This window comes from Pelophylax lessonae, assembly GCF_965119305.1.
Source record: "Pelophylax lessonae genome assembly, chromosome: 9".
In the NCBI taxonomy this organism is placed as follows: Eukaryota; Metazoa; Chordata; class Amphibia; order Anura; family Ranidae; genus Pelophylax; species Pelophylax lessonae.
In genome coordinates this window covers 24941734-25085912 of record NC_138776.1, presented here as the reverse complement: position 1 = coordinate 25085912, position 144179 = coordinate 24941734, and the positions used below count along the sequence as shown (strand labels likewise).

The 144179-nt window shown below is 43.5% G+C and overlaps 1 protein-coding gene across 1 annotated transcript; it reads left to right on the top strand.

Moving 5' to 3' along the window:
• Positions 1-62979: 62979 nt before the first annotated feature.
• LOC309564171 (C-type lectin domain family 2 member F-like) lies at positions 62980-134577 on the top strand (the record flags this gene model as incomplete). The annotated part of the gene is made up of 4 exons (XM_082268798.1): positions 62980-63010; positions 106115-106269; positions 131467-131573; positions 134454-134577. The coding sequence occupies 4 exons, from the start codon at positions 62980-62982 to the stop codon at positions 134575-134577; spliced, it is 417 nt and encodes a 138-aa protein (XP_082124924.1).
• Between the last annotated feature and the right edge of the window lie 9602 nt (positions 134578-144179).

Below are 144179 nucleotides of genomic sequence, written 5' to 3'. Positions count from 1 at the left end.
CATCAAGTATATGTCTCACCTGGGGCTGAGGTGGGAGAGACCAGCCCCAGCCACAGAGAAACAAGCCAAGGACAGGCCAGGTCTGTGAGAAACCATTTCCCAAGTAATAATATGTAGAAATTAGTATCATCCACGTTTGTCTAAGGATATATAAAGTTATATGAAATGTATGTAAAACTTGAAATGATGCACAATGAGATAAAAAGGTGACTGCAAATGCTTAATGGATAGCATGAGACACAGGGGTGAATAGCATGAAACACAGGGGTGAATAACTGTAAAAAAACGCAAAGAGTTTACACCTCGAAACATTCCGCTTCCTCAAACAGGAGGAGAGACAGCCATTCTCTCCCTCCTGGGACTCTGCTCTCTCTCGCCAAAGACTCTGAGTCATACACTTACCTCAAAACTACACCCACTCCCAGAATCCTTTGCGGCAGAATCTGCCTTCTGGGGTAGTTACAAGCCTGAATGTGTCCCTGATTGGGTTTCCTTCACTGCCCAATGAGAAGCCTCTCACAGGGCCAGTGAGGAGACTCCCCTCTCGGCAGACACACTTGATAGACCAATGAAAATATGGCTCCGCTGTTAGGCAGGCAAAGCCCAGTATATTTTTCCTAGCACCAACCTGTAGGGTGCTACATATCCTTCTTTCCCCATATTTGTTTTTCCGAACTGGCTTCCGCCCCCTACATATAGAGCTTGGGAGGTGGAGTTTATCTCTTCTACATGCTTTTGTCTTCTCCGGTGTACAGCATTACGCCTTTGTCTTCTCTGCTGTACAGCATTATGCATGCAATGGAGATTGGAGAACGCCAACAAGACCCTGACGACAAGGCGGTAAAAGAAGGTAAGAGTTTAATTTATATTAGCTCTCCTTTTTGGTATATATATATATATATATATATATATATATATATATATATATATATATATATACACAAAAAAAGAGAGCAGCACTCACGGGTCTTTTTAATCGACGTTTCGACGAGGCACAAGCTCGTCTTTCTTAAGATATATATATAATTGTTTTTTTTCTTCACTTTTGTATCAATGCTGTTTTTTTTATTTTTATATAATCTATTTTAATTATAAACAATAGAAATAAGACTTTCCAGGCAGAATTATCACAGGAGACTAGCACCAATGCAAACCTGCTGATTCCTGCTGCTGTTTCTGCCACCTTTGAGCCGATAGCTGTGGCCACCAAGCCCTGCTATCAATGCTATTCAATTCAATGACAGCTCTCCAATGGCCACAGCTATCGGTAGCTGTTTGAACCGCTAGCGATTAACTGCCAGTAATAGCTGCTAGATGCACTTTGGGTGCCACCCATGCAAATGCTGCCTTACAAAAAGGGTGAGACCCCCTTCACCTGGGCACTCTGATCAGGTCCACCTGTCAATTTTTCAGAAGGACTTGATCAGACGGTCTATTCATCTCTAATGTCTGGCGGGTGTAAACGGACTTATGTCCCTTTACACCATTCTACCTTCGGGTCTGATCTAATCTGCTAAATAAAAAAAGGGAAGTGGACTCCATCCTTTTCCATTTAGGCTGAGCAAAGGTGTAAATGGACAACAAAATCAGTTTTTCTTTTTTTACCTGGGCCCTGCACAGCAAAGTGGGTTCTGTCCCTGTCTGCTCTACATAAACTGAACAGACATGGATGTGTCTTTCACCCGCTCTGATTCATCAGCACAGGGTCTGTGAGCTGATCCCCTGCTGATCGGAATGGAATCCACTACGTGCGAAAGGGGCCTAAAGGAATAATAGAAAAAAAAAAGTGCATATGGCATAGTTACATGGTTACATAGTTAGTGAGGTTGAAAAAAGACATCAGTCCATCCAGTTTAATCTATGATGTGTGTGTGTGTTTGCTGATAACCGTACATTGAATACCCCTGTATGTTGCGGTCTTTAAGTGTACATCTAATAGTTTTTTTTAAACTATCAATGCTCCCTGCTGATACCACTGCTTGCAGAAATGAATTCCACATCCTTACCGGTTTGGCAGTAAAGAACCCTTTACGTAGTTTAAGGTTAAACTGTTTTTCTTCTAGTTTTAGTGAGTGGCCACGTGTCTTATTCAATTCCCTTACTCTGAAAAGTTTGTTCCTTATGCTAGGGTCACCAGTACAGTATTTGTACATAGATATCAAAACCCCTCTCAAACGTCTCTTTTCCAGAGAGAACAAGTTCAATGCTTTCCTCAAAGCTGATGTCCTCCATTCCCCTAATTATCTTTGTTGCCCTTCCCTGGACTCTCTTCAGTTCCAGCACATCCTTTCTGAGGACCGGTGCCCAGAACTAGACGACATACTCCAGATGTGGCCGGACCAGAGTCTTGTAGAGTGGGAGAATAATCTCTTTATTTCTGGAATGAATCCCCCTTTTTATACATTCCAGTATTCTGTTGGCTTTGCTTGCAGCGGCTTGGCATTGCATGCCACTGCCAAGCCTGTTGTCTGCCAGTACCCCCAGGTCCTTTTCCATCCTAGACTCGCCCAGAGGTTTCCCCCCTAGTGAGTAACTTGTGTTCGTATTTCTGACACCCAAGCGCATTACCTTACATTTTTCAACATTAAACCTCTGCCATGTAGTTGCCCACCCCATTATTTTGTTCAGGTCTGCTTGTAAGGTTCCCACATCCTGCATAGAAGATATTGGCCTGCTTAGCTTAGTAGCATCCGCAAATACTGAGATTTTACTCGATATCCCCTCCTCTAGATCATTTATGAATAAATTAAACAGAATTGGTCCCAGGACAGATCCTTGGGGGACCCCACTTTCCACACCCACCCAATCTGAGTACTCCCCATTTATCACCACCCTCTGGACTCGCCCCTGGAGCCAGCTCTCTATCCAAGTACTCACCCTATGGTCCATACCTACGTACATTACCTTAGTTTTTACAGTAAGCGTTTGTGGCCACTCCTAAGTAAAAGGCACATGACAACCCACCTGGAGTTCGCCAATAGGCACCTGAAGGACTCTCAGACCATGAGAAACGAAATTCTCTGGTCTGATGAAACAATAAGATTGAACTCTTTGGCCTGAATGGCAAGCATCATGTCTGGAGAAAACCAGGCACCGCTCATCACCTGACCAATACTGTCCCTACAGTGAAGCATGGTGATAGCAGCATACAGTCCTTATAGTCAAACATGGTGGAGGTTCACTGATGTTTTGGGGTTGCTTTACTGCTTCAGGCACTGATGTCTTGACCGACCGTGTGCATAGCATTATGAAATCTGAAGACTACCAAAGAATTATGGGATGCAATATAGGGCCAGTGTCAGAAAGTTGGGTCTTCTGCAGAGGTAATGGTTCTTACAGCAGGACAATGACCCAAAGTACACATCAAAAAGCACCCAGAAATGGTTTAAGACAAAGCGCTGCAGAATATTGAATTGGCCAGCAATGAGTCCAGATCTAAATCCCATAGAGCACCTATGGAGAGATCTCAAAACAGCAGTTGGGAAAAGGAACCCTTGCAATGTGAGAGACCTGAAACAGTTGGGGAAAGAAGAGTGGTCCAAAATTCAAGTAGAGAGGTGTAAGAAACTCATTGATGGTTACAGGAAGCCGTTGATTTCAGTTTTTTTTTTCCCAGGGGTGTGCTACTAAATAATAAATAGAGGGTGCTTTTTTTTTGTCTCTTTCCTTCTCTTTCTCTCCAAGATGGAGGACATAAAGATTATCTCCTTTAACGTAAAAGGATTAAATACCCCGGAAAAAAGGCGAATCTTAATGACAGTTAATGAACTAAAAACGAATGTGGCCTTCATCCAAGAAACCCATTTTAAAACTGATAAATTACCATATTTAAAGAATAGAGCGTTCCCTTATGTGTATCACTCGACAAATAATCAAAGCAAATCTAGAGAAGTATCGATACTAATTGATGGGGGGGTCCCTTGGACTCTTCAGGAGAGTAAACACGACGTAAATGGTAGATTTTTATTTTTGAAGGGGAAGATAGGAGAAATACAAGTGACATTAGCCACGCTTTACGTCCCTTATACTCACCAAGACAGATTTATCTCAAGGACAATAGCGGACTTGAGGAGTTTTTCGGAAGGTCAATTGATATTGGGGGGAGATTTAAACATTCCCTTAATACCCAAGATAGACACTTCTAGCGGGCAGTCTGCATATGCGTCAGGAGTAAGTAGAAGAGTGTTGAGAGTCCTACATAGAGAACAGTTAATAGATATTTGGCGATTACAGCACCCATCAGATAAAGAATTTACATTCTCAATGACCTATCGATTGACATCTTCTGTTTTTACAAGACAACGATTTTGGAGGTTAAATGAGAGCCTCTTACAAAATGAAGAGGTTATGTTAGATGTAAGAGAGACATTGCAGGGATATTTTGAGATAAACGATCAAGTTGAATGTACGATAGGGAACCTGTGGGAAGCCCATAAAGCGGTAGTAAGGGGAGTGTTGATTAAACACGGGGCAAGAATTAAAAGAGAAAGAAATAGGCAATTGTCTACACTTCTAGAAAAATTAACGACCCTGGAAAAAAATCATAAACAGAAATTAACTTCATCTGTGTTGAAAGAACTGGTGATAACCAGAAAACAGATAACATATATACTATATTACAGAGCAAAAGCAGCAATCCAAGTGTCGAGGAAAATTAATTATGAAACAGCAAATAAATGTGGAAAATCTCTTGCAAGATCGGTTCAGAATCATAAAATGAGGTCGTATATTCCCCAAATTATATCTCCATTGGGAATTAAAAAATCCCTTCCGGGACAAATCACGGAAGAATTTAAAAATTTCTATACAGATTTGTATAACTTGATAGAAGAACCAAAATCTGAGCAAGAGATTGAGGATTACCTAACACAAGCCCAGTTACCAACACTTACAAGGGAAGATCGGGTGGCTATGGAACGGAATATTTCCCAGGAAGAGATTCAACAGGCATTAAAAGGAATGAAGCTAGGAAAAGCCCCAGGCCCAGATGGGCTTCCACCACAATATTATCAAACACTATTCCCTATTTTGGGTCCTTATCTGGAAAAACTCTACAATGGCTTTTCTAGAGAGGAGGCAATGTCAAGAGATACCTTGACTGCGCATATTTCTCTTATCTTGAAGGAAGGGAAAGATCCATCCGCTTGTAGTAGCTACAGGCCAATCTCGCTCTTGAATGTAGATTTAAAAGTTTTTACCAAAGTCCTCGTGGCAAGATTGGCAAAATACATTCCAAAGATAATACATCTAGATCAAGTAGGGTTTTTGGCAAACAGAGAGGCAAGGGACAATACTACTAGAGTGCTCAATCTGATGCAGGTGGCCAGGGAGGGGGGGGGGGGCCCTGTGTCATATTGAGCACAGATGCAGAAAAAGCATTCGATTGAGTGAGTTGGTCTTTTATGATTTCAGTTCTTAGATATATCGGTATAGGAGATTCAATGGTGGACAAAATAGTTAAAATATATCTGGGCCCAACATCTAGAGTAAAAGCTAATGGCATACTATCAGAACCCTTTGCGATAAAAAATGGAACGAGACAGGGATGTCCTCTCTCCCCACTCCTTTTTGCTTTATCTTTGGAGCCATTCCTATGTAGAATCCGATTGAATGTAGATATAACAGGAATAAAAATAAGACACTTACAATATAAAATTGCAGCCTATGCAGATGATTTGTTATTTTCAGTGACAAATCCAGACATCTCTCTGCCAAATTTATTGAGGGAATTCAAGCTCTATGGCAAATTTTCTAATTTTAAAATAAAGTATGGAAAATCGGAAGCGGTGGGAGTGGGGATGGCAAGAGGACACCTAATTAATTTGAAGGCTAGTTTCAAATTTAAATGGAATGACCTGGCGGTCAAATATCTAGGGACTTGTATTCCTGCGGATCTGTCTCAATTATATGAGCTCAACTTCCCCCATTGATAAGAGAAACAAAGACAATGTTGAGACAGTGGCAGGGAGGATTGCAATCATGGTTTGGGAGGTGTAATCTGCTAAAAATGAGCATATTGCCGAGATATTTATATCTCATGCGCGCATTACCAATCAAAATCCCAAGTAGTTTTTTTAAGACGATGAATGCATTGTTTTCAAATTATATTTGGGCTAACAGGAAACCACAGGTAGCAAGGAACATCTTAACGATTCCTAAACGAATGGGTGGTATTGCACTTCCGGACATACGGAAATATTACCATGCGATACACATGACAAGAATTCTAGATTGGTGGCATCACACAGGGACAAAAACTCTGGGTAAAAATAGAACAGGAACAAACTATAGCCACTCTGAAGCGAGCATTATGGTGCTACCGATCACTCCCAAATACTCTGAAACAACATCCGATAATTGGAACTACATTGCGATAGGATGCATTAGATGTGGTTTGACAACATTGAATTCTCCTCTTTTTCCGATTTTTGGGAACCCCCAATTCCTACTGGGTTTATATTTATTGGGATTTAAGAACCTTAGAGATACTGGCCAAGAACAAGCAGCGGCTTTCCTACTGGAAAAAAATAAATGGCCATCAACTAGTAGATTGATGGATAATGAAGGGCCCTTTAAATTTTCATTTTGGTCTGCTAATCAATTACAACATTTTCTGTCCTCATTACTGAGGGCAGAAAACTTTATTAGACCACTTACAAGTTTTGAGAGGTACTGTGAGAGCCCAAGTAACTTAATGCATACCTTATCAATTACATATAAAATGTTAATTATACCAGGAGAACAACCTAGGCTTAAGTGGATAGAGAATTGGGAAAGGGACTTAAATCAAGCCCTCACGAGGGGGAACAGAAACAGCGGATCTTTAGGTTCACCTTTAAACCGGCAAAATGTACAAAAATACATGAAACCAACTTTAAGATTATTACTAGGTGGTATATTACACCAGATAAACTACATAAAATGTATCCACAAGAGGAGGAAGGATGCTGGAGGTGCGGGAAGGAGAAAGGCACGCTCCTCCATATTTTCTGGGAATGTACAAAGATAAGATCATTTTGGTCGAGAGTAAGCTCCTTGATAAAGAAATTTACAAGTTACAACGTTGAGGAGGATCCGGCCTTTTTCCTACTGCACATATCCAGCATCCCAGTAAAGGAATATGAGAAATCCCTGATACCACATTTATTAGATGCGGCTAAGACTTGCATACCGGCGCATTGGAAAAAAAACACAACTCCGTCGGTGTCAAAGTGGATAAGGAAAGTAGAACACATCAATAACATGGAAGATCTAATATGGTCCTCACAACACAAACAGGATAGATATAAAAAAATATGGGGGTATTGGAATCAGTACATCACTTCTGAGGAGGGTAAAGAACTATTGCTAAATAATCTAGGGTAAACATAAAAGGAAGAGGGGGGGAGTCGAATGTGTCCACCATTTTGGAGAGGAGGGGAGAGTGGACATTCCTATCCCCTTTGAAGAGGGAGGAGAGGGGAAGAGAAATTTTGGCCCCTTTTTTTTCCCCATTTTTTTTTTTTTGGGGTTAAGTTTTGGGATTGAGTTGGAGGGTTTTGTTTAGGGGATAATCTGGAAAAGAGGCCGAAATAAACTGAGCAATAATAGGACAGGAATAAAGAAGAGGAGAAAAGAAGTTAATTTAAAAATATGGAATGTTAGAGATTCACAACTGTTGAAATAAGAATATGGGTTATGTATATTCCAGAAGAATGATTGGGTTTCTTCTTTTTGTTTTTTTTTTTTTCTTTTTGTTCATCTATTGTAGCATAAACTATATACCTTATGACTAAAGAGAGAAAATGTCAAAAGAAATATCCTGTATTATTGAGATATTGTGTAAGACCCATATTTTGGACCTCTGTTTTAAATTGGTGGATAAAAGGAAATTATTAATTAAATGATATTTGAAAAAATAAATAAATAGAGGGTGCTAATAATTTTGTCGAGTTTTTTGTGTCAGATTTGGCTTTTTGTTTCTCCACTTTTTTGTGTCATACCAATACAAACAAAAGAAACAAGCATGAGAATGCCCAAACATTTGTAATTGCAGCAATTTTCTGGCTGAAGTGGTGCATTATCTGACAGAAATGCAGGGGTGTGTAAGGGTGTGTATATGCCTCGCGCCACGTGTTTGATTTATAAATATGTGAAATAAATAATATATAATAAAAATATTTTTGTGAATAAAATTTAGTGTATAAGTATATTGTGTGTATTCATAGCAGCTGCTATAGAGATTAGAATTGTATGCAGGTAAGTAGTCTAAAAGGCTACCTATAGCGCTTGCTTTAAAATAATTGCAATAAAAGTGAATATGCTAAACTTCATAAAATTAATATATAACAAATATAAAGTGTACATTTATAAATTAGTAAATCATATTCCGTGTAACATTAATAAATATTAAATTCAAAGTTCAAAAAAGTCCAATAAATATATATTATAAAGTGAGTCCTTTGTGCAAACTTCCAAATAAAAAATCCAATAAGTGTGCAATATAAAGTGAGTCCTTTGTGCAAAATTTCCAGACAAAAGGTGCAAGTGCTTAGCGCGATGATTACTCTGTCCACTCAGTAATAATCCTAATCTTTGTGGTATCACTGTGACAAAGGTAAGATTCAATCACTTACCAGAGGTTGTGGGTCATATGTGCCTTATAGCACCATGACCGATCAGGCTTGTATAGCCGTCCAGGCTAAAAGGTCTTTTTGGCTTGCTTCAGGTGGATAAAGTGGTAGGATCTCCCTCTGTCTCCTCTCCCCTCGTGCCAAAAAAGATATAGAAAAAAGGAGCTCCAAATAGTGTGATATCTTTTAAATATTTTTATTCCCAATTGGGCAAAAATATATACAAAATTTCGTGCAAATAAAAGCCAAAACAATAAAAGCAAATAATAAAAGAAGATCGGGGTTTATTCCACTCTGAAGCGGCCATACTAGGGCTGCATTCGGGAGGAATAAACCCCGGTCTTCTTTTATTATTTGCTTTTATTTTTTTGGCTTTTATTTGCACGAAATTTTGTATATATTTTTGCCCAATTGGGAATAAAAATATTTAAAAGATATCACACTATTTGGAGCTCCTTTTTTCTATATCTTTTTTGACTTTATAATATATATTTATTGGACATTTTTTTGAACTTTGAATTTTATATTTATTAATGTTACACGGAATATGATTTACTAATTTATAAATGTACACGTTATATTTGTTATATATTAATTTTATGAAGTTTAGCATATTCACTTTTATTGCAATTATTTTAAAGCAAGCGCTATAGGTAGCCTTTTAGAAATGCAGGGGTGCCAATATTTTTGGGCATGACTGTATATGTATATACATATATATTCAAATATTAACCCACGCTAGGCATATACAACAATACAAAAAAATATGTGTTCACCAAGTAAAAAACACAGAAATATATAAAAGTAATAATAACAGCACTTACCCTCACAATCTTATTTAAAAAAAAATACAACAATAACAATCATATAAAAATTATTCAATAAAGTGTTCATGTGCAAAAAAATAAATTAACATCAATAAAGTGCTTAATGCCTCGTACACACGCAACGATTATCGGCCGACCGATCGTCCGACTTTTGTCCAGAGAGGTGTTATGTTGGTTGGAATGTGCCTAGACTGCACACGAATTTTCTCGGCCAACAAAAATCTACTTCAGAAGTGATGTCATGTTCTGGTTTACTTTCCGTGTGTTTTTTCTTCTCTGAGCATGCCCAGACTTGCTCTTTAGATTTTTGTCTGCCGAAATCTGTACTGACTGAGGGAGAATCGGCCGTTGTGTTGACGGCCAACAAAAATTTTATAGCATGCACACCAGATTTTTTTCCGCCGAAAAGTCGCAGCCGGTTGTCGGAAGCATCATACTAACAAGCCGAAAATCGGCCGATCAGACGTTGGCCGAAAATTCCCGGCCAATAATCGATGCGTGTGTACGAGGCTTAAGGCTACATTCACACCTGAGCGTAGCCTTTTTTGCGCGTTTTTACCGCGATTTTCAGGCGTTTTTACAGGCGTTTTTTGTGCAGGCGTTTTTAGATTGAATAGAGAAAACGCCTGTAATCTGCCCAAAAAGAAGCTCATGTTCTTTTTTGAGCGTTGGGTGTTTTGCTCACAGCGTCAAAACGCTCAGATGTGAACAGGGGCCATTGAAATGAATAGGATTTGTCTTGTTGGGCGTTTTGAGAGCTGATCCTAGAGCAGAAAAACTCCCCAAAAACGCCCCAAAACACCTACATGTGAATGGAGCCTTAAGCCCCGTACACACGCACTGATTGTTGGCCGTAAATTTTCGGCCAACGTCCGATCGGCCGATTGTCGGCTTGTTAGTATGATGCTTCCGACAACCGACTGCGACTTTTCGGCTGAACAAAATCTGGTGTGCAGGCTATAAAATTTTTGTTGGCCGTCAGCAGAATGGCCGATTGTTCCTCAGTCCCCTGTTCCCTATTATGGGATATACTAGTACTGATGGACCCCTTAATATGTGATATAATGGGAGAATTGGTTCACGCAAGCAAAATACAGGGGACAAAATGGGTGGAGTCTATAAGGGGTGGGGCTTCTGAGAAATGGAATGGGTCAAAATGGAAGGGCGGGGTCTTGCGCCCCCCCCCCCCCCATCTTAAAACTTCACCAGCCGCCACTGGTGCTTAGCATCACTCTTTTTTTCTGGATTACTGTGCAATGGTGTGCATAGGATTCTGGGCCAATAACAGGTCAGTCATTCATACCATACCAGCAGTAATTCAAGTTAAATTAAAAAAGAAATAACAAAGAAGCCTATAAAATGAAGGGAATTGTACTTACCAGTCCCGTCATTAGTGACTCCAATCTTCACTCTGTGAAAGAGCTGCAAAAGCTTTAGTCTTTAGAGATAAAATGTGCCCTGATCTCTGTACTCTGAACAACACATAATAAGCACCTGCGGCAGTACAATTACTTTTTCCTGGTAACAATTATTGCCTTACAGACCCAGTGTCATTACAGACCCAGTGGCATCAGAATATAAATAGTGGTGAAAAAAAAAAAAAAAACGCTGCATATCCTTAACCACTTGCTGACCAGCCAACGGCAGATCGACAGATCGACAGATCGACAGGAATCGCCGTACCTGTATAATAGACATAAAGGGAAATTTTGATGTTAAGTTGTGGGATGAATTTAGGGTCAGGCACTACAACTAGTAAATTCTAAAACATGGGAAAAAGTCAAAGCAGACAATTGAGAGTCAAACTGTATAGGAATAACAATTATTGGCCCTGGCTAAAAACAAATATATGACATGTGGTCAGAGAGGGAACATGGGATGAGCATTTTGGCTGCCCGTCTGATCATAGGAGCTAGAGTAAGTTAAAGCGGTAAGAAAACTAAGACAATGAAACCACATTTATGCAATATATAAATCCATTAAGTTGTTTTTAATTAGAAAACCCACTAATAGTATGCTCAAAAAGCATACTTACTGTTATAAATAAAACGATTCTGATTGCTCCCGCTTGTTCCTAGCCACCGACATCACAACTATGGTGCTTTATTTCCACCCTCTGTATGTTTCCCTGGCCATAATCCCGCGCATGCGCATCGCACACCCCCCGTCGCTGGCTCACTCACCCTGGATGTGGATGTGGAGGGCAGGCAGGCAGCAGCAGCAGCGGCGGCGGCGGCTTCCCCCTCAGTCTCCTGCGTCTCCTCCCTCCTCCTCCTCCTTGGCCAATGGCATGGCTTCTTCTTTCGGCCAATCGGGAAATGGGTCTCAGGACACGCTTCCTGATTGGCCAGGAGGAGAAACCGTGTGACAATAGCGAATATTCATGCGCTGCGCCCGAGCCCACCCTTTTTTGAAGCCTATTAGATCCTCTGGCTCCAATCACGTGCTTAACCACTTTACCACCGGAGGATTTTGCTGTCTTACGTCCAGGCCACTTTTTGCGATTCAGCACTGTGCGACTTTAACTGACAATTGCGCGGTCGTGTAAGGTCGTACCCAAACGAAATTTACGTCCTTTTTTTCCCACAAACAGAGCTTTCTTTTGGTGGTATTTGATCACCTGTGCGATTTTTACTTTTTGCGCTATAAACAAAAAAAGAGCGACAATTTTAAAAAAATAACAATATTTTTGACATTTTTTTATATGAAATCCTCCCCCCCCCCAAAAAAAAATGTATAAATCAAAATTTTTTATCATTTTCGGCCAATTTGTTTTCTGCCACATATTTTTGGTAAAAAAAAAAATCGCAATAAGCGTATTTTGATTGGTTTGCGCAAAAGTTATCGCAGCTACTAACTACGGGAAATTTATGTAATTTTTATTGTTTTTTTTTTTTAACTAGTAATAGCGGCAATCTGGCGGCGATCTGCGATTTTTTTTGCGGGACTGCGACATTGCGGCGGACAGATCGGACCCTTGACTGACATTTTTGACACTTTTGGGGGTACCAGTGACATTACTACAGTAATCAGTGCTATACATATGCACTGTTACTGTAAAAATGACACTGGCAGGAAAGGGGTTAACTTTTATTGGAGAGGGAGGGGTTAATGTATACCTGGTGCTTACTAACGTATGTGGGGGGAGGTGACTGAGTGACACAGGGACAGATCGCAGGTTCAGCTATGCTGAACCCTGCAATCTGACCCTGCCTGTCACTTCGGAGATCCACACTCGATCCCTGACGATCGGGGAAGAGCGGCGTTGATCACCACCACTCCTCCCCTGGCCCGACTCCCGCTGTAACTGAATACAGCGGGAGCGAGCCTCCGGCAGCGCGCGCGCATCGCCCACAAGGGGAGGAGTCCAGCGACGTAGGTCTACGTCGCTGGACGGGAACGAGCCACTCTGCCGCAGTACAGTCAACGTGACTGGTCGGCAAGTGGTTAACAAAAAAAAAAACCCATTGGAATCCATGCATCCGGCACCCTGCATGTAGATTAGGGGGCCGGACCCATAGATAGGGGGGCGGCGCCCCTGCGCCCCCAATGGACGAGCCGCCACTGGACATTAGTGATATCTGGCAAGTCACCCATGATATAACTACATGTATATCATAACAAGATGTGTGGGGTTAATTAATCTAATGATAAACATGGTGATCACAGTTATTTTGAATCTGTTTCCCAAACAGAATGCTAAAATGAGGGTTAAATTGAGAAAAGTGCACACAGTATAAAATAACACATATTAAATATTCTTTGTTAGTGGAAACAATGTATAAAAAAAGAAAGAAATTAGGTAAAACATAAAGAGATAGGTCTGTGGGAATATATTGGAATTGGCTTGAGTATTACTTTCTAAAGTTAACAATTTTATTATCAATATAAATAAAAGTTAATTTGATTTCGACAAATAAAATACAGGTTATTGGGAAAACTTGTAATATAGGGCTAGTGTAGATTAAGATTAGGTTGATTATTATAATACAGCTGCCATAATACTGAACAAAGCCAAGATGGTGGGATACATTGGAATTTTCTACAAAAGATAAAATCTAAAGGTCTGATAATAACTTGATGTGCAGTCCATGATGTGAGAGAATAAAATTTAAAATATAACAGACCCATCATATCAAGTCCACACACCCTGTTAGGATAGATGCCACTGGCAGACAAGCTGTTTTATAGTTTTTGATCTGGCTGATGATTGTTCTCTTTCATGTACAGTTTGTTGGTACTTTTTGTTTTTATTTATTTTTGAATTCCAAAGCAGAATGTGTGAATTGTGAAATGATGTGTTCCTTTTCCTTGTGAGTGCAGTCGTAAACTGCTGCATTACTGCATAGTATTGTTATCATTTATTATGTTATATAATACAGGCATACCCCGTTTTACGTACACTCAATTTACGTACACTCGCGAGTACGGACACCGCTTGGTTGGCTTGGCATTGCACTACTCCCTATTTTTACCATTGGCGTCTATGGGAAACCTTGGTCAGCTTGACATGGCACTACTCCCAAACCATAAGTGACAAGTGACAGGGATACCAAACTTAGGGAGCATCGATAGCAGACCCAGGACTACAACAGATCCTATTTTGTGGTCGGCTAGCTTGCCTAGGTAATCTACCATGTCATAATCCTGGTTCCCCTTAACATGCTCCCCACGTTCGGTGTCCTTGTCACTTATGGTTTGGGAGCAGTGGCATGTCAAGCTGACCAAGATTTCCTATAGAGCTAGTAGTGTGTTTACATGCATTGAGAAGTGAAAAAAGGTATTGCTTCACTTTAAAGCGGTAGTATCACAATTTTTTTCACTTTTAACTACTGTACAGGTAAGCCTATGATAAGGCTTACCTATAGGTACAATTAATATCTCCTAAACCTCGCACGAGCGGCGCATGCGCTCTGAAGGTCCGGCGGACCTTCAGCTTCCCTTGCCGGCAGCTTGCCGGAAAATCGCTCCCGCGCGCATGCGCGGGAGTGACGTCATCGCGGCTCCGGCCAATCACAGCGCCGGAGCCGCCGAACCCGGAAGAGACGCTGTGGGATCATGTCAGCGCCCGCAGCAGTGTCCATGACCCATGTCCATTCATAATGAGCTAGTATGCGATGCCTTTGTCTTGCAGGGTTTTTTTTTTTTTTTTTTTTTTCCTGGGTTTACAACCGCTTTAAGTACATTTTCGTTTTACATACATGCTCTGGTCCCATTGTGTACTTAAAAGTGGGGTATGCCTGTATATTATGTTGTCAGATGGAAGCTAAGGACTTGTTTTCTTGCTAAATCTAACAACAGCACAAGCAATGAGAAATTATAATATTGCTAGGAAAAGGTTGTCTTTTTGAAACATGAAACTGGGATTTTTACACAAACAGCATGATAGAGAAAACAAGCCATTGTAATATATTTCATGCAAGCTGGACCCAATAATGAAGGGTTCACCCGGCTAAATCAGAACAGTAGTAGCAAAGTTACAGACATTATTTTGATCAATTAGTTAACCTTTACAGTCCCACATTTTGTTTAGCAAATACTGCAAACAGCCAAACTAAATATTTGTTTAATGAAAGGTTTACAAAATATGAATTTGTATTGTTGTTTATGTACAAATCTAACAATGAAAAGTGCGTACATTCAACCCAGTCACCAAGTTATTTGCCTGTATTGGAGGAGGCTGGAGACAAAGAAAAACTACTTGTTTTAACCGGTTGCCGACCGCCGCACGACTATATACTGCGGCGGTCAGCCCCGGCCAGGCAGAGTGACGTATCGGTACGTCACTCGCCTGTCACTGACTTGCGAGCCTATCGCGGGCGGGCGCGCGCCCGCCGAGGCGCGCGCCCGCCGCGGCTCGTTCACAGACAAGGACTCGATGTCCGCCGGTCACACTACGATCGCTCCTGTGAAGGGAGAAAGACAGAGCGGCTTGTGTAAACAAGATGCCTGTCAGTTCTCCCTGTGTAAAAGTGAAGATCTGTCCGTTCTACTATGTAGAACGGTTGATCTTTGCTTTTACACCAATAGGAATGTCCCTGCACAGTTAGAATCACGCCCCTAGGACACACTTAACCCCTCCCTGTCCAATAAAGTTAACCCCTTCCCTGCCAGTGTCATTTTTGCAGTAACAGTGCATATGTATAGCACTGATTACTGCAGTAATGTCACTGGTACCCCCAAAAGTGTCAAAAATGTCAGTCAAGGGTCCGATCTGTCCGCCGCAATGTCGCAGTACCGAAAAAAAAATCGCAGATCGCCGCCATTACGCGTTAAAAAAAAAAACACCAAAAATGACAAAAATCTTTCCCTTTGTTAGTAAACGCGATAACTTTTGCGCAAACCAATCAAAATACGCTTTTTGCGATTTTTTTTACCAAACATAAATTGGCCGAAAAATGTTAAAAAATTTTGATTTTTACTTTTTTTTTTGGGGAATTTCATATAAAAAAAATGTGAAAAATATTGTTATTTTTGCAAAATTTACGCTCTTTTTTTGTTTATAGCGCGTGATCAAAAAATCGCACAGGTGATCAAATACCACCAAAAGAAAGCTCTGTTTGTGGGAAAAAAAGGATGTCAAATTCATTTAGGTACAGCGTCGCACGACCGCGCAATTGTCCGTTAAAGTCACGCAGTAAAAAATCGCAAAAAAAAACCCTGGTCCTTTAGCAGCCAAATCCTCCGAGGCTTAAGTGGTTAAACGAATGACGTAGGAATCTGCTGCTGTGAGCCCAATACAGGACACACTCCCTGAAGACCCAGATATTGGATTTTTTTTGTAGATTTGATCCCAGTTTTATACCGAGGATGGCAATACCCATATGGAATATGCAATTATCACCCAGAAGGACTCTCTGTATTCAGAGTTATTGGATCCTTCTTCCCCAGTTCAAGAAGTAGAGCTCATGCTTTAGCAATGCCTGTGAGCTATCAAAAGAGTTTAAATTTATATAGATAGAGATTTAGAGAGCTTTTGGTTCCATTTGAAGGACCAGAAGCGTGTTTTTATCTCGGCAGGTAAACCAATCAAACATGCTAATTTAATTGATTGGCTTTCTTCAGCCTTCCAGCTTCTTGCTAAGGTAACCATACTAACATTAAAACTCACACATGGAAGCAGACCAGGCAACTAAGGATGCTGCATTACAGCACTGGACACTTGCTGGGTCTGTGCAACTCACAGATTCCACCCTTGTTCTGGCCCAGTAGAGCTGGGAATAATATTTAAACTTTAAGGACCCTAGAACGAGAAGAACAAGTGGTCCACAGGGGGAATCTTCTTATGAAACAGGACTTTGGAAAAAGGTGATCTTTTATGTCTGCCAACAACTCTTTTCCCTCTAGCTTGACACATGGACTGTGTCATAAGTCAAAGGCAGATATGGCTATCTTAGTGAGTGTGGGATAGTGCCAGGGTTCACTATAGTATTTTTTTAATGACCGTTTCTTGGTTTACTTGTTACCAAAGGTGTTACCAAAAGCTGAACATCCCTTCCAGAGATTAGAAAAGGTTATATCCAGAGGCCTAATTCAGGATCTTACAAGTATGCATTTTATCTGTATGGACATGTTTTCTGGATGGCCAGAAGTTTGGCCAGTGACAGAAGCTATTGCAAAGACCACAGTAAAAGGTGTTATCGGACATAAGCCCCGTACACACGATTCGAAATTCGGCCGGGAATTTTCGTCCGACGACCGATCTGCCGATTTTCGGCTTGTTAGTATGATGCTTTTTCGGCCGAAAAAAATCTGGTGTGCATGCTATAAAATTTTTGTCCTCCGTCAAAACACGTCCAATTTTTGTGCAGTCAGTACAGATTTTGACAGGGAAAAATCTTATGAGCAAGACTGGGCATGCTTAAAGAAGAAAGAACACAAAGAAAGCAATCCAACACATGACATCACTTCTGAAGTAGAATTCTGTCGTGCGGGAAAATTCGTGTGCAGTCTAGGCACATTCCAACCAACGGACACCACTCTGGACAAAAGACAGATGACCGGTCGGCGGAAATTCGTTGCATGTGTACGAGGCTTTAGTTTGTAAGTACAGAGTCCCAGGAACTAGAGAGAGTAACAGAGGAACTATTTTTTTTGGAAGATTCCTTACAAAAAGTTTTGAGGTTTTATTTTACACCTCTTACCATCTACAATGTAGTGAGAAAAGTAGAGTAAGAAACTAGAAAACGATTTCCTGAATGTTTTCATATATATTTTTTTTATTAAGCCATAAGGGGATATTGGACCCTCTCCCTTTGAGATATGGTTTGGGAGTATGTTGCTCACTTGCATATATTTCTCTCAGCAGCTGAAGACCTCCACTCAGATCTCATTGAGAATGTTTCTGATCTTTTAGGATTTTGAAATACACATTTATGTGTTTTCTCCCCAATTACAGATCCTAAAGGTTTGTAAGGATCTCATAAACTAAAGCCAGGTGACTTGTGGATTGTTAAGAGACATTTATATATAAGGAAATGTGTGAAGACACAATACAGCGTCTATTTCATGTACAGTTTACAAAACTTGAAGGAAAAGTCACCTGGATCGACACCAGACACTGCAAAAATACTGCACTCATAGTGCACACGGCACTAATAATGTTTTCATTACATGTTTGCATTCTTTCGAATCCTGATTAGAATTAGTCTGCCTATGTTATGCCACTTGTTACCACAAAAGTACAATTGTAATATTAAATGCGTCAAATAAAACAGAAAAGTTATTTTGGAAAGATGCGGAGTGTATCTTTTTGTGTCTGTTCCCTACTGCAGTAGTTATTAATTTGGAACCACTAATCAATATGAGGATAATAGTTTCCTATCTATAAAATGTCCAGAACTATGGTAAGCAAGGCCACATGGACAATAGATTTATATCTGAACTACAAACAACCTAACCAGTTTTATGATTATGGAAAAACACTCTCCATTAAAACTACTCCTCTGTGTTTACAAGACCTGCAGAAACTCGTAAGTGTCCTATTGTGAAAAAGACACAATCTGTTTACCCAGGTGAGCGAAAGTCAACGTTCTCTTATATATTGTATACATATTGTTTATGTTCCTTCTTGGGAAATTCTAAACCATCAACCAAAAAGTTGACATTCTAGAATCTTTCTGCAAGTGTCTTAGTGTCGGGGGAAGAATTTGTGTATTTCAATATTTTATAACATAAAATACTTGATACTTTTGGAACACTTTAGAAAAGACCATAACAGGGTAAGTATCAAGACACTTGCAATTTATATACATATCTATACAAGGTATTATATTACATAACAAGGACTCATTCCGGATGAGGATACTATTACCATGTTTTGTTTGATTGTAATCAGTATCATAAGAAATCTAGACATGCTCAGAAGAAGATGGAAATAGTAGAAAGTGTATACAGAATATTTTAGGAAGTGTAATTTATATTTTAACATGGATTGCTGTATAAGATATTCCATCCCTTAAGAGCCCATTCACACTAGGGCGACTTATGAGGCGACTTGTGTTGTCCCAGGTCGCCCCAGGTCGCTTGACATAACAAAAGCAATGTTAATCAATCAGTGCCGTCTTAATTGGCACTACTGAAGTCGCTCAGACTTCAGAAAAGGGTCCTGTACTACTTTGAGGCGACCTGTTATCCGACCTGTCCCATATACTTCAATGGGAGTCGCCTCCTTATCTTAATTGACACGACTTGTGATCCGACTTGTGATCCGACTTTCCAAAAAAATGGTATTGAACAAGAAAAAAAGAGCATTTTTCTTATAATTTTTATTAAAACAGGAATATGGCTCCTCTCCACCTGGCCGTTTTTATTGCATGCATTTATCCGGCATTTTTGGAGGCAGGCATGACTTTTTTTGGATTAGTGTCTGGGGGGGGGTCTAAAAATTGTACCTGTGAAGTTTCAGCTCTGTAGCATGTCCAGAACCAGAAAAAATTATCATTTTTCTTATAATTTTTATTAGAACATTAATACGGCTTCTCTCCAGCTGGCTTTTTTCTTGCAGGCATTTATCGGGCATTTTTTGAGGCAGGCATGACTTTTCTTAGATTAGTGTCGGGGGGGGTCTAAACAGTGTACCTGTGAAGTTTCAGCTCTGTAGCATGTCCAGAACCCCAAAAAAATTATAATTTTTCTTATAATTTTTATTAGAACATTAATACGGCTTCTCTCCAGCTGGCTTTTTTCTTGCAGGCATTTATCGGGCATTTTTTGAGGCAGGCATGACTTTTTTTGGATTAGTGTCTGGGGGCTCTAAACAGTGTACCTGTGAAGTTTCAGCTCTGTAGCATGTCCAGAACCCACACTGAACCCACTGAACCCACACTGCTGTATTAATAATTATAAGAAAAATGTTTTTTTCTGGTTCTGGACATGCTACAGAGCTGAAACTTCACAGGGACACTTTTTAGACCCCCCAGACACTAAATCCAAAAAAAGTCATGCCTGCCTCAAAAAATGTCCGATAAATGCCTGCAAGAATAAAAGCCAGGTCGAGAGAAGCCGTATTAATGTTCTAATAAAAATTATAATAAAAATTATAATTTTTTGGGGTTCTGGACATGCTACAGAGCTGAAACTTCACAGGGACAATTTTTAGACCCCCCAGACACTAAATCCAAAAAAAGTCATGCCTGCCTCAAAAAATGCCCGATAAATGCCTGCAAGAAAAAAAGCCAGGTGGAGAGAAGCCGTATAATGTTCTAATAAAAATTATAAGAAAAATGATAATTTGTTGGGGGTTCTGGACATGCTACAGAGCTGAAACTTCACAGGGACACTTTTTAGACCCCCCAGACACTAAATCCAAAAAAAGTCATGCCTGCCTCAAAAAATGCCCGATAAATGCCTGCAAGAAAAAAAGCCAGCTGGAGAGAAGCCATATTAATGTTCTAATAAAAAGTATAAGAAAAATGATACATTTTTTGGGGTTCTGGACATGCTACAGAGCTGAAACTTCACAGGTACACTTTTTAGACCCCCCAGACACTAAAGACATGCCCACAAAAAATGCCCGATAAATGCCAGCAAAAAAAAAAAGGAAAGGGATATTAGGTCACAACACATCATATTCTGATAGGCCAAATACAAAGTCCTACAAAGTCGTCTCGCGTCAAGTCACGCTGAAGTCGTGCCAAAGTCACGCAAAGTCGCGCCGAAGTCACGCTAGAAGTCGCCCCTTATGAGGCGACTTTAGTGGTCGCGGCAGTGTGAACCGGCTCTTAACCACTTTCCACCCCTGCTATAGCCAAATGACGGCTACAGCATGGGCTTCCAGTGCCGGGAGGGCATCAATAGAAGTCCTCCCGTGATCGTGCTGGCAGCGCACGCTGTGTTCGCTGAGTACTTCAGACTCGGCTGATCACAGAACAGGGTAAAGTGCCAAGCACAACAGGCCATTTACCATGTGATCAGCTGTCAGCCAATGATGAGGAGAAAATAATAAAACTGGTAACCGGCTTCTGTTACAGGGACATCTGTCCCTGCCTGGGTGCCTACCAGTGCTGCTATTTGTGCCACCCAGGGCCACCTATCAGTGCTGCCAATCAGTGTCCATTAATGGCAACTATCAGTGCTGCCAATCAATGCCCATCAGTGCCTCATCATCAGTGTCACTTATCAGTGCCGCCTACAAGTGCCTATCAGTGCCGCCCATCAGTACCACCCATCAGTGCTCATCAGTACTGCCTATCAGTGCCCATCAGTGCCACCTATCAGTGCCCATCAGTGCAGCATCCTCAGTGCCACCTCATCATTGCCACTTCATCAGTGCCTATCAGTGCCTTAAACGGAACCGCCACCCACACTGTGTTTGTGGGCTTCCGTCAGTATATGGCTTCCTCCAGTCTTGAACATAGGTATCAGATATTCCAGCCACCCCCCCCCCCAATACAAGACTAGACAGAACTTAGCTTGTATAGAACTGGAATCTTTATTTGAAAAAACTCACACAGAATATATACATGGAAATCCCCCTCCTGATCAGATTACCCCACCAGGTCAGGTGCCTGATTACATTATCATATGCAGATAAAATCGTATACAGAAATATAATTAACCTGAACTAATTATCTAAAGAACCACCAACACAAACAGTAGTCTGCTTTTTCACCAGTAACTAATAAATGACAATGATTCAATCAACCTCAGCCAATTAACTAGCAGCCTGACATCCTCAAGCTCGTTAATTACAATACACATTATCATAAGTGTAAACACAGAACTCACAGTAGATAACAGGAGAATAAATCAGCATATTCAACGATGTCCGGAAGACAGATGGTTGAGCTGATTATATTAGCATCTGCTAGGAGTCTGACTGTCTTGTGGAGACATGGACTTGAATCCAAAGTAACATTTCTCCAAGGGCCCCACATATAGTGTCTGTCTTTCATTCCCAGTGACGTCACAGTGCTCATCAGTGCAGCCTCTTCAGCGCTCATTAGTGAATGAGAAAAATTACCTGCTTTCATTAGTGAAGGAGAACATTTTATTTTTTTTCAAAATTTTTGGTATTTTTTTGTTTCTTTAGCAAAAAATAAAAAACCCAGTGGTAAATAAATACCACCAAAAGAAGCTCTATTTGTGTGAAAAAAATTATACATTTTTTTTTGTTTGGGTATAGCATTGCATGACCATGCAATTCTCATTCAAAATTGGCCTGGGCCGGAAGGGGGTGGTATAAGGAGGTATAAGTGCCTGGTAAGCAAGTGGTTAGCCAAGGTTTCATGTTTAGATGTATTATACCAAAAAAATATAAATCACCAATAATGCCACAAAACCCTCTGAGGGATATATCTTTATCCAGTGATGGCGAACCTTGGCACCCCAGATGTTTTGGAACTACATTTCCCATAATGCTCCAATACACTGCAGAATGCATGAGCATCATGGGAAATGTAGTTTCAAAACATCTGGAGTGCCAAGGTTTGCCATCACCCTCTAAATAAAATATTATAGTTAAATCAATCTTAGGATAAAATTGGTTTATCCTAAAGAATGAATCCAATAAATCAATTTTTACCAGAAAACTGAGTGTAGGGATTTATAGTCTCAGAGTGCCATCTGGGGGTCAAGTTAAGCTATTGTTTGAACACACGAATAGTTCATTGGAAATATGGCCCACCAATCAAAGGTGGGTAAATATTACAAATTACACCCTCTAGGATGATCCCCAATTAATGTAGTTTTTGCTAGGGTAAATAGGAGAGCTCAGAGGGAGGAGATACACATCATCGATCTCCAGAGGCTTACCATCCATCACCATCATCATTGAGGGCCTCCATATTGAAGTTTAGCTCTATCTTAGATCTGCTGCATTTTAAAAGACAGACTCCATCTTAAACATGATCTCTACCCATCAGTAGCCATCTTGAGAACTTGGCCAGCAGTCATCTTAAGGCTATATCAAATAATCCCAAGCAATCCATTTCCTCTGCTTCAGAGGGTAACTAACAGTGTGCTATTATTTAGATGATTGTTGCCTGTTTAACCACTTAAGGACCACCCCACGTATATTTACTGCGGCAGGACGGCCCTTAAGTGCAAAATCACGTACCTGTACGTGATTGTTTCAGTCGACTCTGGGGCATGTGCGGGTGCCCCATTGGTGCCATGCTCCCGCTGTGATTGGACACAGTGGGAGCCAATCAGCAGGTCTGGCGGACATGATGGCCACTGTCCACCCGCAATCGTTTGGAGGAATGACAGAACAGCGGTCTGCCTATGTAAACAAGGCAGACTGTCATTCTGCCTGAAAGGAAGAGAGAGATCTTGTGTTCCTACTAATCAGGAACACAGATCTCTCTCTCTTCCAGCAGTCAGTCCATTCCCCACACAGTTAGAAAGCACTCCCTAGGAGCACACTTAACCCTTTGATCACGCCTGATGTTAACCCCTTCCCTGCTAGTGTCATTTATACAGTGACAGTGCATTTTTTAGTACTGATCACTGTATTGGTGTCACTCTTCCCAAAAAAAGTCACTTGTGTCAGACTTGTGCGCCGCAATGTCGCAGTCCCGCTAAAAATCGCTGATCGCCGCCATTACTAATCCATTACTAATAAAAAAAAGTATTTTTCTATACCATCGTTTATAGATGCTTTAACATTTGCGCAAACCAATCAATATACGCTTTTTGGGATTTTTTTTTTACCAAAAATATGTAGCAGAATACAAATTAGCCTGAAAGGATGAAGAAATTAGATATTTTTATTTTTTTTATTGAATGTGTTTTATAGTAGAAAGTAAAACATATTGTTTTTTTTGTTTTTTTTTTTCAAAATTATCGGTCTTTTTTTGTTTATAGTGCAAAAAAATAAAAATTGCAGAGGTCATAAAATACCACTAAAAGAAAGCTCTATTTGTGGGAAAAAAGGACATCAATTTTTTTTGGGTACAGGGTTGCATGACCGCGCAATTGTCAGTTAAAGCAACGCAGTGCCATATCACAAAAGATGACCTGGCCAGGAAGGGGGGTAAAACCTTTCCGGAGCTGAAATGGTTAACGTAATATTTCAAACGTCCTGACATGTACAAATGTTTATGCTTTGAAAGGTTTTACCCCCTTCATTATCAGGTAATTATCATTCAACACTGTGCTACTTTAACTGACAATTGGGCGGCCATGCAATACTGTACACAAAATACATTTTTATCATTTTTTTCCACACACATTGAGCTCTCTTTCGGTGGTATTTGATCACCACTGTTTTTATTTTTTTTGCAATATGAATGAAAAAAGACCAAAAATTTTTGAAAAACACAATGTTTTCTACTTTCTGTTATAAAACATATCCAATAAAATAAAGTTACTTCATAAATGTCTTTCTTAATAAGTGTATATGAATTGGTTTGTGTGAAAATGATAGTGTCTACAAACTATGATATATATATTTGAAAACTGATCAATTCTGATGTCTCATTTCAAAAGACCCCAAAATACCAGGACAGTACAAATATCACCCAAATTACCCTTTTTGGCAAAGTAGACAATCTGAGGCATTTAATAAGAGCCATGCCCATTTTTTTTTTAATTGTCATTTTTTTGTCACAAATTTTTTGAAAATTAAGAAATTGAATAGTTTTTTTTTTTTTTTTTACATATTGTCACTAGTGCAGTAGAGCATCATCCTTATCATATGATGTATGATGTGGTGGTGATCATGGACACTGACTGGTGACAGTTAAGGATGATCGAACTTTTGAAAAGTTCGGTTCGGCCAGAACATCCGAACTTCCCGAAAGTTCGGCCCGGATTTCAGAACCCCATTGAAATCAATGGGACCCGAACTTCGGTAATCAAAAAACACAATTTTTAAGCCCTAAAACCCAATAAATGCCCCTAAAAAGTGCCTAGGGTTCTGGGTCATGCCCCATTAACTATTAATCACACAAAAAAAAGTTCTTAAAAATTGTCATTTTTGATAAAAAAGCCAATTATTGAAAAAATTAAAAAAAAAAAAAAGAGAGATATTTTGATTTTGACTTTGGATTTAGTATCTAGGGGGTCTAAAAAGTGTACATGTTTAATAGAAGGCATTTTTTTGGGTTCTTTGCAGTCAGGAAAAACATCTGAACTTGTGTATAGTGGTACTGTGCACAAGTTCTGATGTTTTGCCTGCCTCCAAAAAACCCCCAAAAATGCCAGCAAAAACACACCTGGGCATTTTTTTTTGACGCTAGCGTTTTTTTTGGCATTTTTTTGGGTTCTTTTGAGGCAGGCAAAACATCTGAACTTGTGTATAGTGGTGTATATACACACATACATATATGTATATACACACCTAGACATATATAGGTGTGATAGTAGCAGAAATATATGCTTGCGCTAATGAAATCCCCGCTCTCCTCTATGGGAGATCGGATGAAAATGGATCGCCTGTCTGTTTTCATCCGATCCTATCCAATCCGATCCTCCAGACGAATGGAAAATAGGGTTTCCATCCATCTGGATTTCACGGACAGGATTGGATCGGATAGCAGCGGGTGTCAGTGGAGATGCCACCTCTGACATCCGCTGCTCCATAGGGATCCATGGAGCATCCGATCAAGTCTGCCTGAAAAAAACTGAAAGGGGGACCTGATTGGAAAGCCAGTGTGAAAGGGGCCTAACACTGTATTACTCTGCGATGGGAGGGGTGATTAGAGATTTTTTTTTACAATGAAGATCCTTGTAATAGCAAAGTTTTCAACTGTCATTAACATTCATGACGGTTGTGATCACTAGTGATCTGTGATTTGCTACAGCTAATTACATGGTACATGGTGCTGTGATTGGCCCAGGTACCATGTCACAGCTGTGGGCCAATCACAGCTGTTATAAATGAACTGAGCCCCGATTATCGGGATCCACAACCCGCTGTGTCCGGCAGACACATCGGTTGCGGGGGTGGGGGCATGCAGCGCGCTCCTAAACCCATAACAGGCACATGACATACATGTATGTTATTGTGCCTGCACATGCCTCTCTGCCGCAGTATATGCACTGTGGCGGGTCAGCATGTGGATATTCAACATATACATTGTATGTCTTGGCACTGTTAGTTTATGGCCACTATATGGCCAAATGATTATGGACACCTGACCATCACACCTTTATAAAATGATTGGAAATCCCATTGCAAAACCACGGCCCTGAATTTGCCTACTTTGCAGCTATAACAGCCTCCACTCTTCTAGTAAAGATATTCCATAAGATTTTGGAGCCTGTCTGTGGGAATTTGCATTCATTCGTATGCATCCTAAAGGTGTCCAGCAGGGATGAGGTCAAGGCTCTGTGGAGACACTGAAGTGCCTCTTCACCAAAATAGTCAAACCGCGTCTTTATGAAGCTGGCTTTGTACACAAGGGAACAATCATGCTGGAACAGAAAAGGATCTTCTCCAAACTGTCATCACAGGGTTGGAAGTGCACAATTGTCTATGATGTATGCATCAGAATCACCCAAACCATTAACTAAAAGTAGCGCTACCTACACAGGAGCCACTTGGTAGTTTCGGTTTACTGTTCTTCTGCCTCAAGTCTGAGGCTCAATACACACTTTGAACCGCATGTAAATCACACAAGAACCACACCACATTCTAGTTTATTTTGAATGGGCTCAGATCGCACCATATCAATTTTGTCACCGCGATCCGGTGAGATCCAGAGCAGGCAAATAAACTACATTTGGGACTTTCATTTCGGGGGTCGTTAACTTTGTATTTACAGCTGCAACCGATCACAAAGCAAGTGCGATTTGCATGCGGTGTGGGAAACGTGCATGGATCATAGCGTTTTCCGCACTGCATAAGTGGGAACCTAGCCTGAAAACGGCCTCAGTCCTACTGACACACCAGGTTAAGCAAAGATACTGAAATGCTACCCGGAGCACAAATATAGATGCCCTGCACACAACAAAGGTTCAGTTTAAAAAAGCAAACATTGGACTGGTTAGTGGTAAATGAACCCAATATATTGTCACGGGTTGCAGTGAACAGCAGTATGCACATAAGTAAAGGATTAGGTCAATCACAGTTCACTAGACAATATGTTCACTAGGCTATAGAAGCATAGAATGGAGTTCTATGCAGGTAAAGTGGAGTCAACCTGGTAATCCACAAAATCAGCAATAAGTAATGGTATTAGAAAACAGTAACAGCAATAATAATACTGTGATAACTCCTCTGTAAACATTAGCCTATACCCACACTGTTAGTGCACTTTATGTGAAAGGCGGAGATTAAATTTAAGACTCCTTACCCCTTATTATGGACAATAGGAAAAGTTCTTGTGAAGCAGCTATCTAAATGAGCAGTCTTTAGCCCTAGGTTCTTCAGCCCGCTAGTGTTGGGGCCCAGTCTTTACATTGGTGCACATGAGTAGAATCCCAGTAAGGACTGCATGTAGTAACTAATGCTGCTACTTAAATTTCCCATCTCTATGTGCTCAGTCCTTGCTAGCAGCAAGTCCCAGTCTCTCACCAGTCCCAGCAGTACAGCAACAGGGGTCCCGCTGTTCAGATGTCAGCTCACTTCTAGATCTGCCTGGAGCAAATTCAGTCCTCAGAACATGGCTGCAGGCTTGTAGCAGGTTGATGTGAACAGTAACCGTGATATGCACACCTTGGTCTCCTTGCAGCAAAAAGGAAGTTCCTCAGTAGTCAGCCTGCGAAAATACATCTCTCTCTTTTCTTCTCTCTCTCTCTCCTCACATTGGGAATTGTATTCCAATTGTCCATTAACTGTTATAGTAAAGTTTATTTCCCAAACTTCATTTCCCATTATTCAATGCTGCCAATCATAAAGTCTCTTGAGCTCCTTCTGCTTGTCAGCTCCCCCTTGTGGATGGAGGCAAGGTAGTGTTAAACCATTCAGCTGAAGTCTATTGGGAGCACAGAGAAAGCAATGCAACACAGTGTCCTAAATCACTTTCTGTCCCTACCCAAGCACCTGGCTGCACAAATACTCCTGAACTCAATCATTTGGAGGGGTGTCCACAAATGTTTGACCATATAGTGTAGTTGTGTACTTTACTTGCTGCTGCTCCTATACTGTACATTGATATATTGATGTCCTAAGAGTAGATGTAAGAAAAAAAATTTTTTTTTTCTCTCCTTGTACAGGATTTTCAAACCCCTTCACAGACAAAGGCCCAGAAAAGTCTCCACATAATCAAAAACAAGGTATGAAAGAGTGTATGTATATACAAAGATTGTGTACTGTACTCCTTTGACAGATGTTTTACAGCTTGGGTTTGCTCTGTTTGACCTTGCCCAGGTATTTTTATTGAGCAAGCTGTACAAGAATGGCAACCACCCCAATTCATAACTAGCTTTTGAAGTAAGGTGCATATGGAAGGCCTTTGCACAGCACAAACAAAAGGTTTCCCAGTGCACTTATCAGCCAGGCTGCAAAAAAAAAAAAAAAAATATATGGCACTGTCTTAACAATTTATGTTAAAAAAAGAGGTTTTAGCTGCACAGATGCAGTGCGATCAACAGAAGCAATCCAATCTTAGTGTGCAGTCTGCAGCACAGGTGCCAAAGCTCAGTGGTGTCTTCTCACACTAAATACAATATATAGGAGAGAAGAGTCGGCAAATCCAAGTCCTTGATGCAAATATTTCCTGCCTACATGTCAGCATTAAAAAGCAAACAGCTGACGCGTTTTGGCCTAAGTGGCTAAGGCTCACGATGAAACACATCAGCTCTTTGCTTTTTAACACTCATGCATTTTTGCATCAAGGACTTTGGAGTTTCTGGCTCTTTTCTCTTATATTTAGTTGCACAGACTTGCAAATATATATGGAAGCCACCCTGAATTATAAGGGCTCCCTGTTAACCTATACTGTATGTTTGGTATTGCAGTGACAAATAATAGGCCTTTTGCTTATTGGCAGAGAAGAATCATGTGATCTCCTGATCTGATTTATTAGAACACAGCCCACCGTTATTTGGCCACTATGTCAATCCAGGCCAAGGCAATTGTAAGATGGCAGATCCCTACCCCCAGGCAGTCAGCTCTACACACAATTTTGTTCTGAAGAGAGGGAGGTGAGGGAGTCATGTGGAGGCCCCTGCCAAGCCTGGTCATTCTGGGTGTAGCAAGCTGGTGCTTGTTTTGTTCCTTCAAATATGGAACCAAACAGAAGCAGGCAACTGGATTGCCATCAAGGCAAACATTGGCTGGGTAGTTGAGAGCACAGGATTATCACTAGCTCAAGCTGAGATGTGTGCCAGTAGTAGAGTGAATTTCATATGGTGGTTTCTTGGATGCAACTTTCATGCAAATTTGATAAGGTTTACATATTCTATAGGGACAAAATCAAACTGGAATCTCACCAAAGTAGTACAAAAACCTTTTCCAAAATTACTCTGTGCTGAGTTCCATTGATTTGAACAAGCACCATTGAAAACTATGGTATTTCCCATGTGATTATGTGCGACTCAAGTTAAATCCAAAATTGCAATAGTGTGAACTGGGCCTTATTTGGAAATACTTAAAACTAGTTTGCAACAATGTAATAAACACTCACTTCTGACCTTCTGAGATCTGGTGGAGGGAAAAAAGTATTTGATCCCCTGCAAAATTTTTACGTTTGCCCACTGACAAAGAAATGATCAGATTATTTTATTGGTGGGTTGATTTTAACAGTGAGAGACACAATAACAAAAATGTGTGCATGTGCTTTCTTGAACAGGGGGACCTTGTGGGAACTGCAGAATTTCAGTCCTTCACAGGGTAGTGTATTACCAATTGTTTTCTTGGTGACTATGGTCCCAGCTGCCTTGAGGTCATTACCAGATTCTCTTATGTAGTTCTGGGTTGATTACGCACCGTTCTCATGATCATTGAAACTCTATGAGGTGAGCTCTTGCATGGAGCCCCAGACCGTTTGTATTCCTACTATTTGCGAATATTCACACCAACTGTTGTCACGCTCTCACCAGCTGCTTGGCGATGGTCTTGTAGCCCATTCCAGCCTTGTGTAGGTCTACAATCTTGTCCCTGACATCCTTGGACAGCTCTTTGGTCTTGATCGTGGTGGAGAGATTGTAATCTGATTTATTGATTGATTGCTTCTGTGGACAGGTGTCTTTTATACAGGTAACACGCTGAGATTAGGAGCACTCTCTTAAAGGGAGTGCTCCTAATCTCAGCTTGTTACCTGTAAAGAAGACTTCTGGGAGCCAGAAATCTTGCTGATTGATAGGGGATGAAATACTTATTTGCTGACTTATTTGGACATTGTCACTTAGGGGTGTACTCACTTTTGTTGCCAGTGGTTTAGACATTAATGGCTGTGTGTTGAGTTATTTTGAGGGGACAGCAAATTTACACTGTTATACAAGCTGTACACTCACTACTTTACATTGTAGCAAAGTGTCATTTCTTCAGTGTTGTCACATGAAAAGATATAATAAAATATTTACAAAAATGTGAGGGTTGTACTCACTTTTGTGAGATACTGTGTATATATATATATATATATATATATATATATATACTGTACATAGTCCCACATCAAGGTTTCTTAGCTCAATGGTGGTGCCAAAACAGTGAGTTTACTACATGGCAGATATAGTTTTCAGAGTTTTGCTGCCCACTTTTATTTAAACATACATCAAAACTTATGCAGGTATATCGTCCCATGCAGGGGGCTCACACCATCACTGAAAAACATGCATTCAGCCTCCTAGCTTTCTTGTGGCAGCTTTACTGCTCCAAGTACTTCTTCAGGGTCCCTCCTGAACTTTAGTACCTCTTTTTTGTCCTCTTGACCATGAAACATGTGTCAGTGTTTATGCACAGACACTGCACCTCAACTCTGTGTCTTTCTTACAGCTGCTTAGATGTTTCTGTCCCTTATGGACTTTCTCTACAGCTTTCTAGCTGCTTCCATCCCATATGGACTTTCCCTCAGGGTCAGGCCTTCCTCTGTCTGATGGTCCTCTGTCTGTCCTTAGGACACCATGGTGCTCAACAGCACCTTACACGGCTCCCTTCACACATTGATCTCCCTCAGGAGAGTGGGGCTCTGAGCTCTATCTTTGACTTTAATATGAAGCCAGCACACACCTGTATCATTAGTGGGCCTGTTTCCCACAAAATCTGACCTAAACCACCATTTTACAGAGTAGCATGGGGTCACCCTGCTACAATATATATATATATAATATCAAAATATAAAAAAATATCCAGTGAGGGGGAAAAAGTATTTGATCCCCTGCTGATTTTGTATGTTTGCCCACTGACAAAGAAATGATCAGTTTATCATTTTAATTGTAGGTTTATTTTAACAGTAAGAGACAGAATAACAACCAAAATATCCAGAAAACTATTTTTGGATCAATGCCCTCTTCGGACGCTAGCTATTAAAGCTCCCAAAATGCTAAATGCTCCCATTAGGATAGAGGAACTTACTGAAGCTATAGCGGTAATGGCTAACAATAAATCCCCGGGTAGGGATGGTCTCCCAGGGGAGATATAAAAGAGATATGGTGAGCCTTACCTTTCTATACTCCTTGACACCCTTAATGATGCTGTTCGATGTGGGGTCTCCCTCGCTCTATGAATGAGGCTGTCATAGTAGTAATCCCCAAACCTGGTAAGGACCCTCTGCTGCCCAATTCTTACAGACCCATTTGTCTACTAAATACGGACATTAAGTTGTTGGCTAAGGTACTTGCCACGAGACTGGCGGATGTAGTTTCTGGACTGGTGCATTTAGACCAGTAAGGCTTTATACCAGCCAGGTCCACTGCACTGAATATACGATGCCTATTTCTGAATATACAGCTCCCAGTGGATAATTCAGGTAATAGAGCAGTGTTCTCCCTCCCCACTGCCAAGGCTTTGGACAGCGTAGAGTGGAAATACGTGGACGGTTATGCGAAGATTCCGGGTGGGGAGATTCTTTATCTCCTGGGTACAACTCGTGTATGTAGCTCCTAGAGCAAGAGCTTAGATCAATGGTGCCCTCACAGACGCCTTTCTCTTATTCAGGAGAACTAGGCAGGGGGTGTCCTTTGTCACCCCTGCTTTTTGCTCTAGCACTAGAGCCTTTAGCAGCCCAGATTAGAGGTTCTCCATATATTGTAGTGTTCTGTTGTGGTGAGAGTGAAGATAAAATGCACCATCTATGTGGACGACACTTTAAAATATTTAGGGGACACTGCTGGCTCACTGGAATCCATCATGCAACTTAAAGAATAGTTTGGTCAATATTCAGGGTTTGCCATTAATTGGCACAAGTCATCTTTATTATTGCTGGACCACCTGAAGTCTGCTCTTCCAGAGTCGGCATCCCAAGTGGACGTAGTCCGCTCCTTTAAATACCTGGGGATTGTAGTGACGGGAGATGCTAGGGATTATATCTCTTTGAATCTTAAGCTCATTCTACAAAAATTCAAGCATAAAATGTGCCAGTTGGTGTAAACTACCTTTATCAATTACAGGTAGGGCGAATCTCATCAAAATGGTCTGGGTGCCCCAACTGCTGTATGTCCTTCATAATGCTCCTGTGTGGATACCTCATTATTGGTTTGATTGTATAGATTCCCAGTATAGAGCGTTACTATGGAAAAATGGGGTGGCACGTGTTAAATTGTCCACGTTGCAATACCCTAAAGACCAGGGTGGGATGGCTATTCCTTCCTTACTCCTTTACATATTTTATAGCCACGCAGTTGCAGCACCTTTCTGGGTGGGACCTGCCAGTGGTGGGGGACCCTTCCAGGACATTGCTGATTCACTCTCTTTTGGAGTACCCGGCAATGTTCCAAATGGAAATAGGACTCCCGGAGGTCTCACCAGAGTGTCCGACTGTGCAACTACTTTTAAAACTCTGGACAAAGTTAAAGAAGAGGTTGGGGAAAAAGTAGGTTTTTTGGAATGTACCCCTATCTGGTGTAATAGCTCATACTCTGAACTAGGGAAACTTATCAGTCATTCTGTAAGGAGAGCGGCTGGAGTTAACTATATCTCGTAGTTATTTGTTGTGTCAGAAATTAAGTCTTTTGACCAATTGTGTCTGGAGTTCCCCTCAATAAATAACCGTTATTACATGTATTTACAATTGCGACATTCTATGAGAGTGCAGGGTAGATGCTCAGTTATGCGTTTAGCGGAGTCTCATTTTGTCAACTCTGTTTTCTCTACTATGAATAGAAAAGGGAATTATAGTCAAAAAAAATAGTCAGATATTGGTCCTATAGATGGGGATAGATGTTATAGAAATGTCCTAAACTAGTATGATACTGGAGAGAAGTGGTCATGGTTATTACCAGTGTTTATGAAATAAAGCTCCAATTGAACCCGGTAACTTGCCTGCTGGGCGGGTTGGAGGAAGAACTATATTCCCCTGCTATATATATATATATATATATATATATATATATACAGCCCTAACCAGATTACTTTAGCCAGAAAGATGATAGCACGATACTGGCTTTCTTCTCAGATCCCCAAGATTGTAGACCTACACAAGGCTGGAATGGGCTACAAGACCATCGCCAAGAAGCTTGGTGAGAGGGTGACAACAGTTGGTGCGATTATTCACAAATGGAAGAAACACAAAATAACTCTTAATCTCCCTCAGTCTGGGGCTCCATGCAAGATCTCACCACGTTAAGTTTCAATGATCATGAGAATGGTGAGGAATCAGCCCAGAACTACACGGGAGAATCTTGTCAATGATCTCAAGGCAGCTGGGACCATAGTCACCAAGAAATCAATTGATAACACACTACACCATGAAGTACTGAAATCCTTCAGTGCCCGCAAGGCCCCCCTCCTCAACAAAGCACATATAGAGGCCCGTCTAAAGTTTGCAAATGAACATCTAAATGATTCAGAGGAGAAATGGGTGAAAGAGTTGTGGTCAGATGAGACCAAAATCAAGCTCTTTGGCATCAACTCAACTCGCCATGTTTGGAGGAGGAGGAATGCTGCCTATGACCCCAAGAACACTATCCCCACCATCAAACATGGAGGTGGAAACATTATGCTTTGGGGGTGTTTTTTTGCTAAGGAGACAGCACAACTTCACCTCATCAAAGAGGTGATAGACGGGGTAATGTACCTTCAAATCTTTGGTGAGAACCTCCTTCCCCTTAGCCAGAACACTGAAGAGGGGTCGTGGATGGGTATTTCTGCATGACAATGACCAGAAACACGCGGCCAAGGCAACAAAGGTGTGGCTCAAGAAGAAGCACATTAAGGTCCTGGAGTAACCTAGCCAGTCTTCAGACCCTAATCCCATAGAAAATATGTTGCGGGAGCTGAAGGTTCGAGTTACCAAATGTCAGCCTCGAAACTGTGACAGACTCACCTGGGACAGAGACTTTTGGAGAGGACTAGGAGCAAGCCTATTACCCACTGACTGTGGGCCCTGGCTTTTAAGGGAACACTAATCTTTGGGAGGCATGTGCCTGGGGGACCCTTGGAGTAATGCTACTTTGGATTAAAGTCCATGTCTCCCCAAAACACACAGACTCTGGGAACCTAGGCCCGGGATCCATGTTTATGGCCTAGCTGCCCCATTACCAATAGTGACTCCTTCACACTGAGGTTTATAGCAGATGTTGATGCCTTTAGCAAGCCACCTGGTGCCTAGTGGTCTCATGCTATAGTCTGTTTATTATAGTGTTATGTGTTATTCTGCTAAGTTAGCCTCTCATACTGTTAATTGTGTTAAGTGTTCTGTCTGTCTTCTCATCTACAGTATCTCACAAAAGTGAGTACACCCCTCTCATTTTTGTAAATATTTTATTATATCTTTTCATGTGACAACAATGAAGAAATTACACTTTGCTACAATGTAAAGTAGTGACTGTACAGCTTGTATAACAGTGTAAATGTGCTGTTCCCTCAAAAAAACTCAACACACAGCCATTAATGTCTAAACCGCTGACAACAAAAGTGAATATACCCCTAAGGTAAAATGTCCAAATTGGGCCCAACGTGTCAATAGTTTGTGTGGCCACCCTTATTTTCCAGCACTGCCTTAACCCTCTTGGGCATGGAGTTTACCAGAGCTTCATAGGTTGCCACTGGAGTCCTCTTCCACTCCTGCATGACGACATAACGGAGCTGGTGGATGTTAGAGACCTTGCACTCCTCCACCTTCTGTTTGAGGATGCCCCACAGATTTTCAATAGGGTTTAGGTCTGGAGACATGCTTGGCCAGTCCATCACCTTAACTCTCAGCTTCTTTAGCAAGGCAGTGGTCTCTTGGAGGTGTGTTTGTGGTCGTTATGTTGGAATACTGCCCTTCAGCCCAGTCTCCGAAAGGGAGGGGATTATGCTCTGCTTTGTAAGATTCTGGTACCTTTGGTACCCTTATTTTCCATTTTCCTTACAACATTGCCTCCCACCTTTCTAGTTAGGTGGAACGCATACACCTTTAAGACGGATGACGTCATTGCTGAGCGCCGCTGAGCGGCTATTTCAAGCGCCGGCGTTCTCTCTCACGTTGTTCGTTCAATGTGTCTCTACATGCTTACAAGCCTTGTCTTGCTGTCGGAACCTCCAGCTATTTGCCTTTACCTGGAACAGACCGGAACCTCGCTACTGATCCCGTATCTCGCTACCGGATCACTCCCTCACTACTGGACCCCTCTACTTACTGAACCTTACTAGTGATAAGTACCCCACAGGGGAATCCTCCATAACTAACTTACACTATCATCTTCTGCACCTTAAGGACTGTTACTATCTATGCATACTAATACTACCATCTGCACTGTTACATAGATTGCTAGCTCTTGAGTCTACTACCATCTATCCTTGCGCTGGGTTAGTCTATCCTGTATATGTCATCTGCTGTCCTTACCACCTGTTACCATACCTGATTACTAACCTATCTGCATTCTACCTATTACCATCTACTACTCTCCTGAACATTACTATCAAGTGCTTACCATTACTGTCACTGCTCACACCTGTCCCTTCAGCACATCACCTCCATACTATCATATACATCCTATCACTCCAGGAACATCTTATTGAGTGTGTGTATATCTGTATGCTGAAGCAGACAGGCCCACAGTGATGAGTCTGGAGAGTTGGATCTGGTATTCCAACACATCTCTACATGACTGCTGAGTGGAGATTCTGCAGCTGCAAATCCAGCTTACAATAAAAACGCAGGAGCGTTACAGATTGAACGAACCATAAAAAAATGGATTCAGCAGAATTACCCACTCAAGTGACACAATTAACACAACAAGTAAATGCATTAATACTTGCTCTTACTGAAGTAAAAGAAGACAATCAGACTCTGAGACAGCAGGTAACCCGTCTTTCCCAGCTTACTGCTGCTCAGTCCCCTGAACCCAAAATAAACCCTCCTCTAGTGTTTACAGGTGATCGGAAAAAATTTCGTGAATTCAAAAACGCATGTCAATGTCGTACTTACCTTACTGATCAAATTAAAGTCTGTACCGTCATTTCATACTTAACGGGTGATCCACGGGCCTGGGCAGACTCTCTCTTTGAGAAAAATGATCAGCTTCTCAACTCCTATCCTTTATTCCTAGCGGAACTCGCTAGTTTATATGATGACCCCAATAGGTAGAGTACTGCTGATATCCAATTGAGGGCTTTAAAACAAGGAAGGAGACCTGTAGAAGACTTTGTAGCAGAGTTCAAAAGACGGACCCTTGATTCAGGGTGGAATGATACATCTCTGCAAACTCAGTTCAGACTCGGGTTGTCAGAAGCCGTTAAGGACGAGCTCGCCCGAGTGGATTTACCTGGCACTTTGGATACCTTAATACAACTCAGTATCAACATTGACAGGTGACTGCGAGAAAGAGAGGCTGAGAAAATGGGAATGCCATTGTCTAGTCCTTCTCGGATTTCGGCCGTTGACCCTACTCCTATGGAGGTAGGAACCATACGCCCACATTTATCAACTACTGAACGATCCAGGAGAAGATCCAGTAATCTCTGCATGTACTGCGCATCCCCGGGTCATTCGATAAGCGTCTGTCCCCTTGTCCGCAAAAAAGAGGGTGAGTGTTCACATGTCTTGCTAGGGGGATTAACGACTTCCTTTTCTAAATCCTATCTCTTTGTTCATTTAACATTACAGTGGGACCAGACTAGGATTACCACCAAGGCTATGATCGACACAGGATCTTGTGGGAACTATATCGATACACGTTTTGTTACCTTAAATAAAATACCTATTATTTCAAAACCTAAACCTGTTTCTGTTAGTTTCATTAACGGTATCCCGCTATCTTCTGGTCCAATCACCAATCAGACACAAGCACTCCTTGTCACTGCTAACGAGTCTCATATGGAGACCACCTCCTTCGATATACTATCTTCACCCCATTTTCCCATTATTTTGGGACTCCCCTGGTTACACACACATCAACCAATCATAGATTGGAAAAAACGGTCTTAAACTTTCTCTTCTCACTATTGTGAGATTACGTGTAACCTCCCATCTTATGGAAAGATCCTGTCTGTGGTGTCAGATGAGATTGCACCACTATGCTATCAGGATCTGTCCGAAGTATTCCTTGAGAAAAATGCTCAAGTGTTGCCTCCCCATAGGGATTATGATTGCACTATCGATCTACTCCCTATCAGCAAATTGCCTTTCGGTCATGTTTATCCTCTTTCACAGGATGAACTCTCTCATCTCAAGGAATACTTGGATGAGAATTTGACAAAAGGGTTCATCAGACCCTCTACTTCTTCCACAGCTGCAGGACTTTTCTTTGTCCGCAATAAGGATTTAAGTCTTAGGCCTATTATCGATTATAGGCAATTAAATACCATTACAATAAAGGATCGCTATCCTTTACCGCTCATCCCTGAACTCATTGAACAAGTGCGTGGGGCTACTTACTTCTCTAAATTGGACCTAAAAGGGGCATACAACCTAATCCGAATCCGTGACGGAGATAAGTGGAAAACAGCATTCAGAACCAGATACGGATTATTCGAATATCTTGTGATGCCATTCGGGTTGTGTAATGCTCCCGCAGCTTTTCAAAGGTTCATAAACGACATCTTTAGAGACTTACTTGATGCCTGTGTTGTGGTATATCTGGACGATATACTTATCTATTCTCGATCTCTGTCTGAACATATAAAACATGTAAGACTTGTGTTATCTAGATTACTCGCACACAATCTATACGTGAAATTAAAAAAATGCCTATTTCATAAAGAAGAAATATTATTCCTAGGATACATCATATCCAAAACCGGAATCAAGATGGATATGAGCAAGATATCCTGTATTCTGGATTGGCCTATACCAACAACTCGTAAGGCATTACAGCGATTCCTTGGATTTTCAAACTTCTATAGGAAGTTCATCAAGAACTTCTCTGCTATTGTGAGACCTCTCACACAACTTACAAGTATAAAGAAACCTTTCAAATGGTCAGAAGAAGTAAATGGAGCTTTCCGCTTGTTAAAATCAAGCTTTACTTCTGCTCCCATACTACGCCATCCAGACCCATCCCTCCAATATATTCTGGAGGTAGATGCGTCAAATATGGCAGTAGGAGCAGTTCTCTCTCAACGACCAACAAATACTTCACCACTCCACCCAGTTGCTTTCTTCTCAAAATCACTAAGCAGCCCAGAGGTGAATTACCCAGTGGGTGAAAAGGAGTTGCTTGCCATAAAACTGGCACTGGAGAATTGGCGACATCTACTTGAAGGTACCCAATTACCAATACTTATATATACAGATCATAAAAACCTTCAATACCTCCAGACTAACAAAACTCTTTCCTACCGGCAGGTACGATGGTCATTATTCTTCCTAAGATTCAACTTCCTAGTGACCTACACGCCTGCAGACAAAAATAAAAAAGCGGATGCGCTATCACGATTAACCGAAGATAACTGCGCCGAAATCCCTTCTATTCCTATAATAACCTATGAACGTATTATTGGTGTTGTTCGTTCCCTGAAGGAAGAGATTTTGCACAGTATAGGATTGGATTCACCTCCACCACAACTAAGTACTGATGCAGAAGGCTTCCTCTATTACCACGACAAACTCTACATACCCCCTACTATGCGCACCAAGATCTTGGAATTATCACATGATGTGCCCATGGCAGGACATATGGGTATGACGAAAACCCTTAATTTGCTTACCAGGCAGTTTTGGTGGCCTGATATGAAGACGTCTGTACAAAAATTTGTTTCTTCATGTGACATCTGTGCAAGGTCCAAAATTGACACTACAAAACCATCTGGTCTACTCTGCAGTCTACCAATACCCCAGGTCCCATGGGAAGTTGTGTCCTTGGACTTTATAGTAGAACTACCACCTTCCAAAGGATTTAATACCATTCTAGTGTCAGTGGACCATCTGACAAAGATGGCACATTTCATTGCTATTCGCAGACTGCCTTCATCTAAACAGACAGCGGAACTGCTGGTGAAACATGTGTTCAAGTTACATGGAATTCCAAAGACTCTTTTATCCGACCGTGGTTCACAGTTTATCTCCAAATTTTGGCAAGCTCTATGTCAAATACTACGGATTGAGCGGAAGCTCACTTCTCCCTACCACCCTCAGACCAACGGACAGACTGAAAGAGTCAACCAGTGTATAGAACAATATCTGCGTTGCTACACATCATACCTACAGGATGATTGGGTGGACCTCCTCCCTCTGGCGGAATTTGCTTATAACAATGCAACCCACGGTACTACTAAGCAAAGTCCGTTCTACTTGAACTATGGGTTTCATCCCACACTTCTTCCACCACGCATCCTACCATCAAGTAACCCAGTAGCCTCGGATTATCTTACCCAAATAAAAGACTCTCTGGGTTTACTTAATACCACTATCTCACACGCTCATATTCAACAAAAAAGGTACTACAACCTTCGTAGAAGACCTTCTCCGCAATATGCTATTGGGGACCTCGTTTGGCTATCGACAAAAAATTTGAGATTAAAGATCCCTAGCAAAAAGCTTGGACCTTTATTTCTGGGACCCTTCCCAATTAAGAAACTCATTGGAAAAGCTGCAGTGCAACTCACCTTACCGGCAGATCTCAAAATACATCCCATCTTTCATGTGTCGCTACTGAAGCCACATGTTCCTAACCAAGGAATAAGGCCTACCATCTTGCCTCCACCTCCAGTACAAGTTAAAGGCGGAGAATATGAGATTAAGGAGATTTTGGATTCTCGTATCCACAGAGGAAGACTCCAATATCTCATAAGATGGAAGAACTATGGACCCCAAGACGACACCTGGTTGGATACCTCTGATGTTCACGCACCTAGGCTTATACGAAGGTTTCACTCGAAATACCCGGAGAAACCAGTGCTATAGGCCTTCCGGAGCCGGCCTTAAGGGGGGGGTACTGTAAGATTCTGGTACCTTTGGTACCCTTATTTTCCATTTTCCTTACAACATTGCATCCCACCTTTCTAGTTAGGTGGAACGCATACACCTTTAAGACGGATGACGTCATCGCTGAGCGCCGCTGAGCGGCTATTTCAAGCGCCGGCGTTCTCTCTCACGTTGTTCGTTCAATGTGTCTCTACATGCTTACAAGCCTTGTCTTGCTGTCGGAACCTCCAGCTATTTGCCTTTACCTGGAACAGACCGGAACCTCGCTACTGATCCCGTATCTCGCTACCGGATCACTCCCTCACTACTGGACCCCTCTACTTACTGAACCTTACTAGTGATAAGTACCCCACAGGGGAATCCTCCATAACTAACTTACACTATCATCTTCTGCACCTTAAGGACTGTTACTATCTATGCATACTAATACTACCATCTGCACTGTTACATAGATTGCTAGCTCTTGAGTCTACTACCATCTATCCTTGCACTGGGTTAGTCTATCCTGTATATGTCATCTGCTGTCCTTACCACCTGTTACCATACCTGATTACTAACCTATCTGCATTCTACCTATTACCATCTACTACTCTCCTGAACATTACTATCAAGTGCTTACCATTACTGTCACTGCTCACACCTGTCCCTTCAGCACATCACCTCCATACTATCATATACATCCTATCACTCCAGGAACATCTTATTGAGTGTGTGTATATCTGTATGCTGAAGCAGACAGGCCCACAGTGATGAGTCTGGAGAGTTGGATCTGGTATTCCAACACATCTCTACATGACTGCTGAGTGGAGATTCTGCAGCTGCAAATCCAGCTTACAATAAAAACGCAGGAGCGTTACAGATTGAACGAACCATAAAAAAATGGATTCAGCAGAATTACCCACTCAAGTGACACAATTAACACAACAAGTAAATGCATTAATACTTGCTCTTACTGAAGTAAAAGAAGACAATCAGACTCTGAGATAGCAGGTAACCCGTCTTTCCCAGCTTACTGCTGCTCAGTCCCCTGAACCCAAAATAAACCCTCCTCTAGTGTTTACAGGTGATCGGAAATAATTTCGTGAATTCAAAAACGCATGTCAATGTCGTACTTACCTTACTGATCAAATTAAAGTCTGTACCGTCATTTCATACTTAACGGGTGATCCACGGGCCTGGGCAGACTCTCTCTTTGAGAAAAATGATCAGCTTCTCAACTCCTATCCTTTATTCCTAGCGGAACTCGCTAGTTTATATGATGACCCCAATAGGTAGAGTACTGCTGATATCCAATTGAGGGCTTTAAAACAAGGAAGGAGACCTGTAGAAGACTTTGTAGCAGAGTTCAAAAGACGGACCCTTGATTCAGGGTGGAATGATACATCTCTGCAAACTCAGTTCAGACTCGGGTTGTCAGAAGCCGTTAAGGACGAGCTCGCCCGAGTGGATTTACCTGGCACTTTGGATACCTTAATACAACTCAGTATCAACATTGACAGGTGACTGCGAGAAAGAGAGGCTGAGAAAATGGGAATGCCATTGTCTAGTCCTTCTCGGATTTCGGCCGTTGACCCTACTCCTATGGAGGTAGGAACCATACGCCCACATTTATCAACTACTGAACGATCCAGGAGAAGATCCAGTAATCTCTGCATGTACTGCGCATCCCCGGGTCATTCGATAAGCGTCTGTCCCCTTGTCCGCAAAAAAGAGGGTGAGTGTTCACATGTCTTGCTAGGGGGATTAACGACTTCCTTTTCTAAATCCTATCTCTTTGTTCATTTAACATTACAGTGGGACCAGACTAGGATTACCACCAAGGCTATGATCGACACAGGATCTTGTGGGAACTATATCGATACACGTTTTGTTACCTTAAATAAAATACCTATTATTTCAAAACCTAAACCTGTTTCTGTTAGTTTCATTAACGGTATCCCGCTATCTTCTGGTCCAATCACCAATCAGACACAAGCACTCCTTGTCACTGCTAACGAGTCTCATATGGAGACCACCTCCTTCGATATACTATCTTCACCCCATTTTCCCATTATTTTGGGACTCCCCTGGTTACACACACATCAACCAATCATAGATTGGAAAAAACGGTCTTAAACTTTCTCTTCTCACTATTGTGAGATTACGTGTAACCTCCCATCTTATGGAAAGATCCTGTCTGTGGTGTCAGATGAGATTGCACCACTATGCTATCAGGATCTGTCCGAAGTATTCCTTGAGAAAAATGCTCAAGTGTTGCCTCCCCATAGGGATTATGATTGCACTATCGATCTACTCCCTATCAGCAAATTGCCTTTCGGTCATGTTTATCCTCTTTCACAGGATGAACTCTCTCATCTCAAGGAATACTTGGATGAGAATTTGACAAAAGGGTTCATCAGACCCTCTACTTCTTCCACAGCTGCAGGACTTTTCTTTGTCCGCAATAAGGATTTAAGTCTTAGGCCTATTATCGATTATAGGCAATTAAATACCATTACAATAAAGGATCGCTATCCTTTACCGCTCATCCCTGAACTCATTGAACAAGTGCGTGGGGCTACTTACTTCTCTAAATTGGACCTAAAAGGGGCATACAACCTAATCCGAATCCGTGACGAAGATGAGTGGAAAACAGCATTCAGAACCAGATACGGATTATTCGAATATCTTGTGATGCCATTCGGGTTGTGTAATGCTCCCGCAGCTTTTCAAAGGTTCATAAACGACATCTTTAGAGACTTACTTGATGCCTGTGTTGTGGTATATCTGGACGATATACTTATCTATTCTCGATCTCTGTCTGAACATATAAAACATGTAAGACTTGTGTTATCTAGATTACTCGCACACAATCTATACGTGAAATTAAAAAAATGCCTATTTCATAAAGAAGAAATATTATTCCTAGGATACATCATATCCAAAACCGGAATCAAGATGGATATGAGCAAGATATCCTGTATTCTGGATTGGCCTATACCAACAACTCGTAAGGCATTACAGCGATTCCTTGGATTTTCAAACTTCTATAGGAAGTTCATCAAGAACTTCTCTGCTATTGTGAGACCTCTCACACAACTTACAAGTATAAAGAAACCTTTCAAATGGTCAGAAGAAGTAAATGGAGCTTTCCGCTTGTTAAAATCAAGCTTTACTTCTGCTCCCATACTACGCCATCCAGACCCATCCCTCCAATATATTCTGGAGGTAGATGCGTCAAATATGGCAGTAGGAGCAGTTCTCTCTCAACGACCAACAAATACTTCACCACTCCACCCAGTTGCTTTCTTCTCAAAATCACTAAGCAGCCCAGAGGTGAATTACCCAGTGGGTGAAAAGGAGTTGCTTGCCATAAAACTGGCACTGGAGAATTGGCGACATCTACTTGAAGGTACCCAATTACCAATACTTATATATACAGATCATAAAAACCTTCAATACCTCCAGACTAACAAAACTCTTTCCTACCGGCAGGTACGATGGTCATTATTCTTCCTAAGATTCAACTTCCTAGTGACCTACACGCCTGCAGACAAAAATAAAAAAGCGGATGCGCTATCACGATTAACCGAAGATAACTGCGCCGAAATCCCTTCTATTCCTATAATAACCTATGAACGTATTATTGGTGTTGTTCGTTCCCTGAAGGAAGAGATTTTGCACAGTATAGGATTGGATTCACCTCCACCACAACTAAGTACTAATGCAGAAGGCTTCCTCTATTACCACGACAAACTCTACATACCCCCTACTATGCGCACCAAGATCTTGGAATTATCACATGATGTGCCCATGGCAGGACATATGGGTATGACGAAAACCCTTAATTTGCTTACCAGGCAGTTTTGGTGGCCTGATATGAAGACGTCTGTACAAAAATTTGTTTCTTCATGTGACATCTGTGCAAGGTCCAAAATTGACACTACAAAACCATCTGGTCTACTCTGCAGTCTACCAATACCCCAGGTCCCATGGGAAGTTGTGTCCTTGGACTTTATAGTAGAACTACCACCTTCCAAAGGATTTAATACCATTCTAGTGTCAGTGGACCATCTGACAAAGATGGCACATTTCATTGCTATTCGCAGACTGCCTTCATCTAAACAGACAGCGGAACTGCTGGTGAAACATGTGTTCAAGTTACATGGAATTCCAAAGACTCTTTTATCCGACCGTGGTTCACAGTTTATCTCCAAATTTTGGCAAGCTCTATGTCAAATACTACGGATTGAGCGGAAGCTCACTTCTCCCTACCACCCTCAGACCAACGGACAGACTGAAAGAGTCAACCAGTGTATAGAACAATATCTGCGTTGCTACACATCATACCTACAGGATGATTGGGTGGACCTCCTCCCTCTGGCGGAATTTGCTTATAACAATGCAACCCACGGTACTACTAAGCAAAGTCCGTTCTGCTTGAACTATGGGTTTCATCCCACACTTCTTCCACCACGCATCCTACCATCAAGTAACCCAGTAGCCTCGGATTATCTTACCCAAATAAAAGACTCTCTGGGTTTACTTAATACCACTATCTCACACGCTCATAGTCAACAAAAAAGGTACTACGACCTTCGTAGAAGACCTTCTCCGCAATATGCTATTGGGGACCTCGTTTGGCTATCGACAAAAAATTTGAGATTAAAGATCCCTAGCAAAAAGCTTGGACCTTTATTTCTGGGACCCTTCCCAATTAAGAAACTCATTGGAAAAGCTGCAGTGCAACTCACCTTACCGGCAGATCTCAAAATACATCCCATCTTTCATGTGTCGCTACTGAAGCCACATGTTCCTAACCAAGGAATAAGGCCTACCATCTTGCCTCCACCTCCAGTACAAGTTAAAGGCGGAGAATATGAGATTAAGGAGATTTTGGATTCTCGTATCCACAGAGGAAGACTCCAATATCTCATAAGATGGAAGAACTATGGACCCCAAGACGACACCTGGTTGGATACCTCTGATGTTCACGCACCTAGGCTTATACGAAGGTTTCACTCGAAATACCCGGGGGAAACCAGTGCTATAGGCCTTCCGGAGCCGGCCTTAAGGGGGGGGTACTGTAAGATTCTGGTACCTTTGGTACCCTTATTTTCCATTTTCCTTACAACATTGCATCCCACCTTTCTAGTTAGGTGGAACGCATACACCTTTAAGACGGATGACGTCATCGCTGAGCACCGCTGAGCGGCTATTTCAAGTGCCGGCCTTCTCTCTCACGTTGTTCGTTCAATGTGTCTCTACATGCTTACAAGCCTTGTCTTGCTGTCGGAACCTCCAGCTATTTGCCTTTACCTGGAACAGACCGGAACCTCGCTACTGATCCCGTATCTCGCTACCGGATCACTCCCTCACTACTGGACCCCTCTACTTACTGAACCTTACTAGTGATAAGTACCCCACAGGGGAATCCTCCATAACTAACTTACACTATCATCTTCTGCACCTTAAGGACTGTTACTATCTATGCATACTAATACTACCATCTGCACTGTTACATAGATTGCTAGCTCTTGAGTCTACTACCATCTATCCTTGCACTGGGTTAGTCTATCCTGTATATGTCATCTGCTGTCCTTACCACCTGTTACCATACCTGATTACTAACCTATCTGCATTCTACCTATTACCATCTACTACTCTCCTGAACATTACTATCAAGTGCTTACCATTACTGTCACTGCTCACACCTGTCCCTTCAGCACATCACCTCCATACTATCATATTCATCCTATCACTCCAGGAACATCTTATTGAGTGTGTGTATATCTGTATGCTGAAGCAGACAGGCCCACAGTGATGAGTCTGGAGAGTTGGATCTGGTATTCCAACACATCTCTACATGACTGCTGAGTGGAGATTCTGCAGCTGCAAATCCAGCTTACAATAAAAACGCAGGAGCGTTACATGCTTCAGTATGTCACAGTACATGTTGGCATTCATGGTTCCCTCAATGAACTGTATCTCCCCAGTGCTGGCAGCACTCATGCAGCCCCAGACTCTGACACTCCCACCACCATGCTTGACTGTAGGCAAGACACACTTGTCTTTGTACTCCTCACCTGGTTGCCGCCACACACGCTTGACACCATCTGAACCAAATAAGTTTATCTTGGTCTCATCAGACCACAGGACATGGTTACAGTAATCCATGTCCTTAGTCTGCTTGTCTTCAGCAAACTGTTTCCAGGCTTTCTTGTGCATCATCTTTAGAAGAGGCTTTCTTCTGGAATGACAGCCATGCAGACCAATGTGATGCAGTGTGTGACGTATGGTCTGAGCACTGACAGGCTGACCCCCCACCCCTTCAACCTCTGCAGCAATGCTGGCGGCACTCATACGTCTATTTCCAAAAGACAACCTCTGGATTTGATGCTGAGCATGTGCACTCAATTTCTTTGGTTGACCATGGACCGTGGAACCTGTCCTGTTAAACCGCTGTATGGTCTTGGCCACCATGTTGCAGCTCAGTTTCAGGGTCTTGGCAATCTTCTAATAGCCTAGGCTAGTGATGGCGAACCTTTTTGAGCCCGAGTGCCAAATCGAATATCAAATCTCCAGGGTTTGATATTTTTTGATGCTAGGTTTACAAGATAGTATCTTGTGGTGTGCATCTTGACTTGCATATCTATCTATATACTGTCAAAATCAGAGGGAAAGATCACCTGGGACTGTAGCTCAAGATCTAGCGGCCAATGCAACAACTAACCAGGTTGCAGGATCCACCCGGTCTGCTCCAGAGCCACTGGAGGTGTGGATGTTGTGCCTCTCTAGCACACCTGTGCAGGCACAGTGCAGCCAAAAAGCAAACTGGAAAGAAATGGGGTACACACAGGAGTCTAAGCAGAGGAAGACACACAAAGTAACAGGAAATACGGGAAACCACTGACAGAAACCAAAGGGAGTAAACTGCAAAGCCAGGGGAAAACACTGAGAACAAAGACAGGATCAAACAACACACAGAATGGGAATACTCAGAACAGCAAATGCCAGGGGAACAGGAGGGTCTGGTTTCAGCCTGGAGACACGTTTCTCGAACACGAAGGCCCCATGCACACAGGGTGTAAGAAAAAACGAGCTGCAGAGCCACTTCTAACGTCAGGAAAAAGCAGCTGTAGAAATGTGCTTTTAGTAGCTTTTTCCATTGGTGTTTTTGCACATTTGGCCACGTTGACTTTTAGCAGCGTTTTTTCTGCCTCCATTAAAAATCAATGGTTGCCTAGGAGCTGTCTTTGATACGTTTTTTCGGCGTGGGGCTCCCCTCAAAATCCATACCAGACCCAAAGTGCCTGGTTTGGAACTTGGGGGGACCCCCACGCCGTTTTTTTTCCCATTTTGGCATGGAATTCCCCCTCAAGATCCTCAGAGCATCCTGATCCGACTTGTGATGCGACTTCCATTCAAATCAATGGGCTCCCATAGGGAACCATTGATTTTCACAAAAAAAAAACCTATAACGCGGCTTAACGCTGTATAAGCAACGTTAAGCAACATTATTCAGCCTTTAGCAGCGTCAGACATTTTTACAGCTCTATCGCTGGTCCTCAGAACGCACTGGCCCTGGGTTTTTTTTGCAGCTTAAAAACGCCTATGCCACTTGGAGCTCCTAAAAGCCCTGTGTGTATGAGGCCATAGAATAACATGGAGGGGCGTTTTTAAGCTGCAAAAAAAAAAAAGGTCTGACGCTCCTGACAGCAGCTGCAAAAACGCTGTGTGTGCATGGGGCCTAAGCCACAGGTGCACAGACTTAATAATACCTAGGATCAAGACAGATTGTCAGGAACCCAAGCAACTCGAACAGTAGGTAAAACCAGGCACCAAATCAATGTACAATGAACCGTGACATATACAGTGTAAACCAGACCTTAAACCTAATCAAAAGCAAATAATTAAATATCCATATTTAGTCTATTTGGAGCAATGGTGTTTAATTCAAAAATCGATTTATTCTTGCATCTTGACCACCTCTCCAGTTGGGTCTGACAACCCTTATTCTTTTAGGATTATGTTTTCAAACTGAAGTTGTATATCTATACATTTTTATATGAAATATTTGTTTTAAAAAATAAAAATGTATCTCAGAGATCTTGAGACCTCAATGAGCTCCTAAAGGGACAGCACAGCAGAAGCAGTATACCTTCAGACTCTCTAACTGTAACCCTGTACAGCCCAGCCTGAGCAGAGCAGACAAAGAGGAGGCAGAGCTGGGGCTGCCATTTAGAATTTCCTTTTTGAAATAATGGGTTCCAGGTTGTCTGGCAGACTATTCATCCTCAATCCAGAACAACAAAGAAGTGCACAGGCTCAAAGTTTTTTGAGAGAGCCAGGCAGCCAGAATTTTCAGAAAGATGTCAGCAATGCAGCATTTGTGCTACATTTAGTGGAGGTTTCTATTAAACAAGAAAGTGAAGCTCCAGCTGGTACAGTAGGCGTATACAAACAATTTTTCTGCAATGGTAAGGAAAAGCCCAGGAGACCGAGAAGCAATTGTGTGATTAGATTGTCACTATGCCAACCTCTGCTCTGCGGAACAGTGTGCAGATTTATACATGTGTGTCTAACATTTTCCTTCCCACTAAGCTACCTTGCTAAACACCAGAAATATATAAAAGACACCAATTATTGCAGATTACTAGGTGGTAAGTGTGCTGGAAAATCTTCTGCTTGTTTGTACTGTGCACTGTCCTTACATGTGCACTCTTGACTAGGGGATTAAAGATGATTTGTCTTCATTCTGCTCTGACCATCACTCTCCTCCTCCATTATAAATAACCACATGACCACAGGTTGGAGTTTAATGGCCATAGCAGCCTTTTATTAACAAACTGTATACATAACAGGTAAATAACACGTTAAACACAGTTTACTGGAGCCTCAAGGTCCCGGTAGGCATCAAAGAAGGAGGTATCTGCGTCCGACTTAATTAGGCCTCCAGCTGCCACAGCACTGGCTCAGAGACAACCAGTCGCAGGTACCAACATACCAACTACTGGGAGCCATACCTCAGACGGGTCCCTACCAAGTATAAGTTTGCACCATCTGGGAGCCATACCTCAGACGGGTCCCTACCAAGTATAAGTTTGCACCACCTGGGAGCTGTACCTCAGACGGGTCCCTACCAAGTATAAGTTTGCACCATCAGGGAGCCGTACCTCAGATGGGTCCCTACCAAGTATAAGTTTGCACCATCAGGGAGCCGTACCTCAGACGGGTCCCTACCAAGTATAAGTTTGCACCATCTGGGAGCCGTACCTCAGACGGGTCCCTACCAAGTATAAGTTTGCACCATCTGGGAGCCGTACCTCAGACGGGTCCCTACCAAGTATAAGTTTGCACCATCTGGGAGCCGTACCTCAGACGGGTCCCTACCAAGTATAAGTTTGCACCATCTGGAAGTCGTACCTCAGACGGGTCCCTACCAAGTATAAGTTTGCACCTTCAGGGAGCCGTACCTCAGACGGGTCCCTACCAAGTATAAGTTTGCACCATCTGGGAGCCGTACCTCAGACGGGTCCCTACCAAGTATAAGTTTGCACCATCTGGGAGCCGTACCTCAGACGGGTCCCTACCAAGTATAAGTTTGCACCATCTGGAAGTCGTACCTCAGACGGGTCCCTACCAAGTATAAGTTTGCACCTTCAGGGAGCCGTACCTCAGACGGGTCCCTACCAAGTATAAGTTTGCACCATCTGGGAGCCATACCTCAGACGGGTCCCTACCAAGTATGTTTGCACCATCTGGGAGCCGTACCTCAGACGGGTCCCTACCAAGTATAAGTTTGCACCATCTGGGAGCCGTACCTCAGACGGGTCCCTACCAAGTATAAGTTTGCACCATCTGGGAGTCGTACCTCAGACGGGTCCCTACCAAGTATAAGTGTGCACCATCTGGGAGCCATATCTCAGACGGGTCCCTACCAAGTATAAGTTTGCACCATCTGGGAGCCGTACCTCAGACGGGTCCCTACCAAGTATAAGTTTTCACCATACTAACCTACCAGGACCTTGTACCCCGCTTGCTGCCATGACAAAGAACCACCCCAAAAGAAGAAAGCCTCTGTTAAAACAAAAATCAAAAACAAGGGCGGTGGACCGCAAAACCAAAAGTCAGAAAAAACAAAACAAAAAAAATACAAGAAAATGGGAGGGAGGGTGGGAAATATTCTCCAATGCAGCTTTCCTCTGACTGAAGACTTCCTGAGGCACCTAGTTTGACCTCTCCCTGTAGCTCCACCCCTTCCTGGCCAAAACACCAATTAAAAGTCCCACCACTTATATTTTCTATCATACTGGGCTGAAAACCCCTCCTTGTCCCAAACCCCTTTAACCCCTGTCATGCCGGCCCTCCCTCCATGTCTCTTCTCTCCTTTACTCTGGGCCTCTCTTCTTTAAAAGCTGCAACATTGCAGTTGTAAATTGAGCTGGTTGCCATTCTTGTATTAAGGCCTCTTACACATGATACTGAAAGTACTGAAAAGTTCATGAAAAAATAAAAATCAAAAAAATAACAAACATGGGCAGACTTGATGGACTACTCTGTCACTTTCTATGATGTTTGTGCGTCAGTATTTCTGGAAATAATTATAGGCATATGTATTACATGCACGTATAATAAATTTCATAGGCAAAATCCATGAATATTCAAGATATTTATGTTCATATGCACATATTTCTGCATTTTTGCGCGTACTGGTGCAAAATACTGACCAGCAAAGCAGATTTTTTTTTTCTTACTCATCAATACACAGTGCTTGTTTACGCACTTGTATGTACAGACACATTGTAAACAATGAGCTGCATTTTAGATCAGTGAAAAAGCGTGCCGTACTGAGCTTTTTCAAGCTGCAGTGTGCCAGAGGCAAGATGCAGATTTCTATACACAGGGCTTTTTTTCAGCGGGAACGTGGGGGAACACAGTTCCGACACCTCCTGTCTGAATGTATGCAATGGCAAGGGGGTGCTGGGGTCAGTGGGGTGAGCTGAATGGCCTATTGATGCTGGCTGCCGGGGGATCTATTGTTGCTGGGGTGAATCTATTGTTGCTGGAGGGCATTTTGTTGTGGGGGGGGGGGCTATTGTTGCAGTGGAGGATTTATTGTTGCTTGGGGGAACTATTGTTGCTGGGGGGGCTATTATTTTTTGGGGGGGGGTCTATTGTTGCAGGGGAGGATTTTTTTTGTTGGGGGTCTATTGTTGCTGATTGCAGGGGATCTATTTTACAGTTTTTTCTATTGTTGCAGGGGAAGATTTATTGTTGCTGGGGGGATCTATTTTTGGGGGGGACTACTGTTGCTGATTCCAGGGGATCTATTTTACAGCTTTTTTAGTTATCATTAACAAATTCTATACAACATGATACCTGGTTCTGTATTCTCTAAAAGGGGGGGTTACTGGGGGGAGGGTAGAGGGTGGAACCAAAGGACAGCGCTTGGAGGTGGGTAGGGGGTGGAGTCAAGGGGTGACTCAGAAGAGGGGAGTACCTGCACCTATTATGGGAGAAAAAAGCCCTGAATTTATACATCACTGAGTTGTTGTTTTTTTTTTATTTTTTTATTATTTAAGCAATGTAAATACCAGAATCTGACCAGGTATCAGCCTCTCAAAGTTCCTGTACAACAGAGCTCAGACTGTGAGAGGAAGAAGCAACACAAGAAGCTAATGCTGACAAGAAGGGACCAGTAAAAATATGGGTGGGGGAAGGGGAGCAGCAAATCTTGCAGGCTTGAGGGGGGTGGGGGGGGTGGCTGGTTCAGTGGGTTCCCCCATCCCTGAGGCCCTATAGCAGCTGTTTGGGCTGATTTTCTCCATGTAACATACAAGCAGCGTACACCGATTTCCATTCACTCTGAGCTCTCCTACAAGAGCCATATGATGTGTTTATCTGTGACTCCATTATGTTCCGTCTCTCTAAATTCTACATCAATAATGATAAATAGCAGATTGATGTCCCTCTAATGTCTGATCTCTGTGTTTTTAGGAGTTTGGCAGAAACTCAAGTCATACAGAATTCCTTCGCTCTATGTTATAATTGGAGCCGCAATATCAGTAACTGTGATCATTATCCTCGCTGTTCTTCTGGCTGTAAAAAGTAAGTCTTATTTTCTATCAACTCAAGAATTGTGAGAAAAGAAGGCAGAATCTGACAAAAGAAGAGACAACTTTTTAAAGAGCAGTTTTGAATCCCTACAAAATTGCTACTGCTAATAGAACACTGTGTGTATCCTTTTATATTTCAAGAGAGATGAGGAAAGTCTGAATAAAACTCTCTTGATGCATGTGCAGAAGCTGGCAGAAAGTTTTTTAATTTTTCCTAGTTTTGGAGGTCTTAAACTAACCATACACTAAAAGATTTTCGATAGGGTTGCACCGATACTTGTATTGGTATCAGTGCCAATACTAAGCCTTTGCACGAATCAGCCTTGGTCCATTGTCCCGGGTTGTCTGTGACCCGGCGGACTGATTCCCTATTTTCAGTAATGTGCAGGTCATGCTGTTTCCCATAGTCACCATGGGATCCATGAGGATCAAACTGAATCTGTGGCAAGACAGTGGGCGGGTCTGTAGACCGGATCCAATCCCTGCAAAGAGCTGCTGGGACTTCGGAAAGAAGATCTCTTAACTGTAAGTCCCAAAGTAATTGCAGGCAGTATAAGTGGCAACAACCACTTCCACAATGGCTTGGATGGTGGAAAAACATGGTGTTGAGGGTACAGTGGTGATAAAGGTTATGGTTGAGATTTGTTAGGGGTAGAGAGGTATGCAAGAGGAGTATTGATGGCAGTGGTGGCAAGGGACATTTGGCTGGCATAGGAGTGCAGGTGTGGGGGGGAGTACAGTTAGCAGTGGTGTTTGTGGGGAGGAACAGTGCTGCTGTCACCGCTACATAATAGAACAAAAAAAACCCTTGAACATGAATCAATGCACTATAAAGTGGTGTCAATGATACCCGGTCGTACAGTGGATAATTCCTAGTTAGCCTTCCTGCTCTCTAGAACTGGAATTGTCCTGACCATACTGTAGAAAAGAGAGGGCACACTGGCCTAGTGCATATTCCAATGTTTTTATTAGAGAAATAGTGAATAAAACATACGGATGTCTACTAACAAACAGTGCAATAGTAAAAGCTCATCAAGCCACCTATGTGGCTATATACCCGTAGGTGACCGCGACTTCTAGCCGAAGGAAGGAGCCCTGTCCAGGACCCAACTGGCTTTTGCGTTTTGAAGGGCCTACCTTCTTCTTCAGAGCCTCAAGAAGAAGACCCCGAAGGCTCTAAGGAAGAAGGTTGGTTCTTCGAAACGCGTTAGCCAGTTGGGTCCTTTACAGGGTTCCTTCCCTCGGCTAGAAGTCACAGTCATCTACGGGTGTATAGCCACATAGGTGGCTTGATTAGCTTTTTTTTTTGCGCGTTTGTGAATAGACATTTATATGTTTTTATCACTATTTCTCTAATACATACTTTGGATAATGCACTAGGCCAGTGTGTCCTCTCTTTTCTTTTTTCTACAGCTGTCACCTCTGCCACCATGTCTTTCCAGCTCCCACTTCCTTCACCCCCACCAGCCACCATCCCTCCCAACATTGTCCTCAACTCCTAAAGCCTCCTACTCTTATCCACTGTTGCAAATGAATAGATGGCTGGCCATACATTCCTTTAATATGTCCACAGTCACCAATACTTAGCCCAGCCCTCATGCCCTATCCTCTACAACCCCAAATTAACAATCCAGGGGTTCCTTCAAGCCATCCAGCAATCTTCCATAGACCTCCCCCCCAGCAATCAAAGCTCTTTCATTCCAACCACCCCAGCCCTCACAACCCCTATCCCACCTCACCCTCAACTACCCTGCCCTCACCCCCTACTCCCCTCTCTCCCCACCTTTCAAACCACCCCTCTACATACTCTTTTTGGGCAATAGGTATTGGTAACTGGTATTGGCAAGTACTTTTAAAAAAGTATCGGTACTCATACTTGGTGTTAAAAAAATGGTATTGGTGCATCCCTCATTTTCAAATTAATGTTTGTATGAAAATTCATATGAAATTTCTCAATACGTTTGAGGACTTGACAAATGTCATTTAAAAGAATTTCAAAATTTAGTTTGCTTTACTTTTGGAATGAATAGACTCCTCTAAACTACTGAAAAATTACAAGAAAAATGTTCAAAAATCATAAAACATTAAACATTTTGAACAACTTACAAATTCTAGTAGCGTATGGCCAGGGGGACACATAAATCATAACATATGGGTTAAATGGCCACCTACAGGTGAAAGGTGATGGTCACGGTGGAGAGTCTCTCCACATAGTCTTAAAAAAAGAAGAAAGGTCCAAGGCCGTGGCCCATCTAAAACAAGGGGAACCAGTCCTTAAAGGTCAGCAAGACAAAGCTCACTGTGATGGGTGAAGATTGGATTCCTGTTTCAAACAGAATCCTGCGGCAGGACTGGTAGGTCCAATTTAAAATATTTACACATACAGTAAATATTTTATGCACGGTTCCCTTTAGCGCCGGTTCACACTACCGCGACGCTACTTTAGGTGGCAACCTCCGAGGTCGCGGTGCGAGCAGCGCGCCGCGACCTCGGAGCGGCCGCCACGGACTTCATAACATTGAAGTCTATGGCGGAAGCTCCGGACCCTTTTTCTAGGTCGGAGCGACTTGTGTCGTTCCTATTAGAACGGGTCCGTAGCTTCCCTATGGAAGGCGACCTGCGGCGACCTGTGAGGCGACCAGGTCGCCTCACAGGTCGCCCTAGTGTGAACCGGCACTTAAAAGATAACAGAGACCAAGTGCTATGTGAGTCTCCACATGAGACTAGGATGTTAAGTTCTGCAAAATAAATCTTGTTAATAGCTCTAGCCTTTCCTCAGAGATTAAATGTGCCAATTGTGCGTATTGTAATAATATGAGTTTGTGCAGTTGTGGGATTGATGCAAAGATTGTAAAAACATTATTTATTTGCTTATTTGTTTGACACACTGTTTTCACCCTGGGCTGATCACCTGAAAGGTATCAGCTGTGACAAACCAAATTTGTCCTAAGCTGCTCTCACCCCTTGTTGTTTTTGCGTGCAAGACCCCGCATGTTCGTCTCCTCCCTTGAGACGTGTCTGTGGCGAAGGCCCATTCGCGCACTCGAATCTTCGTCTTTTCGTCCGCATGGAGGACGTTTTTGGACGCAATTGGCATGCACCTGGATGCCACGTAGCACGCCACAAATACAGCATAAATAGGTGCGATTTATAAGGAACTGTTTCCAACGCGCTAGCCTCTGTCAGAGGATGAAGGGGACACAGATTAGCAGCAGTTGGGTTGCGTGAGTCCTTGTGTGTATGTTACTGGCGCAAACAGGTTCTTTTTTTTTTTTTTTCACAATATAAAGCTTTATTTAATAAGAAAAAATGAAAACATTGTACAGAAAAAAACAAAGAAACTTGAAATACAATAATAAAGTGCAGTTGATTTCAACCAAAATTGTCGAATAACATTTAACACCAAGAGTGAACAGTGATGAGCTTTCGACGCCAGGGAAGGGGAGAAGCTGAGAATACAAGTATATCACATTAGTATAAACTCCCGTTTAAAAATATTGAATATATCTTGATAGTAGTCAATTACTCCTATGGTGTATTTAGAGGATGAACATAAAAAGAGAGCAGAAAGTTCATCCCAATATTTAAGAAAGGAAACAAAAAGGAAGGCGAGAAAAGAAGGAAGAAGAAAGATAGTAGAGAGGGAGAGAAGAGGGGAGGAAAATGGAATGGGAGGAAGGGTGAGGAAGGGGGAGGGAGAGGGGATGGAGTGATGGGAAATAATGCTTTCCAGTCAGGTCCGGCCAATGGATTTTAAATTAGGACTTTGTGTTCATTAGTTCTTGATATTCTTTTGAGACTGTGAATAATTGCCAGGGGAACCATAGCTTTTGAAAGAGATAATTTCTTTCCATTCTAATTGCCAGTGTCTCTTCCATCTCGTACATGGAACTCACCTTAGTGAGCCATTCCGAGACGCTAGGAGTTTTTTTGGAGTTCCAGTGCAAGGGTATTAGGGCTTTAGCTGCATTAAGGAGATGTCTTGTTAGTGAACGTTTATATTTTCGGTAAGAAAGTTGGTTGAGATGTAGTAGACAGCATGCCGCATCTAATTTTAATGTGGTTTCGGTAATGTGATGTATCCAGTCATTGACCCTTTCCCAGTAGCCCTTGATATGTGTGCATTCCCACCAAATGTGCAGAAATGTGCCCCGCGAAGAGCCACATCTCCAACACCTATCCGAGCACTGACTAGACCATTGATGAATGATAACAGGCGTGCGATACCATTGCGTTTTGATTTTATAAGAAGTCTCTTGTATTCTAGTGCTTAGTGAGCATTTGTGGGAGATGTAACACGCTTTTTCCCATTGTGTTGAGGTGATGGAGCGCCCTAAATCCTTTTCCCAAATTTTTTTATATGGATCAACAAAATCTGAAGGCGCTTCAATGAGCAATTTGTATGATTGGGAGGTTGCTCCATCGATTCGGTCTCCGCGTAGGCACTGCTTTTCAAATTCGGTCAATGGTCTAATGAGTAAATCCTTGTGTTTAAGATGTAAAATAAAATCGTGTATTTGTATGTAATTCCAATACTGTAAAGGCGTTTTACTTGAGCAGACATTTTTCAAATCTACATAGGATCTGATGCTGGAGTTGTGGAAGCAATGCATAACGAGTAAGGGACGAACTGTGTCTTTTTTAGTTATCAGTAAAGAGCGGTTATTGATACCAGGTTGAAAATCTGGATTGTTTAACAGTGGTGTAAGCGGGCTTGGAAATGTGGATATGTTATGTGCAACATTTTGGAAAATGTACAACGTGGTAGCTATCAGGGGGTGTCTCTTAATTTCTGTTGGATGGTTTCGCTGATCAGTCCATAAAAGATGGTGAGGAGGAGTGCCACTCCAGTTCAATTCCACGCCCACCCAGTCTTTGTTGCCCGAATGGCAATACCAATCCAGGATTCTTGTTAGATGAGTTGTAGGAAAAGAATTAGCCGCACATCCAGGGATTCCAATAGGTTTCAAATACCTTTATTTCCAAAAAGTTGCAAGTGATGACACCAAAGACACCAGCATGAAGTCTCGTAGATGCGTTTCACACATACATCTTGTGCTTAATCATTAATGATTAAGCACAAGATGTATGTGTGAAACGCGTCTACGAGACTTCATGCTGGTGTCTTTGGTGTCATCACTTGCAACTTTTTGGAAATAAAGGTATTTGAAACCTATTGGAATCCCTGGATGTGCGGCTAATTCTTTTCCTACAAGTGTTCCCACGGAGGCGGGCCGGGGCCAGCACTCTACTGGATATCCTATCTCCTGGCAATCACCACACACTATACACCTGGAGCAGTGTCTTTTCTTTCTTCAGTATCTTTGTTAGATGAGTTGCTTGATAATATTTGTGGAAGTCTGGAAGACTCATGCCTCCACTTACTTTATGCATTTGGAGGTATTTGGATCGTATTCGTGGCTTTTTGTTTGCCCAAACAAATGTCCTTTGCAGAGAGGCTAACTTATGAAAAAAGGTTGATGGTATCTTAATCGGGAGAGCGTGGAAAAGATAAAGGAGCCTAGGCAAGACTGTCATCTTAATTATGGAGGCTCTACCAAACCAAGAGAACGTTTTGACATTCCACCTTTTTAAATCAGCAGCAATCTGTTTTAGAAGCGGGGTAAAGTTTGCTTCGAATAAGTCTTCCAATCGGGATGTAAGCTTAATGCCTAAATACTTTGGAGTGTGCTGTTCCCATCGATATGGACAATTTTCCATTGTGAGCTTTAGGAGATCTGGGGAGAGTGTCAGGTTCAATGCTTCTGATTTGCTATAGTTTATTTTGAAATTGGATAGTATTCTGTATAATTTAAATTGGTTATTTAAATTTGGAATAGAAATGTGCGGTTGAGAGATAAAAAAACAGCAAATCATCAGCATATGCTGAGAGCTTGAATTCTCTCGAACCTCTATGGAATCCATGTATGTCAGGGGTAAGATTAATAGTTCTTATGAGTGGTTCAAGAGTTAGTATGAACAGAAGCGGCTACAGGGGGCAGCCCTGCCTGGTGCCATTTTTTAAAGGGAAAGGAGATGACAGAGTATTGTTGACTTTAACTCTTGCTGTGGGGGTTGTGTATAAGGCCTGAATCCAGCTTAACATGTTAGGGCCGAGGCCTATGTGTTTGCAGGTGTGAATCAAGTAATCCCATGCAATCCTGTCGAATGCCTTTTCGGCATCGGTGGACAGCAGAAGGGCTTCGACTTTCTTGCCCTTTATTCCATGAATTAAATTCAAAGCTTTCGTGATGCTGTCCTTGGCTTCTCTACCTTGCATGAAACCCACTTGTTCCGGACCTATAACATGGTATAACAATGATCCCAATCTGTTAGCCAGTATTTTGGTTAGGATTTTAAAGTCTATGTTTAGTAGTGATATTGGCCTATAATTCGCACATAAGGTTGGATCTTTCTCGGATTTGGGGATCACCGATATGTGGGCCATTAAGAAGTCCCTGGTGAGTGCAGGTTGTTTTAAAATAGAGTTTAAAGCCCCAGCAAGGTGGGGAGCCAACTCTTCCACAAAAATGTTATAGTACTGGGAAGAAAATCCGTCAGGCCCTGGGCTTTTCCCTACTTTCAGGTCTGCGATTACCATTTTAATTTCATCTATAGAGATCTCCCTTTCCAAATCTTCTATAGCATCCTGTGGTAAGACGGGTAATCCGCTGCGTTGGAGATATTCTATTTTTTGGTCTCGGGGATTTTCAAGACTTTCCATTTTGTTTTGTGTCTGAATATTATAAAGTTTGGAATAAAATGTTCCAAAACACTCAGCCATTTTGCACGGGTCACGCAGCAGATCACCCTCCTGATTTCGGATGCAGCGTATGTTATTGTCAAATTGTGCTTCTTTCAGGGCCTTGGCCAACAGTTTACCCCCCTTATCTCCTTGTTCATAATATATGGATTTCTTAAAAAATAAATATCCTTTAATTTTCGATTGCAGTATCTCATTTAATGCCTTTCTTTGTATAATCAGTTCATGTTCCACCTTTTGTGAAGCACTAATTGTATGCTGAGATTCGAGGTTTGATACTTTTTTGCTAATATCGGTTATCTGTTTCTCATTGGCTCTCTTCCGGGCAGCTCCATGTTTAAAACGTTCTCCCCTTATTACGCTCTTGTGGGCTTCCCAGAGTAGTAGTGGGGAGACATCCTCTGATGTATTGTCTCTAAAGTAATTTGTTATAGAAGCCTGTACATCTGCTTGTATGTCACGTTTAACTAACAAGGAGGAGTTCAACCTCCACGTGAACTCCCCCCTGCCAGAAGTGCCTGTCTGCAGAGAAACTGACACGGGAGCATGATATGAGAAAGAAATTATCCCTATGTCTGCTGTAATCAGTTTAGGGAGGTCCCTTTGCGTAATATAAATGTGGTCAATAAGTGTGTAGCATTTATGTGGTGCTGAATAGAAAGTGTAGTCTCTTTCTGAGGGGTTAACCGTCCTCCAAGCATCTACAAGCGTCATTGACTTAAGTAGTTCTTTGATTTTTTTAGATGACTTTATAGGAAATACATGTCTTGCCGGATGATGTGTCCTGCAGGGGGTCTAGGGGTACATTAAAGTCCCCTCCCAGCAATATACACCCCTTTGCGATTTTTTTAAGTTCATCAATGATTAGGGTGCAAAAAGTAATATGTGCCTTGTTAGGAAAATATACGTTTGCAAGAGTGATTGGTTTACCGTTGAGTAATCCAGACAGGAACAAATATCTCCCATCTGCATCTGACTGCTGCTCTTCCAATATAAAATCACAATTTTTGTGGAACAGGATTGTTACACCCTTTGTTTTAGCTTGTGAATTAGTTGCATGGTATACTTTGGGGAAGTATTTGGTTTGTAGTGTGGGGATATTTGAACTCCGGAAGTGTGTCTCTTGGAGAAAGACCACCTGGGCCTTAGTTTTCTTCAATTCATATAACAAACGTTTCCTTTTTTCTGGCAAATTGAGGCCATTAACGTTATGAGATATGATAAAAGGTGTCTTACCCAAATGAAAGTAGGCCATCTTTTACGAATGGAGGGGGGGGGGGGGGAGAGGATGGTACAGAAAGGGAAGGATAGATAAAAGGTAAAGTGTAGGTAGATAGATTAGAAGATAGAATAGATAGAGAATAAAGACCAACTAGTAATAGTTGACCTCCCGAATCTAAGTGATCCCAGAAGTCAACACAAATCTTATGAGCCAAAAAAGGTGGTAGTACTCCTTTTCAGGGGGTCAAGCCACCAGCTCCTATAGGGGGGGAAGTAGTTGACGTTCCCAGAGATGACCCGCACAAGAAATCAAATAGTGTGTGTAGCAAAATTAAGTTGGTACTCAGCCATGTGCGATCTCCCACCTCTTTTGAAATCAGAAAAAAATTTGAAAAAGTATTACTTTTAACAAAAAGTATAATACGACTTGTCGGTAAAACTTTGAAAAACAAGCGACATTAAACAGTGTCAAATGACTAAAATCTTAACTGTTACGTCTATGATCTGGGATTACTCACTGTTAAACTACCTGGTATCAATCTATCAACTTACCCCCGTTTGCTTATGCACACTGATATGAAGAAAAAAAAAAAAAACAAACATAAATGGGACAGATATCAATGACATAGAAAGGTATAGATCTTACCCGGTCCGAACAGGAAAAAAGAATAAAATGTTTAGCACCTGAGAGTGTAATAATGGCCACCCTCAAGTTGTAGCTCTATGTTCACATGTTCAGGCCTCTGTTTCGCATCAGATATCCATCAACGCATACCTTGTGTGCAAACCAAAAGTGGGTGGGGGGGGTCCCCATCTCAGAAGCATGGGAGGAGAATAATAATAATACATAAGAAGAATGATCAAAAAACCAGTACATGTACATGTGCGAGGAGTCAGAGAAATAACTTTGACTGAAAAATAAGAAGATAGAGCTCTGGGAGCAGAATAAGAAAGGCAGGAATCAATCCAATACATTTACATTGCATTGTATTACTTTACCCCTACTGCCATCTTGTGGAGTTTTTCTGAAGTGCAGACTCTGCAATATAGAGCCATGCGAATGATTCCCCAATGTGCACCCCAGGACAAAAATAGGCCCGGCTGCACACTAAGGAACTGTTCCGCCATAACCGTTCTTTAAATCCACCTTCTCATCAGGAAATACTCCCAGCAGTGGTTTAGCTCTATGAAAGTCTCAAGTTTGTCCCTGCATGTACATGTTGGAAAGTCATCATGCATAACAGCATGGTACCTCTTCTAAGGCTTGAAAAATCCTTCTGAAAGGATAGAGTAAGAGTCTCCAGCTCATTTATAAGTGGATCAAATCAAAATTTGACAGTTCCATAGCACAGCTCTAATTTCCTCCTCTGTCAGGGGATGAAGTTGTGGTGCGTCTCTTGGGTAAGAGTTCAAAGTAAGGGCAGGAACCAGGTCAATGAGAACAAGAAAAGTATGTAACAGTCATCCAATCATTTTCCTATAGGTCCTGCCGTCTATGATCCCTCGTTCTCAGTGTCCTAGGCGGTGATATGAACAGATTTTTGGCATCCCTGAATTTCTGTTTCTTCCCCCTTTTTCCAAAGGGGGTGCGTAGTGGGGAAGAATTCAAGGCTCCAGGGGTACTCGCTGCTGTGGATGGGAGCAGAAACTCTGCATACCATTCAGGCAAATTCACAGGATCTATACCCAGGAGTGCGCAGAAGTTCGGTAACTCAACCGGAGTCCTGAGCATATACTGTTTGCCCCCATGTAAGGCTTGCAAGGCGAATGGAAATTTCCAGCGATAAGTTATATTATTAGCTTTCAGTACTTCCAAGAGGGGTCTCAGTGCCCGTCTATTTTTTAAAGTGATAGGAGACAGGTCCTGGAACAACTTTATCTGCTGGTCATTAAATATAACTTGATCGTTCTGGCGGGCTTGTTTTAAAATTTGTTCCTTCAGAGGATAGTTACTTAGACAACAGATAATATCTCGTGGAGGAGTGTTATCAGGGGCTTTAGGTCTGAGGGCACTGTGAGCTCTGTCAAAGTCTATTGGCGACTCCGCTGGTCTGCCGAGGAGGCCATTAAAGATGGAGCATAGTGCAGGCTTAATTTGTTCACTTTCAATCCCCTCTGGTACACACCTTATCCTGATATTATTTCGCCTGCCTCTATTATCGAGGTCTTTCAGATGGCGGTTCATGGCAATAAGTTGTGAGGAGTGGGATAGAGTCACCTCTTCTAGCCTATGTATGGCCTTGTCTCTAGCTTTCCCAGCTTTTTCCCCCATGGCAAGCTGTTCTCTGATGCTGAGAATGTCCGCCTTCAGGTCCGTTATGGCCGCTGAGAAGGACCCTTTAATGTCCGCCGCTATAGCGGTCATATCATTAAAGGTTAGGGGGTGGTCGGCCTGCATGCGCTCACCTCCCAAATCCTCAGAGGTAGCGAGGGAGTCTAGGTCGCAGTCCTCCTCTTCAATCCGGGACTGAGTCGGCGCCATCTTGGGACCTGCCACACTTCTCCTGCCCTGTGAGTGGGATTTGAAGAGATCCAGGATCACTTTGCCGGAATCGAGTCCTCTGGAGCGTGAATGTTTCGCTTGTGGAGTCTGCTTAGGGATTTTGCCCATTTTGTGTCAGGATGGCTGCGGATGAAGTCGTAGCGCGCCGAGGTAAGGGAGACGCCGGCGGAGCTGAGTTAGTATGCGGCCATCTCTCCCGCGTGTCAAGCCACGCCCCCCCTTTTTTATATTTCTTTTGTTAGATCTTTTTTGTGTCTTTGTTCTAGTTCATATATTTCCGTTGTTAATTTATTTATTAAACTAGTCCTTTCCTTCTTTTTTTTTTTTTTTGAGGCAATGGATATTAATATCCCTCTGATGTATACTTTGTGTGCTTCCCAGATGGTCGCTATTGAGGTTTTGGGGGTTCCTGAAAATATAGTTCTAGTTCTTTTACTATTCTCCTTCCTATTTCTTCATCCTGGATTAAGTCCTCATTCAATCTCCATGTCCTGATAATCTTTTGGAAGCATGGCAATCTTATGCCCCGTACACACGTGCAGATTATCTGAAGACTTTTGTCTGCAGACTTACCAAAACCATATAATATGAGGTCAAACCTAAACACTTTCAATTTGTATGCAATCCGGAAGGCCCTTGCACTACATAGAAAAGGTAAATCTGCAGACAAAAGTCTTCAGATAATCTGCACGTGTGTATGGGGCATTATTGTTAAACCCGATGGGGCATGATCCGACAGGGTTATTGTTCCTATCTCTGTATCCACCATCGATTCCAACAGTCGATGGTCAATAAAAATGTAGTCCAGTCTTGAGTACATCGAGTGTACAGAAGAATAATAGGTGTAATCTCTTTTTTTTTTGGATATTGGATCCTCCACGCATCTACTAATTGTATCTGATGCAGTTTTTTCTTTATTTTTCTAAGTTTATATTCTCCCAGCGACCTTACCCTCGATGAACAGTCAAGACCTGGATCCATACAAAATTTTATATCTCCTGCCAACACCAAATAACCCTTTCTAAAGAGTGCCAGATCATATAGGATCTTCCCTAGATAATCACTAGGGTTTTTATTTGGCCTATAGATGTTAGCTAGTGTAAATTCTGTACCCTTTATCTCTCCCTTGAGAAAAATATATCAGCCAAAAGGGTCAATTCTACTCTCCTCAAGGGAGAAGTCCACATTTTTGGCTATTCCTATTGCCACTCCTCTTGCTCGATCAACTGGAGTATCACCATAATACCATATTGGGAAGTGTTTAGAGTAGAGTTTTGCATTTGAGTGTAGAGAGATATGCGTTTCCTGCAGAAAGGCTATACTTGCCATATCTCTCCTTAACTCTTCTAGGATTTTATGTCTTTTTGTTAGGAAGTTTAAACTTCTTACATTGTAAGTTATTAACTTTAGCCGGTCATTGTCCATATTTCAACAATGTTTATACTTTCTAAAATATATCCGTTATTTTAACAGGTGAGATGGCTTGTAGAATTTATTTTTTATCTTGGAAGAAGAGAGTTCCCCCCCTTCCCATATCCCACCCTCCACATCCCTCCACACCTCCCCCCCTCTCCTCCCTCCCTCCTCCCCTGTTGTTCTATGGTGTTAATATGATCATAGTTTGATCCAAGGGTATCCGACCGTCTCCTGGGCCCTCTTGCCCTAATACCCATTTTTCCCGGGGTGATGCTCTATTTGATCAGGCACATATCGAGTCCATCCCTGTTAGGGGATGGTATCTCAGGCTTCCCGGGTTACCGTCCTATATTTCCCCTGACTAAGTTTCTCCTTCCCTCTCCCCCCCCCCTCCCTCTCTCCCCCCTCCCTCTCTCCCCCCTCCCCCTCTCCCCCCTCCCCATACCAAAAGCAGAGGTAAAAATATATTTTTCCTTCTGTAAGATTAACATTTTTAGTTCAGTTCCTTTTTTTCCCTTACTGCGAGTCTCCACTGCTGCTCCTCCGCTTCCAAGTTATCCTCTGTTTCTTCTTCATCATACCATCCTGGTAGACTTGGCTCCGGAATGTCAAGTTTTTTACAAAAATCGTGCGTTTCTTCTGGAAAAGTTAGTTTGGCAGTCCTTCCATCTCTTCTTCCTATGAGACATGCTGGAAATCCCCAGTTATATCTGATTCCATGTTTTTGCATAACTTCTAATAAGGGGTTCAATGATCTTCTTCTCCTTAAAGTTTCAGGTGATAAATCCGTAAAGATCTGTACGTTACTATTTTCAGCATTTATTTAAGTTTTGTTCTTCTTCAAGTTCTCCCATATTTGGGCTTTCTCTGCATAGTTTTGGAATCTTACTATGACATCTCTGGGATATTCCGCTGGGATTCCTGTTGGTTTCCTAATACGGTGGGCTCTTTCAATCAATAGTTGTTCTTTTTCGTCTCTTCCTAATAAAGGATTGAAGATTTTTTGGATTTTCCCTCCTAAATCTTCTTCTTGTGTTGTATCAGACAATCCGCGGATTCTTACATTTTTTCCTCCTGTTTCTGTTTTCTTGGTCTTCTAGTTTATATGCAAGACCTCTGAAGTTTATTTTAACTTCTTTCAATTCTTCTCTTAATTCTTTTATTATAATTGTTTGATTGTCCTGTCTTTTTTCCAGCTTTTCTACCCGTCCTAGAGCATGTCCTAGGTCCGTGTGGATTTTGACTAGTTCGATTTTTAAAGATCTTTCTAAATCTGAAAACATTGCAGCCATCTCCCCCTTTGTAGGGGCTTGCTCTTGATCAGTTTCTTGGTCTCTCTCTGGCTCCTGCTCCATCCTTAATTTTGGGCATATTTCAGAATTTGCAATATCTATATTTGATAGTGATTTATTTTGTTTGATTTTTTCAATCTTTTCCTTTACCTCACTTTGTTTCTTGCGTGGTCCTGGCTTTTTTTCTTGGGGTATTTTCTCTGTGGTGTCTTCATGTGTCATATATTTCCTAAATGTACCAGGGCTAGAGCTTACCCCTGGTGAATTAACCATTGCCCCTCCTCTCGCTGCCTTTCCCTTCATTTCTCCCTGCCCCCTCCCAAAAAAAAAAAGGGGGGGGGGTGGAGGACACAGAGCAACCTCGAGAGAATTAAGGCAATTCTAGATAAACTTTAGTATTTATAAATAGGACAACGTCTATATATATATATATATATATATATATATATATACACTCTTGCACAGTTTTATGGAATATTGCACAGTGTCGCATCAGAATTTCAGTATCTTTAACCTTTAAGATGATATCATATCCCAAAGTAGTATTGATCCGACAGGTCTACACCATAGTCAGTCCTTGTTTTTCTCTTTCTTTTTCTTTTCTTCCCTTCCCTCCTTTTTCTTTCCTTTTCCCCTTCTTTTGGAATGTTACTAAATCATATTGAATCTTTCTATCCAGTCTGGAGATCATATGGTATCCAAAATCCAAGGATTATTATTTTCAATGATTTTTAGTAATTTATGCGGCTCCAACCACTCTTCTTTACCCACACACCAATAATCTGCTCAGTTCAGGAAAATAGCATGCATTTAATCCAGAGAACTGATGCACTTATACGTTTAAAAGTTTAAAGTTTATGGACTCACGGTTATGGTGGTAGATATCCGGTTCCCAGTTTTGAGTTTTACTCACCATCTGCGATGTGTGACTTTAGGGCATCTTTGGTTAGCAGCCTTCCTACTTTTACAGCTTTTACATTGGGCTGTATACCTGTAGATGTTGGTATGGTAACTTCTTTTTTTTTTTTCCTGCCCCTAACTTGCAGCTGTGATCCTGTTAAAATTAATCCTAACTTGCACAAGGGCTTTCCAGGAGACTGACAGCTTTAATAGGCAGGATTGAAAAATGGTAGCGGAAGAGGGATAGAGATAGGGATGGATGGACCCGTTCCTTTCAGAACGCAGAGTCAATAACATGGGCCGTGAAGACTTTCACACAGGAATAATGTGGAAGGGGAGTACACCTCCTCTGTAAAACTCAGCTCTTGCTGTTTCTATTTGTCTTCTTCCGTATTGCAGAGCTGGCTGCATGCAGTCTGCTGAATTTTGCAAAATCTGCAGCAAATGTCCCCAAAGAAAAATTTCAGCACTGGGGATATAGAGATGCAGTAAGGCAATAAGATAGTGAGGGATATAGGAGCTGATGGGTGGCCAAGTCTTCCCAAAGTATGCAATATGCAGCAACAAATCTCTTAATGAAGAGAGGTAGTTAGGGATGCAGGGCAGATGGATGGGTGGTCAGGTCCCTTCTGACTGTGCAGCATGCAGCACAGTCTCTCACAGTGGGAGGGGGGGGGGATAGTGGAGAGGAGCAGTAAGATTCCAGACCTGATAGATTCCGATGGATGGCCGGGTCCCTCCTGTATGCACAACATGCAAACGGGGACTCATAATGAAGAGAGAGATAGTGAGAAGTTCAGACATTGATTGATTGATTACCGAATTCCTCCTGTGAACAACCCGAAATCTTCACAGCTGAGAAGAGCAGTGGGGGGAGGGCAGGAGCAGGTGATTAGCCAAACTTTCCTGGATGTATGAACAGCAAGCAGCGTGGAGATTACATCAGGGAGCAACCTTGAAAGAAGCAGATAAGCATGGATCACAGCATACCTTGCAAGACCTTGTGTAGGCTCCTCCCCCAATCTTTTGGATAGGGCTCCGTTCTTCAAGCCATCCAGCAATCTCCCATAGACCCCCCCCCCCACCCAAAGAAATCAAAGCTCTTTTCATTCCAACCACCCCAGCCCTCACAACCGCTATCCCACCTCACCCTCAACTACGGTACCCTGCCCTCACCCCCTACTCCCCTTTGGTTCAGCTTTTAATTTGGGTCACTCTGATCTCTCCCTATACTCACTTTATGGTCTTTACCCATTCACTTTCACCTGGTTCCTTATAATTACTGATACTTGCACCATCCTCACAACCTCTATATGGTATCCTATTTTGACCTTTTCACCATGCTTTCAATTTCTGGCTCTAGGAGTTTATCCATCTTCTCAATATTCTTAATTTCCAATACTCTATTACTTTGTGTAATGCAATGCACATTTAGTGCAATATATACACTTAATTTCATTATTGATACTTTACGAGATGACTTATTGAGATGCTTGTTATTCCTCTTACTACCCAGATTCTCTTACTGCAAATTCTGTGTTCACCCCCGTGCGTGCCTGGTACTGTTCCCTCAGCTCCCGGGCCAGACGATATGGAGGTCCTTCTATGGCAAATTCCTTGAGGCTACAGCCTTTACTCTATTGTAAGCAATTCCATTTAAAACAACATATTTTTAATTGGGTGTCCATACTACCAGATACATTGTGATTTCCATTTATTCTCCCCTTTATAGTTAATTCATTGCACCAGCTCCTGAGGAAGTGTTACAAATACACGAAACGCGTCGAGCATACATGATGCAATTACTATGGAGTATCTACTACTTTGTTACGGAATGTTTTAGAATCCAATTTATACTTTTATGCTATGTAATTGGTTGTGATATGCTATGTTATTGGGATTTAATGTATGTCATTATTGCATTTATTATGTAACCACTGTGCATGCAAAATAAATCAGATTACATGTGTACCCTTCATGTTTTTTTGGTTGGACATGTATGCACATATATTTTTCTATATATACAATCTTTATGGTCATTTTAACCACACGCCTCATTCAAAGTCCCACACAATCCCCTTTTGTTCCAATTGATATTAGGGATGGAGATACAAAATTTTGTAACCTCATTTAAAGTCCCGCCCCTTTTTTCCCCCCTTCACCCCCTACTCCCCTCTCTCCCCACCTTCCAAACTACCCCTCTACATACTCTTTCTGGGCAATAGGTATTGGTAACTGGTATTGGCAAGTACTTTTTAAAAACTATCGGTACTCATACTTGGTGTTAAAAAAATGGTATTGGTGCATCCCTCATTTTCAAATTAATGTTTGTATGAAAATTCATAAGAAATTTCTCAATACGTTTGAGGACTTGACAAATGTCATTTAAAAGAATTTCAAAATTTAGTTTGCTTTACTTTTGGAATGAATAGACTCTTCTAAACTACTGAAAAATTACAAGAAACATGTTCAAACATCATAAAACAGGAAACATTTTGAACAAATTACAAATTCTAGTAGCATATGGCCAGGGGGACACAGAGCCATAAATCATAACATATGGGTTATATTGCCACCTACAGTTGAAGAACACTGGCAACCAATCAGAAAGGATGTCCCTCTATATAACCCCTCCCACACCGGAAGTACCTCAGTTTTTTCACCATTGTGTAAAGGTGATGGTCACGGTGGAGAGTCTCTCCACATATTCTTAAAAAAAGAAGAAAGGTCCAAGGCCGTGGCCCATCTAAAACAAGGTCAGCAAGACAAAGCTCACTGTGATGGGTGAAGATTGGATTCCTGTTTCAAACAGAATACTGCGGCAGGACTGGTAGGTCCAATTTAAAATATTTACACATACAGTAAATATTTTATGAAGTCAAAAAATGTGCTGCGCTACAAAAAATTCTCCCAAATAAATAGAAAAATGTTGGTCTAAAATTAGCGTTTAGATATTAATTGACATATATGTGCATATAATACAAGCTTGAGCAAGGTGAAAAACAAAAATGTGCATGAAAAAAGTGTGAGAAAAGGGTGTTTTAAATCCCAGTGAAGTCCATAGCATTAGAGCTAAAATTTATTCCAATAAAAATGGGTGAGTCAGTCGTGACACAACCACGCCCCCAATAGCCGGCTACCAAGGATCTCCATACCGCAAGAGATGTTTGTTCACTCTTAGCTGGGTTTTTATTACATGCCTTGATGTTCTACTAAAAACGTGAGTGCACTGTTTGCTTTTATTGGAATAAATTTTCTCAAATGGAGTTACGCTATGTCCCTGTATATACTTTTTTCTTTTAATGTCGTGATGTGGATATCGTGTGTGAGCCCATAGAGAGACATCCTGTGGCTTATTGTGGTATTACAAATAAGTTCCATTACTTGGATATAGAAGGTAGATGTCGTGTCTGGATCTGTAAGGAGACATCCAGTGATTATACCTGGTTTTACCGTTAAACTCGTTTGGTCGACTCATTAGGTTGAGAGACCCACTTGCTCTGGTAAGCAGCCATTTGTTGTATACCTGGTGATCTGCACGTCGGTGTCTCCACTGTCTTCTCAAAGTGTCATCTGGACTCAACCTCTGGGACCTTTTTGTTGATTTCTTCTGAACACCACCTTCATGCTCTAATGCTATGGACTTCACTGGGATTTAAAACACCCTTTTCTCACACTTTTTTCGTGCACATTTTTGTTTTTCACCTTGCTCAAGCTTGTATTATATGCACATATCTGTCAATTAATATCTAAACGCTAATTTTAGACCAACATTTTTCTATTTATTTTGGAGAATTTTTTCTAGCGCAGCACATTTTTTGACTTCTTATCACGTTGGTACTTCTATGTTTCCTTTGTGCAGCAGCTCACTATTGTAATTTTTTTCACTAATTGTTCTTGATTAGCGCAGAAAACCCCACCACTTCACAGTAAATATTTTATGCACAGTTCCCTTTAAAAGATAACAGAGACCGAGTGCTATGTGAATCTCCACATGAGACTATGGATGTTAAGTTATGCAAAATAAATCTTTTTAATAGTTCTAGCCTTTCCTCAGAGATTAAATGTGCCAATTGTGCGTATTGTGATAATATGAGTTTGTGCAGTTGTGGGATTGATTGTAAAAACATTATTTATTTGCTTATTTGTTTGACACACTGTTTTCACCCTGGGCTGATCACCTGAAAGGTATCAGCTGTGACAAACCAAATTTGTCCTAAGCTGCTCTCACCCCTTGTTGTTTTTGCGTGCAAGACCCCACATATTCGTCTCCTCCCTTGATAGCGTGTCTGTGGCGAAGGCCCATTCGTGCACGCAAATCTTCGTCTTTTCGTCCGAATGGAGGACGTTTTTGAACGCAATTGGCATGCACCTGGACGCCACGTAGCACGCCGCACATACAGCATAAATAGGTGCAATTTATAAGGAACCGTTTCCAACGCACTAGCCTCTGTCAGAGACTGAAGGGGACACAGATTAGCAGCAGTTGGGTTGCGTGAGTCCTTGTGGGTGTATGTTACTGGCGCAAACAGGTTCTGTATCTTTGGGATAATCAGTGCTGTATGTGAGAAGCTGTATAAGCTTGGCGCAAGCCTTTTGAGTACACTGAAGTTAGTACCTCAAGTTTGTCTTGCTATAAAGCAATGTCCGCCCGAAAGAGGGCTGGGGAGGCACAGTTGGAAGGGGCACTGTGATGCCACCTTCAGGCCTTGAAGGTCCTAGCCATGCTTTCTCTCTCTGACTACTCCCCCTGAAGAGCCAGAGGTGACTAGCCAATCTGGGCCATTATGGTTGTCAGGCATAGTAGCTACTCCAGGTGCTTCTGCCGCAACCTACGTCACTTAGGACGATTTGGTATCGGTATTAGCCAGCCTTGAGGGTAAGATTGCCGGCATAATTACAGCATCTCAAGGAGGGAGGAAAGGTGATGGAACCCCCTCACCTAAGCCACCCCCTGAATCAGTTCAGGATTGGGCAGATGAAGTAGCTGATGAGAACCCTATGGTGGGTCAAGCTGAGGTTTCCACTTCTGGGGAGTCAGGGTCTGAGGAGTCTTTATCAGCCTCTTAAACCCAGAGATTGTTAGATTAGTCTCTTACTGAAATGGTCCAGTCTGGATACAAATTTCCTCCCGTAGAGATGGCTGAAGTCTCTTTTTCCTCTCTAGGCTCATTCGCTCTTGGAGCAAGTAATCTACAGTATAATGATTGGGATCATCCTGATAGAATTTTTGTTCCTCCTAAAAGGTTTTTTTCTATTATATCCTATTGTATCCTATGGAGGAAAAGTTTACTAAGAAATGGAATATACCTTCTGTGGATGCTGCCATTTCTTTGGTAAACAAGAGTTTAACCTGCCCTGTGGATAATGCCCAAGTTTTTAAAGATCCAGCAGATAAAAAGTTTGAATCTTTATTGAAAGCCTCCTTTGCTGTTGCATGGGTCTGCGATACAACCAGCACTAGCAGCTATAGGAGTTTGTCATTCTTTAAAAGACCGTATGAAGCGAGTGCCCATGACAGTCCTTTCTCAAGGAGAGTCTGTGGAAGATCTATCAGATCTGCCTCCCACTTTATGTTTCGCAGTTGATGCTGTTACGGACTCCATACGGCAAATGTCACGGTTTGCTCTGATGACAGTGCATATGTGTAGAATCCTTTGGTTAAAGGGCTGATCTGCAGAATTACCTTGTAAAAAGTGACTGGTTGGATTCCCTTTTCAGGGAGAATGCCTTTTTGGTGACGATCTGGATAAGTATATCCAAAAGATCTCAGAGGGGAAGAGTACTTTGCTACCTGAAAAAAGGAAGAGCAAGCGTCCCTCTTTTAAGATCCCCAGCGCTCATACTACTAGTGCTTCTAAGTCCAGACGGAGGCGACGGCCTCAGCCATCCGGGTCCAGAACCAAGGCTTCAGGGTAGGGACAGATAAAAAGCCCTGGGTCCAGAGATCAGCCAAGTCTTCCTCTAAGCCTACTCTGTGAAGGGGTGCCCCCACTTACTTGGGTGGGGGTAAGGCTGCTTTGGTTCTCAAAGGTTTGGGTGGAAACGATCCAAGACAACTGGGTTATCTCCACCATCTCGCAGGGGTACAAACTGGAATTTGGGGTGTTCCCTCAGTTTGTAAGGTCAAGTATACCGACAGATCGCCTAAAAAGAAGATCTCACTTTCTGGCGTTGGAACAGCTGAGGGCCCAAAGAGTGATAACGGAGGTTCGGGGGAACAAAAGGTTCAGGGGTTTTTACTCAAACCTGTTCATAATCCCCAAACCAATGTGGGAATGTGAGACCAGAAAGGTTCAGTCTCTGGACTGGTCCATGTCTCTGGTACCAAGAGTATAGAAGAGTCTGAATTGGTGGTTGGTGACCAGAAATCTGGAGAAGGGGAAATCCTTTCTTCCAGTAACTTGGAGGGTGGTGACTACAGATGCCAGTCTCTCCAGCTGGGGAGCTGTTCTGGAGGAAGCCACTGTCCAGGGGAAATGGTCATGGGTAGAGAACCGTCTCCCTATCAACATTCTAAAAATCCAAGCAGTCAGTCGGGCTTTGAAATACTGGACACCCAGACTTCCGGGTCATCCTGTCAGGTTGCAATCCAACAATGCCATGACTGTGGCTTATATCAACCATCAAGGAGGCACAAAGTCAGTCAGCCCAGAAAGAAGTGGATATCATCCTGTCCAGGGCAGAGAAGTTTGTGCCTTGCCTGACAGCAGTTTTTTTTCCAGGAATAGAGAACTGGCAGGCAGATTTTCTGAGCTGTCAACAGATGTTTCTGGGGGAATGCTCCTTACAACCCGAGATTATTCAATCAATCTGCCTACGCTGGGGGGGGGGGGGGTCCCAGATGTAGATCAATTGGTATCCAGGTTCAACAACAAGTTGAAGAGATTTGTGTCCAGGACCAGGGATCCACTCACAGTTGGAGTGGATGCTTTAGTGTCTCCTTGGAAGGTGTATTCCCTGATTTATGCGTTTCCTCCAGTGCAGCTGATACCGCGTCTGTTGCGCAGGATCCAGATAGAGGGGAAACCAGTCATCCTGGCAGCTCCTGCATGGCCGAGAAGGGTTTGGTATGCACAAATCCAAAGGTTGGCAGTGACAGGGCCTTGGGCCCTTCCACTGCGTCCTGACCTACTCTCTCAAGGTCCAATATTCTACCCTGCTTTACAGTCTCTAAATTGGACGGCTTGGCTATTGAAGCCTTAGGCTTGAAGGAGCAGGTGTATCTGGCCCTGCAGTTTATACCCTGATAAATAGTAGGAAACCAGTCTCTAGAAGAATTTATTACAGGGTCTGGAAATCTTACATTACCTGGCGTGAAGCCTGGAAATGGCATCCCCATAAACATATCATCAGGAGAATTCTAGCTTTCCTTCAAGCAGTTATAGACATTAAATCAGCCTTGAGCACTTTTAAGGGGCAAATTTCAGCCTTATTGGTTTCTTCCAAGAACCGATTGCTTCCCATTCCTTGGTTCAGGCCTTTGTCCAGGGAATGTTATGTTTGCTTTCATCTGTGAAGCCACCATTATGTCCTTGGGATTTAAATTTGGTGCTGGCAGTTTTACAAAAACAGCCTTTTGAGCCCATGGGGCAGGTTCCCCTGGTTCTCTTGACCAGGAAACTGGTATTTTTGATTGTGATAACTTAGGCTAGAAGGGTATCGGAACTAGCAGCTCTTTCTGATAAAGAGCCATTCTTGATTTTTCATCAACAAAGGGTGATTCGTCCACACCCAGGTTTTTTGCCCAAGGTGGTGTCCACCTTTCATTTGATTCAGGACATTTTACTACCTTCCTTTTTTATAGATCCTCACTCAGAGGAGGAAAAGTTATTGCATTCTCTTGATGTAATGCATGCACTTAAGTTTTACTTGGAAAGATCAGCTCAGATTCGTAAGACCGAGAGCTTGTTTGTGCTGCCGGAAGGGCACGCACTTCGCCATCAAGCCTCTATAGCTCAGATTTGCAAGGCCACGATGTGGTCGTCGGGACCCAGGAGGAATCTGCATTTGGCCGCAGTTTTCTGCAGGCAGCGGTGTAGTCCTTTTTGTGGTTTGATGGTGGTATTTTTGGTGTCCCCCTTCTCTCTTGCTTTGGGACATCCCATATGCTATGATTTATGGCTCTGTGTCCGTGATGTACAAAAAGAAAAATGGATTTTTAATACATACTTACCTGTAAAATCAATTTCTTGAAGTACATCACAGAACACAAAGGTCCCTCCCTACTTTTATGGGGCCTTTATTGCTTGCTACAAAACTGATGTACTTCCTGGGTGGATGGGGTTATATAGGAGGACATCCTTTCTGATTGGTTGCCAGTGTCCTTCACCTGTAGGTGGCAATATAACCCATATGTTATGATTTATGGCTCTGTGTCCCGTGATGTACTTCAAAAAATGGATTTTACAGGTAAATATATATTAAAAATCAATTTTGTTAGGATTTTTTTCCTTTTATTTTCACCTGATGATCCTGCAGATAACACTCTCCCTGTCTCTTCATGTCTACACTAATTTCTCCATGGAATGTATCGAAGGAGTCATGGTTGTCACCTAGACAGTTGTCAGGCTAGACTACAAAGATGTCTGCCTTTGTTCATCTCCAATACATTTTGGGTTGATGGGACTAGCAGTTTACACAATAGAGATAAGTTTTTTGTGCTTTTTCTAGCAGATCCTCCAGGAAATGACAAGGTCCCTGCTAGTCTGGCAAGTCCTACAGGTACAGTATTTTCACTATTATCACCAGAGCTCACAACAGATTTTTAAAGTGCATAACAGGTTTATAAACACATACAGTGCCTTGCGAACGTATTCGGCCCCCTTGAACTTTGCGAACTTTTGCCACATTTCAGGCTTCAAACATAAAGATATAAAACTGTAATTTTTTGTGAAGAATCAACAACAAGTGGGACACAATCATGAAGTGGAACGAAATTTATTGGATATTTCAAACTTTGTTAACAAATAAAAAACTGAAAAATTGGGCGTGCTAAATTATTCAGCCCCTTTACTTTCAGTGCAGCAAACTCTCTCCAGAAGTTCAGTGAGGATCTCTGAATGATCCAATGTTGACCTAAATGACTAATGATGATAAATAGAATCCACCTGTGTGTAATCAAGTCTCCGTATAAATGCACCTGCACTGTGATAGTCTCAGAGGTCCGTTTAAAGCGCAGAGAGCATCATGAAGAACAAGGAACACACCAGGCAGGTCCAAGATACTGTTGTGGAGAAGTTTAAAGCCGGATTTGGATACAAAAAGATTTCCCAAGCTTTAAACATCCCAATGAGCACTATGCAGGCGATAATATTGAAATGGAAGGAGTATCAGACCACTGCAAATCTACGAAGACCTGGCCGTCCCTCTAAACTTTCAGCTCATACAAGGAGAAGACTGATCAGTAGAGTTAAGCGGACACCTGGATGTCCGTGTTCGGCGGGTTCGGCCGAACTTGAAAAAAAAGTCCGGGTCCGTGTCCTGGACTTTTTCCGAACTTTACCCGGACACCGAACCCCATTGAAGTCAATGGGGACCCGAACTTTCAGGCACTAAAATGGCTCTAAAACACCAATGGAAAGGGCTAGAGTGCTGCAAATGGCAGCAAAACGTAGTTAAGAGCATGGCGAGTGCTCTGCAAACAAATGTGGATAGGGAAATAACTTAAAACAACAAAAAAAAAAAACAGAAAAATAAAACAATGTTCTTCATCTGTAAAGGACGAGGCCCATATGGAGTAGGAGGGAGGTTGAGGTGGTGGTGGATGTGGCGGTGTCATAGGCGTGCGCACAGGGTGTGCCGGGTGTGCCTGGGCACACCCTAATCACCTAGGGCACATTAGCATTATCGCTCTGTTTGCCAGTGAGGAGATGGGAAAGATCTCCCTCGGACCTGCTCTGCCATAAGAGAAGTGCCACACACTTCTATTTCACTTTGCCAGCAGGGAGAGTAATGTATCGGGGCCATGTACATGTAGGCAAACACATGCATGTGTATTTAAACTTTGGGACTTTGGGGTGCACACCCTAATGCAATAGGCTGCGCACACCTATGGGCGGTGTAGGTGGAGGCGGCGGTGGAGGAGGACGAGGTAGCCAACACTGCTTTTTTTCAGTCATTTTAAATGAGGGTACACCCCAAAAGAGTGAGAAAGAGCAAAAATAGAACAATGGCTGGGTAAGGTCGGTATCCATCTCTATTCTGCACAAGGTACGGAAAAGTCCCGTGGGATCCATGCCTGGTTCATTTTAATGAACGTGAGCTTGTCCACATTGTCTCTGGACAGGCGGCTGCGCTTGTCTGTGATAACGCCCCCAGCCGTGCTAAATACACGTTCAGATAATACACTGGCTGCAGGGCACGCCAGCACCTCCAAGGCGTAAAGGGCAAGTTCAGGCCATGTGCCCAACTTGGAGATCCAGAAGTTGAAGGGGGCAGACCCGTCATTCAGTACGTCTAGGCGTGTGCACACATACTGCTCCACCATGTTGGTGAAATGCTGCCTCCTGCTAAGACGTTCCATATGAGCTGCTGGTGCTGCTGTTTGTTGTGGCGTGCTGACAAAGCTTTTCCACATTTCGGCCATGCTAACCCTGCCTTCTGAGGTGCTGGCAGTGCCCTGGTTGCGTTGGTGACCTCTTCCTCCTCCTCCTTTGCCTTGGCCTTGTGCTTCCACTGTGGCCCCGCTGTCAGGTGGGAATGCCAGCAGTGCGCTTGTACTCGCACATCTTGCGATCGCGCTCCAGTGAGTGAATTAAGGACGGTACGTTGTCCTTGTAACGGGGATCCAGCAGCGTGGCCACCCAGTAATCAGCACAAGTTAGAATGTGGGCAACTCGGCGGTCGTTGTGGAGACACTGCAGCATGTAATCGCTCATGTGTGCCAGGCTGCCCAGAGGCAACGAAAGGCTGTCCTCTGTGGGAGGTGTATCGCCTGTGTCCTCTGTATCCCCCCAGCTAGGCACCAGTGATGGCCATGAGCTAGCCTGGGTGCCACCCGGCTGTGAACATGGTTCCATCTCCTCCTCCATCTCCTCCTCCTCCTCATCCTCCTCATTCTCCAGAACTGTGCCCCTGCTGGACAATTGTGTCACTGGCATTTGTGTGTGCAGGAACCCACCCTCGGAGCCCCTTGCGAATGACTGCCCTGAAAGCCTTGGAAATGTTACCTCTTCATCCTCCTCCTCTTCCTCCTCCTCCTCATCCTGTGCCACATCCTCTTCCATCATCGCCCGAATTGTTTTTTGAAGGAGGCATAGAAGTGGGATAGTTAAGCTGACAACGGCGTCATCCGCACTGGCCATGTTTGTGGAGTACTCAAAACAGCGCAACAAGGCACACAGGTCTCGCATGGAGGCCCAGTTATTGGTGGTGAAGTGGTGCTGTTCCGCAGAGCGACTCACGCGTGCGTGCTGCAGCTGAAACTCCACTATGGCCTGCTGCTACTCGCACAGTCTTTCCAGCATGTGCAAGGTGGAGTTCCACCTTGTGGGCACGTCACATATGAGGCGGTGAGTGGGAAGGCCGAAGTTACGCTGCAGCGCTGACAGGCGAGCAGCAGCAGGGTGAGAACGCCGAAAGTGTGCACAGACGGCCCGCACTTTCTGCAGCAGCTCTGACATATCGGGGTAATTTTTAAGGAACCTCTGCACCACCAAATTCAGCACATGCGCCAGGCAAGGGATGTGTGTCAACCCGGCTAGGCCCAGAGCTGCTATGAGATTTCGCCCATTATCGCACACCACCAGGCCGGGCTTGAGGCTCGCTGGCAGCAACCACTCATTTGTCTGCTGTTCCATGCTCCTCCACAACTCTTGCGCGGTGTGTGGTTTTTCCCCCAAACAGGCAAGTTTTAAAACTGCCTGCTGTCGTTTACCCCTGGCCGTGCTGAAGTTGGTGGTGAAGGTGTTACGCTGACCGGATGAGGAGGCGGTAGAGGATGAGGAAGCGGAGTAGGAGGAGTTAGGAACAGGAGGCAAACTGAAGCGCCCTGCAATCCTCGGTGGTGGAAGGACATGCGCCAAATTGCTATCCGCCTCAGGCCCATCCGCCACTGCATTTACCCAGTGTGCCGTTAGGGAGATATAACGCCCCTGACCGTGCTTACTGGTCCACGTATCGGTAGTTAGGTGGACCTTGGCACAGATGGCGTTGCACAGTGCACACCTGATTTTTTCCCCCACTTGGTTGTGCAGGGAAGGGATGGCTTGCCTGGAAAAGTAGTGGCGGCTGGGCACGACGTACTGTGGGACAGCCACCGACATAAGGCTTTTAAAACTGTGCGTCTCCACCAGACGGAATGACAGCATTTCAAAGGCCAAGAATTTTGAAATGCTGGCATTCAGGGCCAGGGATCGCGGGTGGGTAGGGGGGTACTTCCTCTTCCTCTCAAGTGTTTGGGAGATGGAAAGCTGAACGCTTCCACGGGACATTGTGGAGATGGTTGGTGACCCAGGTGGTGGTGTTGCTGACAGATCCTCTGTTTGCGGGGTGGCAGGTGCCGGTATCACTACAGATGTGGATGGAGAGGCCGAGACTGCAGCAGAAGAGGAAGCAGGAGGAGCCAGAGACCTTTCTTGGTTTTGAAGGTGTCTACTCCACTGCAGCTCATGCTTTGCACTTAGATACCTGATCATGCAGGTTGTGCTCAGGTTGAGAAGGTTTATGCCTCGCTTCAGGCTCTGATTGCACAGGGTGCAAACCACTCGTGGCCTGTCATCAGCACATTTTCTGAAGAACTTCCACGCTAGAGAACTCCTTTGAGCTGGCTTTGGTGCGCTCGTTACCTTGCTGCGTTGGGCAGTAGCAGGCGTAGTGTCTAGGGCATGGCCGCTCCGCTTCTGCACCCTGCTCCCTCTTCTGCTGTGCTGGTGGCTCTGTGCGACCACCGCCTCTTCCTCCAAACTACTCAGGTCACCTGCATGACCTTCATTCCATGTGGGGTTGAGGACCTCATCGTCCTCCACATCATCTTCCACCCAGTCTTCACCCCTGCCCTCCTTGTCGGTCTCCACAATTCTGAATGCCGCAGCAGTTGGCACCTGCGTTTCGTCATCATCGGAGACGTGCTGCGATGGTCCTTGCATGTACTCATCTTGAGAAATAAGTGGTTGGGCATCGCTGCACTCAATCTCTTCCACTTCTGGGGCAGGGCTAGGTGGATGGCCCTGGGAAACCCTGCTGACAGAGTCCTCAAAAAGAAGAAGAGACTGCTGTATGACTTGGGGCTCAGACTGCTTGCCTGATTTGCAAGGGGGTGAGGTGAAAGACGGTTGGACATTGGCTGCAGGTGCCAACTCTGACCTTTCTGCAGTAGACTGGGTGGGAGACAATGTGAAGGAACTGGAGGCACTGTCAGCAACCCAATCTACTATCGCCTGTACTTCTTCTGGCCTCATCACTTCTAGAGGCGCATTATGCCCTACCAAATACTGCTGCAGGTTCTGTCGCCTACTCACACTTGAGGAAGGTGTTTCACTTGTGCGTGTAGCTGGCACAGATCGACTACGTCCTCTCCTTGCAACAGGAGCTCTACCAGCAGCACCACGACCCAGGCCACGGCCCCTATTTGACGGTCTCCTCATATTTCTGTAATTTATGATCTTGCCCTAGAAAGGTGTTTATTGAATAGCGGAACAAAACAACAACAGTATCGGACGGGTGTATCTCACAGTCAGTTATGCAAACTATGCCGCAATTTAATTTTTTATACCCCAAAAGGGTGTATATTGAATAGCGGAATAGAAAAAATGATAAAAAACGGTGTATCTCACACGTACAAACACAGACTAGGCCCCGATTAAAATTTTTTGTACCCTAAAGGGAGGATGAGGAAGAGGAGTAGGAGGAGTTTGGAACAGGAGGCAAACTGAAGCGCCCTACAATCCTTGGCGGTGGAAGGAGACGCGCCAAACAAATTTAAAAGGTGTATCTCACACGTACCGATACAGACTATGCCGTAATTAAATTTTTTACACTCCAAAAGGGTGTATATTGAATAGCGGAATAGGAAAAATTTTATAATACGGTGTATCTCACACGTACAAACACAGACTAGGCCCCGATTACAATTTTTTGTACCCTAAAGGCAGGATGAGGAAGAGGAGTAGGAAGAGTTGGGAACAGGAGGCAAACTGAAGCGCCCTGCAATCCTCGGCGGTGGAAGGAGATGCGCCAAACAAATTTAAAAAGGTGTATCTCACATGTACCGATACAGACTATGCCGTAATTTAATTTTTTACACTCAAACAGGGTGTATATTGAATAGCGGAATAGGAAAATTTTTATAAAACGGTGTATCTCACACGTACAAACACAGACTAGGCCCCGATTACTATTTTTTGTACCCCAAAGGCAGGATGAGGAAGAGGAGTAGGAGGAGTTGGGAACAGGAGGCAAACTGAAGCGCCCTGCAATCCTCGGCGGTGGAAGGAGATGCGCCAAACAAATTTAAAAAGGTGTATCTCACATGTACCGATACAGACTATGCCGTAATTTAATTTTTTACACTCAAACAGGGTGTATATTGAATAGCGGAATAGGAAAATTTTTATAAAACGGTGTATCTCACACGTACAAACACAGACTAGGCCCCCATTACTATTTTTTGTACCCCAAAGGCAGGATGAGGAAGAGGAGTAGGAGGAGTTGGGAACAGGAGGCAAACTGAAGCGCCCTGCAATCCTCGGCGGTGGAAGGAGATGCGCCAAACAAATTTAAAAAGGTGTATCTCACATGTACTGATACAGACTATGCCGTAATTTAATTTTTTACACTGAAACAGGGTGTATATTGAACAGCGGAATAGGAAAAATTTTACAAAACGGTGGTGTATCTCACACGTACAAACCCAGACTAGGCCCCGATTACTATTTTTTGTAGCCCCAAAGGCAGGATGAGGAGTAGGAGGAGTTCGGAACAGGCAGGAGGCAGACTGAAGCACCCTGCAATCCTCGGCGGTATGATATGCGCCCCAAAAATTGGAAAGGTGTATCTCACACGTACCGACACAGACTATCCCGCAATTTAATTGTTTTCACTCCAAAGGTGTAGATTGAATAGCGGAATCGAAAATATGATATCAAAAGGTGTATGTATCTCACACGTACCGACACAGACTATCCCGCAATTTAATTGTTTTTACTCCAAAGGTGTAGATTGAATAGCAGAATAGAAAATATGATATCAAAAGGTGTATGTATCTCACACGTACAGAACCAGACTAGGCCCTGATTACTATTTTTTGTAGCCCCAAAGGCAGGATGAGGAGTAGGAGGAGTTCGGAACAGGCAGGAGGCAGACTGAAGCACCCTGCAATCCTCGGCGGTATGATATGCGCCCCAAAAATTGGAAAGGTGTATCTCACACGTACCGACACAGACTATCCCGCAATTTAATTGTTTTCACTCCAAAGGTGTAGATTGAATAGCGGAATCGAAAATATGATATCAAAAGGTGTATGTATCTCACACGTACCGACACAGACTATCCCGCAATTTAATTGTTTTTACTCCAAAGGTGTAGATTGAATAGCGGAATAGAAAATATGATATCAAAAGGTGTATGTATCTCACACGTACCGACACAGACTATCCCGCAATTTAATTGTTTTTACCCCAAAGGTGTAGATTAAATAGCGGAATAGAAAATATTATCAAAAGGTGTATGTATCTCACATGTACAGAACCAGACTAGGCCCCGATTACTATTTTCTTGTACCCCCAAAGGCAGGATGAGGAGTAGGAGGAGTTCGGAACAGGCAGGAGGCACACTGAAGCACCGTCAAATCCTTGGCAGTATGAGATGCGCCCCAAAAATTGGAAAGGTGTATCTCACACGTACTGACACAGACTATCCCGCAATTTAATTGTTTTTACTCCAAAGGTGTCGATTGAATAGCGGAATAGAAAATATGATATCAAAAGGTGTATGTATCTCACACGTAGAGACTCAGACTAGGCCCAAATTACTATTTTTTGTACCCCTAAAGGCAGGATGAGGAGTAGGAGGAGTTCAGAACAGGCAGGAGGCACACTGAAGCACCTTGCAATCCTCGGCAGTATGAGATGTGCCCCAATAATTGGAAAGGTGTATCTCACACGTACTGACACAGACTATCCCGCAATTTAATTGTTTTTACTCCAAAGGTGTAGATTGAATAGCGGAATAGAAAATATGATATCAAAAGGTGTATGTATCTCACACGTAGAGACCCAGACTAGGCCCAAATTACTATTTTTTGTACCCCCAAAGGCAGGATGAGGAGTAGGAGGAGTTCGGAACAGGCAGGAGGCACACTGAAGCACCCTCAAATCCTCGGCAGTATGAGATGCGCCCCAAAAATTGAAAAGGTGTATCTCCCACGTACCGATACAGACTATCCTGCAATTTAATTGTTTTTACCCAAAGGTGTAGATTGAATAGCGGAATAGAAAATATGATATCAAAAGGTGTATGTATCTCACACGTACAGACCCAGACTAGGCCCAAATTAATATTTTTTGTACCCCCAAAGGCAGGATGAGGAGTAGGAGGAGTTCGGAACAGGCAGGAGGCACACTGAAGCACCCTCAAATATGAGATGCAGTATGAGATGCGCCCCAAAAATTGGAAAGGTGTATCTCACACGTACCGATACAGACTATCCCGCAATTTAATTGTTTTTACCCAAAGGTGTAGATTGAATAGCGGAATAGAAAATATGATATAAAATTGGTGATTTATCAATAGCACATGTGAACAGCAGTGTCTTATATCAGTCAGCTCTGCTGCAGGCTATGGAGAGAAAAAAAAAAGAAAATTCCCCTTTTAAGTTTATAATTTTTAACTAGATAAGTACAGACTATGCCACAATTTAATTTTTTTAACCCAAGGGTGTATATTGAATAGTGGAATAGAAAAAAGTGTATAACTTTTGAAATCACTCAATAATAGCACATGTGAACACAGCAGTGTATTATCACAGTCAGCACAGCAGCACTGAAGGATAAAAGCTGCACACAACTGACTGATAAAAAATACTTTTTTCTCCCTCCTCCTCAGCGGGCAAAAAGATTGTGTTCACACCCCACACACAGCAAAATCGATGTGGACCACTGACACCTGCCTATCTCCAGACTCTCCCTAAAAGGATCGATAAGATCGGTCACTGCCGGCACTGCAAACCCCCCCCCACACAGCAAAATCGATTGTAGAACACTGACCCTAAATATCTCCAGACTATTCCTAAAATGCCCTAATATCTCGCCCTGCCTGCAGCACTCCGACCTGTCCCTCAATTCTTTTCGGACACAATATGATTTTTGCCTGTCTGTCCCTAATCAGCAGCCAGCACGTATGATGTGTGCTCTCTCCCTAATCTACAGCAGAATGACGCAGCGGCACTCCGTCTCGAACTTATAAAGACTTGGTCACATGCTTCAGATGGCCAATCACAGCTACTAATACATTTGTAGGCATGGCTGGGCACACCAGTTAAACGCTTGTTGATTGGCTGTTGAAAGCCCGCCATTAAAAGCGCGCCAATACATACAAACCCGGAAATAAAATGACCGAACACGGATTTTTACCCGAACATACAGTAAAGTTTTCGGGTCCGTATTCGGGTAACAAAAATCCAATTATTCGGTACGAACACGAATAATACAGTCCGTGTTCGCTCAACACTACTGATCAGAGATGCAGCCAAGAGGCCCATGATCACTCTGGATGAACTGCAGAGATCTACAGCTGAGGTGGGAGACTCTGTCCATAGGACAACAATCCGTCGTATACTGCACAAATCTGGCCTTTATGGAAGAGTTGCAAGAAGAAAGCCATTTCTTAAAGATATCCATAAAAAGTGTCATTTAAGGTTTGCCACAAGCCACCTGGGAGACATACCAAACATATGGAAGAAGGTGCTCTGGTCAGATGAAACCAAAATCGAACTTTTTGGTAACAATGCAAAACTTTATGTTTGGCATAAAAGCAACATAGCTCATCACCCTGAACACACCACCCCCACTGTCAAACATGGTGGTGGCAGCATCATGGTTTGGGCCTGCTTTTCTTCAGCAGGGACAGGGAAGATGGTTAAAATTGATGGGAAGATGGATGGAGCCAAATACAGGACCATTCTGGAAGAAAACCTGATGGAGTCTGCAAAAGACCTGAGACTGGGACAGAGATTTGTCTTCCAACAAGACAATGATCTAAAACATAAATCAAAATCTACAATGGAATGGTTCACAAATAAACATATCCAGGTGTTAGAATGGCCAAGTCAAAGTCCAGATCTGAATCCAATCGAGAATCTTTGGAAAGAACTGAAAACTGCTGTTCACAAACGCTCTCCATCCAACTTCACTGAGCTTGAGCCATTTTGCAAGGAGGAATGGGCAAAAATTTCAGTCTCTCGATGTGCAAAACTGATAGAGACATACACCAAGCAACTTAGAGCTGTAATCGCAGCAAAAGGTGGCGCTACAAAGTATTAACTTAAGGGGGCTGAATAATTTTGCACGCCCAATTTTTCAGTTTTTTATTTGTTAAAAAAGTTTGAAATATCCAATAAATTTTGTTCCACTTCATGATTGTGTCCCACTTGTTGTTGATTCTTCACAAAAAATTACAGTTTTATATCTTTATGTTTGAAGCCTGAAATGTGGCAAAAGGTTGAAAAGTTCAAGGGGGTCAAATACTTTCGCAAGGCACTGTATATAAAACAATGAAACACATATACTATATTACCTAAAGTATTTGGACGCCTGCCTTTTCATGCACATGAAATTTAATGACATCCCAGTCTTAGTCTGTAGGGTTCAATATTGAGTTGGCCCACCCTTTTCAGCTGTAACAGCTTCAAATCTTCCGGAAAGGCTGACCGCAAGGTTTAGGAGTGTCTATGGGAATCTTTGACCATTCTTCCAGAAGCGCTATTGTGAGGTCAGGCACTGATGTTGGAGAGAAGGCCTGGCATGTAATCTGCACTCTAATTCATCCCAAAGTGGTTCTATCGGGTTGAGGTCAGGACTCTGTGCAGGCCAATCAAGTTCCTCTACCCCAAACTCGGTCATCTATGCCTTTATGGACCTTGCTTTGTGCACTGGTCCAAATCATTTAGTAAAGGGGAATTATGGTGCGGGGTTGTTTTTCAGGGGTTGGGCTTGGCCCCTTAGTTCCAGTGAACTCTTAAGGTGTCAGCATACCAACACATTTTGGACAATTTAATGCTCCCAACTTTGTGGGAACAGTTTGGGAATCTCCCTTTCCTGTTCCAACATGACTGCGCACCAGTGCACAATGCAGGGTCCATAAAGACATAGATGACCGAGTTTGGGGTGGAGGAACTTGACTGATCTGCACAGAGTCCTGATCTCAACCCGATAGAACACATTTGGGATGAATTAGAGCACAGACTGTGAGCCAGGCCTTCTCTCCAACATCAGTAACTCACCTTACAAATGCACTTTTAGAGGAATGGTCAAACATTCCCATAGACACACCCCTAAACCTTGTGGACAGCCTTCCCAGAAGAGTTGAAGCTGTTATAGCTGCAAAGGGTGGGCCAACTCAATATTGATCCCTACGGACTAAGACTGGGATGCCAATAAAGTTCATGTGCGTGTAAAGGCAGGCGTCACAATACTTTTGGTAATATAGTGTATATTAAAAAGTTCAAGTGCTCAGATTAGTGCATTAGTGTAAAACAAAGTCCAAATCCTGTGTAAGTTGTACTTGAAAGGTGCTTTTCATACAGACCCTTCCCCTCTCCACTTAGGTGTAATGTCACCTTCAATATCTGACCCTAGCACAAAGGTCAGAATAAAACAACAGCCAGGTATGATGGCTCCACATCAGGCACCTCCTGCCTTCTAGATCTTAAACCAGACCAGATATACCATAAGCAGCCCAGAGTCAAGATTTAGAAGGTGGACAACTCAAGCTCAAATGGCTCATAAATCAAGCTCAGGGAAATAAAATAGAGAATATAGTACTCTCTGCCGGGTGTATTGGTAAAAACAGCTGGTTTCAGGGCCCTTCCCCCTGAGCCCAGGACCCTTCCCACTGATCCTTTTACTCCCATCACGGGCCCTTTATAATAAAGTCCTGCAGCAAGACCCTTTAACGTGTTCTTCAGCAGGACCCCTTCGTGCTGTCTTGGGTATAGTTTCCACTGTTTCTTCAAGCCAAACCCGAACACTAAGAGTGCACAGCAAATTATTTTTGTATGTAGTATACACTATACATATATGTTGTGATTAAATACAATTTCTAATCATAAGGGTTTAATCACAAGTGTCCCCCCTTACATCAGAGTCCACAGAGTTCCCCCTTACATCAAAGTCCACAGAGTTCCCCTTTTACATCTGAGTACACAGAGTACCCCTTACATTATTGTACTCAGAGGCAGGAGAGAGAAGGGAGGGAGGGGGAACATTTCAGTCACCATGGATGGTGAGCTCACTCACCCCAGGAAGGAAGGAGTCTCATGCAGACTGCATATCCTCCACAATGTAGCTGCCAGCTGATGGGCTTTCCCACCCACTCATCCCCTTTCTGAGCACAGCACTGCCGGGGCCACAGGCAAACACAGGAGGGGAGGGGCAGGAGGAGCAGATCCAGCTCTCTCACCTGCCCATAGGAGACAAAGGGAAGCTGTCAGTGCAGGGACTGACCACTGTAAGAGAGAGTGTAACAAACATTCTCTGCTTGAAACTGCAGCAATCAACCCTACAGTTGAGCCACAGTCCAGGCTCTTGGGCCCCCCCTACAGTGGCAGAATGCAAGGGCCCATATGCAAATGGGATCTTTTCAACCCTGGTAGCTCAGCAACTGAACACACACATATACTTTAATTTTTACAAGAGGTGAGACAGCCCTAGGTGGTATTGCCATTACTACTGTTTGATAGGGCATTTCACCTCTATACACTAAACAAGCCAATTTTTTCTAACAATTCATTAAATGATCATTTGTTGTTTGATATTTCCCTTTGTATTTTTGTAACATCTTATTTTCTTTTAATAGCTTTTCATTTTCTAAACATATTTATCTAATAGTTAGGGCTCAGTGGCGTCTCCAGCTTTTATATTTAGGGGGGGGCACATGGGGGGACGGGATCAAAAGTAGGGGGGCCAACTATAAAACGCAATTTTTATATATATATATATATATATATATATATATATATATATATATATATATATATATATATATATATATACATACATACTCTATCTATCTATCTATCTTAGAATGCACTCCAGAGGCCTTGTTACAAATTCACTTTGTTTTATTTGTTGAAAATACAATACACATGAGCGTCAACGTTTCAATCTGACTAGGGACTTTCATCTAGATGCTAAAAAGTCCTTAGGCGTACTTCCGAGAAGGAAGCTGAAGAGTACCTTTAACATGACCTATAAAAATAAACCTGAATTCCTGACAGTGGACATCAAAACACATAAACATGAAATATTACTGACAATGGACATCCATTGAATAATCATTAAATATTCAAGTTAAATGGTCAGGAATACTTCATGTTTATGCATTTGATGCCCATGGTCAAGAATATTTCAGGTTTATGTGTTTGATGGCCAATGTCAGGAATATGTCAGGTTTATGCGTTTGATTCCCAAAATGGAAATCAAACACAAACTTGAAATATTCCTGACAATGAGCATCAAACTCATAAACAAAGTACACCTCACAACGGGCATCAACATGAACGTGAAATATTGCTGGCAACGGCCGTCAAATGCATAAACATGAAATATTCCTGACAATGGATATTAAAAGCATAAACCTTAAATGACAATGTGGACTGACACACTGACAGCATTTTACAGCTGGACATAGCAAACTTACAGACATGTATTATACATGTTTGCCATGTTCAACTGTAAAGTTCTGTCAGCGGGTCAGTCCACATTGTCATTTTCAGGGGCGTGAGGATGGTACGAGAAAGGAAATGTGCAGTGGACTCACTGCTCCACTTATCTGGCACCTCTAAAACCGATGTCCCCGGGTCTGCTCCTTGCGTGCTGGCTGTGTCTGGCTCCTCTGCTGCGTGCTGCTGCCTCGCCTTACCGGTGACTTCACTGATGTTGTCCACACACTCATGGCCTTCAATAGCATAAAACATGAAACATTTGTGAAAAATTGGCCAAATAAAGACATAAACATGAAATATTCATGACAATGGGAATCAGTCACGAATATTTCATGTTTATATATTTGAAGGCCCAGAGCATGCAGACAGCATTAGCGGAGTCACCTGTAAGGTGAGGCAGCAGTACGCAGCAATGGAACCAGACACAGCGAGCCAGCACACAAGGAGCGCACTAGTGGAGCAGTTCAGCTCAGCTGTAAAATAAATTCGGTCAGCATGTCAGCCCACATTGTCATTTTCAGGGGTGTGAGGATGGTATGACATGCAAATGTGCAGTGGACTCAATGTGAGTCCATTGCACATTTGCATCTCATACCACCCTCACACCCCTGAAAATGACAATATGGGCTGACATGCTGACAGAATTTTACAGCATTGTTCAGCTGTAAAATGCTTTCAGCTCAGCATGTCAAGCACTGTCCACATTGATAATTGTTGGGTCAGGGTGTGAGGGTGGTATAATGCATGGGCAGTGAGTGGACTCACTGCTCCAGTGACTCACCTCCCACTGGCTGTGGCTGCCACCTCTATGATGCCACCAGGCCTGCGGCTGCTGCTCCTCGTGTCCTGGGCTGGTGGCTGGCTCGGCTCCTCAGAGTCCTCCACTTGGACCACTCTTCTGTATACTGGCGCTTGCTTGCTGAAGTTGCTGACTCACTGGCTGGGCTGGCATATGCTTTCTGCTGCCAGACGCCAGTGTCCCCGATCCCCGACAGACCGAGACTGCTGACAACACGTGATGCCAGTCACGCCACTCCCGCGCGGCGGCGCATGCTTTCGGCCAGGCTGGGGCGGGCTGGGGCTGGTGCTTGGTGCACACTGCGCAGATGCGCACCACGCACTCTCCCTATGCTGACGTCATGCCGGCGCCGCTCCGCTGTGCACGCCCCCTCCGCCCACCCGCCGGGACGGGTCGGGACATTGCTAGGTGGGAAAAAGACCAGGGGCTTCAGCCCGAAGGTAAATTTGATAACCCCTCACACATTTTAAAGTCCAGCCCAAGCTCCTCCCACATTTAAAAAGTACCGCACATACTCCACCCAATGCCCCTCCTCAGTCAAGGGTCAGACATGGGGTGCTATGGAGCATGGTACAGGGGGTCAGGAGGAGAGAAGAGGTGAACAGGGGGTCAGGAGGAGAGAAGAGGAGAACAGGGAGTCAGGAGGAGAGAAGAGGAGAACAGGCATTCTTCTCACTGACCTCCAATGTAAGGAGACATTCTTCTCACTGACCACCAATGTAAGAAACGTTCTTCTCACTGACCACCAATGTAAGAAACGTTCTTCCCACTGACCACCAATGTAAGGAACGTTCTTCTCACTGACCTCCAATGTAAGGAACGTTCTTCTCACTGACCTCCAATGTAAGGAACGTTCTTTTCACTGACCTCCAATGTAAGGAACGTTCTTCTCACTGACCTCCAATGTAAGGAACGTTCTTCTCACTGACCTCCAATGTAAGGAGACATTCTTCTCACTGACCTCCAATGTAAGGAACGTTCTTTTCACTGACCTCCGATGTAAGAAACGTTCTTCCCACTGACCTCCAATGTAAGAAACGTTCTTCCCACTGACCACCAATGTAAGGAGCATTCTTCCCACTGACCACCAATGTAAGGAGCATTCTTCCCACTGACCACCAATGTAAGGGACATTTTTCTCACTGACCTCCAATGTAAGGAGACATTCTTCTCACTGACCTCCAATGTAAGGAGACATTCTTCTCACTGACCACCAATGTAAGGAACGCTCTTCCCACTGACCACCAATGTAAGAAGCATTCTTCCCACTGACCACCAATGTAAGGAGACATTCTTCTCACTGACCTCCAATGTAAGGAGACATTCTTCTCACTGACCACCAATGTTAGGAACATTCTTCTCACTGACCTCCAATGTAAGGAGACATTCTTCTCACTGACCACCAATGTTAGGAACGTTCTTCCCACTGACCACCAATGTAAGGAGACATTCTTCTCACTGACCACCAATGTTAGGAACGTTCTTCCCAATTTTTGTTTATTAAAAGTCTTGCAATCAATAATCATAAAATCAATATACATAAATAAATATATACATATTTACATGAAAAGGGGAAAAAAAATACATAGCAAATTCTGCTCTCAAATAAAGACTGCCTTTACAGCAAAAACAAAACTCACATCATGAAACACATCATTACCGGGAAAAATAATCTTAATTAGACTCACACCACCACACCAGACATCAAACCTGCGAGGTCAAGAAACAAAAACCACTCCCATTATGCATGCAGCCCTTCTTCAAAAATGAAGATATTAACTAACAAAAGCTAAGGGTGTGAAAGAAATAGCATAGGAAAAAAGCTTTTCACCCAGAGATGGACAGTTCACCAAAAGCAGGTCTGATATTCCTCCACGCCCTTATCCAGACCGCTCGAGGCTCCCTGCCCTTCTCAAGACCCCGAATCTTCCCAACCTCACCCAGAATATCGTACACCACCACCTCGACAGGGAGGACTTTCTTCCGCAGGGTAATCTGGCACCGTGCATTCCACGTGAAGTAACGGACAACTATACTAACTAGAAAAAGTGTATCCAAATCAAAATCCCAGCGAGTCGGGAATGCCCCATACACCCACTCCGCATAACTCATGCGATAGAGAAAGGGGATGCCTAGAGCCCTCCCCACCCTTTTATACACCTCTATGTTAAAGGGACACTGGAGCAAAAAGTGGTCCATAGACTCCACTTTACCAACACACTCCGCTCTAGGACAATCCCGATCATCCACAGGGCGATGCTTCAGGTTCCCTCTCACATAGAGCCTTCCATGGAAAGCGAGCCAGGCTTGATCCCTAAACTTCAAAGGGATTCTTCCTAAGTTAATTAAACGCAACCCCTCCCTCATTACGGGGCCTGGGCAATCCCTTAAGGTCAGCGACACACTGAAAGCAGAGCCCAAAATCCTCTTCTCCAGAAGCTTTCTGGGGAGGGACTTGATATCCCCCACTGTCACCTGCCACTGCCTAAGTATTTTCAGACACGGGGCAACATAAGCCGGAAGCTTGCCATGTCGGACTCTCAGACTTTTCACTGGCCCGCCATCTTCCCAGCATCGCAGAAAAGGCCTAAACCAAGATTGAAAAATACCCACCCATCCCGGCGGGGTCTCTGCTAACATATTACCAAGATTATACTTTAAAAAAAGCAGAGAAAAGAAAACTATAGGGTTGACCATTCCTAGACCACCTTCCCGCCTGGACAGGTAAGTTACATTGCGTTTAATCAGGTTCAGCCTATTTCCCCATAACAGTTGGAAAAAGCAGCTGTACACCCTTGCATAGAGAGATTCCGGCAAGATACAGACAAAGCTGACATATAAAAAGATTGGGATCAGGTAAGTTTTAATCAAGTCAACCCTTTCCCTCAAGGAAAGTTTCCATTTCTTCCAGCTTGCCACCTTGGCATTGGCATTCAACAACCTGCTTTCCCAATTTCGATGACCATAGTCACCAGGACCAAATTTGATGCCCAACACTTTAATTTCCTGCTGGGGCTCTGGGAAGGCATCCGGAAGTTCGAAGCTTTCACCCTCCTCACCCATCCAGAAAACTTCACTCTTTTCATGATTGATTTTAGAGCCAGAAGCCTCAGTGTACTGCTCTATCACAGAGACCACCTCCTGCGCCTCCTCCATCCCAGAGATAATAACAGACACATCATCGGCATAGGCCACGACCTTCAAAGGCGGCACACCAGCAATGCCCAAAGGCACCCCACACAACGATCCACTCTCTAACCTTCTTATGAAGGGGTCAATTGCGAATACATATAGCAGGGGGCTCAAAGGACACCCCTGGCGCACCCCAGAGCCAACCTCAAAAGGCCGTCCAACCCAACCATTAACAAGTGGGAAGCTCTCAGCCCCTTTATATAATGTTTTCAGCCAATCAATAAACCTCCCCTGCAGGCCGTATCTACCAAGTAGCAAATACAGGTACTCATGATTGACTCGATCAAAAGCCTTCGCCTGATCCAATGCCAGCAAGTACTTTCTCCATCCAGCAGCCCTGCATCGCTCCAAAGCCTCCCGGACAGCTAAAATTGCTGAAAAGGTACTTCTGCCCTGGACCGAGCAGTGCTGATGATTGGACAACAAATCGCCTGCTACTGACGACAAGCGCCAAAAAAGAATCTTCGCCAAGATCTTTCTATCAACATTGAGAAGACTGATGGGGCGCCAGTTCTCAATTATTGAGGGGTCTTTACCTTTTGACAGAAGAATCACAGCGGATTGCCTCATGGAGGGAGGGAGAGAACCCTCATCTAAACAGCTGTTATAAACCTCCGCTAAAAAGGGAGCCAGAATGGACTTAAAACACTTGTAAAATTCAGCTGTCAACCCATCTGGCCCAGGCGACTTTTTGGTAGCCAGCTTCTCTATAGCACAAACTACCTCATCCGCTGAAATTGGTTCTGTCAAATCCATCAAAGGCAATGTATCATTTCCCAATCCTGGAGTAGAATCCAGAAAGCTTTCCATCCTGTCCCGACTAAGGTCCTTTCTTCCCAGAAGGTCTGCGTAATATGACCTGAAGATCTCCAGGATCCCTGATCTGGACTTCACCAGGGAACCCGTACTATCCCTCAGACCTATGACCGTCTTAACTGCTATGCCTTGCTTACAGTTCTGGTAAGGATCAGGCGAGTGATATTTCCCATAATCTCTCTCCAGAACCAAGGAGGCATGCCGGTCGTATTGACACTTCCTAAGAAGAAGCTTTACCTCCGAGATCTCCCCTGGATCTCCTCCATACGAGACAAGACGATCAAGCTTCCTCCGCAAATGCTGGTAGGCAATATACATACCAAGCTGCTTCTTCTTACTTATGGCCTTGAAAAGTCCAATCGCCCTTTGTTTCACAAGCTCCCACCACTCTGACTTACTGCTGCAAAAGTCCAGAATAGAAACCTGTGCCTGAAAAAAATCCTCAAAGGATTGTCTTACCTCTACATCTTCCAGGAGAGCCGAATTCAGTTTCCAGGTACCCCTTCCCCTGGGTGGAGTGTCCGAGGCATTCAGAGTCACAGACAGCATACAGTGGTCAGAGAACTCCACCGCCCTCAACTCAGGAGCCGAGAAAGCAGAGTTCTCCTTTAAAAAAAACCTATCTATCCTACTCTGACTATTCCCTCTCTGAAACGTGAATCCCGTGCTGCCAGGGCAGTGCTTAATGTGCACATCTACCAGGCCTGCTTGTCTAACCATATCTCTAAGAAAAACGCTATCATAACCCAGCCTGTCTATGGAGACCCTCCTGTCTTCAGGCCTAATTATGGTGTTAAAGTCACCTCCAAAGACAACCTGCTGGGATGTAAAAAGGAAGGGCTTGATCTTTGTGAAGAGGCATTTCCTGTCCCATTTTGACTGCGGTCCATAGATATTGATCAGGCGCAGGTCCTGCCCCCTAACAGAGACGTCTAAGACCATGCATCTCCCCATTTCTACCTCAATTATCCGCCGGCACGTTACCATATCGGTTTTAAAAAGAACCGCAACTCCGCTGCAAGGCTCAGCCGCAAGAGACCAAAAGGAGGGACCGCATCTCCACTCCCTTTTTGCTAGATGGACATCGGCCAAAGTATTGAGCCAGGTCTCTTGCAAAAATAAAATCTCAGCATCAAACTCACTGAGCAAAAATAAGGCAATATCACGAGCTCTTGCAGATTTCACGCTGGCGACATTAATGGTCGCCACCTTTATCAGAGCGGGCACTGCCATCAGGATGATTGGGGTAGTCGTTTCTTAACCTCCACCACACTCTCATCACCCGAAACAGCTCTCTTTACACTATGTGACTCCCCCTCATCCATAGATGATAAAGTAGATAAATCGGATACTAACTCCTCCCCTGATAAAACCGAAAATGTGTTGCCAAGAGGAACCCCTCCTGGCTCTAACTGTAAGGAAGAAGTGACCGCTTTACTGGTCTTCCTCTTCTTCTTTTTCTTCCTCTTTGTCCTCTCCCACCCCTCATCATCCGAATCCTCCACAACAGAGGGTGAGACATGGGACATGGACACCCCTCCCTCAACCCCATCGACCCCACCACCATCCAGCACCCCTGCACCCTCTTGGCCGCGTTTGCGGTGTCGAGAGACAGGGACTGGAGGTGGAGTAGGCCGAGGGGGAAGATCCACTATACCCGCCCCCCCAGCAGCTTCCGCTAGTCTGGAGGATCTACGCACAGTAGATGTAGGAACAACAGGAGGGACAGACTCAGGGACCACATCACTAGGGGAAACAGAATCTGACACAACAGACACAGACTCAGGGACCACATCACTAGGGGAAACAGAATCTGACACAACAGACACAGGAGGGGCAACAACAATTTCCTCTCTAACTTCAGCTGCTTCATCTTCTTTATCAAGCCTCTGCAGCTCAGTCTCCAATCCTGGCAAGTTATGCAGTGCCTCTGGGCACTGGCTATATGGATGACCCAGCTGCTGGCACAAATTGCACCGAATCTGGGTGCATTCTCTGGCCAAATGGCCTAAATCCTGGCACAGTGAGCACTTCTTGTGGGTGCAGGACGATGCAAAGTGGCCTTTATCACCACATTTATTACATACCTTAGGCTGACCTTGGTAGAAAATGGTCAGCCTATCCCTACCCAGAAAGGCTGAGCAGGGAAGGTGCTGAACTACATCGCCCAGCACCCCCAATTTTAGCGACACTGTCCAGGCCCCTGTCCATATCCCATGCTCATCAAGGACCTTCCGCAGTGGAGTGAGGACCTCGCCATATCGGCGTAGCCATACTAATAAATCAGCCTCTGGTATGGATTCGTTACGCACCAAAATGGTCACTGATTTTATCAGAGGCTGCCTTGAAATCACTTTTGGCACCAAACCACTCCACTGCTGAAGGCCCTTGCACCTCCTAAATCTCTCCCAGAAGAGATCCAAACTTTCAGGTTTTACAAACGACAAATCGAATTCATAACTCCCCACCGGGCAAATTAAAGCAAAAATATCACAAGCTTTAAACCCCATTTCCAAAATCAACTCAGCCACCCTCCCCCTTACAGGTGGAGTTCCATCCCCCACCCACCTCAACTGTACCACATTCCTCCTCCTATACCCACCAAACCTCCCTGAATTTTGACTAATAACAGAATTCCCACCACCCACCCTGGTGTGACTCCCCAAAGCTGAAGCATAGCTTCCAACATTCCTCCCAGCAGAAAATCCATCAGTTTTTTTTAAATTATCTGACACACACTTAGCAGATAACGATTGCACAGATTCGGGATTGATCTGTGCAATCGAATCTTTCCTCTGCTGAGCAGGAGGAGAAATGTCATTTTTATTTTTCCCAGCATTACTAACCCCTTCACCACCACCCACCACATTCATTGCTTTAACATTGTCATTTTTTATACTTGCTGGGATACTTATTATTGCTGTTGTCTTCACAGCAGAATCCATAGTTGCTGCTGCATTGGTAAGAACTCCAGCTGTCATCTTCTCTTCCACTAGGACAGGGTTTTCAGCTGTGGAAATAGCATTCTGTTTTAACACAGCAGCAGGTAAAGCATTGCAGGATATTTCCATTGCTACTTCCATTCCACTTCCAGAACTATGTTGATCCCCTCCCCCATCAGCAATCAGCACTGGAAGACTGGGAGGCTCAGGTGAACATGAAGCAGGCTCTTTGGAGCTGGCAACCATTTTGCTTGCCGTGGGACTACTGGTCTCAGCCAGACCAGCAAAATCCATGCCTGGGGTGTTTAATGCAGGTCCATCCACATTCGTCTGATGGTCCGGGGCTTGCATGTCTGTCGGTTTCTCCACAGCGGTAACTCCAATAGGTAGCTGTATGCAGAGCTCTTTCTCACCTGGGACACCATCCACTACAGCAGATGGGGCAGACATGTTGGATGGCAGCATGGTGTACTGGGATTTCTCCACCATTACTGGCTTTGCTGACTTGAATCTCCTCTGCCCATCCTCAGGGATTTCTGATGGATCATCAGAAAATACAAACCTGTCTGCTTTCAGGGGTGACTCCATCTGCTGGATGAATGTCAGGGATCCATGTCCACTCTCAACCCCCTGGCTGGTTGCCGCTGGTGATTCCCAGTTCTGGCATGGGGGGAGAGGTGCAGAGGCAGATGGAGCCTGGTCATCCATTAACTGAGGCTGCTGATCCACAGAGCTTGCTGATGCTTGGCTGGTAAATCGCCTCTCATTGTCAAATTTTTCTTTAAATGCTCCACTTCTGTCTTTCAGCCTTTCCAATAATAAAGTTTGTTCCTTTACCTTTTCTTCCAATTCCTGTAACTCAGGCTTCATGGCTGTGCGATTTTTACTCCAGGCCTGGAAATACTTGGTTTTGAAGGATTTGTGTTCAGCCTTCAAAACTTTAAGTTTTTCTTCCGCTCTCCCAATCGCCCTAAAACGATTGATAATCTTCTGGCTGAAGACATCCGCATTCTCGCCAGGGCCTGGACCCACAGACAGGTCCTCCACCTCCTCCTCACTAGGCCCCGTGTCATCAGGGGGATCCCTCCCAGGGCCTCCCCCAGGATCAGGCATTGTTCCTGGGCCAAGCTAGCAAGCAAGGCCCAGGCTTGAAAAGGGCTGGTTCTCACAGAGAGCTCCTTGGGTGTGTCCTCCTCCTTCTTCCCACTGACCACCAATGTAAGGAGACATTCTTCTCACTGACCACCAATGTAAGGGACATTCTTCTCACTGACCACCAATGTAAGGAGACATTCTTCTCACTGACCACCAATGTTAGGAACGTTCTTCTCACTGACCACCAATGTAAGGAACATTCTTCCCACTGACCTCCAATGTAAGGAACATTCTTCCCACTGATCACCAATGTAAGGAACATTCTTCTCACTGACCACCAATGTAAGGAGTCATTCTTCCCACTGATCACCAATGTAAGGAGCATTCTTCCCACTTATCACCAATGTAAGGAACATTCTTCTCACTGACCACCAATGTAAGGAGCAATCTTCCCGCCAAAGTGTACAGATGTCAATATGGGAAAAGCACTCAGTGTACAGATATAAGTGTTATATATGTTATATATAGGGAATAGCACTCACTAAGTGCTATTCCCTATGTATAACACTGATCTCTGTAAATTGAGTGCTAGTACCTATAACACTGACATCTGTACTACAATGAGTACTATTCCTTATATAACATTGATATGTGTACACTGAGTGGCACTCAGTATACCGATATCAGTGTGCACTCAGTGTACTAGGGAATATTAGCACCTGGTAGATGTGCACTGGGGAAGAAGAAACACTCATTCAGCCTGGCTGGTAATTATAGACACAAACTAAACTGCTGTAATTACAGTAAACTGTGTGAGCAGGGCAGGCATCAGAAATTGAGGCCCCTTAAACAGCTTTAGGCCTGCCCCCCCCCGGGCCTGACCACCACATTCCCCAGGGCCCGCCAACTGGCCATTCCCTTAAATCTGCCCACTTGTCAGAGGTGTACACAACATTTGTAGTTTGGGGGGCGATAAAACGCCATATCTGATCCCTATTCCCCCCCCCCCCCCGCGCAGCAGGAATTATACACACAGTCACACAGGTGTAGCACCTGCCAAGTGTGACCCATTCAAGTGAATGGGGCCACTCTGCAAACGCCCTGCAACTGTGTGCAATGCATGCCCATGTGGAATCCCAGGGGTTAAAGCAGGTGGTAAAGAGGTGATAAAACACCTCCTTTACCCCCTTGGTCGCTGTGCTGCACAAGGTTGCAGAGCACTTGCTCCTCACTTGAATGGGTCACACTTGGCAGGTGTGACAGGGTGAATAATTCCTGATGAGGTATGTGTACACCCCTAGACACTGCAGTTAAAGGGGGTGTGGTTGGGTGGTGGTAAAAACAGGGCTCAACTATGGCATTTTTACTGCCCCCCGATGTATCTACAGTATATACACAGACAGGAGAGAGAGAGAGAGACCCAGTACCAGGATCCTACTCTCCACTGAGCAGTCACCCCTGTGTCTCTGTGTGATGTAGTAGAACGCTGGAGCCAACAACCAAAGCGGAAGTGACATTAATCCAGGGGCACAGAGCAGGGTGTGGGTATGGTCAGGGCAGCCACCAGAAATTTTGGGGCCCCATACACAACTTTAGGCCTGGGCCCCTCAGTGTCTGACCACCAACATTCTGCAGGGCCCGCCCTCTGGCCGTCCCACCAAATCTGCCCACTGGCCATCCCACCGAGTCCTTCAGTGCACACACTTCTATTTTAACTTTTTTACAACTTAATACATGAAAATTAATCCAATCCAGCAAAGAGAAATCCCCATATATTCAGCAAAGACACATCCTAATCCAGTAAAGAAATGGCCTCATATATTCAGCAAAGAGACACCCCAATCCAGTAAACAGATGGCCTCATATATTCAGCAAAGATACATCCCAATCCAGTAAAGAGAGGGCCTCATATATTCAGCAAAGAGACGCCCAAATCCGCAAATTCCGCAGCCATCTTGCTTTAGCAATTGCTAGTTACTACAGCAGCAACAACTCGTTGGTTGGGATCTGGGCGGCCAGGCCCCTTGGAACGCCTGGGCCCCCTACATGTGTATGGGCTGTCCCCCCCTGATGGCTGCCCTGGGTATGGTTACACATTGTGGAGCATGCATGCTCCATCCTCAGGCCATAAGACGCTACAGAGCAAGACGCTTTATTTACATACAGAGGAAAATCAAGTGTGGCTGAACCAATAGATGCTTTAACATTTAAGCCCCGGTTCACACTTATGCAATGCGGGAAGGCTGCGAATTTGCAGCCTGTTCCCGCATCGCAAACGCACCCCTGGCAGTTCACAGTGCCATATGCGATACGCTGGGGGTGTCAATGTAATCTTAACGACACCCCCAGTTTGATCGCATATTGCAGTGCGATCTGACAGTTCGCACAGGATCGGATCGCACAAGTGTGAACCACTGTGCGATCCGATCCTGATGCGGCTGCAAAAAAGGGTCATGTGCGTGTTTGCTGTGGGTGCAGTGCGAGTTTAGCCATACAAAGTGTATGGCTAAACTCGCACCGCACAGCCGATAGCATGTAATGAAGGAGCAGTGCGCTTCGACATTACATGCGATCGCTGCAGCCGCACTAGTGTGAACCGGCACTAAAGGGACAGTACATTGAACATAACTGCAATATGACAAACAATGCTAATGTCATATTGCAGTTTAGCAGTTGTTTTCAATGCGCGGCCCTTTTAAATGTCATAGTGTCTATTGGTTCAGCTGCACTGTTGGTTTTCCCTTGTGTGTGTATATAAAACTGTGTGCTCTGTAGTGTGTTTGTGTTAACAATAGTAAGTGGGGTCATGGTACACCACAATCCCCCTACCCCCCACTAGCAGAAGTTCTATCTCCTCCCAAAGCACCCCCCAATCACTACACCATGTGTGCTACTTTCCTTCCCCCCCCCCCCCCAACTATATCTATAAACTATACACAGGGGGGAGAGAAAGAGAGAGAGGGTGGAGGAGAGAGAGAGAGAGAGAGAGAGAGAGAGAGAGAGAGGGGGGGAGATGAGGGGGGAGATAGGGGGGAGGGGGGAGAGAGGTTTGTTCACTAGTTGTCAAGTTACAACATCCTGAAGAGCTTTTCAAAGGTCCAGTGTACATGTGGACTGACAGAAATAAAAAAGTGTAAGAATAAATAACCCTTCCTCACTTTAGAGATTCCCTATCACTTCATGTCCTGTCCTGTCCATGATGTTGGCTACATGCAAAGGTGCTGAGTTTCCATACAATATTGCAGTCACCATGCAGGTCACCCTGGATGCTTGGAGAAAACAGCAATCTATGTAATCATAAACATTCCTCCACCATTATATACTAATACCAGTCCAGAACGGATGAGAGAGAGATAGCTCACCTAAAGCTGCATTTTCTCTCTGCTCTGAGGTCTTCTTGTGCTGTCGGGAGGAAGTGGGTGGAGCCAGACAATCAATAGGCACGGAGGAGGACAAGGCAGATCCTCCACTGCTCTGCATTCTGAGTCCTCTCTTCGCCTTGCTTTCATCCTTGGGACGTCACTGGTTGCTAGATGCCAAGCGTCTGGCAATCATAGCAACCAGTCTACTGTACACCAAAGCGGCGGGTGGAGGAGAGGAATAGGTCTCCGGGGTGGCTGTCCAGCAGGTACATTAAACTTAACTGCTGTCTGTGCATGGCATGGGCTGTCTGACAAAGGGGGCGTGTCCCGCATATCAGTTCCGCCCATCCCGACATCAGAGCTACATTTTGACAGCTCTGCTCTCTCTCTCCTTGCAGCTGCCTGGCTTCCCACCAATCACTGGCGCTGTGCACAGTGCAGGCGCAAGACAGAATGAGAATCCATGACTGTTGCTGTGCACATAAATTGGGGGGGCACATGGGGGGGCACAGACTAATTTTGGTGGGGCCATGGCCCCCTCTGGCCCCCCCCTAGTGACGCCACTGTTAGGGCTCCGTGCACACAGGGCGTTAGAAAAAATGAGCTGCAAAGCCACTACCAACGCCATGAAAAAGCAGCTGTAAAAACGTGCTTTTAGTAGCTTTTTTCCATTGCCATTATTGCACGAAAGAAGGGGGGAAGGGGAGTAGAGAAGGTAATTACAGATAATATTAACAGCTGGCCTATGTTTAACATGGGTATAACCATATGAATCGAAAGATTTACATCATAATATAATATATAATTAAGTCAGCTGTTGTATATGGGGAAATTAGGGTAAAGGAAGGGGAACATTTGGGACTTTGAATGAGGTGTGCAAAAAATATTACATAGACAGACAAATTGATAAATTAGTTTAGGCGGGTCTGGTATAATCCTACAGAAGCAATTTAATAGTGTAAATCAACATACATAAATTGATAGACATCAGGACATAGCTAAAATGGTACAATAAATGAGTCGTACTATGACAGACCAGATAAGTTAATACATGAAGGCTGACTGGTTGTAAACTGTGATGGAGCATTGTAGTCCATAGGTATGAAGGATCCAAAGATGTATAGCTAAAAAGTGCACCACAAACAAGCTCTATGCGTTTCGTGGACTACGTTCCACTTCCTCAGGAGCAGGTGCAACATATTGCTGTAGAGAAACAAGAATCCCTTTAAACAGCGTATAAAATATAGTAATAATATAATTGTATAATCATAGGAAAGGGATGGAATCATCCCTAACCTTAGGATGTCTCCGACCAGTGTACTCACAGTCAAGCCTGATGTCAGCATAAACATGTTGAAAAAAACAGAGATCCCTGGGGAACGTCTGGGTCGGGGACTGAAGAAACTGAATCCATGGTCACCAGGGCACACAAAACCTGGAAAAGTGTGACTTCAGGAAATTACCACCAGAGTATTCTGTAAACAAAATATACCATATAAAAAAGGTAGATAAATATTGGAAGTGAGTACACTGGTGTTGAAGTGGAAAAATGTAGAGGATTAAATTAATCCAAATAACCCATAACCAGATAGACAGGGTACACCGTAATTGGGCCATGAAAGAGGTGATATCAAAAATGAAAACCAAGTGAAAAGAATGTCACAGAATGCCCAAAGATCCCCAAGCTGATACAAATATATTACAAGTGAAAAAATGTGGCTAAAAAGGAACCATGAAAGTGGGTGTATGGGAGATAAGGTGATGACAAAGAGAAAGGTAAAGTGAGCTAGATAGATGGTAGTGTACCTGGTGAAAACCCCGGATCGGCCTCTAACGCCATGTGCTACTCGCCAAGAAGGGAGGAAGCCGCATCCTTGGTGACCGGAAGTCCTCCAAAAAAGAGGCATCCCTACCCTCCTATATATGAGCGCTGATGGATAATCAAGTGCCGACGTGGTGGCGCTGTGTGATGGTGTCACACGTACGGCACGAAGACATGGCGTCGATGCAGGGCGTAAGGATCCGCCCCATAACCCGTATAACAGATAGGGGTGGGGAGAGGGGAGGACCGAGCACCGCATCGCAGTCCCCTAACCCAAATGGCAGCCCAAGGAGTCCAGTTAGCAACATGTGGGAAATAATGTCAATAAATAAAGAAAAATAGAAAAAATATAAGATGGTAATGAGACACCGCCTATACATAGATAATAATCAATAACAGCAAGTATAAATAGAGAAACAGAAATCGCAAACCTCCATCCCTATTATTTGTTATACAAAATTGATTGGTAGGAAAACAATCAACTGGAAGAATGTTGGGACTTTGTATGAAGCACTCTCCAAAGGGGAAAATATGCTTCCATCCCTATTATTTGAAAGAAGGGGGGAAGGGGAGTAGGGAAGGTAATTACAGATAATATTAACAGCTGGCATATGTTTAACATGGGTATAACCATATGAATCGAAAGATTAACATATATATATATATATATATATATATATATATATATGTATATATGTTAATCTATTAATCTATGTTAATATATCATAATATAATATATAATTAAGTCAGCTGTTGTATATGGGGAAATTAGGGTAAAGGAAGGGGAACATTTGGGACTTTTGAGCCGCCGATCCCCCGCTGAGCAGGAGAATGACAGCTGTTCTCTGCGGAGACACAGCTGTCAGTTCCCCATGCATCTCTATGGGGAAAATCGGATGGGAACGGACCGCTGGACAGATGGAAAATAGGGTTTCCATCCGTCCAGATGTGACGGATCGGATGTCAGCGGACATGTCTCCGCTGACATCCGATCCCCCATAGAGATGCAAGGGGGACCGTTCAGATCCGCCCCAAAAAATGGACAGGCGGATCTGAAAGGTCCGCCTGTGTGAAAGGGGCCTTAAGGAACAGCTAGAAGACCAATTTGCAACTTATTAGGTCAATTGGCAACATGATTGGGTATAAAAAGAGCCTCTCAGAGTGGCAGTGTCTCTCAGAAGTCAAGATGGGCAGAGGATCACCAATTCCCCCAATGCTGCGGTGAAAAATAGTGGAGCAATTTGAGGAGTTCATCATCTACAGTGCATAATATCATCCAAAGATTCAGAGAATCTGGAACAATCTCTGTGTGTAAGGGTCAAGGCCGGAAAACCATACTGGATGGCGGTGATCTTCGGGCCCTTAGACGGCACTGCATCACATACAGGAATGCTACTGTAATGGAAATCACAACATGGGCTCAGGAATACTTCCAGAAAACATTGTCGGTGCACACATTCCACCGTGCCATATCTAAACATGATCCAGAAGCGCAGGTGTTTTCTCTGGGCCAAGACTCATTTAAAATGGACTGTGGCAAAGTGGAAAACTGTTCTATGGTCAGACAAATCAAAATTTGAAGTTCTTTTTGGAAAACTGGGACGCCATGTCATCCGGACTAAAGAGGACAAGGACAACCCAAGTTGTTATCAGCACTCAGTTCAGAAGCCGGCATCTCTGATGGTATGGGGTTGCATGAGTGCGTGTGGCATGGGCAGCTTACACATCTGGAAAGGCACGTTCAATGCTGAAAGGTAAATCCAAGTTCTAGAACAACATATGCTCCCATGCAGATGTCATCTCTTTCAGGGAAGACCTTGCATTTTCCAACATGACAATGCCAGACCACATACTGCATCAATTACAATATCATGGCTGCGTAGAAGAAGGATCCGGGTACTGAAATGGCCAGCCTGCAGTCCAGATCTTTCACCCATAGAAAACATTTGGTGCATCATAAAGAGGAAGATGTGACAAAGAAGACCTAAGACAGCTGAGCAATTAGAAGCCTGTATTAGACAAGAATGGGACAACATTCCTATTCCTAAACTTGAGCAACTTCTCTCCTCAGTCCCCAGACGTTTGCAGGCGGTTATAAAAAGAAGAGGGGAGGCCACACAGTGGTAAACATGGCCTTGTCCCAACTTTTTTGAGATGTGTTGATGCAATGAAATTTAAAATCAACTTATTTTTCTCTTAAAATGATAAATTTTCTCAGTTTAGACATTTGATATGTCATCTATGTTGTATTCTGAATAAAATATTGAAATTTGAAACTTCCACATCATTGCATTCTGTTTTTATTCACAATTTGTACAGTGTCCCAACTTTTTTGGAATCGGGTTTGTAATTGAATTCTATTAAAAAATTATGTTTCCTTTTCAATCTACAGCCGCTGTAATTTCCTGAAAATGCAATATGGCCACCTGGAGGCATTCTGTACACAGAATGTATACTGACCACACCCCCAGAAACATAATTCCCTGCTTGTGTGATTGGCTCACCAAATTTTCCCAGAAGTCTGCAATAAGATACAAGTCAGATTTCGGGCATTACCTGCAACATAAATTTCATTTTTTATGTGATACTCTCTTAATAGGAACATGTCTAAAGGGATGCAGGCGCATCAGCTTTCCGCATTAGTGCTCTGCAGGTGCACAGCTGATTGATACTTATGAAGCCCCTCCCATCAGACCCACTCAGCACAGAGGAACAAACAATGATTTCTTCAGAATAACAAAAGGTAGAAATCTGCAAAAAAGTTTGTTATAATCCTTGCAATGTACAGAGATCACCAAGAGGGGAATGTTTATTTCTCAACAAAGGTGGAGATACGCTTCAAATAGTTTAATTGATTTCTAAAATATTTGTCTAATAGTTAAAGCAAAAGGGGAAGTGAAATGGGAACTTCCACTATTCCTTTTCTCCCCCCACCAACCCCCCCTCCCCCCGCATTATTTGGCACATTTTTGGGGGGAGAGGTAGCGGTACCTAGTTCACTTCCATTCAAATTGCCTAGGCAATCCGAGTGGAAGTCCCCCCCCCCCCTTCCTCCCTGCTGTCTTCTGGGAAATGTCACAGGTCCCAGAAGACTGCGGGACCATTCATAAATTGCAGCCCGGCTAAAACATTTGGATCCTGGGACAGGTGAGTATCTGCTTATTAAGTCAGAAGCTACAGTTTTGCAGCTGCTGACTTAATTTTCAGAAATGTGACTGGACCTCCTCTTAGAAAAGTAAAAAATTGCTAAAATAAACTATCTATTTGTAGGAGATCATCAATAAAATGAGTGCAGCACTACAAACAAATACAAATAATTACAAAAGCCTAAAGGATAATAAAGAAAGTCCCATGCAGTATAGGTGCTCCAAAATGACACTTGTGGGTGGTCGAGTGCTAGAGTTCCTCCACCAATAATGCAAGCCTCTCACCTCTCCAGGCGACCCCTGAATAACCAGTTGGGTCTAAACAAGCCTGTAGCCTTTAAGGCAGAATGACTCGTCTCCAGCACATTACGGCCGGGCATAACCAAGACCAGAACAAATCATACATGGATATACCATGTCCTCTACAGACTTGTCATTTCAGACCTCCCCAGGCCGATATCATATTGTTTTAATATAATAAAATTGTGCTCACATGATTTGATGGGATAATTTGTCCCTGAGTGTCCAGCTGCTGTCATTGTGGTTTTAGATCTTGTTTTGCGCTGATTTATATTCACTTTGTTATTTGTAGGAGAGACAATATATGTTCCATGTTTGGATGATTGGGTCTCACACAGAGGAAAATGTTACTATTTCTCAGACCGGATTGATACATGGAATAACAGCCAGAACTTCTGCAAATCCCACGATTCATCCCTGGCAATTATTGATGATGAGAAAGAGTTGGTGAGTAAAAATAAACCCATTTCCACCCATCACATAACATACTGCACGCACCTCGCGCGCGCAGTGCATTATGTGCGCTCAAATTTCCCGCAAACAAATGTGCTTCTTTGCGGGAAATTCGAGTGCCCATAATGCACTGCGCGCGCGCGGTGCGTGCAGCACATTATGTGATTGGCCAAACAGGGCCGGCGCTACCTATAGGCGAGGTAGGCGCCGGCCTAGAGCGCACATTAGCCGGGGCGGCCGCCCGCCCGCCCATTTACAATGTACTTCTTTTTACTGACGCCATCTCCTTCTACCTGCGCTCCGACCGCCGCCCTCTGAGCCGGCTGGGTTGGCCGAGCGCAGGGATGGGCGGCGGGCGCCCTGTGATTGACCTAATAGGGTCATGTGTGGGAGGCGGGGCTGGCATGTCTCACCTCTCTGCCTGGCGCGCGCTGTGTCTTCTCTGCTGCGGACCGGATCACCTTGTTGTGACAGTCTAGCAGAGGCAGGGCAGATGGGAGAAAAAAATAGCAGGCTGGTGTTCGGCATAGGAAAAAAATGGGGCATTCGGGAGGCTGCAGACATGACAGTGGCTGCTTAGCCAGATTATGAAAAGAGGTAACCAAATATTGCTTTTCAGAACATTGGCTTTTTTTTAGAGCGTTAGTAAACCACACTTTTTTTTTTTTTATACCCTGCAAGACAATGCATAATGTGCTAGTATGCATTTCATAGTAGCACGTTATGATATACTTACCTTAAGTGTCGGTTCACACATATAGGATGCAGGAACCCTGCAAATGCACTGCGGGTTCCCACATCGCATTCAACTCCCAGGCAGTTTACACTGCCTCGCTGGGGGTGTCAATACAAAGTTAGCGACACCCCCAGATCAGTTTGCATATCGCAGTGTGAACTGTCAGTTCGACCATTAATCGGATCGGAACACCCATGCGACTCGATTCTGGTGCGATTCTGGTGCGGACCAAAAAAAGGGTCCTGTGCAAGTTGTGTCCAAATGCGATGCAAATTTAGCCATACAATCTGTATGGCTGAATTTGCATCACACAGACATCGCATGTGATTTTCAGAGCAGTGTGCTCTGAATGACATGCGATGTCTGACATTGCACATATGTGAACCGGGACTAAAATGAAGCTCTTCCCCCAGCCTTCCTTCCAGGTTCACGTGTTGTTCACGACATTACTCCTGCGCATAACTGGCTGTCCTCACCACACACTACTCACTGACTGGCTGTCCTTACCGCACACTGCTCACTGACTGGCTGTCCTCACCACACACTGCTCACTGACTGGCTGTCCTGACCGCACACTGCTCACTGACTGGCTGCCCTCACCGCACAATGCTCAATAACCGGCTGCCCTCACTGCACACTGCTCACTGACTGCCTGTTCTGACCACACACTGCTCACTGACTGGCTGTCCTGACCGCACACTGCTCACTAACTGGCTGTCCTCACTACACACTGCTCACTGACTGGATGTCCTTACCGCACACTGCTCACTGACTGGCTGTCCACACTGCTCACTGACTGGCTGTCCTTACCACACAATGCTCACTAACTGCCTGTTCTGACCGCACACTGCTCACTGACTGGCTGCCCTCACCGCACACTACTCACTAACCGGCTGCCCTCACTGCACACTGCTCACTGACTGCCTGCTCTGACCGCACACTGCTCACTGACCGGCTGTCCTCACTGCACACTGCTCACTGACTGCCTGTTCTCACCGCACACTACTCACTAACCGGCTGCCCTCACTGCACACTGCTCACTGACTGCCTGCTCTGACCGCACACTGCTCACTGACCGGCTGTCCTCACTGCACACTGCTCACTGACTGCCTGTTCTCACCGCACACTGCTCACTAACCGGCTGTCCTCACTGCACACTGCTCGCTGACTGCCTGTTCTGACCGCACACTGCTCACTGACTGCCTGTCCTTCCTGCACACTGCTCACTGACTGCCTGTCCTTACCGCACACTGCTCACTGACTGCCTGTCCTTCCTGCACACTGCTCACTGACTGGCTGTCCTCACCGCACACTGCTCACTGACTAGCTGTCATCACCGCACACTGCTCACTGACTGGCTGTCATCACCGCACACTGCTCACTGACTGGCTGCCTTCACTACATACTGGGGGAGCGCTAAATGTTCATTGGTTTGGGGGCGCTAATTACTTGTCTTGCCCCTGGCGCTGACAACCCATGCTACGCCCCTGTATATACTACCCTAGCCTTTCCATATACCTGGGGACCACAGCTAGAGTGAGGAAGTGAGCCAGTGCCACCACTATTTGTCTTCAGACCAGGTCCAGAGGCGCAGGTGTAGGCCTGCGGACCACGGCTGAAGAAATAGGTGGAGAGCCACCGCAAAAAACTCCACCCCCACCACCTCCAATGTATACATGGGCAGGGCAAAGGGAGTGGAGTAAGGGGAGGAGCCAATGGAGGGGCAGCAAAAAAAGGTTTTGCCTAGGGTGTCAAAAATCCTTGCACCGACCCTGTGGTCAAAGCATGCACCCTGACCTCATGCTTTGACCAATCAAATGATCTCTGCCATGATTGGACAAAAGGCAAGCTGCCTTTAGCCAATCATGGCTCAGGAGCTAAGTACATGCCCCACACTATATAAAGGCTGCTCACGCAGCCGCAGCATGTAGTGTGATTGTGCGGGCGAGGAGGCAGGGAGAGGAACGTTTTCAAGACAGGGAGAGAATAGTTTTTTTTCAGTTTGTCAGACAGTGCAGTGAGACATTCCTAGCAGTGTAGAGGGAGGGAGAGGATCCTGTTTTTCAGGCAGGGAGGGCAAAGTGTTTTGCAGTTTCTCACACAGTGAAGTAAGACCTTACTAGCCGTTAAGCAGGGAGACGAGATTTGTGCTTTTTACAAGTTAAGAGATCAGATAGTGAAGTATATTCAGTAGTGCATACCATAGACCATATACCATACATAGATCTCTATCTATACGTAGCCAATCTAGGACTACTGTATATATATATATATATATATATATATATATATATATATATATATATGTATCCGAGTTGCTATTTTGCCATTATCAGGGTGCCCCTTTAGGAATTTATGAAAAGGATCGGCTTCCCTCCGGAAATGGACGAATTGGATTGTGGGGGATATAGTCTGGAAGAGTTTGTGAATTGTGTCATGGATAAGCAGGCGGAACTATAATCCCAGGGAGCATTGGGGCCCGTGGAGGATCATGGGGGAGAGTATATACTTTGGGGCGGGGTCAAGTGCGCACTCTCTTGCTTCTGGGACTCGTGTTGGAGAGATCAAAGTGGGAGAGCTGCTGCTTGAAGACAAGTCAGTGACGGAGGCCTGGGAGTGCGACTTAGAGTGAGTGGAGCCCATCCTCAGGGGAGTGGATGTCGGTGGTCACAGGGCAGATCCAGAGAGCTGAGAAGGAGAGCGGATGGCGCTAGACTGACTGTCCGAAAGAGTGAGAGCTGAGTATCCCCTGTGACGCAGCATCGGAAGGAGAGGTTCCATCTGTGGATGAGACAGTCACATGTGGACACTGCCGTTACACAAAAAAGCCTGGTGACACCTACAACCGCAAGTATAACTCTGCATCCAGAATACACTGACAGCAGTTAGCATTGCATAAACACTTCTATATCTGGATTACAAATATCACATAGAAGTGTGATAAAGAGCTCCAACTACCGGCGAAGAATTACAAGGCCTTGCTAGTGTAGAAACTGCACTTCCCATATTTCTTAAAGGGGGCTCCCTGGTATAGGAAACAATCTTATTAGTCATATTTAGTATACCTCTCAACCTGACTTCAAAGAGACAGAGCACATTTTGTGGTTATTACACCCAGGGCTGGCGCTATCTATAGGCAAGGTATGCGCCGGTCTAGAGCGCACATTAGTCGAGGGCGGCCAGCAGGGTCTTCGGTTGCCGCCCACCTGTCTGACCGGGATTCACCAAGATCGGGTCTGCACTGATTTCATTCTGCTCTTGCTGCAAAACGGGCCAAGATTTCTCCCTCCCTACGCTCAGTGTGCTGCAGACAGGACACGGAGGTAGAGGCGGAGTCTCCCTATTGCTGGGTGCTCTCCTCTGGCTTGCTTCAGACAGGACACAGTACACGGAGGCAGGGCGGAGCCTCCATGTTGCTGGGTGCTCTCCTCTGGCTGGCTGCAGGCAGGACACGAGGTGAGGTTGAAACCCTGTTTGGATTGTCAGAATTTCAAAGGGTTTTACCACCATCTATGTATCCAGTTCTCCCCCCATACAGTTCTCACCTCCCATCCCCTCCATACACCATCCATACATACAGTCCTCACACCTGCCCCCACCCATACACCATCCATATATACAGTTCTCACCTCTCCCCTGTCCATTTACTACCCTATCCTGTCTGTTTACTACCCTACCCTATCCTGTCTGTTTACTACCCTACCCTATCCTGTCTGTATACTACCCTATCCTATCCTGTCTGTATACTACCCTATCCTATCCTGTCTGTATACTACCCTATCCTATCCTGTCTGTATACTACCCTATCCTATCCTGTCTGTATACTACCCTACCCTATCCTGTCTGTATACTACCCTATCCTATCCTGTCTGTATACTACCCTATCCTATCCTGTCTGTATACTACCCTGGCCTTTCCGTAAACTACCGTGGCCTGTCCGTATACTACCCTAGCCTGTCTATATACCTGCGGACCACGGCTGGCATGAGGAAGGGAGCTGGTCCTGTCACTATTTGTCTTCAGGCCGAGTCCAGAGGCGCAGGTGTGGGCCTGCGGACCACAGTTGAAGAAATAGGTGGAGAGGTGCTGCAAAAATCTCCACCCCTCGCCACCTCCACCGCATACATGGGCAGGGCAGAGAGGGTGGGGTCACGGGCGGAGCTAATGGGGGGGGCGGCAACAAAATTAGGTTTTGTCTAGGGTGTCAAAAATCCTTGCACCAACCCTGATTACACCTGTGTCATAATTATAACAGTTATAGCTGATGATCATTTTAGTCACTTTCATTTGCTTCATGTACTAATTGTAATCAAGCATTTGCTTCTTGGGTGTCAGTCTTCCAAGCTCCTTCCCTATTATTGGGGTCTGGAGGAGTGACACCTTATTCACAGTTATTTAAACATTTTGTCAGTTCTTAGCAGATTTCTCTGTGCAATTGTTTGCTTTACCTTTTCCATTCCAGTAAACTGGTATTTACTGTGTCAAGTGTGTTCTTTAAGAATCTTACAGAAAATGACTGAGCCTATGGTGTCTAGTGGGTTGGACGTTTCTCAGGGTCAAGGGAGTGCAGAGGATGTTCCACTAACCAGCAGCCCCCAAGGGGTTCGTGCTACATATATATAGGGCTATCGATTACATCATATCAGGTCATTGAGTATTTTATCGGTCATATGCGTATACCCTATATTTATCTGATCTCTATTAGAGATGTCACGAACTATTCGCCGGCGAACAGTTCCCGGCGAACATCGCTTGTTCGCGTCCGCCGCTGCAGGCGAACATATGCGATGTTCGGTCCGCCCCCTATATTTCATCATTGAGGCAAACTTTGACCCTGTACCTCACAGTCAGCAGACACATTCCAGCCAATCAGCATACCCTCCCTCCCACACCCTCCCACCTCCTATAAAAAAGCAAGGGCAGCATCCATCTTAGATCATTCTGAAGCAGTGTGTTAGTGAGAGCAGGGAGAGTGCTGCTGCTGTTAATAGGACAGTTGTTAGATAGTGTTCTCTGTCCACTCCTGCTGTAAGGACAGCATCCTAACAGCACCCCAAAAAGCCCTTTTTAGGGCTGGTATTTCAGTCAATTTTTATATATATATATATATATATATATATATATATATATATATATATATCTATTGTGCAGTTGCCTGCCCGCCGTGTGTGAGAGGCCACAGACCCACCACAGACTGTACTGTGCGCACACCACACTCATATCGGGTGGCACAGTACCTTGCAGTTTAAAAAATATTTTTTTTTTCCTCTGTCATAATTGCAGTTGCCTGCCGGCTGCCAGTGAGTGTCAGGTCCACAGAGTGTACTGTGCCCACTGCAGTGCCCACCACTGATTTATACGGTGGCACAGCACCTTGCAGATTAAAAAAAATATTATTTTTTATAATTGCAGTTGCCTGGCCTGCCAGTGAGTGTCAGGTCCACAGAGTGTACTGTGGCCACTGCAGTGCCCACCACTCATATATACGGTGGCACAGCACCTTGCAAATTAAAAAAATATATATTTTTTATAATTGCAGTTGCCTGGCCTGCCAGTGAGTGTCAGGTCCACAGAGTGTACTGTGCCCACTGCAGTGCCCACCACTCATATATACGGTGGCACAGCACCTTGCAAATTAAAAAAAATATATATTTTTTATAATTGCAGTTGCCTGGCCTGCCAGTGAGTGTCAGGTCCACAGAGTGTACTGTGCCCACTGCAGTGCCCACCACTCATATATACGGTGACACAGCACCTTGCAAATTAAAAAAATATATATTTTTTATAGTTGCCTGCCAGTGAGTGTCAGGTCCACAGACTGTACTGTACCCATTGCAAATGGACTGTTTGCGTTTGTTTGCGGTGCGTTAAACAGGGAGTTTGATCTGTCAGAGTTTGGTCTGTCACTGTGAAGCGGGCGTAACCCTTACACTACCTGATTGATATAACATCATACCTGATCGTATACACACACTGGATGTTTTAAAGCACGTTATTCCAAACAATTTAGGAATGTTAGGTGATTTATGCCCTTTATGGATTAAAACCCCACTCTGCGTCAACTACGTAATTTTCTATGGGAGTTTTGCCATGGATCCCCCTCCGGCATGCCACAGTCCAGGTGTTAGTCACCTTGAAACAACCTTTCCATCACTATTGTGGCCAGAAAGAGTCCCTGTGGGTTTTACAATTCGCCTGCCTATTGAAGTCTATGGTGGTTCGCCCGTTCGCGAACATTTGCGGAGGTTCGCGTCCGCGAACGGAAAATTTTAGGTTCGCGACATCTCTAATCTCTATCTATATATAGGGCTATCGATTACATCGTACCAGGTCATTTAGTATTTTATCGGTCACTTGGGCATACCCTATATTGATCTCTATCCACATCATGTCCAAAAGGCCGACAAGGAGAGGCAGATGCTCACAGTCCACGAAAAGAGGGCAAGCAGCCTCTGTGTCCACAATGAAAAGTGGTGGTCACAGTCGACATGGTGCATCCTCTGCAGGCGGGGCACGCCCGTCCTTTATTTCCGGGGCTGCCGTGTTATTCAGCCACAACATGTGGAAGAGTTGGTAAATAAGTGGATAAATAAGTCATGCTCCTCGCTGACACCCAAACTCACAATAGTTTGCCTTCCACTGCAGCTGCCAAAGCGGCCCGTTCCACAGCTACTCCTTCTTTCGCCCCACCATCATGCACGGAGGAGTCACCTGAACTATTCGGTCATAGTGTCAGTGACATGCTGCTGGAGGATGCGCAGCAATTTGAAAGCTGTGATGTTGGTTCCCAGGTTGATGAAAGGAATAACAAGAGCTTAGAGAGAGGGGGGGGAGGGTGACAATGACGGACAGGAAACTAGCAGTCATGTTCCCACAGCTGCAGCATACTGGCAAGTTTGCTCCAGTGACGAGGAGGGTGGGGATGATGAGGTCACTGACTATACTTGGATGCCTGACCGGATAGAGGAGGAAAGTGAGGGGGAGGAGGAGGCACAACTCCAACTAGGCAGGATGTGCTCCAGGGGCCACCATAGGAGTAGCCAATCTATTGCATCATAGCACAGAGCTCCACAGGTACAGGTGTTGCAAACTCCCACGGACTTCAAAAAGTTCATTAGTGTGGGCTTTTTTCAGCACATGTGCAGTAGACTGCAGCGTTGCTATTTGCAACATCTGTCTGAAGCGGATCAAGCGTGGCCAGAAGACCAGCCACTTGGGCACCACATGCTTGACAAGGCATATGACGACTTGCCATGCAGTCTGTTGGCAACAGCACCTGAAAGAACCACAAGATCAAAACAAGCATACATCACCTTGCTCCTCATCTGTGATCTCTAACCCTACTATACCTCATACCTTCTCAAATACCAGCATTGAGAGGGATGATGGTATAGCAATGAGTGCCACAGAGACTTGCACCCAATCTGCTAGCAGTACACCACCGCTTGATTTGAGCAGCAGACAAATTTCAGTTGTTGAACCATAGAAAGAAATACTGTCCCAGCCATCCACATGCTCAGCATCTTAATGCTAGCTTGGCCAAATTGCTAGCATTACAATTGCTGCCTTTTCATCTGGTAGACTCTGCTCCCTTTCGCAAATTTGTGGAATGTGCTGCACCACAGTGGCAGGTACCAGGCAGGTAAAAGGCATTTCTTTTCGTGTAAGGCCATTCCGGCTTTCTACCGTCATGTGGAAGGTAGTGTTTTGGCCTCATTGGACAGAGCAGTGAGCAGGAAGGTTCACATTACTGCTTACTCTTGGTCCAGCAGGCATAGACAGGGATGTTACATTTCTTTCACGGCGCACTGGTTAACTCTGCTGGCAGCTGGGAAGGATGCAAGCCAGGGTTCAGTGTTGCAGCTTGTTTTGCCACTACACCTCCAAAAAGCTGGTGCTGGTTCTGCCACATCTGGCTACTCCACCACCTCCTCCTCCTCTTCTTCCTCCATGTCCTCTTCTGCTCAATCATCCTCTGAAGCAGCAGTGCTCCTTAACCATTCAAGCGCCTACGCAAGCAGTCAGGCTAAAAGATGCCGCGCCGTGCTTCAGTTGGTCTGTCTAGGGGATAGGAGTCACACCGGGGCCAGAGATTCTGTCAGCTCTGCAGGGGCAAGCTCAGAGATGGTTGACGCCACGACAGCTTGAGCCAGGAATGGTTGTATGTGACAATGGCACCAACCTTCTCTCGACCCTCCGTCAGGGACACTTGACCCATGTTCCATGCTTGGCACATGTCCTGAATATGGTGGTGCAGCATTTCTTGACAACATATCCGGGCTTCCAAGATCTCCTGAGGCAGGCCAGAATAGTTTGTGGCCATTTCCAGCGTTCATGCATTGCCAGTGCTCGCTTATCTGACATTCAATGGAAATTCAACCTGCCCACCAACCGCCTCATTTGTGATATGCCCACCAGGTAAAAACTCAACATTGGCAATGCTGCAGCGGCTGCACAAACAGCAGAGGGCCATTAATGAGTACCAGTGTGAGTATGTGTGATGGTAAAACCTCGCGTTTATGGTATTGTGTAAAATAGGTAAATCATTTAGAAAAGTGTCTGTGCAATCAGAAGCTGCTTGCTGCAAATAAAGTGCTGGTGCCTTTAAAATAATGTGAACCCAATGTTGCAGCGCTGCTTAAAAACTAAATCAATATGTTATAAATAAAATGAAAAGTAATATAATAATAATAATAATAATTATATTTATAAGTATATTTTGCACATGTTTGCACATTTGCACAAGTTCACATATTTATAATTATATTACTTTTCATTTTATTTATAACATATAGATTTAGTTTTTAAGCAGCGCTGCAACATTGGGTTCACACCTGTGTGAGTATGGCACAAGGACAGGGTCTGGGGAGCTTAGCTTTTTTTTGCCACACCAGTGGCTTTTGATAGAGGATGCATGCATCGTCCTGTCACCATCTGAGGAGGCCACAAGGATGGTGAGCCGGGATGATGCATGCATCAGTGACACTATCCCTCTAGTCTGGTGCGCTAAAATAATGAGGTGCCAAATGTCATATGTGATTTAAATAAATCAATACAGTGACAACCATTAAAACAGGATGTATATTCAAATACACCAATAAGAACCTTGAGGTGAATAAACCCCAAAGGGTTTGTGACAAAAAATTAAAGTCCACAATATGTATCCGTGCTAAAAGTAAAATAAAGTCCATGCGATAATTATCCAGTAGTGACAATAGTGATAATTATCGCACAGACTTTATTTTACTTTTAACACGGAAACATATTGTGGACTTGATTTTTTTGTCACAAACCCTTTGGGATTTATTCCCCTCAAGGTTCATATTGGTGTATTTGAATATACATCCTGTTTTAATGGTTGTCACTGTATTGATTTATTTAAATCACATATGACATTTGGCACCTCATTATTTTAGCGCACCAGACCTATTTTTCCAATTTATTATTTGTCCAGATAAGGTATCTGGATCTTTGGTAGCAGCTTCACTTTTTGCACAGAATTGTCAGCGCACTCATAATTACTTTATCATATATCCCACTAGTCTACCTGCTGGAGCACATGCTTTGTGGAATCATGGACAGGGCATTTGAGGCAGAACAGCGGGAGGAAGAGGATGACTTCCTTTCCTCACAAGGCCCCCTTTATGCAGATATCATGCCTGCAGGGCCACAAAACACATAGGAGGAAGAGGAGGAGGAGGATTGCGGCAGCATGGATGTAGAGGATAGCATACAGCAGTCTTCAAGGGAGGGTTGTCATTCCCCAGAAATCCCAGGAGTTGTACGTGGTTGGGGAGAGGTTGCTCCTGCTGACAATGTCATCCTTAGTGACCCAGAGGACTCAGAAGCTCATGCCTCCTCCAACTTACGTTGCATGGGCTCCCTGATTCTGCAAAGCCTGCAAAAGGACCCAAGGATTTGTGATATCAAGGAGAGGGATAAATACTGGTTGGCAACCCTTCTTGATCCACGTTACAAAGGTAAAGTTGCAGAGCTCATTATGCCTTCACAGAGGGAGCAGAGGATGAAACATCTTGAGGATGCCTTGAAAAAAAATTTGTGTGCCACCTTTCCAGACACTAGGTGGTTAACATTTTTTGGACGTGTTTCTGAGGCATCGTTCAGCCAAAGGAGGAATGATGGAGGTGGCGGCCAGCTGACCGATGCCTTTAAACAGTTCTTTAATCCTTAGCAGTACCCAGGGCTGTTAGGTTTAAGCAACCATTGTCAGCATCTCCATCATATGGTGCATGATTATCTAGGCACAAGAACAGACTTGGAGACCTTTCCAGCTGAGCATTCACTGGGTTACTGGGTCTTGAGGATGTAAAACTGACCAGAACTTGCTCAATATGCAATGGAGCTACTGGCCTGTCCCGCTTTCAGCGTGCTTTCAGTGCTGCTGGAGGTTTTGTGACGGACAAAAGAGTGCGTCTGCCCACAGACTCTGTTGACCAGCTGACTTTTATCAAAATGAATCAGTCTATGATCAACAACAGCTATCAAGTCCCTGATGCTGATGTAACTGATTGAATTTGCTAGAGGTCTGCTATCCCTTGAAGACTGCGTATGCTGCCTATCCTATTCCTCAACCTTGATTCTGCTAGCGTCCAACAATGTTTTTGGTTTAGGTCACTACCAACCCCCAAGGCCTAATTTTTCTGCACTTGTATGACAGGTGCATATCATTTAAACTTCGTATGTAATTTTTAACAGCAGGCCCTATCCCTGTACCCTGCCCCAGCAAGAGTAACTGTGAGGGGTTACCGTGTTCAGGCACCACCAACAGCAAAGGCCCAATTTTTGGAACCTTCATGACAAGTACATGCGATTTCAAATTTGTATGCAATTCTTACCAGCAGGTCCCGTTCCTGTGCCCCGCAAGAGTAACTGTGAGGGGTTACGGTGTTCAGACACCACCACCAACACCAAAGGCCTAATTCTGTATGACAAGTACATGCGATTTCAAATTAGTATTGTATTCTTACCAGCAGGTCCCTTTCCTGCATCCAGCAAGAGTAACTGTGAGGGGTAACGCTGTTCAGGCACCACCAACACCAAAGGCCCAATTTTTGGCACCTGTATGACAAGTACATGCAATTTCAAATTTGAATGCAATTCTTACCAGCAGGTCCCGTTCCTACGCCCAGCAAGAGTAACTGTGAGGGGTTGGTTACGGTGTTCAGGCACCAGCAACAGCAAAGGCCCAATTTTTGGCACCTGTGTGACAACTTCATGCTATTTCAAATCTTTATGGAATTTTTACAAGCAGGCCCCGTTCCTGCACCCAGAAAGAGTAACTGTGAGGGTTTGGTTACGGTGTGCAAGCACTAGCAACAGCAAAGGCCCAATTTTTGGATGACAAGTACATTCGATTTCAAAATTTGAATAGAATTTTTAGCAGCAGGGCCTGTTCCTGCGCCCAGCAAGAGTAACTGCGAGGGGTTACGGTGTTGAGGCACCACCAACAACCAAGGCCCAATTTTTCTGCACCTGTTTGACAAGTACATGCCATTTGAAATTTGTATGTATATTTGTATATTACTTTTTTTGCTTTAGAAATGTCAGTATAGCTGCAGCAGGCTACATACATCGTAGAGATGCACTACATAACAGGCACATTCAGAGGACCCCCCCAGGCATGATATTTGAAGGAATTTTTAATTTCTATAGTTTCATTTTAAGCCTCATTAAAATCAGTAAATCACTGCTCCTTTAAAAACAATCGCTTTTAAAACCTTTTTTTTGCATTGCTACATGTTCCCCAGGTCAGGACTCGGACCCCCATACACTTTTTTGGGTTCAATAACTTGCATTTAAGCCTTCAAAATGAGGCCGTTTGATTTTTGACGTTCAAGTGCCATAGACTTTCAATGGAGTTTGTTTATTCGAGCAAACTTTTCCTATGTTCGCGTTGTTCTGGTGCGAACCGAACCGGGGGGGGGGGGGGGGGTTCGACTCATCACTACTGGACATTAGTGATTAACCGAACACCCCCCTGTTTAGTTCGCACCAGAACACCGCGAACAGGGGAACTCCATTGAAGTCTATGGGACTTGAATTTCTATGGGACAGTATTTCTTTCTACGGTTCAGCAACTGGGGTAGTGAAATTTGCCTGCTGCTCAAATCAAGCGGTGGTGTACTGCTAGCAGATTGGGCGCAAGTCTATGTGGCACTCATTGTTATACCATCATCCCTCTCAATGCAGGTTTTTGAGAAGACATGAGGTATAGAGATGTACCGAACTGTTCGCCGGCGGACAGTTCCCGGCGAACTTAGCATGTTTGCGTTCGCCGCTGCGGGCGAACATATGCGATGTTCGGTCTGCCCCCTATAATACATCATTGAGGCAAACTTTGACCCTGAACTTCACAGTCAGCAGGCACATTTCCAGCCAATCAGCATACCTCCGTCCCACACCCTCCCACCTCCTATAAATAAGCAAGGGCAGCATCCATCTTAGATCATTCTGAAGCAGTGTGTGTTAGTGAGAGCAGGGAGAGCTGCTGCTGCTGCTGTTAATAGCTAGGGACAGTTGTTAGTCAGTGTTCCTGGTCTTGCTAGTCAGTGTTCTTGGTCCACTACTGCTGTAAGGACAGCATCCTGACAGCACCCCAAAAAGCCCTTTTTCTATTTGGGTAATTTATATCTAGTGTCCCCAAAAGCCCTTTTAAGGGCTGGTAATTGAGTTTTTTCTTTTATATATATATATATATATATATATATATATATATATATATATATATATATATCTAGTGTCCCCAAAAGCCCTTTTTAGGGCTGGTAATTGAGTATTATATATATATATATATATATATATATATATATATATATATATATATATATATATATATCTATTGTACACTGCAGTTGCCTGCCCGCTGTGTGGGAGAGGCCACAGACCCACCACAGACTGTACTGTGTGCACACCACACTCATTTCGGGTGGCACAGGCACAGTACCTTGCATTTTAAAAAATGTTTTTTTTTCCTCATAATTGCAGTGAGTGCTGTGTCAGGTCCACAGAGTGCACTGTACCCACTGCAGTGCACTGCCCACCACTGATATATATACGGTGGCACAGCATCTTGTTGCAAATTGAAAAAAAAAAAATATCTTTTATTATTGCAGTTGCCTGGGTGCCAGTGACTGTCAGGTCCACAGAGTGTACTGTGCCCACTGCAGTGCCACTGCCCACCCACCACTGATATATACGGTGGCAGGCATGACTTTTTTTGGATTAGTGTCTGGGGGGGTCTAAAAAGCGTACCTGTGAAGTTTCAGTTCTGTAGCATGTCCAGAACCAGAAAAAAAAGATCATATAGGTGTAAAAGGGGTTCCCACCATCCCTGCTCTACTGAAAAATTATCTTTTTTTCTGGTTCTGGACATGCTACAGAGCTGAAACTTCACAGGTACACTTTTTAGACCCCCTAGACACTAAATCACACAAAAAAGTTCTTAAAAATTGTCATTTTTGATAGAGAGCCAATTATTGGAAAACTTAAAAAAAAAAAAAAAAACTTAAAAAAAAAAATTTCTTTGGATTTATTGTCTGGGGGGTCTAAAAAGTGTACCTGTGAAGTTTCAGCTCTGTAGCATGTCCAGAACCAGAAAAAAATAGAATTAGGGTTAGGGCTAGGGTTAGGGTTAGGGTCAGGGCTAAGGTTAGGGTTATTTTTAGTGCTTAGGGTTAGAGTTAGAGGGGTAGGGGTAGGGGTAGGGCTACTAACTCTAACCCTAAGTATCTCACCGTAACCCTAACCCTATCCCCTAACACTAAACCTAACCCTAACCCTCTAACCATAACCCTAACACTAAACCTAACCTTAACCCTCTAACCATAACCTCTTACCCTCTAACCTTAACCCTAACCCTCTAAGCCTAGCCATAAAAATAACCCTAACCCTATTTCCAAAACAAATGAATCTCCAGATAGCAGCAATCTGGGTCATTACACATAACACCTGAAGGTGCCCCTATCCTACATTAAATCATTAGATATGGAAGGGTTGGGAGACAAGGATTTCGGGCATTAGATTTTCATAAAATTAAATTTTTATTGAACAAAATCTTTAAAAACATCTAATAATACAAGCAGATAAAGAGTCTACATTGAACATAAGACCAAAAATGGTCGACAGTATGCGATACAATAATACATGAGGTACTAAACCTTCATATAGTATGAAAACATTTGTGTACAGAACAATTTATATTATGCACAGATCCAATGTGATATACTTCAAAGCAGACAAGGCCTGCCGGCGGATACCTCGATGCTCAAGGTGCCAGTCAGCAGGGTCAGCTGAGATTTACAGTAGATACACAATGTACATTACTTGTGACAATTTGCTCAACATGTTTCGCCTTCTTGATGAAAGCTTCATCTGGAGCTTACTTTTTGCATTGTCTGTATAAAAACATAAATATATTTAAGGAACAGTGTATGTTGTTTGATACATATTCCACAAATGAACATATTATCCATAAATATATCCGTTAACGGTGCATTATATATAACATACAATGTCAATGTAGAAGAAAAGACATATGACAATCATGGTATTGCTATTCTAGCCAGCAAAGGGGGGCTGGTGGGAGAGCGAGAAAACAGCCATTGGAACGCATGTGGGGACACACACCGTATACCATGGGTAGCAGTGTATTTAAAAACAAGAGTATATATAAGTAGAGAAAAACACATCTATATAGAATATGAGCATACCTGTACATTGTATATTCTGAACTCCTTTGATAATATAACGAGGAGGACTAAGAGACGGTCACGGAGCTCATAAATTAGGGAACCGATATTCACATGGAGTGTAAAGACAGACACCCCTGTATGTTTGTGTCTGGATTAGATATAGAGAGTGCACTGGTTATAATGTATCAACGTATCAATCCGTTATCAATAGCAAATAGCCACACCCGGTGCATGTTGATACAGAGATAGGTGAGAGCAGGATTGTTTGTATAGAAAAAGGCCAACCATAATTAAATTGCGTTATTAGGAAAAGAAGAAGAAAGAAAAGACCATTAACCCTAAAAAAAGGGGGGAATGTATTATGTATGCATGGACATATATCACTAGGGGGCAAGGAGTTTTTACTGTGTGTTTTCATGTGCCAAAGTATTTAAAAATTAAATAATTCTAAACCGATAGTTACCAAGGCAACAAATACTTGTGTAGTCCTAGATTTCCATACAAGAAATCACAAGATACTCCATTTCCACATGTGTGGTACAGCCATTACTCAGCCTTAGATATATGATAGATTAAAGAAATTATTACTAATGGTACCACACTTCTCTCAATGTGCCCAACGGTGAAAGTCCATGCATACCTCAAAACATTTAAGATGGAATCACCAAGAATTGCATGCAAGTATATTGGGGGCCTTGATAACTGAACATGCTCACTGGTCCTGCGGAATACTGTATTTAGGTAAGGGTAATTGGACCTGCCTTGTAAGTGGCAGACACTATTGAATTGAGAAAGGATTGAAGACAAAGTTGTAAATAAAAGGATATACATACTCCAAAAGATCGCAAAGATGAGAGTTTTCGGCTTACCCTGTTGAGCTGTGCTACGTCAGGAAAGTCCTCCCCGGATGGGGAACCGCCGCCATACTCGGACGCTTGTATGGCGCCCTTTTATGGCGTGGATCCCGGGCGGTTCGTCATACTACGTCGCCGCCCCGGCCACTCCCTCCGGATACGACGATGTGGCGTAGGCGGAAATGACTCCGCCGCAGCCACTCGCAGACGTCCATGAGGGTAGCTCAGACTCCCAGAGCTGACTAGCTCCGGAAAGTCTGATCTGGTGCCACAGGAAACTGCGCTCCGAGGAGCGGAAGTCCGCTGTGGCTTACCTGGCCCCACATGCATCGCCTGATTGGCTATTACTTCTAGCGTCCCACAGCGCCCCCGTAGGCTTCTAGCATTACAAACTTCAATACGAATCATCTGCAAGCATATGATGAACAAAAAACCGGAAACAGACAATACATTAATCTAAATAATCATTACAAAAAATATATATATACATGATTAAATATCAGCAACTTACAAATGAAGCTTTCATCGAGAAGGCGAAACATGTTGAGCAAATTGTCACAAGTAATGTACATTGTGTATCTACTGTAAATCTCAGCTGACCCTGCTGACTGGCACCTTGAGCTTTGAAGTATATCACATTGGATCTGTGCATAATATAAATTGTTCTGTACACAAATGTTTTCATACTATATGAAGGTTTAGTACCTCATGTATTATTGTATCGCATACTGTCGACCATTTTTGGTCTTATGTTCAATGTAGACTCTTTATCTGCTTGTATTATTAGATGTTTTTAAAGATTTTGTTCAATAAAAATTTAATTTTATGAAAATCTAATGCCCGAAATCCTTGTCTCCCAACCCTTCCATATCTAACCCTAACCCTAACCCTAGCCCTAACCCTAATTCGTAATTTTTTCTGGTTCCAGATATGCTACAGAGCTGAAACTTCACAGGTACACTTTTTAGACCCCCCAAATGCTAAATCCAAAGAAATTTTTTATTTTTATTTTTTTTTTAATTTTTCCAATAATTGGCTCTCTATCAAAAAATTACAATTTTTAAGAACTTTTTTTTGTGTGATCCCTCTCCGGCATGCCACGGTCCAGGTGTTTGTCCCCTTGAAACAACTTTTCCATTACTATTGTGGCCAGAAAGAGTCCCTGTGGGTTTTAAAATTCGCCTGCCTATTAAAGTCTATGCCGGTTCGCAATGTTCGCCGGTTCGCGAACATTCGCCGATGTTCGCGTTCGCCGTTCCTGAACGGCGAATTTTATGTTCGCGACATCACTAATGAGGTATAGTAGGGTTAGAGATCCCAGATGAGGAGCAAGGTGAAGTATGCTTGCTTTTATCTTGTGGCTCTTTCAGGTGCTGTTGCCAACGGACTGCATGGCAGGACATCATATGTCTTGTCAATCATGTGGTGCCCAAGTGGCTGGTGTTCTAGCCACGCTTGATCTGATTCAGATGGATGTTGCAAACAGCAACGCTGCGGTCTACTGCACATGTGCTGAAAAAAGACCACACTAATGAACTTTTTGAAGTCCGTGGGGAGTTTGCAGCACCCTGCACCTGTGGAGCTCTGTGCTGTGTCGCAATAGGTTAGCTATTCCTATGGCGGCCCCTGGAGCACATCCTGCTTCATTGGAGTCGTGCCTCCTTCTCCTCCCCCTCACTTTTCTCCTCTATCCGGTCAGGCACCCAAGTATAGTCAGTGACCTCATCATCCCCTCCCTCCTCATCACTGGAGCAAACTTGGCAGTATGCTGCAGCTGTGGGAACATGACTGCTAGTTTCTTGTCGGTCATTGTCACCCCCTCTCTCTCTAGGCTCACGTTATTCCCTTCATCAACCTGGGAACCAACATCACAGCTTTCAAATTGCTGCGCATCCTCCAGCAGTATGTCACTGACACTATGATTGAATAGTTCAGGTGACTCCTCCGTGCATGATGGTGGGGCGACAGAAGGAGTAGCTGTGGAGAAGGAGCCTGTGGAATGGGCTGCTTTGGCAGCTGCGGTGGAAGGCAAATTAGTATGAGCGTGGGTGTCAGAGGAAGAGGACGATGGTGACGGCTTGCTTATCCACTCCACCAACTCTTCTACATGTTGTGGCTGAATAACATGGCCAGCACCGGTAAAAAAGGACGGGCAGAGGATGCACCATGTCTGTGACCACCACTTCTCACAGTGGACACAGAGGCTGCTTGCTCTCTTTTCATGGCCTGTGAGCGTCTGCCTCTCCTTTTCGGCCTTTCGGACATGATGTGGATTTGGGGGGGTTTACTGGTTTATCAATATATATATAATGCACTGCTGATACAGTATCAATGTATGGTATATGGTCTATGGTATATACTGCACTGCTGAATATACTTCACTTTCTGATCACCTAAATTGTAAAAAGCACAAATCTCTCTCCCTGCCTAACTGACTGCTACTAGCAATGTCTTCTTAATTAGACTGCACTGCACTGTATGATAAATTGCAAATCACTTTCCTCTCCCTGCCTCAATCATTTCCTATCTCGCCCACACAGTCACACACACTACTACTGTGAGCAGCCTTTAAATAGTGTGGGGTGTGTACTTAGTCCCTGAGCCATGATTGGCTAAAGGCAGCCTGCCCTTGTGCAATCATGGCAGAGATGATTTGATAGGCCAAAGCATGGAGGTCAGGGTGCATGCTTTGGCCAATCACATAACGCACTGCACGCGCGCGCAGTGAATTATGGATGCGCGGGTGCTCGAATTTCCCGCAACAAAACACATTTGTTTGTCATTCGACGGACGAGCGAACAGCCAATGTTCGAGTCGAACTTACGTTTGACTCAAACTTCGAAGCTCATCCCTACTGAACATTAGGGATGATTGAACGGTTCGGGTCAACCATCAGTTCGACCCGAATATTGACTGTTCAAAATTCAGCCGAATTTTGAACTTTTTGCGGAAAAAGTTCGGAATTCGGCAACCAGAACTGACCAAAATGCAATGGGACATGAACTGGGCTTTAAAAGCCCGTGATTGGACCAGAAACATTAGTAAAAGCCAATTGAGGGGGCAGGAGGATGCTAGGAATGTGATTGGAGTGACTAGGGGGTCCAGAGGCCAATCAGTAGTGAATATGCCCCCCAGTATATAACATAGCACCGCCAAATCTCTAGCATTGTAATACAGGGGCTGTGGAAGAGAGTGGAAGCAGTTATGTTACTCCTGCTTCAAAAGTGTCATTTAGCTATTATTAGTGTGAGGAAAGGGATATCTAGTGTAGTTAGCGTACTATTTTCCACTATAGTTAGATTCAAAAATATAGTTTCTGTAGGGAAAGTGTTAATTGTCAGGGTGACCGTAGTGTAGTGTAGGGTGAACTGACTCTGACTGCGTTGGCAGGGTGACCAAACTCTTCCATGTCAGGGTGACCGCCATAGAAAAAAGATCGTTTGTCTTAGAATTGCAGTAGAGCAGGATAGTGGCTTCGCTACTTTCACACCTGGCCGTTTTTGTTGCAGGCGTTTATTTGGGCTTTTTTGTGGACGTCTTTGGAGGCAGGTATGACATCTGAACTTCTGTGTATATATACATACACACATATAGGTGTGAAAGTAACGGAACCCTATGCCTGCGCTAATGAAATTATTTGCAGGCATGTGGCTCCGCTCCTATCACACCTATATGTGTGTATGTGTATGTATACATATATGTGTGTGTGTGTATATATACCCTATACAGAAGTTCAGATGTTATGCCTGCCTCCAAAGACGCTCAAAAAATGCCCAAAAAAACGCCTGCAACAACACACCTGGGTGTTTTTGTTGCAGTCGTTTTTTTGGGCATTTTTTGGGCATCTTTGGAGGTAGGCATAACATCTGAACTTCTGTGTAGGGGTATATATACACACACACATATGTGTATATATACACATACACACATATAGGTATGAAAGTAGCGGAACCCTATGCCTGCACTAATGAAATTATTTGCAGGCATGTGGCTCCGCTCCTATCACACCTATATGTGTGTATGTTTATATATACATATATGTGTGTGTGTGTATATATATATATATATATATACCCCTATACAGACGTTCAGATGTTATGCCTGCCTCCAAAGACGCCCAAAAAATGCACAATAAACGCCTGCAACAAAAACGCCCAGGTGTGTTGTTGCATGTGTTTTTTTGGGCATTTTTTGGGCGTCTTTGGAGGCAGGCATAACATCTGAACTTCTGTATAGGGGTATATATACACAGGTATATATACACACACACACATATATGTATATATACACATACACACATATAGGTGTGAAAGTAGCTGAGCCACATGCCTGCAAATAATTTCATTAGCGCAGGCATAGGGCTCTGCTCCTATCACACCTATATGTGTGTATGTGTATATATACATACATGTGTGTGTGTATATATACCCCTACACAGAAGTTCAGATGTCATGCCTGCCTCCAATGACGTCCACAAAAAAGCCCAATAAACGCCTGCAACAAAAACGGCCAGGTGTGAAAATAGCGGAGCCATATGCCTTCTCTACTGCAATTCTAAGACAAACGATCTTTTTTTTTTCTGGTTCTGGACATGTTTTAGAGCTGAAACTTCACAGGTACACTTTTTAGACCCCCCAGAGACTAAATCCAAAGAAATCTCTTTTTTTTTTCAATAATTTTTTCAATAATTGGCTCTCTATCAAAAACGACAATTTTTAAGAACTTTTTATTGTGTGATTAATAGTCCCTGGGGCATGACCCAGAACCCTAGGCACTTTTTAGGGGCATATATTGGGTTTTAGAGCTTCAAAATGGTGTTTTTTGAATACCGAAGTTCGGGTCCCATTGATTTCAATGGGGTTCTGGAATCCGGACCCAAACTTTCAGGAAGTTCGGGTGTTCTATTACACTCTATACATAGAGCACTACACCTCCAACATGACCCACCACTGGACATGGTCATAATACAATTCTATTACCCTCTATACATAGAACACTACACCTCCCAACATGACCCACCACTGGACATGATCATAATACAATTCTATTACACTCCATACATAGAACACTACACCCCCAACATGACCCACCATTGGACATGATCATAATTCAATTCTATTACTCTCTATACATAGAACACTACACCTCCAACATGACCCACCACTGGACATGATCATAATACAATTCTATTACACTCTATACATAGAACACTACACCCCCAACATGACCCACCACTGGACATGATCATAATACAATTCTATTACACTCTATACATAGAACACTACACCCCCAACATGACCCACCACTGGACATGATCATAATACAATTCTATTACACTCTATACATAGAACACTACACCCCCAACATGACCCACCACTGGACAAGATCATAATACAATTCTATTACACTCCATACATAGAACACTACACCTCCAACATGACCACCACTGGACATGATCATAATACAATTCTATTACATTCTATACATAGAACACTACATCCCCAACATGACCCACCACTGGACATGATCATAATATAATTCTATTACACTCTATACATAGAACACTACACCCCCCAACATGACCCACCACTGGACATGATCATAATACAATTCTATTACATTCCATACATAGAACACTACACCCCCAACATGACCCACCATTGGACATGATCATAATTCAATTCTATTACTCTCTATACATAGAACACTACACCGCCAACATGACCACCACTGGACACGATCATAATACAATTCTATTACACTCTATATATAGAACACTACACCCCAACATGACCCACCATTGGACACGTTCATACTACAATTATTTTACACCCTATAAATAGAACACATTTGGGGAACTAGAGAACTGTGAGCCAGAACTTCTCGTCCAACATCAGTGCCTGACCTCACAAATGCGCTTCTGGAAGAATGGGCAAACATTCCCATAGACACACTCCTAAACCTTGTGGACAGCCTTCCCAGAAGAGTTGAAGCTGTTATAGCTGCAAAGAGTGGGCCAACTCAATATTGAATCATATGGACTAAGACCGGGATGCCATTGAAGGGTAACTCCACTTTCGTGGGGAAAAAATAGCAAAGAAAAAACAATACAGCGTATACAATTGTGACACAAATCATACTGTAATTGAATGTTATTAAAAATGACCTTTCCTTTTCAATCTGTAGCTGTTGTAATTTTCAGAAAATGCAATACAATATGGCTACTGGGAGCTGTTCTGTACACAGAATAATTTCCTGCTTGTGTTATTGGCTCACCAATTTTCCCAGAAGTCTGTCTAAGATACAAGTCAGATTTCAGGCATCTCCTGCAAGAAAAATGTAATTTTTGGTGAGATACTCCCAATAGGAACACAGGTAAAGCCCAGCAGATTTCCTAATTAGTGCTCTGCAGCTGCACAGCTGATAGATAATTATGAAACCACTCCCAATAGACTTGGCACAGAGGAACAAACAATGATTTCTTCAGAATAAAAAAAGGTAGAAATCTGCAACAAAGTTTGTTATAATCTTTGAAAAGATCACCCAGAGGGGAATGTTTTTTTTCTCAACAAAAGTGGAGTTACGCTTTAACTAAACTGCACACTGCACTTTTGTTTTTTACTTCTAGCTTTGTGTTTTTTGTGTTTTTTTCTGCTTTTTAGAAATTGGTACTGTTGTGTAATGTTAAGTTTAAGTTTTTTATTCTGCAGTTTGGCTACGTTCACACTATTGCGGCTCTGCAAGCCACGTTTGCTTGGGCACTGCGCTTGAATGGGCTGCTGTGCCCACGTTTCATGCAGGAAATAGGTTTCTGCACCATTTTTCATTCGTAGCAGCTGCTTTTACACCATGCAATTTTCCATCAGTTCCAGCACCCACAAACACGTTGTGTTTTTAGATACGCGGGGGTGCCATTAACCACTTGCCGACCGGTCACGTTGACCGTACTGCGGCAAAGTGGCTCGATTCCGTCCAGCAACGTAGACCTACGTCGCTGGACTCCTCCCCCTGTAGGCGGCGCTCGCGCGCCACCGGAGGCTCGCTCCCCCTGTTTTCATTTACAGCGGGAGTCGGGCCAGGGGAGGAGTGGCGGCGATCGCCGCTGCTCTTCCCCGATCGTCGGGGAATCCGGTTTGGAGATCCGCCCGCTTGTATAAACAGAACGGGCGGATCTCCTAAGTGACAAGGAGTGACAGATTGCAGTGTTCAGCATAGCTGAACCTGCGATCTGTCCCTGTGTCACTCAGTCCCCTCCCCCCACAAATGTCAGTAAGCACCAGGCATACATTAACCCCTCCCTCTCCAATAAAATTAACCCCTTCCCTGCCAGTGTCATTTTTACAGTAACAGTGCATATTTATAGCACTGATTACTATAGAAATGTCACTTGTACCCCCAAAAGTATCAAAAATGTCAGTCAAGGGTCCGATCTGTCCGCTGCAATGTCGCAGTCCCGCAAAAAAAATCGCAGATCGCCGCCATAATGCATTAAAAAAAAAAACACCAAAAATGACAGAAATCTTTCCCTTAGTTAGTAAACGCAAAAACTTTTGCGCAAACCAATCAAAATACGCTTATTGTGATTTTTTTTACCAAACATAGGTAGCAGAAAACAAATTGGCCAAAAATTTAAAAAAAAATTTGATTTTTACATTTTTTTGGGGGGGAATTTCATATAAAAAAATGTTAAAAATATTGTTATTTTTTCAAAATAAACGCTCTTTTTTTGTTTATAGCGCAAAAAGTAAAAATCGCACAGGTGATCAAATACCACCAAAAGAAAGCTCTGTTTGTGGGAAAAAAAGGACGTAAATTTCGTTTGAGTACAGCGTTGCACGACCGCGCAATTGTCAGTTAAAGTGGCACAGCGCCGAATCGCAAAAAGTGGCCTGGACGTAAGACAGCAAAATCCTCCGGTGGTAAAGTGGTTAAGAAAGAATGGCAGCCCTGTGTGTCTGTAAAGAGCAGTGTATTTTGGCTGCGGTTGGTTTCGGGGGCAGGAACAGCTGTGATTCCCACAAACGCCCACAAAAGTGTGTACCTAGCCTTTGTGTGCTACACTCTGTTTATTGAATGATTATGAATAAAAGAAAAATTGGCATAGTGAGGTTTTTAATCCGATGAATCGCCTAATCTAAACAATAAATTGGCCAACTAATTGATTATGAAGATAATCGTTGGTTGCAGCCCTAGACATGAGCAACAGACCTTTCCATGGCAGCCAAAGCCAGCAGGAGCTCCCTGCACATCTGCAGGAGCTGAATAAAAGATGCACATCTGCGTATGCAGGCACCACTATCGACACCATCCCTTCCACACTGCGCTCCTCGCTTTCAGATTGCTCAACTGCAGGGTAATCTTCCCGGTCACGACTGCAGACTGCCGGCCGTGAGAGCATGCGGTGAGGAAGATGGTCTATGTGGACAGCTTTACCCCGGATGCCTCCATACTTAGATGTGCCTCTTTTAATCATCAACCATTTGAGTTGCTAAATGTTGTACCTAAAATGTAACCATATTGCTACACTTAGAGGCGCCTCTGTTCTTTTTTATACTCTGTTGTGACGTGACTCTACTTGTGTATCAAGACATCGCTTGTATATCAAGTCAAAATTTATAAAACAATTTTGCTTGTCTTGCAAAACGCTCTCAAACCAACTTACTCTCAATCCAAGCTTTTACTGTATAATGTTTTTGGTTATTTTTAAATCTAAAAGAAGTTTTTTAAACATGTAAATAAAAAAATGCAAAAAAAGCTCTTAAGGTTTTACGGATGACCTCATATGTGTAAAGCACCATGGGGAATGATTCCAGTTCAGTGCAATGTTCTAAGCAGTTTTTTGTGGGAAAAAATGTCAGTTTATTCAATAGATTGTCTTTCTGTCTTTTAGAACTTTTTAAATCTCATGAAATATAACAAATACTGGATTGGACTGAGCAGGACACAAGATAACTCAAGCTGGGTCTGGACTAATGGAACATTCTACACAGAAACAATGTAAGTTCAACTCCTAAAATGTAAAGGTCAGCTTCACCTAAAACTTACACACTATATTGTAAAAGTATTGGGACGCCTGCCTTTACACACACCGGATCTATTACTTACTTAGTAATGCCCTGGAGAGGCTAAGCAAAGACTTGGCACACACTCCAAACTACTGAAAGATTCATGAAATAAAAGCAAGGATGATTCAATGGACTAATGTAGAACCAAACCTGAAATACACTATATTGTCAAAAGTATTGGGACGCCTGCCTTTACACGCACATGAACTTTAATGGCATCCCAGTCTTAGTCCGTAGGATTCAATATTGAGTTGGCCCACCCTTTGCAGCTACACCAGCATCAACTCTTCTGGGAAGGCTGTCCACAAGGTTTAGGAGTGTGTCTATGGGAATGTTTGATCATTCTTCCAGAAGCCCATTCTGGTCAAGCACTGATGTTGGAGGAGAAGGTCTGGCTCGCAGTCTCTGCACTACATTATCCCAAAGGTGTTCTATAGGGTTGAGGTCGGGACTCTGTGCAGGCCAGTCAAGTTCCTCCACCCCAAACTCGCTCGTCCATGTCTTTATGGACCTTGCTGTGTGTACTGGTGGGCAGTCATGTTGGAACAGGAAGGGGCCATCCCCAAACTGTTCCCACAAAGTTGGGAGCATGAAATTGTCCAAAATGTCTTGGTATGCTGAGGGCCACAGGTGTCAAACTGGTGGCCCTCCAGCTGTTGCACTAAGGGGCCAAGCCCAACCCCTGAAAAGCCACCCCACACCATAATCCACCAAATGATTTAGACCAGTGCACAAAGCAATGCATTTGGGGTGGAGAAACTTGACTGGCCCGCATAGAGTCCTGACCTCAACCCCAAGCCCACCCACCCCCACATCTGTACCCCCAAACCCCCTTCTGCACATATGTTCCCCTCTGTACCCTCCCACAAATCTGTTCTCCTTTGTACCCCCACCCCCCCTGCACATCTGTTCCCCTCTGTACCCCCTTCTGCACATCTGTTCCCCTCTGTACCCCCCAACACTCCCCCTGCACATCTGTTTCCCCCCTGCACATATGGTCCCCTCTGTACCCTCCCACAAATCTTTTCTCCTTTGTACCCCCCCTGCACATCTGTTCCCCTCTGTACCCCCCCCCCCACAAATCTGTTCCACTCTGTACCCCCTTCTGCACATCTGTTCCCCTCTATAACCCCCAACACTGACCCCTGCACATCTGTTACCCGCTGTACCCCCAAACCCCCTTGCACATCTGGTCCCCTCTGTACACAATCATGCACAATAAACTTGACAGCAGATTCAAAGTTTTTTTTTTACTTCAGGGGACTGGACTGGGTGCAGCACTGAGTGTGCTGCGGGTACTTCCACTACCTGAGCCAACGTGCTGCCTATCCTTCCACTACAGATCCCTGATGGTCCAGAAGGGGGAGGGAGAGGAAATCACTGCAAGCTCAGACTTACATGCAGCTCTGATGCCCACGTGGGATCTCCCTCCGGCTAGCAGGTCACTTCCTTGTGTACAGTGGAGAGGGGAGGGGCCTCTGACCCAGGCAGCTAATTGGCTTCAGTGTACAAGTGAATTGCTTTGCTTGTACACTGAAGAGGGAAGCTGATTAGCTGCTCGGGTCAGAGGCCCCTCCCCTCTCCACTGTACACAAGGAAGTGACCTGCTAGCCGGAGGGAGATCCTGCGGTCATGTTTTCAAAGCCGGAAATGTCGGCTATCAGTGACCTGACAGCTTGCCCAGCCGGAGAACACCGGGACAAAACCCCGGGACACGAACAGACGGGACATGGGTCTAAAAACCGGGACTTTCCCGTGAAAAACGGGACTGTTGGCAGCTATGCCTTTCATGCTCAGAGTATACTTGCACTGCTGCAGCCATCTTGGAAAGGGCAAACGCCCACAAAAAAAGAGAAAAGAGGTGAAAAGCATATGGAAAGCAAAGGAAAAATGCTGGCACTTACGTCAAAGCTTGTTTAAAGCTTTCTTTGACAGGCCTGCTCCGCCAGAATGGAGCTCCAACTGTATATCTTGTGTAGAGGTTGTACAAGATTGACCCCCCCCTCCAGACCACCAGAATGGAGCTCCAACCATATGGCCTCTTTCACACGGTCCGCCTCCGTAGGCGGATCCGTGTTGCTCAGCGGGGATCGATCCGCGATCCCAGCTGAGCCGGCGGATGACAGCTCTGTCTCCGCTTGCAGTGCGGAGAGGGAGGTGTCACAGCCCCTGCTGCCCTCTTTGGGGGATCGGATGAGAATGGACCGCCTGTCCGCTCTCATCCGATCCGATCCGACCACTGAATGGATGGAAAAATAGGGTTTCCATCCGTCCAGATTTCACGGACAGGATCGGATACGGATGGCAGCGGGTGTCAGCGGAGGTGTCTCCCCTGACATCCGCTGCCCCATAGAGCTGCATGGAGGATCCGATCAGATCCACCTAAAAAACTGACAGGCGGATCTGATCGGATCGCCCGTGTGAAAGGGCCCTATAGCTCATTTAGAGACTGTACAGGATGGACTTCACCCAGGAAAGGCTAAACCTGGCTGGGGCGACAAACGGTAAGGGATACCTCGCAACTCCAGTCCTGATCAGGTGAGGACAAAAAGGAGAATTCTGCAAGCCAGTTCTGTCTTTTATAGTTAATCTGTCCTATCAGGTTGTGGGGCCAGAGCCGCAACCCCATTGTATGCTGCCATGATGCTCCAGGAAATATTCTTATGCTATCTTCACCTGACAGAAAAAAGTATGTTTTTTTCATAGGTATTTTTTATTCCTGGCTATAAAATACATAGAAAAAAAAATACATGATCTTTATTTATTATCAACAAGTTTTATATGAATATTATGTTTATTTTTTTTCCCTTAGATTCAGTATTCATAGAAAGCACACACTCCCTAATGAATCCGAGCATGTATTCTTGAATGGTGATGGTTTTAAAAGTGAAAGTGGAAAATATGGAAAGAAATGGATTTGCAGCAAGAGGATTTGAGGTCATCATCCCATGTACGCAGATAAACGCAGAACAAAAAATAAAAAAAAAAGTTTAGTTATGTTCTCAGGATTCCAAAAACCTGGGTTGCTAATAGCAACTTGCTTCTTTTTGGAGTGTACACTGGCATGGATATTATGTTGGAGGCAGCGACTGTGTCTGTGCAGCCGCTGCACCCCAATTGACTTGAGGGCCAGTTTACACCACAAAAATGCACTCTGGATGTGTTTCTGCATGTGCGTTTTTTATGTGTTTTCAATGTGTTCCAGTGAATTTTTTCTCTTCTTGTTTTTTCTTTTTCTCTAAGATTTCCTGTTTTTTTTCATGTAATTTGTTGCAGCGCTTGTTTTCCAGTACACTTCAGTGCAAAAAAAAATACTGCATGTTCTACTTTTTTTCTGCATTGGAACTGAATGCTCTGGTGTGAACTATGCCATTGGCACTCGTATAATTTACTTTCTATGCATTTTTGATGCAGAAAAAAAGAAAAACGCACTGGACTGCATCTGGTGTGAACCGACTCTCCATGGGACTATCTCATGGGGATAAACAGATCACCATAAGATAAGCATGGCTTTCAAATGGGGCACAGATGCATATGACCCATGCGAATGGCCCCGTGTGAATGAGGCCTAATAACATCTAAAGTGATGTAGTTTGTATGTGAGTTGCACAAGAAACATTGCTTGACCAATGAAGGTATTGGGTACTTGAAATTACTTGAAATCACTTCTATTATTGGTGCCATATTGAATCTAAGTAAAACTGCCATAAATCACCAGCACCCAAATGTATTTTTACCCTTGTATTAAAAAAGAATAACCATATATGGTATAGTTAATAAATGGTCGCATTCAACTGGACATGTTTTGTGATTTTTAAGACATTTCATAGCATCTTAAATAAAGCAGTGAAGATTTCTCCTGTATCCAACTGAATGCGCAACGTGGGACATCCTTCATTACAGATAAGTTAGATCACGAAGTCTCGGTTCACACTGGTGCAATGCGGGAACCAGTGCGGTCTTGAACGGGTTCCCACATTGTATCTGACTCACGGGCAGTTCACACTGCTCTGTGCAAACTGCTGCGGGTGTCAAAGTAAAGTTAATGAAACCCCCAAATCGGTTTGCAGAATGCAGTGCAAACTGTGAAATCAGATGGAGTCGGATCGCATGGGTTTGAACACCCATACGATCCGATTGCAGTGCAGACCAAAAAAGGGGTCCTGCACCATTTTGGCGCGAATGTGATACAATTTCAGCCATACAAACTGTATGGCTGAATTTGCATCTCACAGACATGCAATGCGGCGCAAATCACATGCAAAGTCTGGTATCGCATAAGTGTGAACCCAGCCTGAAGCTGTAGGGCTGTAAATCATGTTTAGCTAAACTTTAGCCTTAAAGTGGTTTTAAAGGCAGAAGGTTTTTCATCCTAATATATTCTATGCATTAAGATAAAAAAAAAACCCTTCTGTGTGAAGCAGCCCCCCCCTAATACTTACCTAAGCTCCATCCCTATCCAGCAATGTTGCCCGGGACTCTCCCTCCTGATTGGCTGAGACAGCAGTGGAGCGCCATTGGCTCCCTCTACTGTCAATCAAAGTCAGTGAGACAATGAGGAGAGAGGGTAGTGGAGCTTAGCCGAGGCTCCATCGGCTCCATGTCTGAGTGGACGCAGGGAGCTGTGGCTCAGCTCAGGTGCCCCCAAGATCTGCTTGCTGTGGGGGCACTTGGCAGTAGGGAGGGGCCGGGAGCAGCAGAGAGGAATCCAGGAAGAGGAGGATCTGGGCTGCTGGGTGCAAAACCAGAGTGCAGGTTAGTATAATATGTTTGTTATTTTTAGGCTGGGTCCATACTAGTGCGAATTGGATGTGGGTGTTCCCGCATCCAATTTGCATGACAGGAGAGTGTGCTTTGCTCTCAATGGAGCCGGTTCACACATCTCCAGGGCGGCCATGAAGCGCATTGCACAGGGGTCCTGTGCGTCTTTGACTCCATTTCAGGTCTGGATTAAAGCAAAAATTTGGCCTTGACACGTTCCTGAAACGGAGAACAGGGATGCACCGGTCCCCCCTGCTGTGAGCCGCATCCGTATTAAGTGTGAAACCAGTTTAAAACACAAAAGAATGAGACTTTAGTATTACTTTAATACACTAACTGGAAGACGTCTTACTTTTGAGCACAAAGGATAAAGAAAGGAGTTACATTTTTGTGGATATGGTTTGTGGATATGCGAGGCAAGGTGATGATAACTTTTACAAGTACCATGAATCACACACTTACAAAATACCAGCTTGGTTTAAATAATGGGACGCAATATATTTATTTTTTCTACAAGCTATGAAGGGTTAAGAAATTTGAATCCATAGGATGTTTAAGATATAGAACAAAAAATTACATAAATCATAAACTAAGTATAAACTAAGTATCTAATCACATACAGGATTAGATACTGGGGGCCTAATTCACTATACCGCCATAACGCGATTGCGTTAATTTTAACGCTATGGCGAACAGGAGAAATCGCAATTGGATTCACTATAATGCCGGAGGAAAACGTTATAGCAATTTGGAATTCACTAAGGTCAAATAACGTTAGAGAGAGAGTTAAAAACAGTTGAGCTAAAAGCATGATTTTGTTCAAAATCACATTTTCAGCATGAAAAAAAAAGCAAAAATTGTTCTGAAAGATGCGGGATATCATTTGGAGATCAACTGCTTTGAAACTGTGCCAAAAAGTGAAATATACAAAAAGATTTCAATAAACGTGTGAAAGCAAAAAATATTTCCAGCAGTCTACGGCTAGGAGGTAGCACATGTGCGCATCAGTGTTAATTTCGTCGACTAAAACCGACAAAAACGTTTTCGTCGACTAAATTAACACAATTTCAGTCAACTAAAATACGACTAAAACGAAAAACAATTCAGATGACTAAAATACGACTAAAACTAAAATGGCATTTTAGTCATAAGACTATAACTAAAACTAAATAAAAAATTGACATCATCAAAATTAACACTCCTCTGCTGGCCATTTCTATATCGGCAACACAATTCCATCCAGACCCTGTAATAATCGCACATTAAAGTTTATACATGTATTGCACCACCGCATACGCATAAGTAAGGGGTGCCTACTAAGCTGCTGAAAACTAAACAATTAAGAAAAAGGCTTTTCTTGTATTTTTCCCTAATATTTAATGTTGGTAATATATTCAGGTAATATGTGCAATGGAGTTTACAGTTTTTGGGGTTTTTTGTATTTTAAAGTTGCACTTCGGTTTGTCAAAAAGCAATATTTCTGTTTGTTTATGAAACTTGGTTTTATCTATAAAGATGTTATATATCACAATGGCTAAATCTGTGTCTGTAGTGCGTGTTCAAACCTTATAATAATATATTATTAGATTTTTACTCCAGGAGTATACAATTCATTTGGAGATGCTAGAGAAATGTTTAAATAATGCATTACAATTAACCTAAACCTATTCCATTTGTAGTTGACTAAAATGTATGAGATTTTATTCGACTACAATGTACTGGAGTTTTTAGTCGACTAAAATATGACTAAAACTAAAACAATTCAGATGACTAAAATACGACTAAAACTAAAATGGCATTTTAGTCAAAAGACTATAACTAAAACTAAATCGAAATTTGCTGCCAAAATTAACACTGGTGCGCAAGCCCAACGTCAGAATAGACCTGAAAAATAACGTTTTTCAAAACGTTAGCCGGCGGTATAGCAAATTCCATTCACATTATAGCGCTTTAACCAGGCGCTAAAGAGGCGATAAGTAGAGAAATTAATGTCTTAAATGCACACATTTCAAATTCCTAGCAATTGCTGAATAATTAAACACCATTATCCTTCCTAGATTTTTGGGGTTCCCTGCTAAAGCATTTTTACTGTAAACAATGTTAGAAATTGCTTCCACATTTTCTAAATGTATTGATATATACTGTATATATATATATATATATATATATATATATATATATATATATATATATATATATATATATATATATATATATATGTATATGTATATATATGTATGTAGCACCCTACAGGTAGGTGCTAGGTAAAGTATAGAGGGCCTTGGCTGCCTAACAACAGGGCCATGATTTTTTAGCTGGGTTGTCATGTCTCCCAGGTGTGGCTGTTGAGACTGGGGAGTCTCCCCACTGTGCTCCATGAGAGGGTTCTCATTGGGCAGTGGAGGAAACTCAGCCAATGGCACACTCAGGCCTGTATCTACCCCAGAAAGGCAGATTCTGCCACACAGCATTCTGGGAGTGGGTATAAGTTTTGAGGGGAGCACATGATGCAGCGTCTTTGGCGGGAAGCAGAGTCCCAGGAGGGAGAGCACGGCTGTCTCTCCTCCTGTCAGAAGGATCAGGTGTCCCAGGCGGCTTGCCTGAGGGGACAGAGGGCTGAGCTGAGCTGCAGAGAGGATCCGGTGGGCCGTGGACCAGCGGAGCTGAGAGGGGTCCAGTTCCAGGAAAGCATTCCCAGTTCGTGAGTACTGCAAACTGCCCCTGGGGGGCGTCTGCCTAGTGAGAGGGGACCACTCCGGTGAAGATCCAAGGGATCCAGGAGCTAGCTAGCCGGTGCAGGAGCAAGTGTAGAGGGGGTGCCTAGTGATAGGGCCCTGAAGTGTAGAGGGGGTGCCTAGTGAGAGGGCCCTGAAGTGTAGAGGGGGTGCCTAGTGAGAGGGCCCTGAAGTGTAAAAGGGGGCACCAGCGGTTGGGCTCTGAAGTGTTAAACTGTGCAGCGTGCAGTGTACAGTGTTGAGAGTTGCAGCAGCAGAAGCAGTATACAGAGGCTACCTCAGTCAGCAAGGACTGGAGGGAGCTGTATCCAGGACTTTTGAGCTAATCAGAGTGTCAGAAGTCAAGTTCAAGTACAGTACAGCAAGTCAGTGTTTTTCAAGCACCAGCAAGTGTTGGTCGGTATCCAGCCGGCATCAAGACATCGCTAAAAGGTATTTTTCTACAAAGTGTCCCATTTGTACCTAGCTGAGCCATTGGAGTATCCCACTCATTCCCTTCTCCCATCCCCAATATCAAATAAACAAAACAAACCAAAGATGCTGGAATGGTCATTGTCTCCAATCTCACACTTGGGTATTCAGCTTAAATGTGCTGTTGGTGTCACCGGTAACCATGGCAGACCCACATCAGGCCCAATACCTGGGAAACCTGCTACATATATTATTTTTTAATTAAAAATTCTGGGGTTCAACTGCATATGCTCAATCATTTTGCAACTTCTCAGATTTTTCAGCTCAACCGCGCATGCTCAAACACTTTGCAATTTTTCACAGTTTTCTGTTCAAAATATACTACACCAAGTCTACCAACATTACAAATGCTATCCGAAATGTCATGAGCAACAAGTGGCTAAGTGGTTAGAAATTCTGCCTTGCAACACTGGCATTGTGGGTATGAATCCCCTAACTACCTACAACTTTCTCTGTGGTTCTACTTGAACAAAGACAGATATTGCTATTGTCCGTTTTCCTTTTTGACAAACACTTTCATTCATTAGTCAACCGGTGCGTTCACGTTAGCCACGAACAGACAATTAATTACTCTGCTGGCGTTTCCTTTAATGGGTGGGTGTAGGATAACCAATGTTATATAAAGGCATGGTCTAGACTGGAATAGTTGGCCAGTGAAAAGGCCACATGTCTTTCTGTCTGAATTAGCTTTTTTGGATTTTTAATTGGGGGGGGGGGGGGTTTGCTGGCATGCCTAATGACCCATACCCCATTGCTGGCATGCCTAAGGACCCATACCCCAGTAAGGCTTTTATTGGATGAATACTTTTCACTCTCTAAAGGTTTTGTATTGTTTTTCTCAAATCTGTGCATGTATTTTTTATTCCCATGCCTCTGTGTAGCTGTATCTTCTAGTTATTTGATAGTGGTTGGAATGGAAAGGCAGGTTCATGCAAACACAAAATGTAGGTTAGGTATGTATTATGCTTAATGCTAAGGTGTGTACAACTTATTTGGCTTTACCCATGTAGATTGTAAGCTCTATATCCATTTATCCCACATTTCTCTTTGCACTGTAATTTGAATAAAGAATCCTTGATGGGGGGGGGGGGGGGTGCATTTCACATGCCTGCTTCAGTGATTCATGATGTCTATACATGTTCAATAAAGATTATTTATTTCTACACAGCTCATACTTTTTTTTTCTCATTTGTCTCTATGTAATTGTGTATTTTAGATGTGTTTTGTGTCTTTTGAATCTTATCCATTTCGCGGCGTTCTAGCGAACGCGCATTCGCCACAGGTGCCAGGAAACTCCCTCCCTATACTCCAGCGAACAGTGTGTGTGTATATATATATATATATATATATATATATATATATATATATGTGTGTGTGTGTTTATGTGTGTATATGTATGTATATATATATATATATATATATGTATATGTATGTACAGGTATGTATGTGTACAGTATATGTATATACAGTATATACAGTGCCTTGCGAAAGTATTCGCCCCCCTTGAACTTTGCAACCTTTTGCCACATTTCAGGCTTCAAACATAAAGATATAAAACTGTAATTTTTTGTGAAGAATCAACAACAAGTGGGACACAATCATGAAGTGGAACGAAATTTATTGGATATTTCAAACTTTGTTAACAAATGAAAAACTGAAAAATTGGGCGTGCAAAATTATTCAGCCCCTTTACTTTCAGTGCAGCAAACTCTCTCCAGAAGTTCAGTGAGGATCTCTGAATGATCCAATGTTGACCTAAATGACTAATGATGATAAATAGAATCCACCTGTGTGAAATCAAGTCTCCGTATAAATGCACCTGCACTGTGATAGTCTCAGAGGTTCGTTTAAAGCGCAGAGAGCATCATGAAGAACAAGAAACACGCCAGGCAGGTCCGAGATACTGTTGTGGAGAAGTTTAAAGCCGGATTTGGATACAAAAAGATTTCCCAAGCTTTAAACATCCCAAGGAGCACAGTGCAAGCGATAATATTGAAATGGAAGGAGTATCAGACCACTGCAAATCTACGAAGACCTGGCCGTCCCTCTAAACTTTCAGCTCATACAAGGAGAAGACTGATTAGAGATGCAGCCAAGAGGCCCATGATCACTCTGGATGAACTGCAGAGATCTACAGCTGAGGTGGGAGTCTCTGTCCATAGGACAACAATCAGTCGTATACTGCACAAATCTGGCCTTTATGGAAGAGTGGCAAGAAGAAAGCCATTTCTTAAAGATATCCATAAAAAGTGTTGTTTAAAGTTTGCCACAAGCCACCTGGGAGACACCAAACATGTGGAAGAAGGAGCTCTGGTCAGATGAAACCAAAATCAAACTTTTTGGCAACAATGCAAAACGTTATGTTTGGCGTAAAAGCAACACAGCTCATCACCCTGAACACACCATCCCCACTGTCAAACATGGTGGTGGCAGCATCATGGTTTGGGCCTGATTTTCTTCCGCAGGGACAGGGAAGATGGTTAAAATTGATGGGAAGATGGATGGAGCCAAATACAGGACCATTCTGGAAGAAAACCTGATGGAGTCTGCAAAAGACCTGAGACTGGGATGGAGATTTGTCTTCCAACAAGACAATTATCCAAAACATAAAGCAAAATCTACAATGGAATGGTTCACAAATAAACATATCCAGGTGTTAGAATGGCCAAGTCAAAGTCCAGACCTGAATCCAATCGAGAATCTGTGGAAAGAACTGAAAACTGCTGTTCACAAACGCTCTCCATCCAACCTCACTGAGCTCGAGCTGTTTTGCAAGGAGGAATGGGCAAAAATGTCAGTCTCTGATAGAGACATACCCCAAGCAACTTAGAGCTGTAATCGCAGCAAAAGGTGGCGCTACAAAGTATTAACTTAAAGAGGCTGAATAATTTTGCACGCCCAATTTTTCAGTTTTTTATCTGTTAAAAAAGTTTGAAATATCCAATAAATTTCGTTCCACTTCATAATTGTGTCCCACTTGTTGTTAATTCTTCACAAAAATTACAGTTTTATATCTTTATGTTTGAATCTGAAGTGTGGCAAAAGGTCGAAAAGTTCAAGGGGGCCGAATACTTTTGCAAGGCACTGTATATATATATATATATATATATATATATATATATATATATATATATGTATATATGTATGTGCGTATATATATATATATATATATATATATATATATATTTATACGTATGTATATATAACTGATACTAACTGTATCACACTGACAGATAACAGATGAACAATGATTCATGAAAATTAGTTCATAAAAATGTCCAAACATATGGCATAGCTTATGCCTAAAAGTTCAAATAGGATAGTCCAAATTATAGAAGATTCTAAAGTGCAATGAAGAGGAATCAGAGTCCGCCACCAAAGATCACTCTTTCAGCCAATAGTGAGGCATGCTGAAGATATGCTATGCACTTACCAGATTGATAAGAAAAAGCAGCATCATATATAATGTGGACATCTTATGGGCACTTCCCAATGCAGAATTCCTCTCCTGACCGAGTCTTTAAATGCACAGAGACCTGCAGCATCCAGCAAAAACCACACCAGCCACCTCGTCCAGATCGCCAATCAAGCAAAGTTATGCAAGAGAAAGGGGCCACAATAGTGTAGATTGCAAATCACAATTTATTATACCAAAAAAGAAATACACTCACAATTCGTAGTAAAATCAATAGCGCTGTCAGCAAACAATTCAGAACGACCGCCGCCGCCCGACTTCCGAGTACACCGTGGTGACGTCAGCACGCCTTTCCTACGCGTTTCGTCAAAGATGACATCTTCCTGGGGATGCGGGCGGCGCGCTGTCACCACTTATGTACCGTGTGAGGCATCCGCCCCTTCCGGAATCAATGGAAGTGGCCGGTGCCTTATTTGACCATGGAAATAGCCCTTAAACCATGCACGTATAGAGCATCATTGAAAACGTTTATATAGGGGCCACCGTATCCAAACTAATGGAAGTGATGGGCGCCATCTTTAATCATGGAAAAACCCATTCCTAGATAATGCAAAACAACATTCAATATCCTATTGATGAACAACAAAATATATACACCAAATAAATCTGTAACCCAGTAAGATTTCCCTCCAAAGGGACTAGTATTAAGGTCTTGATATCCCCACTTATATTTTGGGTAAAATAAAGCATTGATGTCGGCCAAATCGTACAATCTAATTGAATGCACGATATATGTATGATAAATATCTATAGATGAATAAATCATCCATCCTCACCGACTTTATGCTATCAACCCTTCCTTAAATAAATAGATAACTATTTCATAATACATCAACACAATAAAGTGTTGCAAATGGTCCACATAAAAATGTAGAACAGACCACCGATAAAAGCTCTAAAGGTTTAAATTTATAATTGGACAATAATGGATGATGGAAGGAATTGGGCATTAACATAAATTTGAATAATAATAGACCAATCCCAGAGCCTGGATGGATCCAACTCATTCTGGGTAGAAATAAATATAAAATACTAAAACTCATTCTAGTTAAAAATGTATGTAAAATATCATATAAAATAATAAAACATATATTAT